Source organism: Kogia breviceps, chromosome X, assembly GCF_026419965.1.
Source record: "Kogia breviceps isolate mKogBre1 chromosome X, mKogBre1 haplotype 1, whole genome shotgun sequence".
In the NCBI taxonomy this organism is placed as follows: Eukaryota; Metazoa; Chordata; class Mammalia; order Artiodactyla; family Physeteridae; genus Kogia; species Kogia breviceps.
The window spans coordinates 33,336,997-33,458,892 of record NC_081330.1 but is presented as its reverse complement, the minus strand read 5'-3'; the positions used below and the strand labels follow the sequence as shown (position 1 = coordinate 33,458,892).

General features: G+C 41.8%; 1 protein-coding gene across 6 annotated transcripts; it reads right to left on the bottom strand.

Annotated features, from left to right (window-relative positions):
• Positions 1-12,279: 12,279 nt before the first annotated feature.
• On the bottom strand, positions 12,280-76,039 carry AMOT (angiomotin). Of its 6 annotated transcripts, XM_067023046.1 has the most exons (15): positions 75,616-76,039; positions 67,410-67,487; positions 60,966-61,125; positions 60,694-60,842; positions 57,887-58,820; positions 50,968-51,454; positions 45,790-45,934; positions 44,869-44,961; positions 42,075-42,220; positions 27,978-28,127; positions 26,631-26,821; positions 19,462-19,584; positions 18,449-18,681; positions 16,705-17,313; positions 12,280-16,315 (listed from the first exon to the last, which is right to left on the bottom strand). In XM_067023046.1, exons 5-15 carry the CDS (start codon positions 58,756-58,758, stop codon positions 16,218-16,220), a joined length of 3,147 nt encoding a protein of 1,048 aa, XP_066879147.1. In that variant the 5' UTR covers positions 58,759-58,820; positions 60,694-60,842; positions 60,966-61,125; positions 67,410-67,487; positions 75,616-76,039; the 3' UTR covers positions 12,280-16,217. The 6 variants fall into 6 exon arrangements, with proteins under 6 accessions (XP_066879147.1, XP_066879148.1, XP_058906315.1 ...); XM_067023047.1 differs by lacking the exon at positions 60,966-61,125 and having other exon boundaries at positions 75,471-76,039; XM_059050332.2 differs by lacking the exon at positions 60,966-61,125.
• Between the last annotated feature and the right edge of the window lie 45,857 nt (positions 76,040-121,896).

Sequence of the window (121,896 nt, the reverse complement as noted above, 5' to 3'; positions counted from 1 at the left end):
AATACAGCAAAAATAAATCAATAAATTAATAAACTCCTACTCCCAATATCTTCTTTAAACAAAAAATTAGTGTCCTTAAAGGCAGAGAATTGACTTTTCCATTATATCCCCAAAGCCAGCATAGTCTCTGGAGCATGGTCTGATGAGTCAATGAATAAATGAATGAATGGGTCTGAAGAAAAACATGAATAAATTAACAAACAGAAGAATGAAAAATTGGGTTGACGTTCTGGGGCTGATATAATATCAGCAGGTTGGACCAATTTTTCTGACCAAACAGTAGAATGGAAAATTCCCTCCTGCCCACTCTGGGGACTTAATAAATATTTAATAAATGGCACTTAAATAGCGATATGCAAATGGCATATTCCATTTCATTTAGCTCAGTGGGATGCCTCAGAGTCCTTCATTTGAAAGAAAACATGAAAGATCATTCATTTTGCCTTACATATAAAGCATCACAACAGAAAAGCTTCCTTTCTTCAAATCATGGCAGCCTAAGGGTCTGCAACTGATCTAGCTAAGGAAAGCTGAGGTTGGCTTTTGTGGATATGTCCACCTGTTAATTTTGGAGGCCCTCTAAGGCAAGGGTTTTCAATCCTGACTGTGCATCAGAGTAACTTGGGAGTTTATTAAATATGCAGATACCCAGGTCCTTTAACAGAACTACTCAATCATATCCTCCGGGAACAGAAGTCCAGGGCCTTGCACTTTTAAAAATTTGCCCTTACTCTAAAGCAGTGCCTTAAGGGTAGTCAAGATTGACCAGTAGATGTCACTGAATCCTTCCTAGGCTCTATCACCTACCTGTCCTGTTGTCTTAACCTTTACATACTTACTTGGAAAACTGTCTACAGCAAGTAGCTCTGACCGTATCCCAGAGGCATCCATAGCTCAGGTCACATGGACCATGAGAGAGAACAAGGGCCCTGTCATACATAGCATCTGGAAACCAAATGTTTTCCTGGGCAGCTTGGTAGAGCAAGCTGGGTGAAGCCTGTGCAGGAAGCAGTCCCCAAGCCTGTGGTTTTTCATTCCATCTTGATGCATTGACTGCTAAAGTGATATAGTCTGAAGGAGCCACTGTTCCTTTGGGTGCCTGGAAATAAATAGATCTGTTAAATGGAGCACAGAATCAGAAGCAGCAATTTTGTTTTCTTTAAAAATGAAAGAAGAAGAGTTTAAGTTATAAATCGACCTCAATTTTTAATATTTCTAGTTCTAAAGAAACAAGGGGGGGGGAAGCATAGCAAAAGAAGGTGCCGAAATAATCCCATCTGCTACAGAAGGCCTCTACAGAACTTGACCACTAAAAAAAGAAACAGACTGTTCCTTGCTTCAACACCTCAGCCTCTCATGGTTCAATCGAGACAATCGCACCACAAAAGGATTCAGGGATTTGCTCAGAAATGTGGCTTTTGTTTAAAACACAAACGACCCCCTGCTGGAAAACAGTTGTGGTGCTCCTTGTCCAGGAAGGCAGGCACCACTCATTCACACACCATACACCACTGCTTCCCATGTTTATGGACCTCAGATCAGGGTGGAGTTTCCTCTTGATTTGTAGCCCTTTCCTCCATGGCCGGTGTGTGCACGTCTGCATGTGCCTGAAGTGTGTTGGCAAGTATCTTAGTCAGAACGGACTACCAAATACCATAACAAATACCATAGACTAGGTGGCTTCAACAGCAGACATTTATTTTCTCACCGTTCTGGAGCCTGGGGCGTCCAAGAGCAAGGTTCAGCAGGGTTAAGTTTCTGATGAGAGCTCTCTTCCTAGCTTGAGGACAGCCCCCTTTTCACTGTGTGCTCACATGGCCTCTCCTCAGTGTTCGCCCATGGGAAGAGACATTTCTCTCTCTTCCTCTTTTTGTAAAGCCACAAATTTTATCAGATTAGGATCCCATTCTTATGACCTCATTCAACTTGAATTGCTTCCTAAAAGTCCTATCATCAAATATTGGGGGTTAGGGTTTTAACATATGAATTTGGGGATGGTGGGGGGACACAATTCAGTCCATAGCAAGAAGGCAGTGTAGGAAAACTACAAAGAGACACCTAGACTGGCCTGCAGGCACCTTCTGGAAAGGCTCAACCAGGAAAGAAAAGCACATATCAGATGAAGGAAGGAGCCCAAACTCAACTGACACCGAGCCAGTCAGTCTGCACTCCCCAAATGCCACCCTCCCCCGCCCACATCACCCTGTGGTCATCTCCCAAAGCCAGATGTGTACACACTGCCAAGGCGTATAGGCTTTCAACAGGGACCCCGGCCAGAGCATTTATACTCTCTAAGGCTCAATTATTCTCTCTCTAAGGAGAAGGGGAAGTTGGATATATTGGGTACCAATTATCAGCACGATAAGTAAGAAAAATTAATACTAACTGGGTTTCACAAGAGCAGAGACATGAAAGGCATGCATAATGATGATCATAATTGCATTTGTAGAGTGTGGTTTACTTTGACTAAGTACATTCTGGTATGTTACCTATTTGATCAAAGTAAGTCGGGAGTTATTAGTCCCATTTGACCGATGAGGAAACAAGTACAAATGACGTATGACAGTGCCCAAGGTCACAGACCAAGTTAGTGTTGAAACCAATACTGCACTCTTAAAGAATGTAAGCGGTTGTTGATAAATTAACAGGGCCACACTGGCCCCCTGGGCACCAGAAGTGCTGTTATGAGGACAGCACCACACAATTTAGCACTGAATTTCTTTTCTATTCTTTCATATACATTTATTTGGTCTCCTTGAATTGTGAGCTTCTCAAAATCAGAGACCTAGGTTTGTATATTATCGAATTGCCCATAAGGCTTAGCATAGGGCTGGGCCAAGAGAATGAAATCATTGAAAATACTTAACTGTTGGTATAGCACTTTACAGTTTGCAAAGTGCTCTCACATATACTATCTTATTTCATCTTTATGACAAACACCAGAATATCACTTTAGGAAAAGTCATTTTGTCTTCTCATTCTCATGAGGCTTATTTTAATGCATTCATTTTATGAAATAGTCACTGAGAACTTACCATTATTTTTATCATGAATAACTAACACTGATTGAGCACTTACTGTGTAACAGGCGTTGAACCAGGCACTGGGCCTAATGCTGAGAATACAAAAATAAATCATGTGTCCCCAGCCTGAAGGAGTCTCCTGAATAAATAAATAATGCCATTTGATGAATGCCTGTTAGTGATCATTTGGCTTCTGAACTGTACTGCTCTAATGATGAGGATCTAATTATCCTCTAAGTAGCTTATCTCATTTTATTTTCCAGATAGTTCTGGTACAAAGCTCTTCCTTACCTTGTATCTCCTTTGTTTCCACCCCTTTGCTCTTAGACCTAGTCCTGGGGCCACACAATATAAATTTTCCTTTTCACTTGACAAACTTCCAAATATTTGAAGGCAACTGGTATCATCAGCCACCCTATCCTAAGCTTCCCTGTCTCTGGCTCTGCCTGCCCTGGCTCTCTGGCAGCTGGGCCCACTAATTTACCCCCAAGGACTCAGCCCTTCCCCAGTTTCCAGAGAAACAGACGCTTGATGTCAGAAGCACTCAAGTGGCCAGCCTGAGCCTCCTCCATTCCAAATTCCAATCACTGAGGCTCTGCATTAGGGCGCTCTCCTTGTTCGGTTAGTTTCTGAATCCCAGCTTCTTCCCCACCTGTGCCCTAGTTTGTAAAGCAAGAGATGAACCTGCAGCTTGAGCACTTTAATTAAAGGGGAGGAGGAACTGATAAGGGAAAGAGGGGATTTCATGGGTGGACCAAAATGCTTGAGGAGATAAGGATGAAGTCCAGAGCAAAGGTGGAGATGATGGGATTGATCTTGATCTGGAAGAAGGATGCCTTATCCACAGAGACTGAAGGAAAATGGTGAGCTGAGCCGAGCTGTTGATAAGTTTGCTGTTGGAGAGGGCTGGGAGGTGAAATTGTTCCTGAGGCTGATTTTGACCTGGTTAACACCAACATGGTGACATCACCTGTTAAAGCTGAAGTGCTTTCTGAGTGGGCGGGGTAGTCCTTTACCTATTGTTATATATTTTCTTCCAGATTCAGTGAGATATAATTGACATACAGCACTGTGTAAGTTTAAGGTATACAACGTAATGATTTCACTTACATACATCATGAAACGATTACCACAATAGGTTTAGTGAACATCTATCTTTTCATACAGATACAACATTAAAGAAATAGAAAAAATTGTTTTCCTTGTGATGAGAACTCTTTGGATTTCCTCTCCTAACAACTTTCACATATAAGACACAGCAGTGTTCATTATCTTTGTCATGTTGCACAATACATCCCTATACCTATTGTTATATATTTTTAATAATAACCTTGGGTTCCCAAATGAAAAGTCTGCTTTCACACTGAAGTGGGAGTTGAGGCTATCTGTGAGGGAGGGAGGCAGGCGTGTAATTGCAGGCTTCAGGAGAAGAGTGCTATGTGTGGAATACTTCCTGAGGGGAACAGGAAACTGGCTGAGGGCAAAAACAGAAGTTCTCAGCTGGAATTCAAGCCTCTGGCTGTGTAGTGGCACCAATTTCATTATCTTTCTTCAGCAACCACAACAGCTCAGATACAGGAATGGAGAATGCAGTTTAATTCATTCATTCATTTATCAAAAAAAATTAGTGAGCACCTACTTTATATCAGGCAGTATTCTAGGCTCTGAGGATATAATAATGAACAAAAATAGGGTCATTTACAGTATCAATATGTCTGCATAGGTCAGCATTTTCCCTTTCACTTCCTGGAAATTATGCAAGAACAACAAGGAGAATGGAAAAAAAAACTCTCCAAGCTCCACTTATCTACCAGGACAGATATAATCTCCAGACTCCAAATTGCAGCTGCCGAAAGTATTTGAGATAGGGGAGGAATGGGAAGAAGGCATGGGAAGTGAAGAAGCACTGAGAGTGTAGAAAGAACACAGAAGATCTTAGGAAGCTTCAACAAAAGTATACTTCCTGAAGGTGACCGGTACATCCTGAGGTATGAAAGCTAATTCCCTAGTTGGCAACAACAGGTCCAAGGACTAGGATGAGTACAGCAGGGGCAGATATCCTCCTAGACTAGGTTTGACTCAGAGAAGCTGACAAAATGAGACTAGAGAAAGAACCTCACAGAGGAGCCATATTTGCTGTAAGATATCTTTGCCTGCAGGGGATAGAGCTTTGGGGTAGTGAAACATGGAAGGCTACTCTGGCCCATTTTCCATCCCTGGAATCTCCTGCAAATAGCTGAGACAGGATAATCCAAATCATTCAAGGATGGATAATAAAAAGGGAACTGACATAGTATTGATAAAAGTATATTATCTGGGCTTCCCTGGTGGCACAGTGGTTAAGAATCCGCCTGCCAATGCAGGGGACATGGGTTCGAGCCCTGGTCTGGGAAGATCCCACATGCCACGGAGCAACTAAGCCTGTGCGCCACAACTACTGAGCCCACGTGCCACAACTACTGAAACCCGCGTGCCTAGAGACCATGCTCCACAACAAGAACAAGAGAAGCCACCACAATGAGAAGGCGCCACGCACTGCAACGAAGAGTATCCCCCTCTTGACTCAACTAAAGCCTGCGTGCAGCAATGAAGACCCAATGCAGCCAAAAGTAAATAAATTTATTTTAAAAAACTATATTATCTTTTAAAAGGTGGAAATGTGCAACAAAAACAAAACACCATAAACAATTCTGCCACTGAGTAGATGAAAATTGTTTCCAAAAATTCCTCCATATATTTAAAAAACAATGAGGTAACCAACTCTCTGAATGAAGAACACAAAACAGATAAACAAATTCTGGAAGAGATAGTGATATAACAGAAGGTGAAACTAGCAGAACTCAAGGGAAGTGATCAGATTCTGGGTATATATATATATTTTTTAAACATCTTTATTGGAGTATAATTGTTTTACAATAGTGTGTTAGTTTTTCCTTTACAACAAACTGAATCAGTTATACATATACATATGTTTCTGGGTATATTTTGATGATGGAACTGATGGGATTTACTGATGGATTGGATGTGGGATATGAATTCCAATGCCCTAGGAGAGTTCCTAGCATGGTAGTGTGTTTCTATAATATTTACAAACATAGGAGAGCGTAACCTTTTGGTTAAAATTGGTTAAGACTGCTATGCTATGACTGTCAATTTTATGTGCCAACTTGGCTATGGTGGCCAGTTGTTTGGTCAAACACCAGTCTAGATGTTACTATGAAGATATTTTTTTAGATGTGATTAACACTGAAATCAGTAGACTGTGTAAAGCAGATTACCCTTCATTATATGGGTAGTTCCCACCAATCAGTTGAAGGCCTTAAGAGCAAAGACTGAAGTTTCCCAGAATAAAAGCAGCTCTGCCTCAATATTTCAAATTTGATAACTTCTCCGTCTTTCTCTTTCTCTCTCTGTCTCCCTCCCTCCCTCTCTCCCCTCCCTTATAATTAGCTTTTTTTGGAGAACCCTGACTCGTATAACTGCTTTCTCATTCCACTCTCATTGCCCTCCCTTACACTTTCTCTCATGTTTGAGATCCAGCAAAGGGGAAGTTCAGTGGGAGATATATTTAGTTTGTGTTCAGTGACATATTTATGTGGTTTGCAGTCAGTCCTGTGTATAGATAAATCATTGCTAAACCATCCTGGTAAAGGAATGACTTCCAGAAATACCTCCACCACTCACTCTGCTGACTTATCCAGCATGGTAATACAAAGGTGCAAAGCCAGAGGTCTTATCACACTGTATGAATGCATCTTACGGTCCTTGGCACTGAAAGTGTGTGGGTACTGAAATAAGGTTTGAAATGTGTGGGTTCAGAAGCTAATCTGAGGAAAATTTCTTCAATCCCCTGGTGTGCAAAATGGTATGCAGAGTATTCAGTTCTCACTAATGCCTGAAAACAGAGGAAGTTTTCTTCTGTCAGAAATGTACTCAATAATACAATGTATACAACTATGCACAGTACTTTTATTTATTCTGCGATGGGAGTTGCATGAAATATAATTTATCAGAATTCTTCTGTGTATAGAGCACAAACCTGAATCAGTTCTACAAGTATCAGTTCTACTTCAAGTGTGTCTTCACTTTCCAACTATCAATAATAACAACACATTCTGATCAACTATGCTAGTGGAAAGAGTAAATTATCTTCCTATTCTCTAGATAGGAAATGATGTTACAAAACCACTGTTATATGAAGAAGCCAACAAAAATATAAAGCCAAGAGTGTAGGAAAAAAGTATTATAGAGGTGTACTGGGCAGTTAATTCATTAAAAATTATACTGCGTTGGTTTTCTTTCTTATTGTTATGTATGTGGTATTTGTCAGCTTTTTAAAATTTTGTAGTTAGCTGTGATTTCTCATTCTAAATAAGTACTTTAATATCTGGTTGTGTATTTATAATTAAAAAAAATTCTCTTTCATAAAGAGGGCCTCCAAGCTGTCTAAGTTTCACAATTCACAAGATGTGGATTAGCCCCTGGATGTGAGAGAAAGAAAAGAGTTTTAAAAGATACATTTGTTTTTGCTTTTTGGATCTTTTAACTTTGCTTGTTGGGAAGAATACATATGTTACAGAACAAGTTCTTAACACCTAGCAGGTTACAAAAATTTTATTTCCTTTTCCCCTTTTCCTAGCTTTAGTTAGTTCCATGGGTATCATGGTGGCTCAGCAAATGCCATCCTTCTCTAGGCCATCTACTGCAACATGACACACGCCTTGATTACTTCCCCTTTTACCCTCTCTTGTTTGTGTGACTCAGCCCCCTACAACTGGATAAATGTGAATTACCATAGACTTATGGCTTGAAAGAAATGTAAACTATCCTTCCTTTCCTCTGTTTTGATCTTCTTAGATTTTTCTGGGAAGTTTATTTTTGTGGATGTGTCTTCTTTGGAAAATGACATGTATAGTAGGAGAATGAAGTAGGTATAGCCAAGATGGGGGAATAAAATGTCAAGTGTGGGCAGAACCAGTGGGGAAAAAAAAATTGAAGTTTGATTAATAGATTTTAGGCCTGTAGAATATTTTCAATCTATTTAGAATTTAAAGTCTTTTATCTGTGCCACATGGCCAATTTTGGATCCATGTGAAAGAATTTATAACCTGGGAGGTAGTATTTAGTCTTATGGAATCAAGGAATAGAAGAATCAAAAGGGACATTAGAGATCGTAATCCAATGACTGCATATTATAGAACAGTCATTGGAGCTAAATGAGCTAACCAAGATCATAAATATGTTGGTGGTTGTCTCAAGGACTATAAACCATGTAAACCAATAACAAAAGCAACCAACATGTCTTGTTTGATCAGAGCAGTGAATCCAACCACTTAAGAGTTATATCTGGGGAGAATAGGCAGCTATTTCACCATAGGTATTAAGGGTGAATGAAGAAAATAAAATGGCTGCCTACTGAAGTAAGGGTGTGTGTGATAGCTCATGTTCAAACTGGACTTTGAGGAACTGAAGAGGGGAAGGGAAGTAAGATAAATGCCAGGAAATCTTCAGCCAATGTTTCTCAAAGTCCTGTAGTCTCAGGACAAACTACATCAAAGTCTCCCGGGAAGCTTGTTAAATTGCAAATTCCTGGGTCTTATGCTAGAACTACAGGGTAAGTTCTCTTGGGGCAAAGCCAGGGAGTGTGCATTGAATAAATGCCTGCCTGAGGTGATTCTGATACAGATTGTTTGGAGAGGACTTCAAGAAGTACTCTGCTAGATTAGTATCAGAGAAAATAATGATGCCATAGCAGTAGTGTCCTATAAGCATAAGAAAAAGAAGGTACTCAGAATAAAGCACGATAATCATTCTACTGGAATAAGAGTCCAAGATATCTGCATTTTAGTTTCACAACCATCAACTGTAAAATTTGGGGTTAGTTGTTTAACTCTCACGGTCTCATTTTTTTCACTTTGCAATGGAAGCTTTTGAAAGATTTTAAGCAGGGGAGTGACATGAATTATATTTGTTGCTGAAAAAATATAAATATTTGTGCTAAACAGATAAGAGAGTAGAACAAGAGCAGGCATGGCAGATCAGTTAGTATGCTATTGAAATAGTCTAGGGAAAGATAATGATAGCTTAAAATATGTTGCTGACAGTAGAGTTGGAGAGTAGTGAATGGGTTTTGTTATTTATTTTGTTAGGATCAGTGATGGATCGTATGTCAGCTATGAAGGAGAGGGAGGTGTCAAGGATGACTCATGAGTTCCTGGCTTGTGATGAATGATTGACATCTTAAGGGGTATGAATGATTTGAGGGTTCAGGTGATTGAGCATGAGGTTCAGATCAGGTAGGTCAAGGCTAAAAGCCTATGAGGAAATGGGGACGTCAGAGGACTTTGAAGTCTCTCAGAAGTCAAAGGGCAGATAGAGTAGGAGTAGGAGAGCTGGGAGGATGGGAGACTGTGGCCAGAGAGTGGGGTACTGGTGTATGTGATTTCTACGGCGGAGCAGTTCTGCGTGATGCCAAGGTCTGTGTTAGCCATGGGCACAGAGGACTCAAGTGGAATGGATGTGGGGGTCTGTGGAGCTGGAGAGGGCAACGAGCTAACGGGCCAGGATGCTAACTGGGCCTTTGAGCCTGGAGAGGAGAACTGTGATTGGGGGCCAAAATCATCATCGCACTTAGAAGAGTGACCAAATTGTTAGATGAGAGTATACAAGGACTAGCTGGATGACAGGGACTTTAAAGGAGCCGGAGCTTTTTATACGAGTGGCAGAGAAATAACAGCTTAGAACCTGCACTGGGGAGCCTTTAAAGGTGGCGCAGTGTTTGGGAGTGTGCCTGCCGATGCAGGGGACGTGGGTTCGTGCCCCGGTCCGCGAAGATCCCACGTGCCGTGGAGTGGCTGGGCCCGTGAGCCATGGCCGCTGAGCCTGCGCGTCTGGAGCCTGTGCTCCACAATGGGAGAGGCCACAACAGTGAGAGGCCCGTGTACAGCAAAAAAAGAAAAAAGAAAAAAAAAGAAAATATCTTCCTCTTTGATATGTGAATTGTGGGGAAATGAACTTCTCCATTTCTGAGACTTTAAGTTGCACTTTAAGGCAGGAGTTGTGGTATCAAACAAACAAGTTTTGCAAGCAACGAAGCACAAATGTGATTATCATTTTGTTTGGTTGGTGAGTTCTATGTTTTGGTTCCAGGAGTAGCACTTTAAATTTTTCACTATTAAAAATTTCATCTTTACGCATACAAAAATATTTTTGGAGGAAATGCTATGATGTCTGGGATGTGCTTCAAAATAATGTAGGATGGATGGGTGGGAGCTAAAAATGAAGCAAGATTTGGCATGTGTTGAGAATTGCTGAAGCCCAGTAATGGTGACATGGAAGTGCCTTGCACCGTTCTGTTTTGTGCAAGTTTGAATTTTTCTTTGATAAAAGTTAAATAAACCACTTCATCTTTATAGATCCAGCCTATCGTTTTGACTTGCATTTTTTATATTCTCACTTTGTGAAGCTCTCTTATCCCCTCTCCATGAGGTTCACAGGGATAACTATTTATCCCCATTTTACTGATAAACTTCTCTGATCCTGTTAAGGGATTTGTCCAAAGGTAAACATCTGTTAAGCGGCAGATTTAGGACTAGAACTCCATGTTCTTTTGACTCCTGGACCAGTATGTTCTACCACCTACTTGAGTGAGTTTTTAAGTTCCCATTAAGAGGTTGTTAAAATTTAGAGCAGTTATCTAGGGACTTTGATCTTGGAAACAGTCTTCATTTGGTTGCAGGTCTGACAAAGTGAGATTGCCTTTGTACATGCTATTTCTTTTGCATGGAATGTTTGTTCCCACCCCCTAGTTCACCAAGTTAACACCTGTGCATCCTTCAAAGCTCAGTTTAGTTTTTCCCACACACATACACTCTGTTCATTTCCAACAATCATTCCCTCTTTTGCCTCGTATATAATGGTAACATCTACTATGGAGTTATTCAACAACTCCCACCAACTAAAATCATTGATAGAGGCAATAAGCTAATGAAAAAAACATGTGAGCCAAAATAAATACCCTGGACCTGGCCAGTTTGTGTATCTGAGGAGTGAGTACTTGGATGTGGTATGAAATTTTGGTGCTGTGGAGAACATTTCTCTTTTTGGAAACTGTCCTGTCATTCAGGTGTCTTCACTCAAATACCACAGTGAATGCCAATCAATGTGTCAACTATTCTAAGACCAAATGACTTACACTTTTTTCCTCCAATAAAACCTTCCTTCAGGATCAGATGGAAGTGGAGGTGAGAAGCAAGAGGTGTTTTTTCCTGCAATGTGTAACTCATAGACTGAGCAGATCGCTTATCATGGCAGGGGAGGCCCACAGGATGGGAGGTGCAGTACCACAGAGATAAGAAGATTGGTTATAACACTGGATAATATATAGAAATGCTCCTACAATGTGATCTTTGTCACATTTGAAGGAATACTTGCTTTTTCTCTCCACAAGTGACTGCTCATTAAAAACTAGGTACAATATATTTCTGAAAGAAATGCTTCACAAAGCTTTCTAAGAAGGTGTGGTTAACTTAATGCTGTCTTCTTTGTCCTGAAAAACAGGAGTGGGCTTTCACACATACAGTTTTCAAAGCACTCATCATAAATATGGAGGGAATTTAGCCCAATTTAATTAAAAAAATCAAATTTAGAACGGAATGAATTCTATACCCTCTCCCTATCCATTCTGCAACACCCATCAAGCCCAATTTCACTGTGAACAGTGTCATTTCAAAGCCTGTGGGGATCTTATCCTCCCAGGTCAGACTGGGACTCAGTGGTAAACAGAAGGCACAGAGAGGGCAGTGTAAAGGCAGCTTTAACATTTTCAGTGAAAAGAGCCAACTTGTTTGTGGTTTTGATTTGCTTTTAATAACAAGCTCCCTCAACCAAAACTGATGAATTGGCATAAGAACAAGGGTACAAAAGGAACATCAAGGGGCCTTCCAAAATGCTAACCAAAGGATGAATTCTCTGCTTTGGGCGGCCATCATTTTATCCCTTGGAACCAGGAGATAAAAAGATGCAAAGCTTTTAATATATGCTGCGTGAGTATATAAAGGAACTGATTAGATCATGTGGCCCGTGGTGGTGTTGTCTTAATACTTTATAATCACATTCCATACTTTAAGCAAATGCAAATTCTGCCACATGCTGCCCTTGAAAGGCCATTTCACTGCATACTGAATTGAAAGTAATCACTGACACAGCGTAAATAAAGCCTCTGTTGGGTAAACACCAAAGCATTTTCCACACAGTATTGCATCTTAAAATAGCTAAGTTTATTGTCAGTGAAAAGATAGGCACAAAGTGGATTCAAACCTGCTTAACTTTATTGGAACTAGCTCAGTCAATTACAGAATGGGGTCTCAATCATTATGGGGCCACATACATTTTAAACCAAAGGTGATCCCTGTCTAGCCATCTGCCAACCCCAGCTATCCATTTTACAAACACATGCCATCAATCACAAGGGAGGCCAGAAGGAGGTTTGATGGCTCCATCGTTGCTACCAGAAAAAAATAAACAAACTCCCAACACTTGTCCAACTGATGATGGATGGTACTTGGAAGCTATATTTCCAAGGATCATGGCAGGCTAAAATTGGTGGCAATTAGCCCATAGCTGATGTCTTCCTTTGAAAACATGTTCAGTAAGAATGCACACATTTTAAGTAACACATTCCGTATGTGAATCAGCAATTGAGATAACAGGAGATGGTATGGCTAACAGACATGAGAATATCACTTATAAAAGTTAGTGCATACGTATACACTTGAAGCTGCCGCATTATGAGTGTTTAGGCTCTTCATAAAAAGTAGTCTGCACAATCAGTTTGTTCCATTTTCCAATTGGTGTCCCCAACCCAACTGTGTAATAAGAAAAAGAATGCACGACGGGGCTCTCGGTGTGTTTCCTATGGCAGATGACGGCAGATATTTCAGGTTCCTGCTATCCTGTCATCCTGAAGCTCAAAAGCAGCATTGAGAATAAATCCTTCATTAAAACAGCAATCAAGATACATGATCTTAAAAGACAGCTCAAGCTAGTTTTATTTAATAAAAAAAATTGTTAATAGGAATTTTATATCAAGTCAAGTTTGTTCTAATGAAGTTTTTCTGTACATGGGACATTGGTGTACAACTGACTTAGAAGGTCCCCAGAGACCACCAGGCAGTACAAGTTAAGACAACAAGGTCACCCTCCTGTCCTGAGGTGCCAGTAAAATGCATAGATAGATGGGAGTCCAGAAAGATCCCCCAAATGTTATTACATCTACACAATCATGAAAAGGTGGCTAACTTGAGATTTCTCCCATAAACCTCAATTTTTTTAATGACACCTATTAGAGATTTTCTGAAAAGGCTGGATCTATCTTCCTCGTAAACATAATACACTGACATGGACTTCTTCCACCTCTTAGATGTTCCATATTATTTTAGCAAATTTTACCTGTGATAAAAAATTGAGCCAAAAGGAACTGCCTCTGGTGTGAGGGGGCAGAGAAGTTGTGGAAAGTTCAAAATAGTAGTTGGCCGGGCTTCCCTGGTGGCGCAGTGGTTGAGAATCCGCCTGCCGATGCAGGGGATACGGGTTCGTGCCCCTGTCCGGAAGGATCCCACATGCCGCGGAGCGGCTGGGCCTGTGAGCCATGGCCGCTGAGCCTGCACGTCCGGAGCCTGTGCTCCGCAACGGGAGAGGCCACAACAGTGAGAGGCCCGTGAACCGCAAAAAAACAAACAAACAAAAAAAACAAACAAAAAAAATAGTAGTTGGCCAAGAACTTCCTCCTTTCCCCAAAATATATGAGTCTAAAGAGATGGCTGCCCCACAGTGTGGAATGTATGACATTTGTCACCTTACAGAATGTGATTAAAACGATGGCTCCCAGAGCTAACAAAAATTCTGGCAATGTGTCATAACCATGAAAGGAGTAGATGAAAGGTTTCTTTTTATTTATTTTTTATTTATTTGAATAGAAAGTAGCAGTCCTGAAGTTTGCTACTTGTTGCTTCTACTATTTGAAGGATTTTTTTTCCCCTGTGACTATAGGGTAGTATGAGTATTAACACAACTGCACTTTTAATTGCTATTTGGGATTCACTTGATGACTGAGGACTCGTGTAGGATGATCACTTCATCTTTGAAAATGTCAAGACTGGCTGAAAAATCACGTCACCTTCCCTCCTGTCTCTCCCTCACCACATACAAAATAATTCCTTTTAGGAATGATCAAAAAAATATTGTTAAATATACCATTCCTATACTCGCAGAGGAACCCTGTAAGATGATCTGAGATAGCCAATCCCATAGCAAGAAAAGTGAGGTTGATTTCTTAGGGGGATGTTTCATGTGGCTCAGCGTTGAAATAAGGATCAGGAAAGGGAAAACCTTGTAAAAGGCACTGCAGGAGAGGCAAGATAGGAATTCAAAACCTTGGACAGATTACTCAAGCCAAGGACATTTTCCAAAATGCATGTGCCCTGGACCATGTCAATGTCTTTTCTTAAAATGGGGCTTTTTGTATATAAGCGTTTCCCAAATTAAGCATGGTAATCGGCAGAGTGGAAAGCTGTGTTGTGTGATGTTGAAAAAAATCATTTAACCTCTCCAGGTCTCAGATTCCTCATTACTAAAATGAGGGGGTATGGCTATATTGCTAAAGTTCCTTCCAGCCACTATGCCTCACAATGTAATATATCAGGCCTACTCTTCTATGAATTTGGTTTCTAACTAACACATCCCCAAACCTCTACCCCCCACCCTTACCTAATACCCCCCACTCCCCTCACCCCCTAATACCCCTGAAAACTGATCTTAATGACATTGTCTATGGATTTGTCACCTTAATGAAGGGCAGAGAGGAGACACAGGGCAGAGACCTGTGACAATAGGCAGCCCTTCTGTGTCCCTGGAGGCAGACCTAAGGCAAAGCTTGGAGCCATGGCCTCCTTGGTCCCTGCCCACATGTGCTTTTCCTGCTGCTCTCCAAAGGTATTCCAAGATGGAGTCACTGGCAGTGAGAAGAGGTAGCTGGGATACTGCTGCAGCCCCCCTCTCCCCTGACTGCAGCATAGTACTTTGGGCTTCTGATGCTATTCCCTTGGAGGTGATAGTCATATATGCCTTTTAAGACGTATGCTAAGAATTCGGGAAAACAACATGAGTTATTTCAAAGTAGTCACCAGAAATTCAAAGCATTCAACCTGTCAACAAAAACGCTTCCTCATTTTGCAAATGATTGGCAATTTGAGACTGGTGACACAGCCAGTGAGTTTGTGCTGAAGAAGAAATAAACACTAAGCAGGTTGGTCTCGGGAAAGGCAAGCGAGCTATGTTCCTGGCTACACACAGACCACACAAGTCTGCATACAGCACCTCATGCAACTCTCCGTCAAGGCCTCGGATGGTCTAACTCCCTAATAGAGAAGAAGTTGTACATCACTCAGCTAATTTACTCTCCTAGCATCTGAAAGCAATATATTAATTATCCAAATGCATAAATTACTCCACAGTATATATATGAATGTATGAACCTCCACGAGGGAACCAAAAGAATCCACTTCCAAAGCACCACTGAAATAAAGATAAACATAATCTCCTGGCCCAGGGTAGCTGGGAAATTGGGAGGGAAAATTAGCTCCAGCACCCTTCCACACCCCAATACTCCCTACCTTTTCTCCAGTTTACATAGCTCTTAAAACTATTCCCTTTCATGCGCCCGAGGCGAGAGCTCTCTCTGGATGCTGCCTAGATGGAAACTATACAAAACAGCACACACCCAAATCCTCCCTGGCTTCGACTTCTGAACTACATGTTACACACTGTCTTCCAAACATACTGTGTTCTTCGATGAAAGAATGATCCAGAATATGGAAATGCTAAACAAATTTCAGCACATTGAAAACATTGATGTATATCCAGCTATTAACAGTCCCAGAATTTGTATAAATCCCAACAATAAACTTTAGAGTACATTCTGATTGATCTGGCTTTTTAGAGGTACTCTCTAAGTGTACCAGAACAGACTGGAGTTCATATGGTATTACCTAAGTACTATGTTGTTTCAATAAAAAGTCCCTTTAAAAAACATCCCCCCACCCAACCCTTGTCCTCACCCTCAAAATAAGAACAAACAAAAGGGAAAAATGATTAAAAGCATTCTTGCTGATAAACTGCAGCTCTTGATTAGGCCATTTAGATGAGATATTCCACCATCTCTGCATCAGGCTCTTGTCCCAGGATCTGAATGGGAGCTTTTCTTTCCAGAGTATTGGAGTGGAAAACAGGGCCATCTGAATGGAAATAAGGGGTTAGAAAACACTTAGGGACAAGGTGAAAACTCAAATTTTAGAAGTGGCTTTAGAGCCCCCATTAAGCCTATAGCAAAGTGGCACTGGCCCACTACCCACCCCCACCCCCCCCACCCCCCCCCCCCCACCCCCCCGCGTTGTTCACCTGAGCATTTACTTTTACTGGGAAAATGACCTTGACTCATCCCCGTTCTATCCTGGAGAAGTCATTTACAGACTCTCTGCCCTTATCTCCTTTGCTCCTCTGATTAATCCGCTTTAGAACTTGAAAGGCCCTGCCCACATGACCAGCTGTGCCTAAACAGCAGGCCAAGCACCCAATCTGTCACTGAGGGCAGAACCCAGGGCTACCTGATCCAGAGAATTACTACCTGTCTTATCTGGACTGCAGCTCACACTTGGTATAGACAAACGACGTGGTCCAGAGCCGGCAGCTGGACTCGCAGGAGCCTCGGCCTGAGCCAAAGCTGGAGCTGGAGCTGGAGAAGCAGCTGCAGCCGGAGCTGGAGTTGGTGCCTGAGTCTGAGCCGGAGCCGGAGCCGCTGCTGCAGCCGTAACTGGAATTGGAGCCGGAGCCGGAGCCAGAGCCGCTGGAGCAAGCTGAACAGCAGCGGCGGCGGCCGCGGCGGCGGCTGGAGTCTGAGCTGGGGCAGCGGCTGGAGCGGCGGCAGCGGCTGCTGGAGACGGGGCGGCGGCGGTGGCGGCGGCGGCAGTGGCGGCGGCTGGAGCGGCAGCGGCGACAGCCACTGGAGCAGCGGCTACCATAGTGGCGGTGCTGGCGGCGGCGGCAGCAACTGGGGCAGGGACAGAGATGGGAGCGACAGCTGCGGTTTTGTTGGGTTCCGTTCCCCGTTCTGTTTGCGTGCTGCAGTCCCGGCTGCCTGTCTTGGAGTGAGCTGACAGCAGGGGAGTCGAGGGCGGCACAGGCGAGGGGGTGGAAGGGACAGACTCGGCACGGTAGTCTCCACCCAGGAGGATACCTACAGAGGAAAGAGGGAAGGAGCTTAGAAAACTACAGGCTATTCCAATATAGACATCCGATTACCTCTTCTTCCTTGCAGGAGGTTCAGAAGGAATAGGAATGGTCCCAAACTCTCTACCTTTGCCTCCAGTGAACCCAGGAATCAGTTGCTCAGGCACCTCCCACCGTGGCTAAAAGCTTCTTTCAGACTTGGCAGATCCCTTCTGGTTCTCATTCTCTAATCCCCCAGCGAAACGTATTAAACCTTTAAGTGTCCTGGGTATCTGTTCTGATTTATTTTTCCAATGGTGATTGATTCCCAATGAGCTGTCAGAATGCTTCTACTTGGTTCCACTTATAACCAACACCAGCCATTACCAAACAGCTGGAAAGGATCAGGGAAAGAAGTCTGTGGTGGCAGAGGAGTGTGAGAGTAATTGTGTGATCTAAGGTTCTAACCATGACCATGGTCCCCCAAATACCTATTCTAACCAAAGGACACTGCAAGTGTCAGACGACCAAGAAAGGTATTAGAAGCAACAAAGAGAGCTAAAATAAAAATATATATAGCTTGTCTCCTCAGGCTCCAAAAATGTGCCTCGTGGTATCCACAATACTTCTGGGGTTTTGATTAGAGGGGAAGGGATGGACAGGAATGGAATGAAAAAAGTACATTCTGTTCTCATCTCAGAATATTCTGGTAACAAAAACCTGCCACCCAGCTCCACTTAGCTTAACTAGAACTCTGTGTCCTCCTATTATATGGGAGGAAAGAACACAGAAAAAGCTGGAATTTTGAAATTTTGAATGACACGAAAGCCACATGGGCTTTGGACAAAGACAAAAGGTTCCGCATGGCAAAGGCCAAAGCGGAGAATTTTGAAGAGGAAATTGAAGTTATCTTCTTTCTCACCCAAACAGAACTCAGGATTCTTATCGTCTAGGGCTTTGGCTTCAACCAGTGTTCTCTCAGTGAGACTTCATGGTGTCTCCTAAATATGCAGTCACCCTCTCAGGAGGACAAAACCCAACCAGGTTTATCTTCCTCTCTAGAAGTGGGACCATTATTCCTTCTCATTGCCACGTGGGCATGTATCCAAGTCAGGGCTCTCTTTAAACGTGTCACTTTCATCTTCCTTATTTACTGTCATTACCTAGGCTCCCCTTCCAGCTCTTGTCATCCCGTTTCTCTTCCATGATGGGGGTGCCAGTCAGGGTGGAAGAATGGGAGAGCAAGCCTGATCCAGCATTGGAAATGGACATCAGAGACTTTGCTGGCCGCATGGATGACAGCTGCTCTGTCTTACTTGGCTCCTTCCGGGAACGCTGCTGGAGTACCTTGATCATGGCATCCTTCTCAATAATCTGGGCATGGAGGGTCTTAATCCTAGGAGCCAAAGACAAAGAACATATAAAACATTGTTGCCACCTCCAGGTTCTGGTCTCACTACCTGCATGGACTTGAGCTTCCATTATCTTTTTGACTAGGGGGTGGTCTACTTATTTCTGAGTTATAAGACAAGAGACAGTGTGCAACAATTTTTAATGCACACCCATATGGGCACAGAGGAACATCCAGGAGTTGTCAGTTAAACCTTAGGAAGGCAAAGAAAAGTATCTGTGCAAAGAAGGGCTGTATATGAGAGAGTAAACTGATGCAGCAGGTACCTTAGTGAAGAATCTGAGTCAATGGAAATGATGAGTCAGTCAGTGAGAAGATGAGAACTTCTAAGAATGGGCTACTTCGGCTAATAAGTAAATGATCATGCGCTTGTAAGAGACATCAGATGCCCCATCTCCGAGTTTGAGTGGATGTTCTTTTACCGAGCACTCTGCTGTACCACAGAGTTGAGGTGCAATGCTAGAAAGAATACCTCAGATTGCAAATACCAACAATTCACTTCTGGCAGAGGGCATACGGAAGCAATTTACCAAGGACAGTGGGGAAAGCAGTGTTACTTGGAATTCCAGACTTAGTGGGAATGATCAAGGTAAAGGTCACTGCATCTCAAATCCTAAATAACAGGCTGGCAGGGGTGCAGGGGTTGGGGGAGGCTGCATTATCAGGTTCCCCTGTTGTGAATGAAGATGCTTGCCCTTCCCTACTGACCTATCTGGTCTCCATACCAACTTCTCAGATCCACCAGAGTCCAGATCAACATTTTACCTGCCCTCCATGTCAAGGCAACGCTTGTTGGCCATCAAGATTTCTTCTTCCTCCTTCTGGATGCGAGCTTCTAGAGCTGTGTCATAGCTGGTGTTAGGAGAGTGGCTGATGACTGTTGTGTCCCTGGGAAGGAAAATGGCAGTGATAATGATGGGAGGGCAACAAAATCTCTGTCCTAAGTCAAAAGCCTTAGGCTGGAAGGCCCTACAGTGAAATCAAACTTATTAGGAATGGTTGGTTTCTGGGTGACTTACTGATAAGAATCTCCAAGATGGGAAGGTTCAGCTTTCAGAGCTAGAAGAGGTTATTGACAGACATAACTGCAAAAGTCAGTGATGGATTCTATGAGAAGTGCACAGGATTGCTTTCAGAACTAGAGACACCCTCCCCAAACCTCTGGCAGAAAGTCCCTTCAAGTTTGTAGATCATGACCAGGCAATAGGAAGATATTCATATTTCCACTTTACATGATTATTTGTATTACATATGAGATATGCCCACTTTATTCTCATGACAGTCATGAAGGGGAAAAGGCTAGACTTTGAAGGAAGTCAGAGAAAGTACCAAAGAGCTATTGCTACATTCAACAGCAGTAACTCCACCTGAGTGTTTGCTAGAGATGAACTCTAGACACATCAACAGCCAAGTTCAGGTAGGGCATGGGAGCTGAATGAGAAGCAGGGACTTTGAGTCTGTGCCCTTTGATTCCTATCTAAGCTATATCTGAAACATTCAAGTGCCAAATCAATGAGTCTCCCCCAACTAAGTGACTAATCTCTTGCCAGAGTCCCAACTGCATGAGGGACCATCATGTTCCATCTGAAAATGTCTCAGGCCATTAACTCAAGGGGTAATAAGGAGAAAAGTGTGTGTGTGTGTGTGTGAGAGAGAGAGAGAGAGAGAGAGAGAGAGAGAGAGAGAGAGAGAGAGAGAGAGAGAGAGAGAGAAGAGGAGGAGAGGAGAGGGGAGGGGAGGGGAGGGGAGGGGAGGGGAGGGGAGGGGAGAGGAGAGGAGAGGAGAGGAGAGGAGAGGAGAGGAGAGGAGAGGAGAGGATGTAACCCATGGGCAAGGCTGATGTTTAAACAGCACAAGTCAAAGACATAATGGGAATCCTATACCCTCCTGATAAGTGACATCATGCATCTTTCTTTAGTTCATTTAGAACTAGTGGTAGAGAAAAGAGGGAAGGGAAGAAAGAAAACTGGATCGTATTTGAGTAACTTGGAGGGAAAGAAAACGAGTTTAGGAAGAATGTTGATGTAATTATATTGGTCTTAAAGAAAACCAGACTATAGGCTGAAGGAACAATGAACTGGCACTGCTGCATTATACTTCCTCTGAGAATGAGGGTCTGTGGGAGAACTCCAGGCATCTTTTCTGCTGGCAGCTGGTTATGTCCTGTTAGCATAGAGATTGTGACCAGTGCAGATGGCTGTGAAGGAGCAGGGGGATGAAGAGGCAGAAAGTTGGTATTGAAGTTGGGGAATTTTGGTGAGCTTCTGCAAAACTACTGTTCCCCAAAATGCTTGCACCTTATATGCGAGGTGGAAACAATTCATTTGAATGGTGAAATAACTGGAGAACAAGAAGGGAAAGGACCACAGTGGCTTTCATCATTTGCTAAATCCAAACTATTTTAGTATCTCGGAATTCTACTCTTGCTGTAGTGCAGTTCACTTGCTTGTAGTCCTACTGCAAATGGCCCCTGTATTCCAAAGTGTTGAGAGCACAGGCCCTGTCTATAGGCCATGCCAGGGTCAAGTTCCACTTTCCCTAGTCCTCTGCCACTAACAAACTCTATGAGCTCAGGAATTGGGTTAACTGCTCTAAGCCTCAGGCTCCTTGTTTGCAAAATTGAGATAATAATTATATCTCATGGGATTTTGGGGGGGGATGAAATGAAAGTGTGCATGTAAAACATGCATTGCCAGGCACAGTAAAAACACTCAACGAGTTATTATTAAGAGAGAAAAGTGTAGGTAGAAAGAGAATAACATACAAGAGAGTATGAGTTGAATGAATTCCAGCTCTTGCTATGACCCTGGAGGCGATCCCCGCAGTGCAGAGTTCCAATGTGATGGCAGAGGCTTCAGAGGCAGGCCTCTTTTAAAAGTGCATAGTGTCTATGGACGCTGCGGACTTGAGCGTATGGTTTGTCCCTGGGGGAGCCACTTTCATTGCATAAAAGACCATTCTGGGGACACAGAGCCCTGCCAGCTAATTGATATGGACACTGTGAACTCCTCAGGAATGGAGCCTGAAAATGTGGGGCACTTGGTGAATTCCTACAGAGCTGCCAGGACGGCCTTCGACATCAATCTTCCTTCTAGAAGACTGGGGCTACTGAGCAATAGCTTAAGCAAAAGCAAGCAGGCACAGCATTTGAGGGAGCAACTTGACCTGCCAACTTCCAATACTCTGAGCCTACCCTTAAGCACATGAGTAGAGAGATGCTGGGCTTGAAATGACAACCTACAGACCCCAAACCGCATATCCCTGAATTACTAGCCTGCACCTCAAATTCTTAAGTAAATGGTTTCTGGCAACTATTCCTCCAGTCATCTACTCTCTCCTTCCTCTGATGAAGTTATCCCCGTCACATTACTTACATTGCTTTCTAGAATGTCACCCATGACCTCCTAATTAAAACATCTAGCAGCCTTTTAAACTCCAAGGCCATCTTTTTCCTATCGGTAGCACCATTTTGTTTACTTAAAATGGAAACTCAACCATGAGTGGAGCACTGTGCTTGAAGTTCCTGGGAGGCTGGAGGGTGGATAGACATGGATAAGACTAGTCCCCGACTGTAGGGAACTTGCAGGGGGGGGGGGAGTCATTAACTATTACAGAAATGAGTTTGGACTTTATTCCAATAGTCACTGAAGCTTATTAGAGCTTTTCAAAGGGAATGAAATGATCCAAGCTGTGGTTCAGGAAGACAGCATTATCTCTGCTGAAATGTAATGGAGGGATTAGAGGAGCCATACTACTGGAATTGGGCAGACCAGTCAGAAAGGTTATAATCCCAGCAAGAGATATTGAAAACAGGACCCGGCGAAGCGGCAAGGGAAATGGAAACAGGCTACAGGAAGCAGAATTGCTAGAACTTGGAGACTATTTAAATTTGGGTGTTAGGGAGAGGGAAGAATGAATGGGGACTTTGTTGTTTCTAATTCAAATGACTAGAAAAGATGGCATACTGCTCGTTTTCTGTGATAGGAAACCAAGGAGAACTTTTTTTTTCTTTTTGGAAAATGCCTATAATGGGTTTTGATTTTAGTTACAGTGGACTTAAAGTGTCTTATGAATAGCCATATGACAATATCCATCCAACAAGTTGTTGAAAATTCTAACTTTAATCTTAGAGATGTCAGAGTTACTATCTGAAGCTATAGTAGAGAACAAGATAACTAAGACAGAAGGTAGAATGAGAAAAAAGCAGAGAACAGAACCTGAGAAAGGCCTCCACAACGCAAGACTAGGTAGACACGCGTCACGTATGTGACCAGTTTCTACCTTCTGCCTTCCCTTTCTTTACTTCCTTCTTTCCCAGATTTACTTTGTCCCAAATAAAAGTGAAACATTGCACATTCAGAGAAAGGTAACAACCTGATTCAGTAAGTGCAAAGAAATAAATTACTGGTTGATCGGATGTGTTATCTTTTTATCTTTTTGCTGCTATTCAGAAATAAATCACCATTTGTGAGCTGAAACTAAAAATCTGCACTGCCAAATCAGTTCTTCTGAGATGAACTCCTACTCGGTAGTAATTTCCCTCATCTACATTAAGCATCTGGAGAGGAATCTCTAGGAACACAATAATATGAAGTTGTAATATAGGCCATGTTTTTGTGATTATTTATAATAGTCTAAGAAACTAATAAGCCTCAAATAGTAACTCTTGAACAGGTAATACTCCCTATTTCACCATCTTTGAAATCATCCTATCTGGGAGGCAGCAGAGTATATATAGCAGTTAAGGTGTCAAAAATGTAGATTTAAGTCCTGGTTCTTCTGCCTCTTAGTAGCTGTGTGATCTTAGGGGAATTCTTTAATTTGTCTGTGCCTCAGTTTCCTCATCTGTAGAATGGATACCAGTACTTCTCTCAAAGAATTATTGTGAAGATAAGCAATAATTGTAAAGCGCTTAGAAGCGTACCATATATAGTAAACACTACATGTGACTTCTTACATTGACAGCCTTCCCTTTGACAAGAGATGCTTCACAGAATCAAAATGCTGGAATGGATATAAAAGAGATAACCCAATATGTCTTCTCACCTGAGAAAAGACAGATGTCTATTCTTATATTAAAAAAATCTATATTTTATTATTCACAGTGGCCAAACACTGGAAACAATCCGAATATCCATCATCAAGTGAATGCATAAACTGTGGTACATCCATGCTATGGAGCACTACTCAGCAATAAAAAGGAATAAACTATTGATATATGCATTAACTTAGAGCAAGCTCAAAGTAATCATGCTGAGTGAAAGAAATCAAACAAAAAAAGTACATATTATATGGCTCTTTTTATATGACGTTCTAGAAAGGCAAAATTACAATGACAAGAGATGTTGTCTGGGGTCAGGCATAGGAAGAAGGGATCAAGTTAAAGGGGCATAAGGGCACTTTAGAATGTGTCCTCTATCTTGATGGTAGTGGTGGCTACATTATTATATACAATTACCAACATTCACCAAACCAGACACTTAAAATAAGTGTTTTTTAAATATGTGAATAATACTTCAATTGAAAAAATTCTACAACTACCATTGTATGACCGCCGGCAACATTTCCTAATTGTGCAACTTATTATTTATGTATGAGCTATTATTTTACAAATATATTAAGTTTGAGATACTTAATATCTCAGAATAATAAGCAGAATACACAGAAACTGAGCAGGCTGGTACAATGTGGCACTAGATTTAAGGATTTAAGTTGTATAGAGTTAGAAAGCATTTCCTTTCTTCTTTTACTTCTTCCTTTCTCCCTCTTTTTTTTCTCCTTTTTTTCCTTCCTTCATTACTCAAACATATGTTGTGCACTTTCCATCTGCAGCCAATATCCTAGGCACTTAAAAATTATTTTGGAAGAAAATAGAATATAAAGCCTTTACTACAGAAAGGGGTGAATAGTAGATCCTTGGTCAGTACATTTAGGGTTGGGAGGAGGGAAAGTGAAATCACTGGACAGAAAAGAAATGGCAAGAAGAGATGTTGGAAGGGAAGGCAGAAGAGCCCACAGGTTCTGAAACAAAGTTTTCTGAATGTTACTTTCCAAATTTGAAATCTCATAAAGAAAGAAAGAAAGGAGGAGAAGGAAATTAATCTCCGTGGCAGAGCATAAGAAGCAAATCTTTGGAAAAATAGTATAATCTTAGCAATAGAAGGGTCTGGAGCAATCACCTAGTCCAATTCTCTCATTTTACAGAAATTCAAATACAATCTCTCAGTCTCTTCTGTGGGTTGTATTAATAGGCATGCAAAAGGTACGCAGTCCAGATATGGAATGTTTGTCCGGGGAACTATTACAAAGTGTTCCTATTAGGTGGGAACTGGCTGCTTTCTACCATATGAAATGATAAACATGACATTTTACTGAAAACAGTGATTGCATGGAAACTTTCTACCTGGTGATTTAAAGGAATTCAATTTAAATTAAATCTATTTTATGGGAGCCAACAGATTCTGGAAAGAAATCCATCTGACAGGGGATTCGCCCAATATTCAAAACTTTCCAGGGAAGAAGGAAAGGGGTAGTTTCTTTATACAAGGCCCCCGAATGACAACCTCCTAGCTTTCCTGCATTTTGACCTGGAGTCTATTCTGAAGTCAGTTTCAACAGTGAACTTCCCAGCACCAAGAACCCTGGCTTTCCAAAATTTTCTCACACCACACACCTTCATGAGCTGTATCTTTCTAAGTTTCTGCCCAAAGATGACAAAAATGCCCTGCACCTCTTTGTCAGTGTTAGGGTTTCCTGAATAACCTCTGAACAAGCACTGGGCACAGGTGTTTTCTTGGGAACCAACAACTAAAATTACACTTCATTCTGCTTCTAAGCTGCCTACAAACTTCTCAACCATCTTCCAGCCCAGCTGGGGCTTCTCTGCACGCTATTACTACACTGGCATGGACTGAGCACATCGTTCTCAGAAAAAAGAAAAATAAATAAATGTATCCACTGCCCCCTCCACACACATATTCCAACCCAAAGTCTGGCAAGTGCTGCGAGACTCTGCCGGCTCACCACATTTAGGAGAATGCTAAAAACAATGCCATGATTTTTAATAACTTTCTGGATAGAGATCTATCTGGGTGCAATATGCTATAATAGCCTGCCTTAGATACCCAACTCCAGACCACGGCTCTGTCTGTATCTCCAACAATCCACATCATCTCCAGATTTGAATTTAGTTTTTGTTTCTTTCCCAACTGATGATTACAAACAGCAGCGAGACAAACTGGATAAGAGCACTGTGTCCTCTAAAGAGCAATAATAAATGTTTATAATGAGAAAAGGGGAACACATAAAGGGCAAAACATGAAAATGCCTCCTGCCACTTTCTCTCCCTTACCAAATGGAATGTGACTGCTTACATGTGATGAACTTGGAGGCACAGAGAATGTGGGCTTCAAATATAGACCTTCTCAAAGGGCAGGGATGGATTCATGTTCTGCACAGTCTTTGGCATATCTTGGACAAGCCAGAGCTATCAAATGGCAGTAGCCACTCCTGAGTGACATTTAGTTTCTGAGTGGCATTTCTCTGGAGAAGCTTTCATTCCAGTCCTGGGGCTAAACAAAGAAACCTACACATGTGGCTGAAAGAACCTGAGGCTTTGGGGAAGGAGGTGTGCGGATGTTCACCTGATCCCATCTGCAATTGTTCTGGCTCCTGAAGAAAGCTGAACTATGATTCCAGTAAGTTCGTCAGTAACTTTAATTTACAAATCCCAGACCCTCTGCCCCACAGTTGTTCAGTCTCTGCATAACCAGATTGAAAAAAAAAAAAAAAACACACACTTAAGCAGAAACTGAGAAAAAAGAAACAGAACATTATGGGAAAATAAACCACTGGAAAATCTATTAATCAGTCACTCTCTGTTCTCCACACCACCACTGCCCTTCATTCAGGGACTCTACCAACCAGCTACTTACCTCTGAGCAGCTACGGTGGCCGCAGCATCCAGGGCAAAATGTCTCATCACATTCTCCTCTAAATACTTCTGCTCCCATTTAGTCATGTCAGCTTCCAGGGCCAGGATTCTCTCCTCCTTCTCACGAAGGAGCTCCATCAGTGCAGCGGCATTGTATTCTGAAACATTGGTGGGCTGAGAGTTGCCCTGGCGCTGTTGGAGGAGATGCCGAGACCCCCGATGTTAATGAGTTAGGACCATAGTGGCTGAGTCCCATTTGAAGAGCCCTTATTTTTGGAAAGGATTACTGCCCAAGCCACTTCAGTTTGGATTCTGATTCAGAAGCAAGGGGAATTCACAGGACTTTCTACCTCGGGCTTGAGTATGAGACTCTTGATCACGAAACGAGCCTGCCATGTCAGATGGTCACGCTGCTCAGAAAGTGGCTCAGTGGTTTAAAAATCACTAGCCCTTGGGCTTCCCTGATGGCACAGTGGTTGAGAGCCCGCCTGCCGATGCAGGGGACACGGGTTCATGCCCCGGTCCAGGAAGATCCCACATGCCACGGAGCGGCTGGGCCCATGAGCCACGGCCGCTGAGCCTGCGTGTCCGGAGTCTGTGCTCCACAACGGGTGAGGCCACACAGTGAGAGGCCCGCGTACCGCAAAAAAAAAAAAAAAAAAAAAAAATCACTAGCCCTGCCGGCCAGCATGGTTCTCCATAGAAACGGAAATTAAAAATCTAGGATTTGGTCTCTACCTTGCCCCTAAACTTGTTGTGTGACCTTAAGGGAGTCATGCCACCTTTCCTGGGTCTTGATTTTCTCTCATCTAAAAGTGAGGAGAGGGCTTCCCTGGTGGCACAGTGGTTGAGAGCCCGCCTGCCGATGCAGGGGACACGGGTTCGTGCCCCGGTGCGGGAAGATCCCACATGACGTGGAGCAACTAAGCCCGTGAGCCACGGCCGCTGAGCCTGCGTGTCCGGAGCCTGTGCTCCGCAAAGGGAGAGGCCACAGCAGTGAGAGGCCCGCGTACCGCAAAAAAAAAAAAAAAAAGTGAGGAGATGTATGGCCAAATGATTATAAAGACCATTTCCAATCCTAAAATGTCCAGGAGTCTATTTGTATAGTGTCTTCACTTCTTATAGGGCCTACTGTTTCTGGGGTTCATATGAAAACAAAAAGTGCAAGATAATAGGCATTAAGGATTTTGCTGCGATAGGAAGCTAAGGAAGCCAACTTCGTCTGGAGTAAGATCAGTTGGGGCAAAAAACTTGAAGATGAGCAAGAGTGTTTTTTGATTCTCATGTCAGACACTATCTGACAAATAAGCAATCAGGAGCAATCTCACTTTCTTGAAGTTCTCTATACCTGCTGGATCCGGAGAGATTCCAGTTCTCTCTCCAGTCGTGTCCGGAGACGGTGCTCCAGCTGTTCTCGTTTTTCACATGCTGCCTGGAGCTGTACAAGAGCTTGCTGCATCTTTTCCACCTTATCTACGTACACTTGCTTCTTTTTCAGCTGAAAATCCAGGTTGGGAGAATTACAAGATAGAAGGAAAGAGAACAACAAGGTCAGTTATACAGCCCCCAAATCCAGCCTTGTGTTTAGATCTCTTCCTGTCCAGCTCCAGAAAAGCATGAATGGCAAGAAGGTCCTTCATGAGTATCGGGCTGCCTTGTATTTACCATACAGAGAATGTCTCAAGGGATAGGAATTAGGAGCTCCTTTTTCACCTCTCCCTCCTTCCCCATCTCTATGTTTTCCCCAAGTCTATTTCTATCAGTAGAGTCTGTCTTAGATGGCAAGGTCTTAAGATTCCCATTTATGGATGGCCTCACCTCTGCTCTTCTTCACTCTAAACTGTAATATTCTGGGGGAGGGTATATCTTACTTTGGTCATTACAGTAGGGGAATGCTAAAAAAATAAAAGGGGGGCTCTCCAGGGAGAAAAGTTTAATTCGGAATGGAAAGGAAGCCTACCCACTTTATACAGCTGTCTCCTCTCCAAGTGAGAGAAAAAGGGTGGTCAACTGCTGCACATAGAGGGAGGCCAGAATTGTCTTTCTGAACTCTACAGTCCTGGTAATTACTCAATGTAATCATCACTGCTCTCCTGGAATGTTTCTGCTCCTCAAAAGTGAAGCTGCTGGGACTTCCCTGGAGGTCCAGTGGTTAAGACTCTGTGCTCCCAATGCGGGGGGCACGGGTTCGATACCCGGTCAGGGAACTAGATCCCACTCACTGCAACTAATGATCCTGCATGCTGCAATGAAGATTCCACATGCCGCAACTAAGACCCGGTGTAGCCAAAAAAAAAAAAAAGAAAAGAAAGTGAAGCTTCCATGCAACCATGCAATGGTTCATCTTTAGTCTCTTCATTGACCAGCACTGCCGCCCCAGTTCTTTATTAAAAGAACACAGGTCACTTGCGATTCTGCCTCACTCATGAGCCTGAGCTGATAACATTGGACCATAATCTCTCAACTATCACTCTGGGACCTTTAAAGATATCTAAAGATGCAAACTAATGAATCAAATCTAAGACTAAATGAGATCAAATATGATTCTTCCTCTTTGAAAGCTTATGAACCATAACCAAAAACAAAGGTAGAAGCAGGTTGGGACTAACTAAGAGTTTGAGTTCTTTGTACCCTTGTAACTTCCAAGGCAAATCCCATCATGGTAAATCCCTGACTCCACTGAAATGAAGGAATGAAGAGAATTTCAGAGCTTTTTAAAGAAGGAATACATACCCTCAACACCTAAGAAGATAGGGGAAAGTGCAGCCTTCACAAATTGTTAGGAATGAGCAGATGGTGCTTCTTCATACCTATAATACTTGTGCGGGTGCCTCTCTTGCTAATAAAATCAACGCATGGACTCTTTCTAAAGTAGAAATTCTTCCAAGCTGGTCACATCTGTTATTATTATTTTCGTGAAACCTGCGGTTAGGGATACTCTCATTATTAAGATTTAAATGTGAAAATATTATTGATAACATGGTCCAAAGGAAATTCAAGAATTCAGCTCAACTCTAACTTTCCAACAAATTTCCAAGCCCTTGAGATACCTAGATAGATAGTTGCAATGTAAGAGGTTACCCACTTTACCAGCACTGCCCACATCCATTTAGCTGGGGCCAGACCAGCAGAACCAACCTGACACCCTCATTGCAGAAACCAGGTAAGACCTTCGTGGTAATGTGTCCAAATCACTGCTCTCTAGAATGTCCACTCAGACAGCAATGGCATGTGCTAATGGGGAAACTCTCCTTGTCTTATAACTGCTCTCTCTCCAAATTCGAATTGCTGAACTTTCTCTAGGTGGAAGAAAACTTATATTTTCCTACCAGACTTGCATTATGCCTTGCCTAGGTGACTGGGAAAACTTTAAAAATTCGTGCTACACTTCTTGGCATTTCCTTTCATTCCAAGGCCTAGTTCAATCTAGCCCTGTAAACCAGTTGAGGTGAGTTATAAGTCTAAATGTTTTTATCCATTAGACCTTTCCCTAGGAAATAAAAGAAACAAAAATCGCCATTCTCATCCTCTCAATAAGCTTAAACCTTTCTTTCCTGGGATATGCGACTATTTGTAATAACACTGACTAGGGCAATCAAGACCTTTGGGCCATGGATGCCTCTGCCTTCCTATTTGCTAAGCTTTGAATTACTGGAGAGCAGGAAATATCCTCTACCCTTTGCCTTTTGGGTTCTATAATCCTGATGAGCTATTGAAAGTTGAATGCATTTATTTGTGAATCGCTCTGAAAACCCTAGGGGAGCAGTGCAATGTTAATGCAGAGAGTGTTAATTATAATTACTGAAGCTTACAGGAGTTATACTTAAAGGCAATTAAAGTTAGATAGTATGCAGTTCTTGCCTTGATGGTAAAGTACTGCAACGTAAGCTCAGATAACTGAAAAATAAGTAGTCAGGACTAGGTGTATTTCTCTATGCCCTGCCTTTCTTGAGAAAGGAATCCTCAATGTCTTAGCTAAGGAATGCCCAGCGGTGGAAGTCACTGAGCCAACTGTCTGGAAGGGAAAAGCAATAAAGGCCCAGAGAGTTTTCTGAGTTGGCTGAAGATAGTCACACAAGTCAGACAACTTCCACAAACCAGGCCAAGGAAAATCCCATTATGCTTTGCCACTGGGATGATTTTCCACAAGGTACCAGGACCTCTATTGTTGGCATAATTCTTCTACTTCCTTTTTTTTTGCATATCTTATTTTTTTATTGTGCAAAGTGCCAATCTATTATGTCAGCAGATCCAAATAACAACCTAGTAGTATGGAAAATCAAGGACATTTGCAGATATTAAAACCAAGAGTCACAGACATTAAAGTCTCCAAAATAACTATTTTAATAAGAGAGAAAATTTTACAACATAATATCCAAATCCCCAGGAATTTTTCCAGATAATTTCAAAATTCACCAAACCCTTTGCCTATTATAGTTTTCTCTGAGGAAAACTTTTACATCTTCCCTAACGAATCTCTTAACTTTACGACCAATTATGAAATCACAATACCCATATATAGGACCAAGAAAAAGTGCAGCTCAGCCATAAACGCCAAGATCACCTAGTAAGTGCTTAATACCTAGGTAATTTAGGGTACAAAAGGACAACTGTTGGATGCTACCAGTGCAAGACCCTATAAAGATGCAATCCACAAAGTCAGGTATCTTCTAAGTTACATATTCTATGTTTTCTAGATCTCATCTATACATAGAAAGGAACAAAGGTCTATGTGGCTTATTAACTCCTCTATTATCCTGAACTTTATATGCTTCACTTTTTCCTTCATTATGGTAAATCCCCTTTTCTGCCTCTCTTCTATAAACTTATCTCCTGTGCTAAGCTCCTCAAATGTTAGCTCAGTAATTAAGACATCCTAGATCCCCAACTTCACCTTTCAATGCCATCAGAAATGTCAGTGGTTCCTTCTAGGTAAAGAGAGAGGCCATACAGTAAAATGGTTAAGGTCATGAGCTCTGGCCTCAGGCTACCCCAGTCCAAATGTTGGCTCTCCCACTTACTAGGTATGCAACCTGAGGAAAGCTACTTAATCTCCCTGAACTTCCCTTTACTCATTCATACATAACATAGAGATGATGATAATTTGATATACCTCTAAAAGGAGCAAATGAGATAACAAATGAAGTGCTTAGTAGAGTGTCCGGCACAAAAAGTACACAGAGTTGTTTTTCTTTTTTAAAGAAAAAGTTAATCCCAATTCACACATACTCTAGTCCTCTCAACTTTGAACATTCATTCCAGATAGCCTTGACATGATTCTCATTATCTCAATAACTCTAATTAACACATCAATTAAGACATTAAAAACACAGCCATTTTTCCCCAGGAAGACATATAACACTAGGCCTCAAACCCTTCATGCAACAGAGCTTCAGATATCTTTATAGGGCAAGGCCTTTCATTGGAGATACAATTAGAAGAGAGTACTGAGTAGCTGCAAGGACACCATATTCTCTCAAAATGACACGATTTAGAGGGCACCTCCACTTTGTGAGAGATACTTTACCTATAGTCAAAGGTACTGTTTAACTAAAGACACTTAGGCAGAGCTCATTCCCTGACACACACACACACACACACACACACACACACACACACATACACACACACACACACACACACACACACACACACACACACACACACACACACACACACACCAGAAATTTCTATTTGACAGCAAACTGAAAGATAAAGGAACAAGGTGGCAATCAGGAGACTTGGGTTCTAGTCTTAGCTCTGTTTTTAATAGTAATTTGCTTCCCAGTTCTCAGCCTCAGAGTCCCCATTTGTAAAAAAAGAAACAATGAGTGGGGTTTTGGGGGGTCAGCAAACCAAAATGGTCAGCAGTGGGCCAAATCCAGCCATGCCCATGCATTTACGTATTGGCTAGGGCTGCCTTCCTGCCATAATGGCAGAGTTGAGCAGTTGCAGTTGCAGAAGAAACTCTACATCCACAAAACTGAAAATATGTACTATCTGGTCCTTTAGAGATAAGGTGCCAGCCCTTGGAGTGATTTTCAAACTGTGTTCCACAGTCCTAGTGTTCTAAGGAGTGCTTCAGAAGCCACTACAATGGGTGAGTTGTATCAAGTGGCTCCTCTTTTATGTGTTTTACAATGAGGGTTCTACATAAAACTTAATTTCAAAAAAAAAGACTGTTACATCTTTTAAGATACATATGAATATCCAGTTGACCCTTGAACAGCATGGGGGTTAGGGGTGCTGACCCTCCCTGCAGTTGAAAATCCATGTATGACTTTATAGTCAGCTCTCCATATATGCGGTTCCTCCATATCCACAGTTCCATATCCAGGGATTCAACCAATGGCAGATCGTGTAGTACTATAGTATTTACTACTGAAAATGTCTGCATATAGGTGGAATCACACAGTTCAAACCAGTGTTGTTCAAGGGTCCACTGTATATATGTTCTTGTGCTTCCCTAAAGAATGGGCTTCCCATCTTACCTCACTCCATCACCTTTTCACACTTGACACTTCAGCATGGTTAAATAACTTTAGGTTCCCGAGGACCCCCTCATATTTTAGCCCTCATTGCCTTTGGATATGGCATTCTCTCTCTTAGGAATGCCTTGCCCACTAGGTTTTAAGAAGTTTTTAAAAAAACCAAACAAACCAGCAACAGTAGGATAGACAGATGTCTATCTAATAGTCTTTCAATTCACAAATATTTTATGAAACTAAGCTTCCCCTTTTCATATTCAACACTGACCAGTAACTAAGGGGACTGGACAAAATGGGATCCTAGAAATCTGTATAGGCATATTCTTGGAGGTAAAAAAAAAAAAAAAAAAAAACCATAAAAGTCCTGCCTTTGTTTGTGTGTATGTACATGTAAGAGACAGATCATATAAGGTGTGTACTCTCCATAGGATCCTAGATGATTTATTTTTCTATGTCTTTAGTGTTCAAGGAAGTGAAAGTTCACTTGAAAAGTTTCTAAAGCCAACGTAGTGGTTTTGGTATAGAGACGAGTACCTACAGATCTCTAGAAGAAGCCAGAACCAAATTCCCTCTAGATACTCAGTGAATGGGGGAACTCATTCCATCCACTTAAGTTTTCTTACCAAATGCCAATTTTCAAAAACCTGTCAAAACCCCCCCTTCCCTAGCTTTCCCTAAACCTGTGTTCTCCTAACATGGTTCCTTAAATCATTCTTACTTTCTGTCTTGATCTTTTACACCCACCTTCCCTTCCAATTTCATCCCCATCTCCTGCTATACCCCAAAGGTCCAATCTATGGTAGTTTACTCTTTTACCTCTATACTGATGATTCTTAACTGGGGATGATTTTACCCCCAGGGAACATTTAGCAATGTATGGAGACATTTTGGGTTGTTACATCTGGGGTTAGGTTGCTATTGGTATCTTGAGACTGGAAGCCAGGGATACTGCTCAACACCCCACCGTGCACAGGACAGCCTCCTCCATCACTATCACCAAAGAATTATCTGGCCCCAAATGTCAATAATGCTGAGGTCGAGAAACCTTGCTCTCCACTTCAACACTACTGGAGATTTCCTTCATGCCACAATTCTCACAACTGCTTATATTCATATTTTAAAGTTATTATGCTCTCTTTAGTCACAGACCCCTAACTGAGGGCAAGATTTCTCACTCTGACACAGTGTGCCCCAGACTGCTTTCATCTTTATCCAAAATGATATCCCTTCAATAGTTCAGCCATTATAATAATTTATCCTGTTTTTCCAATCTCCAAATCTTGGAATTATTGTCCTTTCTTCCCTCTTTCCTTTGACCACCATATCCAACCTGTCACTATATCTTAATTTTAAATAACATCTCTCATATTCTTTCATTTCCTTATATTTTCATAGCATACATAGTTTAAGTCCTTATTTCACAACTAAATAATTAGAATAATAACCTAATAGATATTCTTACTTTGTTGCCCTCTCCCATCTACACACAAGCACATATGCACAGATGAATACACACACACACACATACACACACACACACATACACACACACACAATCAGTCCATCTGACATACAATTGCTATAACAGACTTGCTCAAGTAGAACATTATGGCACTGCCTTATTTAAGAACAAAAGCAATCTACTGCTAGCACATCCATTGAACTATTGATTAGGTACCTACTATATATCAAAGGCAACTTTACACCTCCTCTCTCACTTCTTTAGACCACAGCTATTCTTTCTCAGCCATATTTTAAACCACTTGGTATTTTTCAATCCACCCCCCGATCTACTGTCTCATTGTCCCCTGTCCATCCTAGATATGCCTCTTAGAAATGCCTTTATCAATGTTCTAGGCTCCTACTGCCTTACATTCTACCAGGCCTACTATGCAAATGATCAACCTTTGTATTAGTCTGATCATTTCTTCATCCTTCCTCACCATATAAGTAAACTCTCCAGGAGTTCTTCCTGAATAATCTTACCTGACCCTGATCGCTGCTTTTCCCTAGAGCCTCTTATAACGTGCACTCTATTAGCAGTCATTTTATAAGATTTTGTTCAAGTGTGGATTCATTCATTCATTCATTCATTCAACAGATATTTACTGAATGTTTATCACACATCATGCCCTATTCTACATCTGAGAGCAGTAGTGATGCAATGGGAGGCAAGACAAAGTCTCTGCCCCATTGGAGGGCAGTATCCCATAAGCCACTTAAGGGTAGGGCCTTCTATTTTCCTTCATATCTCTCTTAGGTTCTAGATCTAGTTCATTTTTCACTACTCTCTTGGTGACCAGTTAATATTAAATAACTGTCAAATACAAAAACAAAAATGTGCAAAGCATAGCTTAGCTATAACACTGAAAATATAAAAATAATAAACATACACATTCATAAATGTATTCACTTTGATTGGAAAGTCAAGATAAGGGTTTCAGATCATTCCTATTAAGAGATAAGTTTTTAAAGAGGAGTCATAAAATTGGGAGGAAGAACAGCAGGAAGGCAACCTATTGAAGAATAGAGCAAATACTCTTGAGCTCAATCAATCATGTTTTTCCATTGCACTTCTGCAATAATTTGAACCCATTCCCAAGCATTTGGCAGATCTCTTAACCCCCTTCTGACTCAGGAAAATCTGATCCCTGCAAATGAATACCACGTGATGGCATCTCTTCTCTCCTTCCAACAACTGCAGATGTCTTTCAAATTTATTTTTTCAAGGATGGCTATACACAAAATTACCTCTAGGGCCCCTAAAGCTATCCATTTGTCGCAGCCATTTGTAAGGAAGTGATTTAATCATCAACCTTCTCCATTTATTCACTGGTGGACAAAGCATAGTATGGGATATTTTGGAATTAAGAGATCTGGGTTTTCTTCTAGATGTATTACTAACTGTATAAACTGTCTGCACTTTAATTTCCTACTCTACTGAAACTTCCAAGCTTCATAGTGGGGATGTAGTAAGTATTTGGAAATATTTTTGAAAAATACATGGTAGGAATGAATAGGCAGAACACAGAGGATTTTTAGCACAGTGAAAATATTCTGTATGATACCATAATGATGGATACATATAATTACATACATTTACCAAACCCACAGAATGTATACTACCAAGAGTGAACCCTAATGTACACTACGGACTTCGGGTGATTATGTGTCAGTGTAGGTTCATCAGCTGTAACAAATGTACCCCTCTGGTGGGGGAAGGTGATAACAGGGGAGGCTGTGCATATGCGGCAGCAATGAGTATATGGGGAAGTCTCTGTACCTGTCCCTCAATTTTGCTGTGAACATAAAACTGCCCTAAAAAAGTAAAGTCTTAATAAATGATAAAAAAATATATAATATGGATAGAGGGGGTGGGCTACTATTATTAGGTAGATGAACACCAACATATACACACACTCTGATGACTAAAGGACATTGAGACTAATAATACAGAACTAAGTCCAGTGTCACAGAGGCCATCCTTCATTATGTCTGATTTTCATCTTCCCTTCTATCACCCAGAACTCATGGTGTCACAAATGTCACAACTGAAGTGTACTTTCTTTGCTCCTCTCCTTCATACAACTAAGTTATATGTTACTCCATGAGCCTTCAGTGATTTCCATTTGATCTTATTTAGCCTTGCCCAGGAGCCCATGGCTCCAAGTAAGAGTTCCCTCTGAAGCAATTTGGTAACACTACCCTGGTATTAGCAAGTTGCCTGTGTCCATTGCCAAGAAGCTGTGGTCCACTGGTAGATATTAAAAGAATTGAAGAGTAAAAAAAAAAAAAAAAAAAAAAAAAAAAAAACACGCCTAGAAACTTGCTACCAAGGGAATGGAGTCCATTCTCTTAAGGAGGCTAAAGAAAAATACACAAGACTTTCAATTTGGGAATTTCAAAAGCCAAAATCATAGGAAAAACTGAGAAAATCAAGCTTTGAGAAGTAGCTCCACCTCTATTGGGGGCAGGGAACATAATTTCTTATACTGAGTGGAGCAATACCTACTTCAAAGAAAATATGCTGCCATAAATATGGGAAAAGTCATCCTTAGTTGAAATGCCCTTCAAATAAGTCAACAGAACACTCTGGAAGATTCCTGGGTAGATATGTATTTTATCTGAATTCCTATCAATACCCTCAATGCACACATAATTCATACCCTCAGATCTTCTATCACATTTATAATCCATCATAACTATTGGATGAGTTTTACCTATACCGACAATATCCTACTGTTTGAGGATTATTCTGGATTAGACATATAAATGTCTATGCCTAGGACATTTTCTTCTAATATTGGGAAAGAAGGAGACTAGTTATGGTGCTGTGTGGATAGCTGTGATAGCAGAAAATGATGTATCTCTAAAACCAAAGAGACAAATCAAATAAATGGCAAGAGATCTAGAAATAAGAAAAAATATGAACCATGAAGAATAATGGTGGAAATGAAGTGAAACAATATGAATTTAGTTTTGGAGAATTGAGAGGAGTGGCAAAATGACTCTGGAAAATGCACCGCCACTAAAAGTGTTCACTGCAACGTCTAAATGTCTGCACCAGACGTTGCAGTTGAGAAAAGGTTAACACTTGGGTCCTTTTTTCCCCTGAATCTCTGTGGCTGTCAATCTAGCCTAAAGCCAAAGAACAAGGCTCACTGGCTCTTTCTGCCAGCCCTCCCACATTCCGCTCTATCCCTTCCTATGCACTCTGCTCAGTAAGCAGCCCACCCGCAGCATCTTCCCTCTTTGATCTTGCCAGGGCCTTTTTCCCACCATCCCTGAAACAATTACCCAAGCAGTGGCTCAGCTCTGGATCATCATAAGACAGCAGCCGGCCAGAAGCCTGGGCTGCCTTGAACCTTGTGAGTGGATATGCCAGGCATCTGTCAAAACTCTCCAGTGAGGTCAAATTAGTGGGGGGCGGAGGGAGGTCTCTTTGAATGGGAGAATACCATGGTTGCTGTAGGACACAGAATTCTTTTGACTTGGAGTTTAATGAACCTCCACTTCAACAGGACCTACGTGTCCCGAAAGATAAGGGCAGGGATGGAAAGGCACCATTTACGCCAGCCAGCTGCCTGCCGCATAAGCTGTAGATTGGTGGCAAGACCTGGATTATAGTGAATCACCAAAAAGCAGGTCTGCTCTTTATGAGATATGCTCTTTAGAGTGCTATCCCCTTCCCAGCAAGATACCATATCCCTCTATGTCAGCAGAGCAGGGTCCGTGAGAGAATCTGTGCTGAACTTGGAAGAGGAAGGAAGTTGTGATTGCAGGAGAAAGTTCTCTGTAAGCCTGAGGCACCATTTCTGTATAGAGCTTAGAGCACAGTGAATGTTGAGTGTCACGGGCAAAAGACTTAATAGGATTAGAAAGATGGAATGGATTTTAGGGAAAGTATCTAAATGAGGACGTTGTAAAGAGAAAGACATAAATATATGCAAGAGTCTTCAGACCATTAAAGTAGTCATAACCGTTCCCTAACCATCTTTTTTTTTTTATTGAGATATAAATGACTTGTAACATTACATGAGTTTCCTCTCACTGTTGTGGCCTCTCCCGCCGCAGAGCACAGGCTCTGGACGCGCAGGCTCAGCGGCCATGGCTCACGGGCCTAGCTGCTCCACGGCATGTGGGATCTTCCCGGACCGGGGCACGAACCCGCGTCCCCTGCATCGGCAGGCGGACTCTCAACTACTGCGCCACCAGGGAAGCCCTACCTGACCATCTTGATGCAACGCAAAATAGTTAAACCTGAGTGGCCTTGCACTTAGTAGGCTAAGAAAATACCCCCTAGAATAAAGGCTTAATTTGGGAAGGTTCCCCTAATTCTCATTTGCTAAGTAGACTATAGAGGTTTTCCCTAGAAGAACTTCTAAGGAAAATGCATGGTGCCATTTGTAAGCCATAACTAAATGATCTGTTTCTATGAGACATAGGCAGGCATCTGACATATCCCTCTGCCTTCCAACATGACATGACTTGAGCCATCTCCAACAGATAGAGGGATATATTTTCTATTTGTGAATACTCTTATTGCTTTAGAAATGCTCACTAATTTTGTGAAGGAATCACAACGAAGAAACCTTACTAGATTAGTTCCAGGGCTACCTACTCACCTTAAATACCTCCTAAATGTTCTGTACTTAAAAATTTTACCCCAGGATAAATGAGACCTAGTGGGGGTTGAGTCACAGCAAAAAAGCAAAACTTCAGTTATCAATTCCTGTCTTTGAAGATAAGGGAAAGGAATGTTTTCCTTTGAATATTATGGAGGAGATAGGAAAAATACCACCCAGGAGCAGACACAGCTCTGATAGACTACTAAAATGAAAAGGAAAATAGGAATCTGTGGATTTTCCCTGAGATGTGGTTTCAAGCCCCTATATGTGCTAGAGGTGATCTGGCTTAAGAGACTAGAAGGCATTACATGGCCTCTGCCTCTGATTCCACCGGGTAGAAGCTTGCTCTCCCCATCAAAGGTTCCGCCTCCTTTAGCAACAGCAACTCAGAATTTCCCAACAGCTAGACTACATGCAAAAGAACAGGTTGGATGAGGACTAAAAAATTAACAATAATTGATGAGTTCATGTGAGATATCTCTGACCACTAGATGCCATCATTCAATCCTACCCCAATATTTAGAGCTTCTTCTTTATATTGTAAATCTACATATTTTGGAGCAGGGCCTTGGAAAATGACTAAAAATCTCTGGAACAAATTCCCAGAAAAGCCTCAGAAGTCTGAAGCCAGAAATATATGTCAGGCAACTGTTTCAGTGAGGGCTACCCGGTGGGAACTACAGATTAAGATCCTCTCCATACAAGTATACTATTTCCATGATTAACAACCAGTTACCACTGAGCCCTCAGATACTGCAAACCAAGATGGTTGCAGAATCTTTGTTTCCATTTATCTCCAACTGGATGGGCACCCTTCCAGGAGGGGCAGTGGGGCTGTTTATATACCCCAATCTCAAAGCAGTCCAGACAAGCTTCTCATAGTCTGTTGAAAAACAGGGGTCCAATGGGTAAAGCAATTTCTTTTCAAATTAAAAGATGCAGAGGTTACTAAATCTGAACAGGCGCCCACATTTTCTTTTTGGGAGTGGAACCAAAGGATGATTCAGACGGAGAGACAGGCAGCAGGGTCTAGGGAATGAAGAGTCATGAGATTCCAGTTTTATTCCTGGCTCTGCCCAAGACTTGCCATGTGACCACCAGCAAACTACTTCTCAGCGGGTCTCTCAGTTTTCCCTTCTCTAAAAGAATACAGTCTTATCCCCGTCCTGTAATTTACTCTGTCATTTCCTTGCAAAAAGGGAAAAGAAGGGAATATATGAGGTATGGCGAAGGGCTGGCTAAAGGGTGTGCTAAGATCTTAAGACCTGGACACCAAGCATGTACAAGTATCCCTCATTTTCAATAAAGCAACTTGGCAGTATTTCTGATCTAGACAACTGATGAAGCAGAACATCAGCCTGATTTTATACAACCTGAAGTTTAACAATTAAGCAGTTCAGGTTAAAGGACATCATAGGTTAGATGGCATCACGCACTAGAAAAGCATGAGCCCACAATATAGCTCCAACAAGTGTGTTAACACCCACAAAAGAAATCAAAGGATATCTATAAGTCAGGAGATCTTTAAGAACTAGACATTCTTACTAAGGGAGAAGAAGCAGGCAATGAATGAAAGTAGGAAAGATACCTCACCTGCAATAGCCAGAATGCTCAAGGTTTGGTCACTAAACACTTTTTTGTAATCTCAAGTTTATAAAGATTTCAGCTTCTTATAATGGAGGCTATTTTTTTTTCTTTTAAAACAATTCCAATTTTAGAATAGACAAGTCAGTGAGATGTGAAATTTTCTTTACCAAGTTACATTTTAGCATCATTTTCTTGCTGGAATATACCCATTCCCTGAAGTGCATAACATCTAAGACCTAGTAGTACTCCAATACAATGACAACTGACATCCAAGATTAATGAATGACAGGCCAGCAGCAAAGTTCCCTCTATTTCATATAAACACAGCTTAGTGTTGCAATTGAGTAACATCTACATTGAGAGTAATCAGATACATATTAATCAGATGCTTAGTAGTTTGGGGGCCCCTGCATTTGTCAAGGAAAGGCTCCATCCTTACACACAAGTAACTGAGAACTTCACCCTACCACATACCTACATTCCAGAACCTAGCCAGTAAGAGCCAGGGCAGAGCTCTTGGCCTACCATAAACTGTAAATGGTCCTTGGATCCCATCCTGTGCCAGGCACCCCAAGATCGCTTCTATTCAAAAATCAATCTGCAAAATAAATACAACAAGAGGCATAGCCCTCAAGATTCATTTTTTTGCCTGAGAGGACCAACTTCCCACTGAGCATGGGGAGACAAGGACCATTCTGATTTCAACATCCTTGGAGTACCTTAAAATATCCAGAATCATTTTCTAGCCCTTCCAAAATAAAGCTTTAAAGCCCTGTAAGAGCAGGACTATATATACATACATATATATATATGTATGTGTATGTTTGTGTGTGTGTATATATATACATACACACGTGTACATATGTAAGTGTATATATATATATATATATATATATATATATATATAATCTGTCATAGGCTTAATTTAAGGCAGTGCTAGGTACACAGTCAGAACTTAGGGAAGGCGGGTGGTTAGCTTATTATATGAATGAGCAAATGAAAATTTATCCTTGACCTTGGTGACTTTCTATTCTGGAGCAAAAGGAAGGAACTTGAAGAGAAGAAAAAAGAAATCAAAGTCTACTCACATCAGCACAGTTATAACTAGAAGTAGCAGATGGCACCTTCCTGTTGGGGGATGATGCAGCTGCCAGTTCACCAAAGTGGGGGGCCCCCAGTGCCCTTGGTTTCCCAGCTCTTCTACCCTCAGGCTCATATGCTACCCGAGGAAACTACACATACCTCTTCCTCCAGCTTTACCACCTTGGCCTGGGCGTTGCTCAGGGCCTGGTCTCGGATTTCAATGTGTCGCCTTTGGTCCTCGTTGGTAGAACGGGCAGTGGCCAGCTCCGCTTCCAGTTTCTCTTTCTCCCGCTGGCTCTCCTTATCTATCAGGACATGAAATATCAATACTGCCATTCCAGAGCTAGCTCAAAACCTTACCTGAGCAAAACTGAATCATACCCACTACTAGACGTTCTAGTGTTCTCACACACAGCCCAAGAACCAGGACACCAAGATCTGGACTCCTATCACTGGCTCTACCACTAACTTGCTCTATAAATTCAGAAGTCACTTAACAATGGTGGTTGTGCAGAAGCAGTGAGAAAATATATGTAAAAAGTGTTGTGGAAAGTATTATACAAAGAAGAATATACACACATACACATACACACACACATATGTCAGAAGAACAGGTGGGCTTATCTCCTCAATTTTATTTCTTCAGTCTTGTCTTGGCTAATGAGCAATTGAGCCTCCACAAATTTTCCCCATTGTTTCCTCATGACAATATATTAAATCAATATAAATATGGTATTTCATAAAATGCATAAAACCACAAATCCCACCCTTTACTCACTAACATGATTTTCTAACTGAGATCAATCCACGATCACATTGTAGCTACAGATGACCATGACACATGTAGTTATGCCTCATGCCTTTCTAGGTCCCTCCCCTTTTAACTAGGACAGACCTCATACCAGAAACTCAAATGAGCGGTTTTGATTCTCATTGGGAGGTAGAGTGCCCTTCCTCTCAAGACACTGATACATAAGTTTGTAGGAAAGACTTCAATAGGACAGCCTCACCTTCCTTCCCACTCTGACTTTATATATCTATTCAGATGTACCTTGGGAAGAAATAAACATTTGTTGAATACTTATTGCATACCGAGTATTGTACTAACTTAATCCTCAGAACAACCATACACGGCAGGTGTTCTATTATTCTCTTCTCCATCGTGCATATAAGAAAACAGAGCCTCTGAGGGCTTGAGTAACTTGCACCAGGTCCCACAATTGGAGAGCAAGCAGTGGAGCCTACACTTAAGGCCAGGTTGTTCTAAGCTTTTTGTACTGTACCACACTGCCTTCTCCTAGGATTGCGTTGGTCTGGCCTCTCCAGGGGGCCTTTTCAAGAGGGCTTTCTTGGTTCCTGACATACTTCCAACCATGTGGCGCCCTGTTGATGCCCAAAGGCAAAAGAAATTAAAGTCATGTCCTCTTCCCTGCCTACTAGGTAGAGTTTGACGCCCAAAGGCAGAAGAAATTAAAGTCATGTCCTCTTCCCTGCCTACTAGGTAGAGTTTGACGCCCAAAGGCAGAAGAAATTAAAGTCATGTCCTCTTCCCTGCCTACTAGGTAGAGTCCACTTTTCCCTTCTAGAACCATGTGACAGTCTTTCACCCTGCTGTGAATACAATTTGACCTACTAAATTACCACATTTTATAAACCAGCAGCAGAACTCCTAGGACACCTGAAATACCATCTCCATGCAGGGAGAAGTGTGAAGTAGCAGATCCAGGGCCAAGCATCCATACATTTTCTGTTTTGTTTTATACTGGGAGGCTGCCACCCTCTGCACCAGTGAAGTAGCTTCCAAGGTAACTGTGACACTGCAAAAGCCACTTCACAACAATTTACACTAAGCACTGATGACACCAGAAAAACTACATTCCTTTCTCTAAGACATACTGACAGAGGAACAGGAGGCTCAGGGAAATGAGGAAGAAAAAAAAAAGCTCTAGTTCTAAAGCCAAAGCACAAGAGAGCAACCCAGGAAGGGAGGGAGATATTGTTAAGTGAAGATCAAACAACTTGTAAAAGCTGACTGGAAGCCGCATGGAATGACTTGAAAGGGTCATGTGGAGGCCCAGCAAAGATGGGGACTGACAAGTTCCCATCAAGCACTCCTCCAGCTGGGAACCACACTGGTGGAGGCTAGGGGTAGGGGACACCAACTATGGGCATCTGCAGGAGTCAGGGTAGATCATCTGTTTCCCCCGAAATTCACTCTCCCTATGGACTCAATCCACTGTGTAGTTTTTATTGCTGGTTTTACTGTGGCAGTTGGAAAGAATGAGGCATTGTCTAGCTGGGTGGAGTCCATTAGGGACTCTATAAAGAAGAGGATTAATTCATTGTCAGGGTCCTAGGAGTATTTCCAGACAAAGGAAACACTATTAGGAGGAAGACATAGCTCTGCCCTCCCCCACACCCTCCAACTCCACACCAGAGTCAGTAGTTGAGGCCTTAGCAGTGGTCTCCGTCCAGCTACCCTTGCAATCCCCCAACATGGAATGATATGATATAATACAGGGTGTTTAAGGGAGCCCCAGGTACAAGTTGGGTATTCTAAGCACTAATCATCGATCCTGCATGTTAATCCCATCTCTTCCGGAGCCAACACATGGAGCCTTCAATGATAAATCCCTTCAATATTAAGGGACCCCAAGTTTATCAAGGTCCTTTTCAGCTAGCATGACAAAAAGCAGGGATTCCAAGGGGCTTCTCTGTTTCAATACAGAAGGATTTATGTTGATGTGACTAGATGTTGCGGCAAGCAGCCTTCTTGGCCGGAAGGAAAAGAACACAGTCTCCCAACTTCATGCTTGAACAGGAAAAAGAATCCTTAGATGACATTTCACTCTGCCCTGGCTGTTCTAGAAGGCTAAATAGAACTGTGTAACCTTTTCATACACCTCACTCCCACCCACATATTAAAACCTGCTGCTGAAGCTTTCAGACTTACTTTTTGCAAAGAGCTGAGAGATGGTTTTTCTGGTGTCTTCTGACCCCTCATATTCCTTCTCTGCAAGCTGCTTGTTGGCCGTCTCTAGACGCTCTGTGGAATTTGGAGACAATCAACAGGGCCCTATGGACAAACTTCTAAGCATATGCTATTTGCCCTCCAAACAGTGATCTTGGGCAAAACAAGCCTGTCTCTTCTTGTTACACAAGAAGGGGTGACACAGATATAGGTCTGCAAATGTGGATCCCAAAACAATACTAGACCATGACGGGGAAGGAGGAGGTGAGTACTTTAATACTTTCACTCCTCACTGACAAAACCTTAGTGCAGATTTCTAAATTCCAACCAAGGAATCCATCCCTGAATATATGATAGCTTTCATTCACCAGGAAAAAAAATCATCAAAGTTATTATAAAATCTTTAAACCTGGAAAAGGAAGAGAGGTAACACAGACTATGGGGACAGGCCAAGTGGGTCCAGGAGACCCGGGAGGGATACTGTCTGATTCACACATCAGTTCATCCCACTTTGATTAAGAAAGCTTAGGACCAGACACTACTGTAGTCACAAAAACCTAGCCTGGTCTATGTTCTGCAATTTGCTGACTATCCTAGTGGGCTGGACAAGACCTAGAAGCCTCACCATGTGCTCCTTAGCTTAGCCCTTCCTTTCACCATTCTTTTTTAAAAATTGAAGTATAGTTGATTTACAATGTTGTGTTAATTTCTGCTGCACAGAAAAGTATTCAGTTATACGTATTTATATATATATACATTCTTTTTATATTCTTTTCCATTATGGTTTATCACAGGGTATGGAATATACTTCTCTATGCTATAGAGTAGGACCTTGTTGTTTACAGTAGGACCTTATTGTTCCCTTCGTCATCTTGACTGATGCTTCAGATGTGATTCCCTCACCTCTCAGATCCCTGTTGAAGTCATGCATCCTCCGAATCTCGCCCTCAAGCTTGTTTCTCATGGCTTTCTCCAGGGCCTCTCTTTTAGAGGATGACTTCACAAGGTTCTCATATGCCTCTGAGACACGCTGGATTTCTGTCTCCACCTGAACAACAACAAAAATGAAAGGTAGTGATGATGACAGGAAGTTGATGGGGAAGACGATCTGAAAACATATATGTAAATCCTTAATGACAGCTTCTCCCAGGGCTTTACAGATTGCCAGAAGGCAAGCATAACACAGTCAGATGAGAAAAGTTTCCTGGAAGAATTTCTAAGTTCAACTTTGAGCTCAGTAATTAACTCACCAGGTCACGAGATTTCCTCAGGTTAAAAACAAATACATGTTTCTGCCTTCAGAGAAGGTGGTAGGAGAGGATAAATTTAATAAGTATAGTTATAAATGATTTTCCTTTCCGAATAAGAATTTCTTAATTTTGAAAATATTAATAATAATGTATATAGTCATTGCAGAGCTTTCAAAGGGCTTTCATATGTTTATTTCAATCCGGGATGATATTGGCCTACACAAGGGTACCACTCCCCATTTTAGCAGAGAGAAGACTTCAACAGCCTTTTCTAGAGCAAGTCAGTGGCAGAGGTGAACCCTAAAAACCCTAAGCCTCAGACTCATGTAGTTAGTTCAGTTCAATTTAACAAACATTTACCAGGGGCCAAGTATTACAAGAACCCTTAAAGCACTGTAGGGTGTGTAAATATGAATGAGGACATTATAACTGCCCTCAAGAAGCTTTCAGTCTAATCAAGTAAAATAATATAGGGAAAGATACATTATTAAGAAAAGGAGTAAAGTTATAAAGTGTAGGGGAGGAAGAGGTTATTCCTGCTTGGGGGTGAAGTGAGAGAAGAAGAATTTCAGGGAGGAGGTGGCATTTAGAGTAGGATCCTGAAAGCTGGGTCAGATTTCAATGAGCAGAGGTGAGGGGAAGGGTATTCTATTCTGAGTGAGCGAATGCATTCCCAGAATGACCAGTAGTCTCGTTTGGCTGGACACTGTGGGGTACACAGGGGGAAGCTGGTGAGATCTGGCTGCAAAGACAGATTGGAGTAAGATCATAAAAGGGCTTTAATGCTAGGCATTTGGACTTTATCCCGTAGTCAGTGGGAAACCAGAACAGATTTTTTAACAGAAACTCACGATCAGAGTTGTTAACAGAAACTCATGATCAGAGTTGTGTTTTATGACACCCCAGCAAATCTTGTAAAAGGGAACACACACACACACACACACACACACACACACACACACACACACACACACACACACACACACACACACACACACACAAAATCCTCAAAGAGAAAGGGTCCTGCCCTGAATCAGCCCAAGTCAGGAAGAAAATAAGAAAGACTCCAGAGTCTTTCTGGAACCAGTAGAGTTTCATTGCACATATCACAACCACAGAGATATTTGCATATGATTTGTATAAGACAAGTAAACCTCATGGCCTATTAAGCAATTTTCAAATAAAATTTGACTCCTGCAACCATTCTGCATTCCTTCTCAGCTTTCCACTATCCTCCTTAACAAAGCTCAGGGTACTTTATGGGGAGAAATATCAGGCCCCCCGTGGGAGACTCAGAAAAAGGTGGGGTTACCAAACAACTTAGATTCCACCCGTCCCAGCTCCAAAATGATGCCTGAGGCAGCACTGCCTGCAAACAAATGAGGATTACACCACAGAAAAGAGCAGACTTGAGAGTGTTTTTCTCCTTGCAGATGGCACCAAGATAGCAGCACAGAAGGTGAAAACTGGTGAATGGCATTTAGAGACAAGATCTGCAAGGCCTGAGCCTGATAAAGCTTTTGCATGAAATTCAAGTGCTCAGTAGAGAAAATACACATTTCCATTTGAAAGAGCAGGCTTGGTATTGGTCTGCTCTGGGCAGCCTTTAGGGTACAAGGCTTTCCAATGCCCCACAGAATGCCACACCTGGAAGGCAGTCCTCATTTTTTGTTTGTTTGTTTATGGTTTTTTATTGAAGTATATTTGATGTATAATATTATATGTTACAGGTGTACAATATAGTGATTCCCAATTTTTAAAGGTTATACTCCATTTATAGTTACTATAAAATATTGGCTATATTCCCTGTGGTGTACAATATATCCTTGTAGCTTTTAAAAAAAAAATTTATTTATTTTATTTATTTTTGGCTGCTTTGGGTCTTCGTTGCTATGTGCGGCCTTCTCTAGTTGTGGTGAGCAAGGGCTACTCTTCTTTGTGGTGCGTGGGCTTCTCACTGCAGTGGCTTCTCTTGTTGCAGAGCATGGGCTCTAGGCACGTGGGCTTCAGTAGTTGTGGCTCACAGGCTCTAGAGCACAGGCTCAGTAGCTGTGGCTCGCGGGATTAGCTGCTCCGCAGCATGTGGGATCTTCCTGGACCAGGGCTCGAACCCATGTCTCCTGCGGTGGCAGGCAGATTCTTAACCACTGCACCACCAGGGAAACCCTGTAGCTTATTTTATACACAATAGTTTGTACCTCCTAATCCCCTACCTCTATCTCTCCGCTCCCCCTTCCCCTCTCCCCACTCTTAACCCCAGTTTGTTTTCTGTATCTTTGAGCCTGCATCTTTTTTGTTATATTCACTAGTTGGTTTTGTTTTTTAGATTTCACATATACGTGATAATGTACAGTATTTGTCTTTCTCTGACTGATTTCACTAAGCATAATACCCTCCAAGTCCATCCATGTTGCTGCAAATGGCAAAGTTTCATTCTTTTTTATGGCTGAGTAGTATTCCATTGTGTGTGTGGGGGGGTATACATACCACATCTTCTTTATCCATTCATCTGTTGATGGACAGTTAGCTGGCCTTCATATCTTGGCCATTGTAAACAATCTTGCTATGAACATTGGGATGCATGTATCTTTTTGAATTCGTGTTTTTGTTTCTTTCGGATATATACCCAGGAGCAAAGTTGCTGGGTCATATGGTAGTTCTAGTTTTAGTTTTTTGAGAAACTTCCATGCTGTTTTCTACTGTCACTACACCAATTTACATTCCCACCAATAGTGTACAAGGGTTCCCTTTTCTCCTCATCCTCGTGGAAGGCTGACCCTTTACTCAAGCTGTTCAGAGGACTCTTTCAAGATGTTGTATTGATCCTTTCCCTACCCTCTTTGTAGATACTGTTCCCTCCAAAAGGGCAAGTTGTACATCTGTCAACAGGACCTTCCAGGAAAAGAAGTCACAGAAGGGCGTATCCATTGGTTTGGTCTGTGGGCAGTGGAGAGGAAGGATGGTGGTGGGTTTCCAGACTTATTCTGTCTATTTATTCCCCTCATGAGCCTTGGGCCTTCTTCTTTGTTCTAGCACCAGCTGATATCTACCTTATTCTCCCCACTTTCCTTGTCCTCTTCTCCCCACCTGTGCCTCTAATGCACTGCAGCACTGGGACAGCGTTCACTTCTCCCAACACTCAAGCTGTCCCGATTACGCTTGGTTGAGGCATCTTTCCCCATACTGGGGAACAAAACCACAACCCAAGTCCTATTCTGCTCCACTTCCCTGCCACCCACCCTCCCCCTCAAAAAAACATTCACCATCCTCTGGCAAAGAGAGGCTGCAGAAGATCTGGGTCCATCCTTTGTTTACTGCATCAAAGATGGGGCCAGGGCCACCATGAATAGAGAGTTTAGGGAGCGGTGTCAACTGTTAAACCTAATCAGTCAATGGGCCAGTCTGCTTCTAGTGTGTGAGTATGATTAATTTATTGTACAAATGTGATGGGGGGGCAGGTATGAGAGGAGGGAGAGAATGTTAAATTGTGGGCAAGCTGGGAAGAAACATTTCTTACCCAACAACCCCCATCCAGACTTGGGAACATTGGGTAGGTGGTAAGCATTTTTTGCTACATAAAAATACTTAGCTGATAGTAAGCCCTCCTCTTCATTAGGACCCAGATCTGGTGTTTACATATTGCCAGCTTCATTCAGGCCCCTGAAATTTCCACTCCTGGGTGTCTCCTAAGGACAGAGTTGCTGAACAATACCAGGCAACATTCCTTCCCTCCTCCACCTTCACCCTCACCTCCCTGAACAGTCTGCATTGTTGGGAGATCAAACCACAGGAGCTCCACAATGACAAAAGCTGTAAAGAGGCTGCCAAAGGCATAACCCCATTCACCAACAGCCACTGGAAGCCAAGAGGTAAGGTTCCTAGCTTAGGGCACTCAAGAGCTAAAGTCCCAGCTGCAGTAGACTCAGGAGGGGCCCAGGAAAGAACGTGAACTTGGGACATACACTCCTTTTGCTACTTCCTCAGCCTAGGGCTGTCACCTGTCACCCAGCTGTGGTGCTAAGCCTCTCCTGCCCCGCCACACACGCCAGAGAAAGAGAGTAGATGTTGAATTTGATCTGCAGGGAAGGACCAAAGCAAGAAGAGGGAAAAGGAAAGGGTGTTGAAAAAGGGTTACTGTGAGAACTGCCACTCGGAAAAGTACTCTAAGCCCTTTCCAGAACAAGGCAGGGCAGGATCTAACTTCAGTGGTGAGATTCTTCTGGGAACTGTGGGTTTATATTTAACATTCAAAATCAGTATTTGGGAAAATATAATCAAAAGGAAAAGTCTTTATGCTGGCAGGTCCTTCACCTACACAGACCTCTCCAGTGTTCTTGACCTTCTGAAGCAGTTTCTCTGCCTTTTGTAATTCTCAAACACTCAATTAAGCTTTCTTGAGGGCTACAGTGTCTGCGAGATGTTACTTCTGCTAGAAAGACAGGCAGAAGGCTTTTCCAAAGTTTGCTCCATCTATAACCTTGAAATATAAGAATCCTGAAGACGCGCCCATAAGTCATGCAGGGACCCACAAGTGGAGACTTTTACATCGATATTAAACCAATAAGATGGGACTTCCCTGGTGGCGCAGTGGTTGAGAGTCCGCCTGCCGATGCGGGGGACGCGGGTTCGTGCCCCGGTCCGGGAAGATCCCACGTGCCGCGGAGCCGCTGGGCCCGTGAGCCATGGCCGCTGAGCCTGCGCGTCCGGAGCCTGTGCTCCGCAACGGGAGAGGCCACAGCAGTGAGAGGCCCACGTACCGCAAAAGAAACAAAAACAAAAAAAACCAATAAGATTTCAAAAAGACTCAAATATCCCCATACGGGGGCCTCACCTTCTGCAGTCTCGCCACCTTCTCGTAGCATCCTTCCAACTCCTGCCGCAAGTTCCGGTTCTCATCTGAGAGAATCTCAACCATCTGCTGGGCTCTGGAAACAATGGCAAAAGGGTCGGCTGGCATTGGCTGATACGAAGCAGACGACTGCTGAGCCCGAGGCATAGCTGAATAGGCTTCTCCTGGCTGCTGCTGCTGGTGATGGTGGTGATGGTGTGGCTGCGGCTGCGGCTGACTCAGGCCAGGCTGGGGGAGACGGTAATGATCCCCCTGGTGAGCCTGGTTAGCAAGGAAATGCTGCTGTGGCCTAGGCAGGTGAGCTGAGTGGTCTCCTTGGTTTGGAACCAAGGGGTGTTGGGCAGGAGACAATCTAGTGGACGGTGGAGATTGCAGCAAGGGTAAGGAACCCCCAGACGTGAGGGAAGAAGTAGGGCTGTGAGGCTGAGAGTTCCGGGCTGACAACGGCAATGAGATGTCCTGCGTTGGCCTGGAAAACATGGAGGGTGTGCTCAGGTTAAGCTCCCTCTAAAGGCACTGGGGGAGGGGCTTCCCTGGTGGCACAGTGGTTGAGAATCCGCCTGCCGATGCAGGGGACGCGGGTTCGTGCCCCGGTCCGGGAGGATCCCGCAGGCCGCGGAGCGGCTGGGCCCGTGAGCCATGGCCACTGAGCCTGCGCGTCCAGAGCTTGTGCTCCGCAGTGGGCAGTGAGAGGCCCGCATACCACAAAATAAATAAATTAATTAAATAAATAAAATAAAAATAAAGGCACTGGGGAGGGGGGCACAAGAAAGGGAGACGAGGAGGCTCCCAGGGCCCCCAGGTAGCTGAGAAATGAGGAGCAGGAAGGGTTAGACTTACAGGGTCCTGTGAACACCTGACCAACAGAAGGGTGATCCCACGCAGGATGGAACCAGATGATCTCAAAGGTTACTTTGTGAAAATCTAAGTGATGCATCCTTGTACACTAGTTATTCAAGGGGAAGCATTTCAAATTTGTCTTCAACTAGGTAATTGTCACCTCAGGATTTTAAACTAACCCTTTGCTGGCATTCTATATGTGGCCCAGCACACAGAAAGAGTCACAGTTAGAAAGTTCGTTCCACTTGCGCAGAAGGAAACGGCAAACCGTCATCAAAAGAACCCTTCATCGTGTTATCTGCAATTCTCCTGGATAATTCACATAGTCACAAAAAATTACTTGAGGATATATAGATACTTATTACGTTAGAGACACCAAATAATTATTGTTGATTACAGGTAATAATTGAATGATGCCTTTTAGCAGCAATAATCCCAAGGTTTGGAGGGGATTACAGGCAACACTACCATACTATTTTTGACTTAACTGAATCACAGAATGTAAGGACTGGAAAGGCCTTAAGGAAATCCTTTAGTCCAACTCTGTCATTGGACAGAGGTGGAAACTGAGGTACAGAGAGAGGAAGTGATCTGCCAAATATTACAGAGTGAGTTAGTGGCAGTTCTATGGTACAGCCTAAGTCCCATTTTCTGGCTCTTTCCACTACTATAATGCAATGATTTCCACTGATGTTCAGATTCCCAGTCTATCGCTTATAAAAAGTTCTAGAAAGAGAACTTGGTACGTGGTTTAGTGTGACTCTTCCATTTTCGTACCTAATACTGGACTATCAGCCTTTAAGGGAAACAATCAGAGTATGCAGATGGATCACTTCTACCATCACCACGACCAGGAAGAATATGTCGGTATACACTGAAAACAAAATAACTTGTTCACCCCCCAGCCCATACCCAGCTACCCTCATATACTTCCACATCCTGTGGATGCCTGTCCTACAGTTGATATTTCTCAATCCAGGGAAGACAGATGGCTAAGAGCACAGGATCCGGATCCCAACAGAGTTTGGAGACCTTTCCTACTGCTTACTAGCTGTGTAACCTTGCTCAAGTTACTTCATCTGCATGAACCTATTTTGTTCCCGAGGTCACAAATGAATTACAAAAATACTGGACTCTTCTTCGTTTTGAGCTCCATAGGAATTACAAAGAGCCTCATATCTACCTCCCAATGAGAATGGTTGACCCTGTTAGTGATTTTACTTATGGGATATCCACTTAATCTTTGCACTAAATTGCATAAAATTTGTGGTGAAACTGGGACGAATCACCAGGAGCAATTAACTTTTAACAGGCATTCCAGATGCTAAAGCACATCCCTCCCACACATACTCCAGTTGTCATTACTGTTCATTTATCTCTCTCTACAAGAGATCCTCACTATGAGGGATTTTTACAGCTACAAAACCATTCCAAACACTTGCTCACAGATATCCAATAACCCAGATGTTCGCCAGAGCCCTCAAACCTGCTCAAGCCGAAGGTTGTCTCTCATCCCCATCAATGCGTCTGGTGTACCCACATTCTTCCAATTTCACACATCTGTCACTATAAATAATTGTTGAATATTGAAGAGGGAAAAGTTTTTGTAGACAGAAGAATTTACACGGTTTTTATGATTACAACTGGAAAGTTGCTACCATACATAACCGTTATGTCGAAGAGCTCAAAGCACTCATTCAATCAAAAACCTGGGAGCTGTTTATAAACTTATTTGGGGGGGAGTCTTTCTGCATTTTTCATGATGTGGATCTTCAGTTTCCTCAGAAGTAAAATGGACTATGTGCTTTCCTTCCACTTCTAGTAAGAGCTATTATAATTTATATATATCCCTAGAGTTAAAGCATGATGTCCTGGGATTTGCTGGGGCTTTTGTATATCTTGAGCAGAAAAGAGGGGCTTAAATTTCATGTTCTTCAATCCAGCTTTCAAATTTTAAGGGGTAAATGACCATATTAACCTTCATCCTCAGTGCCATGATTTGGAAACCCAAGGCCCGGGAGGTGTTCTCTTTTTAAAGACTGAATGCCCAGTTGTGAACTGGGCCTCCTTCCCACAGCTCCCCTGGGTCCCATCAGCAACCCAGATGTCTCTCTCAAACACACCGGCCACTGGCCTCCCTCCTGAAAGGCCCCTCCATGCCCTGGACAGAACATGGCCTCCCAGGGGCCTCGGGAAAGGAGAGAACACAAGGTCTCTGGGAGGAGGTCTCCAGAGTAGGATAAGCTCAGGATGGCAGTGGCCCCGGCCACGACTCTGGGCTCTGCCTAAAGATAAGTGGAGAAAAAGCAGCTGCCCCTTGGGTTCCCCAGGCTGGAAAAGGGAGCAGATTTCAGTGCACCGTGATGTTGGGAAAACCAACGCAGTCCGTCCCTGGCAGGTTTGCAAACACAAAGCAAGGTTTGGGCAGTCTCAAAAGGAGAGAAAGCCCTCCAGCCAACGAACTCCATCTGGACTCCGGCATCCGCCCACCATGAAAAAGTAGGACAGTATTAACACTCCTGTGAATTTCCCCCTGAGAGAAGGGGACTGAGGAATGAGGGGAGTGGGAGCAAGCTGGGGGAATGTCAGAGGAAGCAAAACTACACTCAAGATTAAAAAATAATCAGAGTAATAGTAATAATAAAGGTGGCAGCTGGGTGAGTGGCACACTCCCCAGGTCCTTCCACTGCACAGCAGCAGGAATCTCTCCCCACTGACACATTAACCAGGAACAACAAGCCGCCTGTAGATAACACAATCACATGATCCCATGGACGCCCTGACCTGCCTCCCTGCCCCTTCCATCCCTTCATCCTTCTCCTTCCTAAGACAACCTGGGCCCCAGGTGCTCTGCAGAAAAGAAGACCTGACAGACACGCAGGGCAGAGGCCAGTGTCCAAAATCAGCATCTCCTCAAAGCCGGGGGAAATCCCTCCCAGAGACAGCTTGTGAGGACACAAAGGGAAAGCAAAAGCAGATCCATCGAGCTGACACAGCAACTTCCACCCTGCCACCTCTCTGACTGGAGCCCCTGCCCTTCCCAGACACACAGCCCCCCCCCACACACACACCCAATGCACACTATACACTCCTGGCCTACACGTGTGCAAGCCCGCACATGCACACTCTCACCAGAGCAGGTGCCAACAGCCTGGAACCCAATTTATTCTCCCCACAGAAACTGTGCCTTTCCCAGGCTCTGTGATGGTTACTCTCTGAATCCTGGAGAGGGCTGCAAATTCCTGATTGTTTCTCTTGCACAACCAGCTCCGCTGTGAACTACAGAGTTAGGTCACCCTTAGATTCCACTAAAAAAGGATTTCAAGAAACCTCAGATCTGGGCACGATTTCAACAATTGAAAGGAGGTGGCTGCTTTACAAACAGAAAGGATTTAATTTTTAAAAGCGGTTGATAAATGTATAAACCCCGGATGCAGAAAAGGCTCAGCACTTAGAAAGACAAAGATTCAGAAAAGTTTTAATTCTTCAGATGGCTTGGCCTTGTTTCCCATCTGGAGTTCTGGGCATTCAGGATATTTATTTTTTAAGTGGGGAGGAGGGCATAGGGAAGATGAAGTAATAAAAAAGACTTTATAACATTTTGTTCATTTTAACAGCAAATCTCTAGCATTTCACCGTACCTCTAAAGGCCAACAAAGGTTTTTTGAACAACAATTTGTTCAAAGAGCTTACTCTGAATCTTGATCTGTAATTTGTGGATTAAGAACGAAGGATTTTGTCTTCTAATCGTTTGGTGGTAGCGGCAATTACTTGGAAAGGTACTCACAAACTGTCCAGCTAGTTGGTTAAAGGAAATAAAGGAGGAAAAATGTGCCACCACCTAAAAATGGTATACTTACGGAAAGCAATTCAAGGACCTCCCCTTGCCAGTAATTTGTCAATAGGTGCCACACCCTCACCCCAGGCTCTGCAAAAATTTTATTGCCAGAGTTTGTCTGCTGCAGACCCAGAGCTCACAAAGAGCATCTTCTGGTTAGGACTGTCTTAGGCTTGATTATTCTTTGAGCATATCAAGCACCCTATTCCTCTCCCATAGAGGAAAAATTAAAAAACTGTTCCAGCAAACCTGTGTATTAAAATACCGCTCAAGAGAGGGTAATCAGCGTGGAATCTACTGCTTTGGGGAATAGAGCGAGAGAGCCACAGATAACATAGGAGGGAGGAAAAAATACAAATACCTTCCGGATAAATATATGCAGCTAAGTTTCTCTGGTGGTTTAATCAGTATGAGGAGGAAAAAAAAATCTCTCTTTGGGCTCCTTAATATTTTTTTAGGCAGATCAAAGGGCTTTTCTATCTAGCTTCAAACACTGTGGGAGTCATTTCAGATCACAAACAATGCTGGTGAATGAGTTCTGAAAATAGCTTTCCTGGGAAGGCGGGCCATGTGTTGAGCGGGGCTCAACACCCCAGCCAACACACTCCCCTCCCGCAAGGCAATACACTTACAGCCCACTCACATACAGGAGGGAGTCCCATACACTCTCCCATGCTGATGAGAAGAGCAAAATAAAACCCCCCAGCTTCACGGCCATGTTGCTGGTTTGGATGGGTTTCCATTAAGCTAAGCAGTCCAATGGACCAACCCCTCCCTGGGTCTTCCGTTTCGTTGGGCAGATGGGAATTGGGTTCTTGCTCATTTAAACCGGAAGGGCCCTGTCCATTACCCCATTTCCTGTTTCAAGCCACTTATCAGACATTAGGCTCCTGCCCTTTGAAAGCTGCACAGAGGAGGTTGAAAAAGGTTAGGAAATCAGCCTGGGTTAAGGAATTAAAAAAATCCTAAACTGGCAAAGTTAGGGGTGGAGCCCAAAGTGAATTGCCTCTGGCTAAAAAACAGGACCTAGAGGTGAAAAAAATGAAATACCAGGAAATGCCAGGTGCATTCTCTTACCTTCACCCTCCTCCACCCCCTGACTGCCTTCTTCCTTGAGTCACCCACTATACTTCAAGCCAAGAGACTCTTTCCCAAATGAGTAAGAGGGGACAGGAGGCACAAAATTAGGCATCAAAGAGATCACAGGCCTCGTCTAGGGGCTGCCTATGGAAAAATGCCACCCATAACTACTCATGGTAACAAGGCAGGAATACCACACATAACTGCCATCATTTTTGCCCAAGGTTGAAACCTTCCCTCTGTCCCATATGCTGAAATACTCCTGACTGGAGACATGGCCCTAACAGGAACAATAGTAACAATGAACAGAATCATAGAACCATAAGGTCTGGTTGATACAGCAATGAGTCAATGGGTCCCTGAATAATTCAGAAGTACATTTAGGAATTAATGAATATACAAAACAGTCCTCCTGAACTAATGGCAAGTTGTACAGAAGCCATGGGAATATTTTTCCTTCTGCATTTTAGCATCTATATGATATGAGGTGAATTTGACTTAGATGTTTAAAAAAGGTCACCGGCAGCTAACAAACTCTCTACAGAAGAAAGATGAAGCAGTCCAGACTTCATGAACTGCTAGGAAGTACAAGGCAGGTCACATTCTGAACCTGCACATATATAGTTCTTCCAACAATAATATCTGGATGTTTGTTTAGTGTCTGAGAAAAATCATACAAATTCTGCAGAAAGATTTGTTTGCAAAAATTAGTGGAGAGAACTTTGTGGAGGAGAATAAATGAAAGTGACAGGATATTCCAGACTCAAGCGCAAAATAATTTACTTCCCCTCAAAGAAGGGCTTAATAACTCACAAGAAGAGGAACACTGACTCTTCCTTCAATATCTGAGGAGACCGGACAGCGAAAAGCTGCTGAAATCAAGACTTGTGTTCCTGTTCAACCACTAGGCAGTTGGGGCCATGCTCAACCTATAAAGTCAAGGGTATGTTAATACAGGGCTAGTGACGGCTGAAAAGGCTAGAAATTCAGGTTGGCAGGAAATTTGCTAAGCCAGGGGCCAGCCATGCACTGCAGAGTTTGTTATACCAAACACCTGCCCATTCCTTCCCTTAAGATTCCCAACACACAGCAGAAGCTGGTTGGGGATGAGGTCAGGGAATGACAGAAAGGGAACTCTCTTACCTGGCTGCTCCATACTCAGGGGGATGCTGATACCTCATCAGTTGCCCCTCTGTTCTCCCTGGCTGGTTCAGACGATGCTCACTATAGAAGTGCCCTGGCTCTTGGGGCTTGCACACTACAGATTGGGGTGGCATGCCCTTGAAGGGATACTCTGGTGGGGGGCCTCGGTGTTCCATGCCCTTCAGGCTATGCTGGCTGGGAGGTGGCCCTTGGGCCTTGTAGAAGTCACTGGAACTTGTGGGATTCTTGTAGAGGTCATTGGGTTGTGGTGGGGAGAGGGGAGCGCTGGTAACAGGCGGATGGGCCTTAACTCCACTGGTGGCCAGTGACATCTGCATTAGTCGTTCACTCAAGGAGCGAACGTGTCCTTGCTTAAGGTCTCTGAGTCCTTCATCCTGATGCATCTTTCCAGGATTGAGCCGCTGAACTGACGGGCGTCCCTCAGTCCTCATCTTCTGGTTGGTCACTCCAGTGACATAGAAGGCAGCTCCGACACTGGCATGCTGTTGGCCCCGAAAGTACTGGGACTGGACCTTGGCTTCCTCATAGGTCGGGAGTTCTTCATTATTCTGCATTCGAGGGGAAAGCTGCTTCTCCATGATGATGTTTTCTGACTGGATTTCCTGCCCCTGGGGTTCTTGTCGAGCAGCATGAGCCACAAGCTGTTGGTGGTGGTCTTGGGGACTCAACACATCGTTCTGAGGGCCTGGGTTCCCACTGCCACTGGGGAAAGGAGGGCTGTTCCCTGTGGCTTGCTGGTGTATGGCAAGCAGGTTGCGATTCTCATTAGGATTGCCATAGCGGAGCTGCTCTTGTAGCAGACGCTGCAATACTGTGGTTCCTCCACTTGGCTGTTCTTCAGAATTTCTCATCTCTATTGCTGGTGGTGCCTTGTGAAGAGAGAGAGAAATTGGGCACCTGGGCTGCCCTTGACCTGGGAAGGGGAAACAGGAAGCTTAACATCCAGGTGATGGATAAATCAGTCCTCTAAAGGGGAGGAAAATGAGTATTTGGGGGTGAGGATTCCACTGCAGAGACAAAGTAGAGAACTGAATCTAGAATTAATCGGTTAATTGTTGGTGGCTTCTGGCTCTAACCTTGACATGATGAGGAACTTGGAGGCATAAGAGCCCTCTGTTTCCTCTTTTACTTTTAGCCTGGGTTAAGTATTCCATCTTGACTTAACTCCTAAAAGCACTGGGGAAACGTGAAGCAGCCAAGTAGGGTGATCAGAGAGGGCAATTTTCCTAGGTCCTTACAAAGTTCATCTCTCTGTATTCTACTGAAATGAAAAATCCAACTCTTATGGTTGTGGCAGCGGGGGAAGGACCGTGAGGGAAATTGCCCCATAGGCAAGATCTGTAAAGCTGTTCAGCATGTGGAGGGAGCTACAAAATGCCAAATAATAACTCAAATAAATAAAAAGTGAAGAGAGCTTGGCTTGCACCAGATAGAAATGATCTCTGCTTGATGCAAATCTTTTTCTCTGATCTCATAAAACTCTGAAACATATCTTTTTTTAAAAAAATCCTTTTTGTATTGTCCGTTTTGGATACTCCTTGGCTTAGTAAGAGAAGGGCTTGGGATAATTGTTATTGACAAAGTTTCTCTTTCAGCCATCCAGAAATAGTCATTGAGAATTTGTTGTTGTTGTTGGGTAGGAGGAGCTTAAAGGGGAAGCCCTCTTTATTTGAAGTGTGCCACTGACAGCATTTAGAAATTGAAAAACTAAAAGGTCATCCTTCTGGAAAGGGTATGATTACCATATCCCTTCCCCCACCCCAATTCTTCTTAGGGAAATAATATGGGTTGAGTGAAATGGATATCAGTAGTAAAGACAACTTAAGACTCAAATTCTAATCATGCTATGGGTTTACAGGTTAACCTAAGTAATTGATTCCTCTTTTCTTGTCTTCTGTTTTCCCACCTGAAAAATGGTAGTAGGTGACCTCTCTCTTCTCTCTCTCTCTGCACAGCATAGTCTATGCAAATTCATTAGAGGCTCATAAAATCTTTGGACAGAATCTGTCATGTTAAGTCCTGCAATTCAATACTAATATTCAATAGTGAAACTTTCACTTCAAGGATCTTAAGTAGTGTTGGAGAATGGACATGATGTCACACAAAAAGTCACAATTAGGTCAACCTAACCAGCCTCGGGTTCCTAGATGAGAACTTTGGAGTCTTGGCTCCCAGGCCCTGACTTCTATGATTTGAAATAGTCTCCAGTCTCTCTAGAAACATGACCCCCTGTCCTTTAGTCTTGCAGGGAGTGACCTGGAAGATGCGTGTGGTAGATGGAAAAAGGTCATCCCCTCTCCTTTTGCACTTCTTGCATGATTACTGCTACCTGGTTTCTAATTGTTCTATTGAGCAGTTTCACCCCACAGTTAACCTTCCCAAGACCCCTTTTAAATCCCATTCATCATATTTTGGGGTAAAGTACGCACCAAGGGGCTGAACAACCTACCCTTAAGTCCACTTTCCCTCTCTCGCAGTGACCCTCTGGGACTCCTGTACTTAAACTGTCAGATTGCGATTTTCTATTAGGCTGACAGGTATAACATAAATTTCTGCTGGTGCCTGAAACTGGAAAGATGACTAGAAAACTACTTCTCTTCTCTCCAAAAAATAGAAATGGGAGCATGTATGGTTCAAACAAAATCACTTAGAAACCCTTCCTGAAAGGCAGGGAAATGCAGACTCGGAAGAGCGCGCCACCCCCTCCCACCCCACACCCGCCCCGCCCTGCACACACCCGGGCTCGCACGCACACACCGGCACCCACTCACACCGATGGTCCATACCTATTTCTGCTTTCTTTTAGGCTTAAAGCCTTGCTCAGGATAGGGAATTCTTGCTTATGAGCAGCTCCAGAAACCGCAACGGCAGATTCCCTCTCCCCTAACACTCAGGTTCAGGGTAAGCGCCGCCAAGAGTCCAACCACTGGTCACTCTGAAATGGTCAGGAGGGGGAGGGAGGGAGAAATAAAAACGTCGTTTCTATTTTGCCACCAATGGCCAACAGTTAACCAAACCAGTCCTTCCAAGGGGATGACTTTACCTCCCGTGTGCTTGCCTTTTATGTGAGTGGCAGAGTCCATTTCCACAAGGACAAAAAGAAACCTCACTCTCCAGCGGCTGTGTTCAGGGGGTCGGTCGTCCAGTCTCCAGGGGATGGAAATGTTCAGGATTGCTCTGCTCTAGCCTCACAGCCCCCAGGAGCAGCTGCTTCCATTCTGACTTGGAATGGTAGGTGACGACAAAAGCTATAACCACTGTCACCTTTTGGGTGCAACATTTAAACTGCTATCCGTAGCAGGAAAGGTGAGTGAGGCTCACTGGCCCACATCCCAGAAGGGAAGGCAGTCATCAAAAGGTAGATTTTAGACAAAAAAAGAACACTCAGTGAAGCTCCTGATTTAACTGCTACAGCCTCAGAGGGGCAGAAGAAAACCCAAGCTTCTTTTCAACGAAGTCATTAAGTACTTCTTGCATCCTGGCTATTCCACACATTTGCCAGCCTTGTGCTAAACACAATGAGGGATACAAAGGACGCACGACACATAGTTCCTGCGCTCACAGAGCTTACAATCTGATCAATGGCCCGTCCATTCTTACTGGAGTAGCAAAAGTGATTGCCCTTCTCCACACATAGCAGCAACTCTTCTCCAAGGAGATGCCTCAACTTGCTTTCTCAACACTTCCACTGCCCCAGTATCTCCACAAAAGGAAACTACTGGGCTCACATTATAGAGACAAGATGCAAACGCCCACCAGATATGGATCTGACATAGTCCTCATTTCGAATTACTCCTTTGACCCTCAGAAAAGCCCTGCAGGTCCAACCAAAATGGTTATGAAACTGAAGGGTTTGTGTTTAGGTGAGAGTCACATGTTCTACATTCCTATTTTCTGCCCTGGCCTAGCCATGACTCACTCATATCACTTAAAGGAAAGCCTTTAATCAGCACCAGGGACACCATTTGAGGAGCAAAGCAATGCAAAGGAAGCACACAAGCATCCCTGTATTTTGGGAGCATGTCCAAAACATCCAAGTTTAAAAAAAAAATCCACAAAACCACACACAGTGATTAATTTAACATTATTTCCTTGCAATGTTGCCCAAAATAAAATGAACAGATATACAGTGAACAAACATGGAAATTTGTCTTTCCATCTTGTTTTGGTCCAACATAAAATCACAAGCAAAAGCAAAATCATCTCCAGTATGCAAGGTAATTATTTTGGGGTATCTCCCCTAATTTCAAAACAGAGGAACAACTTCTAATTGGAATCAAAGCTGGGCTATTAACAGAGCTATGGTAAATAACCACCATGCTTCTATTGTCCAATTTTGAACAAAACAGTTGTCTTTTTTTTTCTTCAACTGAAACAGGCAGAAAACAGCCCAAGGCTTTTAAACTTGAGCCCCTGGTGAGAAACCACTACAATTCTTTTCCAGTACTATTTAGATTCTTCATGCTGATTTTAACTGGCTTGCTCCTGACACCCAGCTCCTCACCAAGAAAACTTTACATATCCAAAATCTTACTCTCTTCCTTTAATTTTGTCCCCTCTCCTCCATATCCTTTTCAAAACCCAAACCACTTTATGTCAACCGGACACAGATTGTCCCTCCCCACCACCCCGCCCCCTGGCCTTTTTTGTTTCTGTTTAAAAGAGGAAAAGAAATCTGTCTAAGAAAAAAGCTTTGCTGATTCCTCTCCAGTTTACTGATTTTTTTTTTCCTTGAAGAACTTATGTTCATCTACATTGTAAGAGTCACATAAGAAGGGGAACACTACTCCATTTATTTATTAGAGAAAGGAAAGGAAAAGATTCCTTGTCTCATGCACAAGAATTAAAATAGTTATGAACTCTGCAACCTTTAATCTGCCCACAGCTTTAATCACGCCACTGCCAGGGGTCTGACATCATCTTCAATCAATAAAATAACCTTGTTTCCCCTGGACAAACAGACTGTCCCTGAGGATACTTGATAGGGGAAGAAAGGATGTCCATGGTTCTCTCTTTAAAAATGCAATTTGAATCTATATATTCAACTCTTTTGTAACAACAACAAGGCAGCAAGGCCAAGCTAAATTCTTACTCCATTTGCAGTCATCGGCCACTCCCAGTATACCTGAGGGGCCGAGCCAAAATGAAACGCATTAGTGAGAGCCTAGATATTTCCCAAGCCAAGACCCAGAAAATCAACATTACAAGGTGGGCAGGGCAGACCGAATTCCTACCCTTCAATTAATTTTGAAATCTGCCTATAAGATCTTCTTTCTATCCCTTCTACCTCCTCCTCCTATTCTGCCCCCACCCCTCACTCCACCAACCAGGATAAAGAATCTAAGTCTAGGAAACCTGTTTCTCTGCTAAATCTTGGTCAACTTGTTTCATACCATTTTACTTCCAGCTAAATGGAAAGAAGCCAATTCAAAGTTTTCCCTATACCTACGTGCATGTATTTGTGCATAAAACACACACACAGCCTCCACACCCCCCACACCCCCCCCACACACAGCCTCCCACACAAAGATGCAAAACAGCCCACTGAATTCTCTCATGTCCTCTCATGTTGGTCCATATTGTGGCCTGAAGTGTCCTAGAGAACAGCTTTCCCAAGAGTCTTGCAATGCAAGATACTAATTGCTTCCTTTGGGAGGTAAGAAACAATGGTCCCTTTGCAGGTTATCCCTAAACTTTCACTGGGTAATGGGCAGGCAGTACAAATACCATGGTTAAAAGCCTGGGTCCAGAGTCACACTGCCCAAGTCCAAATCCTGGATCTATGACTTACTAACTGACTTCATACATGTCTCTTGATTTCCCTAAGTCTCAATTTCATCATCTGCAAAATAGGGCTAACGGTGCTCATACCTCAAAGGGTTGTTATAAAGACTAAGGGAAGTAATCTATGTAAAGTGCTAAGCTCAAAGCCTGGTACATAGTAAACGCTCAATAAACATTATCTATGAATATTATTTTTTCAAAGGGGTCTTTTTCTAGAAGGGTACAGCAATTTTATGAAGTAAGGGTTTTTTCTTTTAAACCCTTTATTTGCAACTCAGTCTTTTGTGCAGGTGTCCTTAGGTAAGTAAAGGCTAGAAGAAGAAAGACTCTTGGGAGACCATCTAGTGCTTCAACCCTCTCTTTCTATAGATGAAGCTGCCAGAGCTTAAAAGTGGTCAGAGCCAGGACCAGAGTGCAGGTTTTATTACTCCTAGGGTAATAGCACTTCCACTACAATATATTATCTAGCATATTAGTTCGTACATAGAAGATGCTTAATAAATATTAATTAAATTGAATTGACTCTGGTTTTAACAGATTATAAACCTGGCTTAATGCTACCTTCAATTTGCCAATTCCATTGTAAGCAAAATGCTAATGGCGGGAGGGAAAATTCAAAGACGTAAGAGGAAGGCATTTAGCCGGAAGTATGGCAGAAGGACCCTGCAAAATCTCTCCTCTTTAGGCCACGATATGCAGGTAGGTTGGACAGCAACAGGAATCTCCACTGATCAATGTTTCCAGGACCCTGTTCTAGGTCTTGTCAACATCACACCAACTTGGCACTTGCTGTTATTTAAGTTCAGCGCTAGCTTAAGAACAGGCTTTTTGAGTCGGTCCCACCTCTTTGCTCTATCTTTACTTCTATCTAGATTAGGTTGGAAAATTATTTTAAGAACCACAATAAGTCCTTGGCATTTCCAAATCTTGGATCGGTGTCAGTTATCTGTTTCGCAGGTGATAACTCAAGGCATGGTCAATTCGGTAGTTTTACTCTTCTGAACTCTAAAACAATTAGCTTGAACATGGTAATAGGCAACAAAGGTGATTAATCCTAAAGTGTACATGAGCAGTGAAACACTGAGTAACAAGGAGAATCCTGTTGCCACCACCCCTCCACCTCCCTCCACGCACACCCATTCCAAGGGAGGAACAGATCACACCATAATGTCCTATTTCTTCTTGCCTCAGAAAAAGTATAAACAGTCCATGAAATCAGATTGAGCATAAACTGAGAAAGGTTTAAGAATATACCTACAAGCTGCCTGCTTTACCAATCTCCTGTCTTCACTGGCACACTACCCACTTTTATTTTTACTTTATTTTACAAGTAATATAAGCACAACATGCAAATATTGATAACAAAGAGAAAAACACCACTCATAATCCCAGCACCTCAACCCAAGCATTGTTAGCATTATAGACTATTTCCTTTAGTTTTTTCCTATGTGTTTTTGTATTTTTACAAAGCAGTGGAATATTAATGTACATATCATTTTGGGTCCTACATTTCACTTAGTCATCAGCACTTTCTCCATGCTGTGGCATAGACTTCTTAGCAAACATTGTGTGTAGCAGTCTATTAAACCAGTGTATCAAGATTCACCGACCCATTCTCCAATTATTAAGAGATTTAGATTGCTCTTCATTTTCTGCTAGTCTAAATCATGTTACAAAAACATCTTTGTGATTTAGCCTTCTTTTCAATATTTTGGATTGTTTCCTAATGATAGTATCCCGGAAGTGAAATTAATGGGTCAAGGAACATGAATGTTTTCAGACAACCCACTAAAAAAATAAATAAATAAAACTAACAAAACACCAAAGCCCCATGAAATCTCTCCATTCAATGAAAAGTTCTCCTGCTCCCATTTTTCCACCAGGGCAGATCAGGACTCCTGGGAGGGAAAGAAGCCAAGAGGAGCAGTGTAGTATCCCAGTGGCTTGCGAAATGGCAGAGTGGAATGTGGGCTCCCCTGTGAATCCAGCTTGCATGCACTTGCCCCAAATTGCCACCCAGCCAAGAAGCTAATTAGTAAAAGCATCAGGTGGGTGAGAACAGGTTCATGGCCTGTAATGGCTGATATCATGTTTCATTTTTGCCCTTGGAAAGATCTGACAGTCAGCTCAAAGACATTCAGTTCTAGTGACCCAATGTGCTACATTCTTAGACTTAAATCTGTTAATTTTCAGAACCAATCTTCAATATATTTTAAAGGGTATTTTGCTGTATAGAACTAAGCATACATGACCCATGAGCCTGTGTGTGTGTACCTCTATTTTCAAGCACGGTTCAAGAGGCACATTTAAGGTCAGCCTTGTTTAATATTATATGACTAAGTGGCACCTGTCTTACATGGTCAATGTGTTATAAACAGAGGTTTATTTGCAGATCCGACCATAAAAGTCATCCAGTCCTAAGGCAGGGGACTGGCCAGAGATGCCCCTGTCTTAGCAAGGGCTGGGCTGCTTTGTCAGAACTCTCAGAAGAGGGCAGTTCCGCTCTCCACCTTCTCCTTGAAGACTTTTCCCTAGTCCTTCTCCATCTTCCCCGTGCCTCCAGCTCTGCTCAATATGGAAATTTAATTCTCTCTTCTCAGTCTTCCTACTGGACTTTGGACACACATCTCTATCACAACATTTATCACCACATTTTCCACAAACTTTATTGAACACTTACTATAGCCAGGTACTGTATAGGCCCTAGGATGGATAAAAAAGAGAAATAAAACAGAGTCCCGTCCTCAAGGAGCTCCCAGTCAAGCAGAGGGGTCACAATCCAATGGGAAACCAGAGGTACGAGCAGATAGCTCAGGCAATACAGAGGACCCTGCAAAAAAACTCTGGGCCACCTGAGCAAAACTTCCTAGAGGAAAAAACTCATGAGCTGAGTAGGAGATATAGAATCTGATAACCAATGTTGGGGAAGCTGAAAAGGGAGGAGTCAAAGATAGGTTGATATACATCTTTGGGAGTTATTAGCATATGGATAACAGCTAAGGTCAAAGAGTGGGCTAGGGCTTCCCTGGTGGCACAGTGATTGAGAGTCTGCCTGCGGATGCAGGGGACTCGGGCTCATGCCCTGGTCCAGGAAGATCCCACATGCCGCGGAGCGGCTAGACCTGTGAGCCATGGCCGCTGAGCCTGCGCGTCTGGAGCCTGTGCTCCGCAAGGGAGGGGCCACAACAGTCAGAGGCCTGCGTACCACAAAAAAAAAAAAAAAAGAGTGGGCTGGATCATATAGCAGAACAGAACCAAGGATGAAGCTAAGGACAGACGCCTGAACAAAAAAAGTGATCATTCAAGGGTCAGGTACTTTGCAATTGTGGGAGTGAGAGAGAAATTCCTTTATTTACACTGCATGGTTTTTCCCCCAGATACCTTCAATCTAGACCTTGTAGTACAAAGCTCCAGGGACAGAAGTCCCCAGTTACAATGCAGAGAGAAAAAATGAAGTTAATTCTTGTCTTTTATGCTTCTAATTACCCAGGTAGAAATCATTATAATAGGCTGAGGCAGAAATGGAAGTTGCAATCTTAGAGGGCATGGACTGGGTGCATGATTTTCCTCTGTATCCTTCCCAACACCAAAAATATCAACTGGTACATAAAGCATGTTTAATAATTGCCTATTACTTTCCAAAGACTTTGCTAGAGGCAACAGAAAGAGAAGAAAAGGAATGAAAGACATAGAATAGCAATAACAATAATACTCTTACCTTAAGTTTCTCAGCCTTTCTTCTAAGGAGACAAGAGCTCTTTCACTTCTGTTATCTTATTTGTCCTTCTCTGCAGCTCTGTGAGGAAATAAAGGCCGATGTGATTAATTCCATTTTACAACCGGAGAAGCTTAAGTCCAGGACAGATAGCTCCTGATAATTAATTTGACCAAGGTTTCACTCTGGCTTACTGGTGAGGCCAGGATCAGAACCCAGGTCTTGTGACTTCCTGCCCTGTGCTGGGTTACTAGACACAAACTTCTACAGAACTGACTCTCCAATTATTAAGAGGACAGTTCACAGGAGAAATTCATTAGGAAAGCAAATTCCCTAGGGACTCCAACAGTCTCTTGAGCAAGCCAGTGCACTGCACCTGTAAGAAAATATCTAAGACATTTCCCCATACCAACACTAGAACGGCTGGATGTAATCATTCACAGTCGTGCTCCACTAACATAATTGGGAGCTCCTCGTTTTGTTGTACCCCTTTTGAAGGGAGCTCCATCTGCCTTCAGTCTGCTTTTTGTGTCTGAGTGGGGCTCAGGTGCTGATTGCAGGTGTGGCATCCAGCAGGTGCATGGACAGAAGCCAGAATTTCATATCTTCATACCAAAGGGCCTGAGTCACTCCCCAAAGGCAGCTTCTCCTCCTCCCTCTGACTTGCAAGCCCCAAGAACCTGTCTTGACTGAGTTGCCACTGCAAAACTAAATCTAGACCCTGATTTCTCAGGAAGGGGTAGGGTGAAATCAGTTAAACTACAAATTAGATAACTCAGCCAATCCCCCAACTTACTCTCCAGAACTAGTGCAGGCATATGCCACAGGCATAGCATCAGGGAATATATGTACAGAATGACTGTCCCTTACTAGTTATGGGAGAAAGGAAGACTACAGCAGACCCATATTACATGTTTAGCTACAGAGCACTTATTCTATTGCAAATGGCCTTGAACCCTCAGGAGCAAGTATTCATTTCCCTAAATAAGATGGAGTACAGTAGAAAGAACATGCTAGAAATCCTGCACTCCCGTTCCCATCATAACCACTCTCCTTCAGGCTGCCAAGGGAGAACAACTCAGTGTAGTCACAAAAAGTACCAGGACAGAAAAGTCATCACGTTGTCCTAATGCAAGCCTAACTGAGAGCCTGAGGCAGACAGAATGTTCTAGGGGGTAAAGGGGGGGGGGGTCATCAAATTTTTCTTAGCTCCAAATTTTTTTGTTTTAAAAAGAAAGCAAGGGTTTTCCTGGTGGCTCAGTGGTTAAGAAGCCCCCTGCCAATGCAGGGGACAAGGGTTCCAGCCCTGGTTCCAGAATATCCCACATGCCGTGGAGCAACTAAGTCTGTGCGCCACAACTACTGAAGCCCGCGCACCTAGAGCCCGTGCTCTGCAGCAAGAGAAGCCACCGCAATGAGAAGCCTGTGCACCGCAACGAAGAGTAGCCCCTGCTCGCTGCAACTAGAGGAAGCCCACGTGCAGCAACAAAGACTCAATGCAGTCAAAAATAATAAATAAATAAATAAATAAATAATTTATTTTTAGAAAAAGCAATTTGCCTCCACCAAACACACACACACACACACACACACACACACACACACACACACACACACACACACACCAAAGAGAAACTAATTGTAGGAGGAAAGAAACCCCAAATGTTATTTTAATAGAATGGTTTGTCATTTGTCATATTTCTTCAATTCATATGGGAAACTCAAATTAACAAGCTTTGGTTTACAGCCCATGATCCAGAAAGTAAAACTGGCTACTAAACTAAAATGTGATCACTGTATATAAACAGAGTGAAAGAAAAATCTGAACTGAAAACCTAAATGTAATAAAGAGGAGATTAGATTTCTTCAAAATAGGCAATCTAAATAATTTTCCCCATCTGTGATTTTTATCTTAGTTTGCTATCACATGGAAAAGAATGTCATTAATTCAATGCAAATCCATGCCCCTTGAAAACAACCAAAATGAGTAAGTGATGTACTAATTAGCTTCCTAATGGGGAAGGTTTTAATTGAACCATTCTATAACAACCTTCATCAAAGTTTCCAGGGCAACTTCATAAAAGGATGTCAAACCTGGCCCATATTTTTATCCCCTTAAAAATAATTCTCAATGCACAGAAACACGGAAAGCTTATTTCTCTTCAATGCTGTTAACACTCAGGCCACTACATTTTCTGATGTCAGCAATCTCCTTCCCACAAATATTCCAAGTATGCACCACCGTCATTCTCCTTTCAATTATGTGGTTTCTCTGCTCCTTTACTGATTGAGTCCAGGCCTCTCGGATAATGAGAAGCATGTGCAGGGAAAATATGCTCTTAAAAAACACATACATCAGTTTCATCTGCATTATGAAAGGGGGGGATCATTTGTCCATATCAAAAGGATCAAAATGTGAAGTTTGCTACGGGATATATAAAGGAAAAAAAAAAAAGATCAGCATCAATGCCTAAAGTTGAGGGGCAGTTATTGTGATCTGAAGCAACACCAAAAAGAATAAAGAGGACTCCCCCAATCCACCCTTTCTAGCTTGGCCACATTTATACTTAATGTTATCTTAATGTTGCTTTGGGGGGTATTTAAGTTCTGACATACACATGGAAATGAGCCACGAATTGTACAGCAAGCATAAATATTCCATCATTAATAAAAACCAGCTGTGTATAAAACACTACAATGGCTGGGTTTCAGTTACTGGCTATCATCAGTATGTGTCACAAGCAAATGTTACTCAAAACCTTCCCCCTTAAAACACACACACACACACACACACACACAGATGCATGCAGAAATTTTTTTTACTCTTTTTAATCTTTTGGAAGAGCTTTGAAGAACTCACTGATCTCTATGGCACATACCAACTAATGTCTCTTTTTGAAGCTATTTTTCATCACCCCAGCAGATGCTAGAGTCCTCTTATTAGAACTTCAACTTACTACATAGAATGACAATGCTTAATTTTTTATAAAAGCCAAGAGGGTCAATAATACAAATGTTGGGACAATCAATTATAGTCAGTAAGGCATTTGAGGCACCAAAGGGCACTGTATAAGAGAGCAAAGCTCATTAAAAGTGAACACCTGCTCAGAACCCTATAATAAGCCTGCTCCGCCATCAGGCAGACACCTTTCATCCAATGACCTCAAAGCATGTGCCTAATATGAAGCATGCCTAAACACCTCTGTGAAATATTAATATCCTTGCTTCCCAGAAGGGTAACTGAAGCTCAGAGCATCTAATTCATTTACCCTTGGTCACGTGGCAAGTCAAAAAGGGTTGGGCAGAGAAACCCAGAGCCTGACTTCAAGTCATGCAGTCTAATGATATTTCATGGAGTTGGGGCAATAGTGAAAGTGACTTAACAAATGTCAAGGGCAGCCTATACAGTTAAAAAAAAGTAGATTTTCAAAAATCACCTTAGGAGATGTTAGCAAATATATCCATCTGTATTTTCCCCATGAACACATATCATAAAAAATGTTCCTGTACTTAACTTGGTACTTTCTAAGTACTAAAACCCATACTTTACTTTCCTATTCTGGCTAATGAAATTTAATCTAATTTATGAAGAGCCATTGGTTTCCAGGAGTGAGTCCATCCAAAACTGGAGATCATATGTATACTATACCTTCATTATCAAAGGAAAATTAAAGGACCGTGTAACTGAACTTTCATTATATGGTAAAGCCTCAAATGAAGAACCTCTTATGTGTGGGTCATCCTGCTACACCTACATGTCTTTTATTTAATTATCTAAAGCCCTTAGTTTCCTTACTATTATTTATTCTAATTTAAACATATTATTTTCAAAGCTATTAAAATTTTTTGTGCTTTCCCGCTTTTCCTTTCTCATTCAGGAGATTTCATAGTCTACCCAAATTTGTTGTCTCTTGATGGGATATCATGATACAGTGATTTAAGAATCATTGCTAATGATTTAGACAAAGTAAACAGTGAATCCTAGTTTTCTTTCTGCTTAAAAAGAGTGGAGGAAGGGTAATAAGGTCAAGGGAGTAGAATTAAAAGCCTTGCAACATACATGAACACCCTAAATTACAGAAATCGTTTAGGGATTACTTACTAAATCTGTTAGTTTCTTCTGGCATTGGAGGAACAAACGTGTGTGATTCCTCATAAGTACTCAGTCAGGTTCTGACTTCATTCCTCCACATAGGTTTACAAAGCTAAGTCTTAGGTGAGCTCCTTTTAAAATTTAAAAGCAGCATTGTACATTTCTATGACCTTCACTCTGTAAAATTCTTACAAGTACAGAAACAAGGACTTGAAAGGAACTAGGAAAAATGAAAACAGGTGCTATGTTAGGATGATGGGATTCTTGATGAAGTTTTGGGCAGGGTCTTAGCTTTTTAATTTGATATGTTGTTAAAATACAAAACACAATGCATTTATATTGATATATTGATTATTGATATCTCCTTAGAGGTTTGTGTGTGTGTGTGTGTGTATATGTGTGTGTGTGTGTGTGTGTGTTTATATCCAGGTGACTACATGATTGCACTTCTAACAACCGTTGCACCTCATTCTAGTAGGAATCATTCACATTCACACCAGAAATTGAGGCCTAAGAAGAGAACCATAAGCTTTTGATAACTGGTTCTCAAAATCACCCTGTCCAATCCCCCACCATTTACAGAGGAGGAAACTTGCTAAGGGTGGTAAACTGATTTAGAGTTGGGCCCAGAGCCAAGGCCCTCTCACCAATAGGCTCACTAGGAAAGCTTATTGTGGATTCTTTGATTAAAAATGGCATCAGTTGCTATTACTTTCGACAGCCTTGCTAGATACATGAACAGAATACCAGAAAAAATTTTCTGGATCCTTGGGTTATTCAAATACAACAACTAGAATTTAAATCTTTTACCTATATGGGATAGAGTCCCATCCTTAGACTTACCAAAATCCATGAAGTCTGATATATTTCCAGAAAATCATACTAGCTCTCTTCTACAAGTAGGTGTAGGCTGGGGCTAAACGTGGCCAGCATTATTACAAGCCAGAATGATTTAGACAATTAACTCCATGCCATGTAACTAAAAGATTTCAAAGGCCAAATAATGGCCTCACTTAATTCAAGAAATAATCATTACAACACAATTCTAATGCCTTCCTTGATGCAATAAAAATATGTTTCTGAGCAGTCTCAGTTATAGTGAATTTTTATATATCAAGGCATAGTTCAAAGGCACTAACTAGGAAAGCTATTTCTTTCAAAGAAAACTGTAGTGGATTCTTTTATAAAGCAAATGACCTCCTATTTTCCTGCTTTTTCCTTTTTTCTAGTTCAGATTTTGTGTGTTGTGTGTGGAAGGGGAGACATCCCTCCTTTCTCTGTTTTAAAAGGGGTCAGAAGCCCACCATGGAGGAGAGTAAAGCAGTATGGGCAGCTTGTTTAATGCCCCCTTAGTTCCTGAGACCAAATTCTAACCTTTGACTTGGGGGTGGGACCCTAGATTTTGGACCAAAGTCCACAAAAGGCAGCAAGAAACGAAGAAGTAAGCAAGACTAAAGACAACACATCATAGTAAACCACCAACGAAAATTCCTGGGGACAGGAAATCAATGGAGCACAATTCTAAACAAATTGGTTTAGTCCCAAGCTAATTAACTTGTCAAGCAGATCTCCAAACCCACTCAATACATGGGGGAAAGAGGTGATGTAATAGGAGATTTGGGAACATTTACCCATTTACCATCCTAAAAGGCTCAGCCACGACCACACACACCTCTCTCCACTCCTTTCAGTGGGTTTAAGCTGGGCTTAATGGGTGCAAAGGACAATTTCTTCCAGACAGTCCCTAAGAATAGACTGTTCTCATGCATTCCAGATGCTCAGTCTCCATGGAGGAGGTTACCTGGTCACAAACATTTCTCAAGAAGGAATATATCCTCAACACTTCCTCATTGGTAACACCCCCTCACCCCAACAAAACAAAATTTCTAACCATCCTGAGAACTTTGGGGCACTTTTGGGGGGAGAAAGCAAAAGAAACCTTAAGAGGAAAGTAGGAGAATGTGAGAAACTCCTCTTGTCTCCAAATGGAAAAAAGCCCTTAAAAAGTTGGATCAGAGGAAGAAAGGGGGATGGGGGAGAAGGGCTGCTTAATTACAAAGACACCCTTTTAAAGAAGGCACAGGCCCTGGGAGAGGGCTCTTAGGAGAGGCACAGAAGCAGATGTACCCACTTAGAATTCTGGCACTCAGTGGGACCTCAAGGTCATAGCATCCATCCCTCTGCTTTCTGAATAAACTGTTCTTAAGGCATTCTAGAAAGAGACTGATTCGTTCTTTACAAAACTTCAGAAAAAGCAACTCCACAAAACGCCTTACTAATACATTAGTCTAATAAATCCTACTTCATAAACCAGAAATGAGATTTCAACTTCCAAATCCAAAACAATATTGAATGTGAATTTTTAAATTCCCTTCTAAAATCTTTTAAATAGGTAAACAGATCCACAACTTTCACATAAAAGTTACTCTACATATAAGATGGTCAGAGGTTTACTTCATATCTAGACTATGAAGTAAGAAGAAGCACTTTCAATTTTACGGAGCCATAGACTTTTCCAAAGAAAGAAGTATCTTAAAATGAAGTATGATGTAGTGCCAGAAAGTGTCTGTAAATGACACCGGATAAACCCATACAGAATAGCTGGAACCTGAGTTATCATCTGTAAATAGATGCAACTACTCTACAACCACCTGGCTATTAAAATGTCCCAGGCCAGTTATAAAATGTAGTTTGGTCAGGCCAACTTTTCCTTTCCAGCTGATCTGAAATATGATACCCTTTAAAATTGTCACCCTGTAGTGTTCCTTCTCTCCTTCCTGCTTTCTTTTCCCCCATTAAAACCAACTAATGAAATTAGGTTAAAATATAAGTACATAATTTGTTCCCAAATAAGCAATGTGTTGGGGACATCTTTGTAACTGGTTTTTGAACACCACCATTCTTATAAGTTTTCCACGCTTGTTCAATTGGAGGTAGGTGGGAGATGGGTGAAGATTTATCCCACAGCCAAAATGGTATTTCAGACTGTTCTTAGCTAGTAAATGAGGGTGCTGAAAGGTCTAACTGGGAAAGCTTCACAAAGACTGTCCTGAGAAAGGACTTTTCACAAAGCCTAGTTCAAGGAGACTTACATACACTTAGCCCTCCATTATTGAAGATTATGGTGACTAATTATCTTCCTCTCTGAATGGGAGAAGGTTATATTTTAAAAAGCTTTAATCTGCCTCCCGACTTCCACTCTTCATGGGGATGGGGGAGGACAGGGAGGATGAAGGAAAACTAAATTAGATACTTGATACACAAGGTGTCAGAAAATTCTAAACTACATGCTAAAGATTGGGAATGCCGTTTTTCACAAACTGCCCTTTCCTCTCTCATTTAATTGTATTTAGTCCCTTGCTGCAAATTACTATTGATATTATATTATTATTAGTGGCAATTTACCAGGGATTGCTCAGTCTACAAAGACTGTCACTTTCCCTCTCACTTTTCCTTCTCTTCATTTGCATATACTGATAAGTCCATATTGCTGTTGAAGTACCTACGTACTGTGACCCAGGCTTGGGACCCTCAACACACCTGCATGATCAGGCAAAACTAGTTACTAACATCCATAAAGAAAATAAGGGGCAACCCTCTCCTCAAGACCACACACACACACACACACACACACATATACCTAAGACTGTAGCACTGCAGATCACTCCAGGCTAAGGCTTCAAGAATTCACAGCCCCTGGCGGAGGGGAGTGTAAGCCCCCACCCCAACCCCAAGCATTAGGAGTAACGCATCTAACAATCTGAGATAAGCGCGTACATTCCAGATGAGCTAAACGTAGCTCAAGTTTCCTTTGGTCTTTAATTCCTTTTGTGCTTAATGACCTAGAGACCTACAAGGACCCCAGGAGGCAAGAAAGTAAAAGTACCATCTAGTAGTGGTACCCATTAGCATCTCTGTAGGACGGGGAAAGGTGCGCAGACTCTTTAACCTATTTAACTTGCTGCACATACCGGAAAACTCTCGGCCAGCAAAGTAGAACACAGGCATCCCCACACGCATCTAGATTGACTCACTCACGCCGAGGTTACGATCAAGTTCATGCCACCATGGATTCCTGCCCCAGTTCCCCGCGAAAAGTAACCACGCGTCTCCTACCCCTGAAGGCAACGAAGACAAGGTGACGACTCTGCTCGCTCAAGCGGCTTCGGTCCCGGGCCAGAGGCCAGGGATAGGCAGGAGGGAAGCCCCAACTCCCGGCTGCTCCCCTCCTCGCTGCTCCGTCCGGGATCTCCTTGGTGGCAGTGCACAGGCAGGATACCGGGCCGGAGGGTGGAGCAGCGGATGGTCCGAGGCGAGACAGACTGGAGGTGGGGGTGGAGGGGGCTGTGAGAACTAAGAGAAGATGAGGCGAAAGGGAGCGGAGATGGAGGAATAAATCAGGGGGTCTACCAGCTTAGGCAGCCAGAAAGCTCCTCGGAAGGAAGGGGCGTGACTGCGATGAAGGCAGCTCCTGGGCAAAGGATTGGAGGTAGGGGAAGGGGGACGAACGGGTGGCTTTTCTTCTTGCGGTGAGCGGCTAGGACCGCCCAGGAGCCGGGGGGGCGGTGGATTAGGGATTGGGGCGGAGTAGAGGGCGGGGAAAGAAGGGAGGGAGTCTGCCTGTACCCTCGGGGCGGGGGGGGGCGGAAGAGAGGCGGGGCTAGGGGGCAGGGAAGTTCAAACAATTGAACGGCGGGGTCCGGCCGCTCCGGCGAAAGCGGTCGGGGGGGGGGCCCTCACTCTGGTCCTCCCACTAAAGTGGTACGACTCGGTTACAGTAACCCTGAGAGTCTAAGCAAGGACTGGTTGGGAGGAACGAAAGGGTTTTGCAAAGACTCCAATAATAGTGTACGGCAACAGCGGAGCGGAGTCGCGTGGGAGAGCTAGTGCAGCTCCCCGCCCCACAGCGGGAGGAAGAAAAACAAATAATAGAAATGCTGAAAAGCAGCTTCTCGCAAAGGTTGCTTAAAATAATTCAGGAAGGAGCAGCGATCCTTCGTTTTCCTTCCCCTCTTGCTTCCTATGACCAGCAGGCCCCCACCCAGGTCGCAACTCGGCGAGACACCCTCCTTTCTTCCTCCACTCTCTCTAGCCTCCCCCTTCCTCCTCCGCGCCACCCTGCGTCCCGGCCCCCCTCCCGTTGGCAGGCCGCGCTGGCGGCAGGGGTGGCGTGGGCGGGGCTCTGCCAAGCCTCCGCCTCTGGGGCGGACTGAGAGGGCCGGCCTGGGCGGAGCCGGCCCAGAGGAGTAAATCCCTCCCACCATTCTTTGGCAGCTATTGGTTGGCGAATCCTGGCCTAGGGTTCCTTTGCGATTGGTTACTTGTGTTGTCGATCCGATTCTTTTGTCCCACCCGCCCTCAAAATTAATAAAACTAAACAAGAGGCTATTGTCTAACTCTCGGTTCTCCCCCAGCTACTGCTGAGGAAAGAAAGATGAGACGCCTGGTTTCTCAGTCTCCTAAGAGAATGCGGCAGTGTGTCGGCCGGCTCTAGTACACCTTTATGGCACTGCCCGGCCCTCTGGGAACAGGTAACTTTTCTTCCCCCTTAATTCATTAGGCCAAGAGGGGGGGGAAGTATGAGAAGTGTCAATGTGGTATTCACATTTCCCGGCTGCGAAAAAATTGATATTGCTTGAAGAACACAGAGGGTTGAGAACAGCCTCCTGGGACACTGAAAATCAACCATTTTACAACCGGGAAACGAAAGCACAAAGAAATAGCAGAATAAGATGGAATTTGAAACTAAAGGAAGAACTCGTTTCAGACTCAAGCACTTACCAGCTAGTTGTGCGACTTTCGTTAAGTCCCTTAAATTCTCTGAGCCTTCATTTTCCTATCTGTAAATAAAGGCTATAAGACATATCCTATTAAACTTACTGGCACTGGTATATGAAAATAAAATGAATTGTGTGTGAAAACTCTGTAAACCACAAAGCACTCCACACGTGTATGTGTTCCTACTTGTGTCTGTCACATGGTGGAGATTCTCACATGTGTTTGGGATATATTCTGCTCATCTGTTTTAAGCATTCATAGCCAAGGTGTGTAGGTTTTGTGGCTTTATTTTTAAAAGTCAACTCTTTTCCTGCACTTTTCAGGGTGGATATGAATGTGGCTCCCTGCAGTTAGAATAATAAATTACTCCTTTTCTATCCAGGGTAGGTGAGATTTCTTTTTTAAACTGTTCTGCAGTGGCGCCACGACCTAAGTCTATTGTGGTGCTGGTATTGAAAGAGGAAATCATACTGTGTATCTCTGAAGAGAACTTAAGAAAACAAATATGAGGGAACATTTACCATGGAAACCACCATTCTCTACAGATCCGTATTTCCTAGAAAATACTACAAGGAGGAAGCGAGTCTTTTTGTGAGGCCTTGACAATGCAGAACTATTATAATGAACTCATGCCAATGAGAAAATGACACCCAATTCAAGCCTGCCTACCGGGAGCTTCAGAGGGGCCATGGACCAAAGCATGCAAGAGGGAATGTGCTCAAAGGAAATACCATCTCATTGTGAACAGGGTTCCAGAATATAACCAGGTACAGGAAAAGTAGTGGGGTAGCCTCAATGTGCAGAGGGCTCTGCTAGAGCTGCTGCAAAAATTCAGAAGCCAGAGCATGGGCAACAATGGATTCTTGATATGATTCAGTTTATGTGTGAGATGAAGTTATTTGGGTGATTTTTCCTGGAGAAAGTGAGATTTTGAGGTTAAAGTCCTGGAGACACCTAGTTTGTGAAACAAAGGAAGATTATCCCAGCTTTGTTTGGAGGGATGGACAGCAGAGCTGGATAGGATGGGTACATGCTGCAGACGACTACTGATCAGAATGGCAATAGGATACTTGCTAAAATTAACACTGCTATTAAAGTGGGAAAAATAAAATATGTGGGCTTCCCTGGTGGTGCAGTGGATAAGAATCTGCCTGCCAATGCAGGGGATACAGGTTCAATCCCTGGTCCAGGAAGATCCCACATGCCGCGGAGCAACTAAGCCTGTGTGCCATAACTACTGAGCCTGCCCTCTAGAGCCCGTGAACCACAACTACTGAGCCCACGTGCCACAACTACTGAAGCCCGCACGCCTAGAGCCCATGCTCTGCAACAAGAGAAGCCACGCAATGAGAAGCCCGCGCACCGCAACGAAGAGTAGCCCCCGCTTGCTGCAACTAGAGAAAGCCTGCGTGCAGCAACGAAGACCCAACACAGCCAAAAATATGTAAATAAATAAATATTTTAAAACTAAAAATAAAATATGCACATGGTAAACTGAAAACAGTACTGAAAGTAGGACCATAAAAAGTTCCTCTCCACCACTCTGTTCTCATAGTCCCTTTTTCCCTTTTTCTCCATACCTGTGTATAATCTTCAAAATATATTATTTGCATACATGCACACACTTTGCATTTCTTTACTCAGCAATGTCTCTTAAATATCCTTCCATCTCAGGATAACTTCCTTTGCCTCATTCTTTTTCATGATAGTTCTGTGTTCCAGTGCATACATGTGCCAAAATTCTTTTACTCATTCCCCTATTGAGAGGTGATTCAGGCCATTACAGAAGATGCTGGGAAACAAAACCTGGTAGCAATTGTCTGGTGGCTCTGTTTGCAGAATGCCTGTCCCCAGCCTTGAAGTTGCCCTCCCAAGACTTTTCCAAACCTGCCTTCCCCACAGCTACTGGGGCCTTCATACAATGGAAACCCCTAAAACACTTAATTCTTTTAATACCCCCCTTCTCAAATCCTGCCTTGGGCATTATTGATCTCCTCCAATTTTGAATTTTGTTGGGGTAGAGCAGAGCACAGCACTGAATTTGATGGTGGATCAGGCCCCGTGTGAGTCACTTTCTTACCCTGTGGCTAATAACAGGTTTTTTAATACCTCGTCTTTGCCCAGGTCTTCTAAGCGTCTTAGGTGTTCCTTCTCTTCTGCCATGCAAGACTTCCTTCTTTTTTTACCCTGAAAACCCTTCAGTTTGTTATGCTTTGCCAGCTCTACTTAAAAGGAAGGGGGAGGGGGGCCAACATCAGCAAACATTGATGGAGCTGCTATTATGGACAAGACTGAAAAAACAAAGAGGGATGAGACTTGGCTCCTGCCTTCAAGGGTATATACAGAAAAAAGACAACTAACAAGCATATGCTAAGTGCTAAATGAATGGGATTGACAGTAAAAGCTGTGGAAGTTGAGAGCAGGGAGCGAAAACTAGTTCCAGGGAGTGAGTTTATACAGCGAAGTATGCCACACACATTTAACTAATCCCCAGAGCATCCCTGTGTCTTCATATCCTGACTGTAAAATATAGAGAAGCCTCTGGGGGATACCAGGAGAATTAACCACTAACTGTAAAACACCTGTGTAAAGATGCAGGGTTACCTAAGTACATTAAGAACCTCCACATATCGATAATGGATGTAATCATCATTTAAAGAAGTCAAGAATCTTCATCCCAAACTATCTGTCCTATTTGACTTTTTTCTTTTTTCAATGAAATGCAACTCCTTTAAAATGCAATAAAAAGCGGGAGTGGTTAGGACTCGGTGCTTTCACTGCTGTGGCCTGGGTTCAATCCCTGGTTGGGGAAGTAAGATCCCTCAAGCCGAGGGGCGTGGCCAAAAAATGCAATAAAATTCAATGTTTATGCGCTTAAAAAAAGGCAATTAAAAAATCAAGGTCTCCCTTAAAAATATTATGCTAAGTGAAAGAAGCCAGACACAAAAGAACAAATATTGTGTGATTCCACTTATCTGAGTTACCTAGAATAGGCACGTTCACAGACACAGAAAGTAGCCTAGTGGTTATCGGGGCCTGAGGGGAGGGAGGAACAGGGAGTTATTGTTTAATGAGCGCAGTTTCTGTTTGTGATGATGAAAAAATTCTGGAACAAGATAGTGATGATGGTTGTACAACATTTTTAATGTATTTAATGCTACTGAATTGTATACTTACAAATGGTTAACATGGTAAATTTTATGTTATGTATATTTTAACAAAATAAACAAAAAATTAAGATACCAACCCTCAGGCTCAGTGTCAAGAGACGAGGCCAATTATGGAGGCTGCTAAGAAGGCAGGACCCCTCTAAAGGGGGCAGCTTGGTCAACACCACAGGAAATGCAGGCCCAATGTAGCCAGGACTTCTGATTTTTCAAGAGAAACCAGAAGTCAAATGTTTTAGTGTAAAACCTCCTGTTTTTTTTTTTTATTTCGGCAACTAATAAATATTTTAATTAAAATATCTGCCCTTTGCATGCAATATTTTCCCCAATGTACAGGAAAAGTGCAAAGGAGAACGTGGTTTATAGCTGATTCCTTGATCCCTGGCTAGATTTTTCTAGAAGGAAAGACCACAAAACCATAGTGCTTTGTATTGAATGACATTCTTCCCCACCCACCAAGTCAACTGGGAGTGTGAAATGAGCACATCTTCCTCTAATTGCCTCGTGAACAACTCAATCATTTAAATGTATTTAGAAACAAAAGCGGAGGCAAGCACATACACCAGGGAAAATAAATCCTAAGGATTTATGGGTCCACATAACTCTCCCTCTTCCCCCCAGCTCCAGAAAAAAAAAAAAAAAACCTTCAAATAAATTGGACAAACATTGAAAAGCAGCCTTCTCCAGGACACCTTTTAAAATCAGTCTCTTATTTATTCACAAGGATACTACCGTTGCACATACAGAAGCCAGCTGATTAGAAAATAGCAGCTTTATCTGAACAGGAAAGGATCAAAGGGATACATATGCAATACAAGCATTGAGTTAAATTCTCTTCCTTTTGGGTTCCCCTCCTCCCCCCTTCCACCCTTCCCAAGCATATAAACACACACACAAACGTGCACACACACACAGTCCAGACAGGAAGTTTGAAGCCTGATCCATGCGTGGAAAACAGCAATGTGGGAATTCAGGAAACAACACCAGAACTGTGCTCCAAGGCCAAGACCTGCTCCAGCATTTGGGAGCCAAGTTACTCCTGGGGTACTTGTGGGCCCCAGCATTTTGGAAGTAAATCGGCTGTAGAAAAATAAAGCTGCCTGCAAGTCTATTCCCCAAGCACCTCCTAGGGTCCTGTTTGAGTAACCTGGGTTCGCCTCTTTATGATTTATGCAGGGCTTCACTTCAGCTTGACTAAATATCATATCTCCTTCAGCAGCTTGAGTTTCTGGAAAGGCCCAGACTGTCCATACTTCTCAGTAGGGTTTGTTTGCAAAGTCCTAGGTTAGCTGGTGCAAGAGGGAGGTAGAGAGACCGAGGAGCACACATCAAAGTCTGCACTCTAAAAGGTGGTGGGATGAGAGGAAGAAGACGATTTAGTCAATGATAAAGAATAAATCGCTGAAAGCAAGTCAGAGGCAAATCACATTCCTGAGCCAGTAAGCTGTTTAACTGTACAAAGTTAGCAGGATTTAAAGGAAGTTCATCCTCTGACATTACACTTTGCAAATAAACTCTTGATTGATTCGGCGCTTTCTCTGTTTCTGTAGTTGCCAGAGTGTCTGAGAGTTGTTATCCCAGTTGGAGAAGAAGGCTGTGACTGGAGTAGAGATTTATCTTCTCTGGCAGGCTGCCCCACTTCAGTAAGTACAGGGAGAGGGTAGGTCAATGCCATTCCGGTGTGATTTAAGGCAGGCTCACCTTGCAGCCCCCAATTAGCCTTCTATTCACGGTCGCCACGGTCCCGTGAGATTCGCACAGGAAAGACCCCTGTTAAAGTGCAAATATGTAACCTGGGAAGGGTTAAATATTAAGCCGTCTTTGGTGTGCTCTGATGGAAAGGGTGTAAGCTTTTGGAGTCACTCAAGCCTGGATTTCGGTCACAGCTCAAGTACTCACCAATGAGGTAAATTACTTAACCATGCTGGGCCTCGGCTCCCTCATCTGTAAAGTAGGGATAATTTCTCCACCATGATGGGGTTGCTGTAAGGATTAAATGAAATAACATATTTAGGGGCCTTATCATGATTGCTGGCTTTTAGTAGTCACTTAACACCGTTTCTTTATTCCCCTCTGTTCAATCTTCTTCGGGAATTCCAGGGGTTGGGACAATGGGTTTGCTTAGTGGCCCACAGGGATTAAGGCTCTGGTAATCACTCTTCCCTACTAACCCTGCTCAGTGGGGCAGTATCGTACTAAGCATATGGGTTTTAGCACCAAATGGACCTAGTGTCACAGTCTTTGTTCTGTCACTCACTAGCTATGTGACTTTGGGCCCATTTGGAGCCTATTATTTCCTCATTTGTAAAAGAGTAATAACAGCACCTATTTCACTGGGGGAGTGATGAGGATAAAATGACAGCCGTATGCAAATATTAGCTAATATTTTGTGCAATGGCTGACTAGAGTTTACTTTTATACCAAGCAGTTACTAGTGAATGGTTTTAGCAAGAGTGTTGAAAATCCTTAAGCAATAACAGCGATGTGTTCCTGGTTTCCTGGTTTTGGCTAAGGAATTTGGGGTGCCGCTGGAGTAGCTACAGACATCTCAGTTCCAGGCAATTGGACCTTCTCCCCTCTCCCAAGATTTTCACAGTGTTTTGGAAGGATGTGAACGAAACAGGGATTCGAACCCTGGCCCATACTATTCTTTCTGACAAGGACTCTACACGTACCTCTCTCCACTCCATTCTTCACCTCGCCGACTCAACCTTATTTCTCAGGCCTCAACTTAAATGTCACTTCTTCAGGGAAATATTTCCTAAGCAGTAACCTCTACCCTAGTCTCCTGTTTAAACATTCGCGTGAATTGCATATTCTATGTGATAAAACTATATCAGAAGTGGTTTTAGTATACAAATAATACTTAAATTATTCAATAGGTAAATTATTTAATTTTGTCTTCCAGTCTAGAAAATCATTGGTCCAGGAAGAAGCTTCAGGCGTATCCTATAGCTTTGTGTATGGCCTGGCACCCTCTTGCTTACTGCCTTAGGGATACACTTGGGCTGGCCTGAGTTGGTCATTTGTTAGACTTCTTCCTGTACTAGGTGGGCACATTGAACTAGATGATCTTTAGGGTTCCTTGCAACTCTTGACTGCTGACAGTTGTCAGATGCTGACAAGTTTGCCGAATGTTGGAGTGGGAAAATATGTCAGAAGTGTCATCCATATCCTCCTGCCTCCCAGTTCCTTGATCTTGGTGTATAACGGGGAGTTTTGAAGTATGGCAAGGAAATGTGGGTGTGAACTGTTTAAGCACAAGGTGGTATATTTATTTGGTGGCTAGCAAATGAGTGCTGTGGGATCAGAAGGAAGACAGTGTAAGTATGAGCGCTAGGGAGTAGATTCATTAGAGTGTGACTGGCTGGCTGGGGCCTTTGATGGCAAGAAGATTGTTCCAGATGACTTTATGGATGGTGTCGCTTCCTGTACTCCCATCAGAACTGTAAACCAGGAATAGTTTTAGAAAAGGCAGCCTAGTATAGTGGGAGAAACAAAGCAGTTTTTCATTCAGGCCAAACTGGGTTAAGATCCCCACGTTCAAGTGGCTATATGACCTTGGATAAATCACTTAACCTCTCAAGTCTGAATTATAATTTGTTGGTTGGACAAATATGTATTGAGTATCCACTATGTGTTCAACACTGTTCGAACCACTTGGAATGCATTGGTGGACAAAACAGGCAAAATCCCTGCTCTTACGGAGCTTACATTTTGGAGGGATGTGGGAGTGGTGAGTATATATTTAAAGATCTGTGAGGATTCAGTGCTGTCCACACAGTCCCGGAACATAGTAGGTACTCAATAAATAATAATAGTAGTAACAGTAGTTATTATTATTATATTTTTAGTAAAGCAATCAACATCTGTGAAGCCAGGTAATTTCTATACAGACGCAAATGTCTATACAAAGGGTTGTTAAAAAGAAACAAGGAAATAAACTCAGGTGAAGCCAGGTAATTTCTACGTAAGAGATAATAGATGGCTTGAACAAAGTACTTGAGATTCATGTAATTAGTAATAACAGGTGGCTTGTATGAGTTTTTCCATCCTAAGTGGCAGTATTTTTTCCTACTATTTAGTAGCAGTTCCCTCTGTGGCAAAATTTAACCCAGGGTGACCCTAAGCCATAGGTTTAACCTCCATTTGGATAAACTTTCCTCTTTGTTATCTCCAGATCAAAGAGCATAAATCTGGGATCATGATATTCCCCCTCTAACCACTCCTGGCATGCTCCTCCCCAGGTGACATTAACCAACCAAACTTTTTAGAAAAGTTTGATGTCCCATGCCTCTAGTCCCATAGCCCCCTTTCTAGAAGCATAGTGTCAGAGGGGGTGGGAAAGAAGGGAAGGCTGCTCATAGCTTTTCACAGTTCATGGTTTCTAGTTTGATAGAAAAAAAAATAATTTCAATTTTTACCTCATTGCAGAACAATAGAACCACAACTTTTGTTTCACAGTTTATGTAGTTCATTTCACAAGGTGTCATGTTTCATGTACTATAGGGTTTCCAACATTTCAATTACCACTCCCCTCCCTCGAGAGTGGGACAGGCATTGAGTCAGGGTGTGCTGTGGGCTAGCAGCACCTCGTCCCTAGCCCCCTCCCTCTTTCCCTAGGCTCCAGTTCCCTTCCTAGTTCCTCTCTCTATCAGATTACTTTTCATACTGTCTTGTAGCTATTTATTCTCTTGATTCCCAACTAGACTTTAGGTTCCCCCAAGGTCATGGACAGTGTCTTAATCACTGCTGTATCCCCAATACCTAGCACACGCTGTATCTGGCTCATAGTGGGTACCTAGGAAATATTTGTCGGGTCAAGGAAACATATTTCATGACACAGGTTTTTTGTGTAAATGAGTCATTTATAATCCTTTCCAATTCCCCATCTCACTTTGTGTTTAAAACCAAAATCAAAGCTATTTTTCTCAGCATCTGTGATGAACCGGGCAGGCAAAGCCTTTGCTCCGGTGTACCCCTCTGCCCCAGGTAAAAATCCCCTGAAGCCATTCCAACCCTATCTTGGTGGCTTTCCCGGGATACCCTCAATATTTTAAAAACTCATCTCCCTGTTTCTTTGGAATGCAGAATCTGGATTCAGAACTATTTCAGTGTAAAAACCTTTTCAATTCCCAGCCTTCTGAAAGCGTGAAGTTTTTTCACAGCTCTACCATCCTGACCTTTTTTTTTAAAAATAAATTATTTACTTTTGGCTGCGTTGGGTCTTCGTTGCTGTACGTGGGCTTCCTCTAGTTGTGGCGAGCGGGGGCTATTCTTCATTGCGGTGTGCGGGCTTCTTATTGCAGCGGCTTCTCTTGTTGCAGAGCCTGGGCTCTAGGCACGTGGGCTTCAGTAGTTGTGGCATGTGGGCTCAGTAGTTATGGCTCGAGGGCTCTGGAGCACAGGCTCAGTAGTTGTGGCGCCTGGGCTTAGTTGCTCTGCGGCATGTGGGATCTTCCCAGACCAGGGCTTGAACCCTGCACTGGCAGGCGGATTCTTAGCCACTGCGCCACCAGGGAAGTCCCTACCATCCTGGCCTTCTAACTTCATTTCTGTCCCCACCCTCTCCAGCTCCCAAGCGGGTCACCTCTCCCTGTGGATGTACTTCTTTGCCAGCCATTTCCCACCTTGGTGGTTTGTCACTAAGAACACTGGTAGTAGTGTAAAAGTAGCACTGGATATGAACTCTTGAGAGATTTGAGTGTGGCACTGCTATTTACAAGCTGTGAGAACTTGAGCAAGTAGCTCAACCCTTTTGAGCCTCAATTTCCTCATCTGTAAAACTTGGGAGAATAATCTCTGTCATGTTTTAGGACCACACTGGCTTGTTGTGAGCTTCAGATCAAACAGCAGTGGTGAAAACACCTTGGAAACTGAAATATATGGTTATTTTCAGGACACCTGTGGTTAGTGTGGTTACCACCCACACTAACCCTTCCTCCTTGCAATTAGGCACCAAGCATTTATTTAGTCTTAAATGCTCTAGCCCAAGGCTATAGCTGGGTGGGGGAAGCATTGTTCTTCCTATCTTCTTGACAAGTTGATCTCAGCTTAAGACTTGTTGCCCTCAGGTCTTTTCAGTCAGCATCTGGGGGGAGCCCCTCCCTTGGTTTCTCAAAAGCATATTTGTCAGGTGTTCTTTAGATACTCTGTACCTTCTACCTTCAGGCCTGCTTTGTCCTCCCTAGTGAAAAGTGGTTCCTGTGGGGGAATGGGAAGGGAACATTTCTAACCTCTTCCTCTCCTGCACCAGAACTCCCAGGGTCCCCAGACTCCAATTTTTCAGGCATAATTTCTTTATATCCATCAGGGTCTACCCCATAAGGTATTTTAGACTGATCCCAGGCAGGTGAGTTACATTTTGCAGAGATTTTACTTATTCCCAAAGTGCAGTCTCAGCTGTTTGGTAATTACAAAGCCCAGGACTTCCCCTGCTTTGTGGTCAAAAAACACCCTGAGCATTTGCCTCTCCTTGACCCCAGCTTCCAGACTACGTTTGGGTTTGCTCTGAAAGCTCCTGAGGGAGTTCCCCAGCTTTAATTTGGCCAGATGCTCAGTGTCCTGCTCAAATCACACTCACCAATTTCTTTTCCACTTTGAACAGCTTTTGCACAGACCGTTAGATTCACCCAAATCTGGCTCCCCTCCTCTAGCTAGTTCTTCATGCTGGGAGTGTTGCCCTATTTGGGGTCTGAGGATCACTGGGTAGTTAGCCTTGAGTTTCGTCTTTCCCTCATTCAGAATCCTCTTCACCATAAGCATTCTTCAAGCTAAAATGGAATTGAAATTAACACACAAACCATCTTCTAGAGCAAGGGTGGACAAACTGCTGCTAAGAATTATTTTTAAAGCATTTTTAAAGAGTTGTTAAAAGAAACAAAGGAGAATGTGCTGCAACCAAGACTATAGGTCTATAGCTTGCAAAGCCTAAAATATTTACTAGCTGGCCCTTTACAAAAAAGTTTGCTGACTCTTAGACTTTTCCTCAATATCCAAAAACAGAGTCTGAAGCAGTTTTGACCCTATCACCTTCTCTTCCAAGGCTACAGGAAATTTCTGACTTATTTATTGCCACATTTAACCATCTCATCTCTCTCTTCCATTCAATTTCTAGCCTGGCCATGAAGAGTTTAAAAGGTTTCTCTTCTACCTCCTGAACTCACATTTCATTTCTTTCCCAGGGAATAAATGAACTTCCTTTGGTGAGGCCAGCTCCCTGCTCCCTTCCCTCCTGCCTCTAATTAATATTCCTTTGACTTTGGTGGACATTTTGGAAAGTGAGAGCTCCTTGCTCATTTTCACAGAATCTTAGAAAAATGCCCAAGGTAATTTGAAGATGGAGCAGATGTTAAACATGGAGAGATTTCTGTGGAGGACTAAACCATGGAGACACTTAAAATCCCCCTGCTATGGAGACTAATTCTGTTTCACCCACAAGGTGATTTATTTCCATTGCTCTTTGGAGGAAGACAGGATCAGTTTACTAAGGCTCAGCTTACTCAGCAGATGGGCTAATCTCCTCTGTTAAAATGTATTTTTCTGCCGAATTTAATCTTCGTTTCATTGGTTTTCCTTGTGCACTACCTTCCTAGTTATTGAGGGTGGGCCACACCTAAAGAATGTTGCCAGACTCAAACAAAGAACATCAGTACTTAGTCCAAACACAAATACTTACCGAACAATGAACAACTATTAGATACCTAGCATGTGATTGGTGCCATGTGGGGTACAAAGAAGTCTAAACTTGGACTCAGCCTCCAGAAACTCCAGTGTAGCTAGGAAGATAAAATGCTAAGATAAATATGTAAAGGGTTCTCTGATATAATTCAGATGAATGAATATCCTCAATTTTAGATAATCTCTCCTGATTGTCTCATAACACAAATTTATTTGTCAAACTGTCATTTTATCCTGAATATATGTTTGCTGTAACCATGCTTGCTACATAATAAGGAAGAGAAGGGAGAGAGCTGTATGAACTTTGAATGGCAAAGAAGGTATATTGTATGTGTTCAATGAAGATTCCTTGAATGACTGTAGCTACGTAGAGAAGTTAGTAGAGGGCATTTCAAGCTCATGGAATAACTATTTAACTCTTTCATTAGAAGAGTTTACAATTTGAAAAACTCTGGTTTGTTTTCAGTACAAGAGAGTTGTCAGTTTGTCTAGAGGCTAGGAAAACTTCAGTTCAGATGTGTAAGGTTGGACCAGATTTTTCAGGAACTTGAATGACAACTAGAACAATTGGAACTTGTTCTTTTGGAGGTTTGGGAGACTAATGAAAGTGGTATTTTATGAAGAGTAACCTGGTGGTGGTACAGAATGGTTTAGAAGGTCTGTAAACTGGGGTCAGGAAGACTTTACAGAGCATTAAGAATAATAAAGGACAAAAGCAGGAGTATACAACCTCTTGTTCATTCTGTCAAGTTCTCCTTGATGCATAAATGCTATTTAGTGAGGGACCAAGACTGACAGGTACCAAGTTTGATTTTCTTGGGTCATTTACCACCCTTTGAAAAATACATTAATTACTGCATACATCACATTTCACAACCAAAGTCCACAAACCTATCCACCTATCCTGGGTCAAGAGCAGATTGAGTTGGGCCGGCAGTGGGGCGGGGTGCCCAAGACCAACCGGTGGCCAAGATCATAAAAGCATTTCAAAGATACCTGCAAGTTTCTCCCCCCTTAACAATGTCTCTTCCACCTGCTACTGAGCCTTCAGAAGTCAGACTTTTTATGATCTCACAGAATAACAAGGGGACATGTTGACTGATTCCAAAATCAATACCATCTGTCATATCTCTAAGACCCAGGTATCAAACTGCATGCTGAAATCCCCTGAATGTCTCATAGGCATCTCAAAATTGACATGTGTAAATCCAAACGTATCATCTGCTTCCATCCCTACACGTAATTCTCATTTGCCTCTTCCTATATTACCCATCTCCTTGAATGACACCACCATCTACCTTATTGGCTAATTACCCAAGACAGAATCACAGGAGACCTACAAAAATCTCTCTCTCTCTCTCTCTCTCTCTCTCTCTCTCTTTCGTTCTCTCTCTTTCCAGAAATTATTACCTCCCTGGGAAACACTCCCTCAATTCTCATAGTATATGTTAGATGTTCCTCTGTGGCCTCTACAGTATTCTGGTTATAGTTTGAATATAAAATAATGACATTCAATTCTATTGTAATGGTCTGTTTGTCTTTCCCTCTAGAAAATGAGTTTCTTTTTTTGAAAATGAGTTTCTTGAAGTAAAGTGTCCATGAATTTTTTCTATCAATGATGTATTCACAAAGTACATCCTTCAAAGTATTTATTATTGGAATGGATGAATAAATGAATTTGACCGTATTCACAGTGATATGTAAAGGTTCAATACCTGATCCCTCTGGAGAGCAGTTTTGATAGGTAGAGCAGGGAAATCATGATGGTGACAGAGGATTGAAAATATGGGGGGAATCTTGTTATGTGGAGTATTAGGGGATGCTATGAGCAGAGAAAAAAATCGTACTGAATGGTCCATAGAAACTGCCCATCATTGGAGAGGGCAAGCCTTGGCAATCTAGGAATTTCTGTTACAACAGAGAAAGAGTGCAGCCTAGTTAGGAGAGCCAGCTGACTTCCTGGGAGATTTAGCAGGAGGCTATAGAAGGAAGAAGACTTTCAGATTTTGGTCACAAGAAAGCATCTGAATGAATGTATCATCACGACCTCCCTCTTCTCCCCCACCCCTGAGTGATTCTCTAGAATGAGAGTTCCTTAGACCTGTGTAAGACAATCCATGAGATATTCAAGGGATGCCAGGACTGGCCTTGAGGCAGTGACTACATGAGGTGATTTGAAGGGCATAGGCATACTCTACTCATTTCTGTCTCATCCCATAAGGCTCAAGTCAGAGTCTTGAACATAAGGAGGTATTCTTTCAATTTTTTTTAAAATTTATTTTATTTATTTATTTTTTTCAATACGCGGGCCTCTCACCGCTGCGGCCTCTCCCGTTGCGGAGCACAGGCTCTGGACGCGCAGGCTCAGCGGCCATGGCTCATGGGCCCAGCCGCTCCGCGGCATGTGGGATCCTCCCGGACCGGGGCACGAACCCGTATCCCCTGCATCGGCAGGCGGACTCCCAATCACTGTGCCACCAGGGAAGCCCTATTCTTTCAATTTATAACATGTTTAATGAGGCAGTGGGGTATAGAAGAAAGAGTATTGGACTGGGAGTCAGAGAGACATTGGGAACTAGCTCTAACTTTTACACATTCCTGCTGTCTGACCATGAGAATTCACTTCAATCCTCTGTCCTGCAGTTTCCTTTTCCTTAAAATTAAGATGTCAGTATCTACTTCACAAGGTTGTTGTGAAGAATACAGTGAGCTCAGTGAGTGAAAGAAAATGCCTGGTCTGATCAGGCAAAGAACACATGCTCAATACATGTCAGCTGGAACTGAATACATGAATCTGAGAGGTTACAGAACCCCTGCCCCAAAGGATTCACCCACCGCATGTCAATGCATCATTAGAGCTATATTCCTTTCGGATTTGAGTGCTTTTTGATATCTAAGATAGCCCTGTTTAAAAATAAAATACGGGCTTCCCTGGTGGCACAGTGGTTGAGAATCCGCCTGCAGATGCAGGGGACACGGGTTCGTGCCCCGGTCCGGGAAGATCCCATATGCCGCGGAGCGGCTGGGCCCGTGAGCCATGGCCACTGAGCCTGCGCGTCCAGAGCCTGTGCTCCGCAAGGGGAGAGGCCACAACAGGGAGAGGCCCGCGTACCACAAAAAAATAATAATAATAAAAAAATAAATAAAATACTTCTCTGAGGGGGTCATAACTCAACCTGACACTTGTTATCAGTTAGTACCTTAGTGGGCAAAATTACGAAAGCCAGGCAAAGCAAGAACGTGACAGGGACACAAGTAAGGGCACCTTCCTGGGGGTAGGCAGAGGGGAGAAGGTGGAGCATGATAAAAAAAAAAAATGGGAGTCTCTAACTATGTATATGGGAGTGAAATAAAGACAAATACTGCCTATTTCATCAATTTGTCAAAGGCTTGCCATGGAGGCAGCAAGGTCTGGCTTGGGCTCTGTTACTGAGGGTGACATTTAATTGGCCTTAGATTTGCACCATAAACCCTGAGGTGAAGGCCTCATAGTGTGCACTAAATGAACTGTGTATTTTATTAAATTTTGGGAATGAAACAGTGCCACAGTGTGGTCCCTGCATAGTGTTTCATAAAATGTGTGAGAAGTTCCTCATTTTAGAGCAGGAGATAGATCATTGGGCATATGGATTCATTGGGAAAGATATGGGCAGAAAACCAAATGTAAATCTGTCCTAGAACCTTCCCCCTTTCCACTTCCCTACTCTCCTCCCATGGCCACTTCAGAGGGACAGAGAGCTATGTGAATGTGTCATTGGATAAATGGAATAGTCAGAAGTGCCAGGAGAAATCTAGTCTTTAGAGCAACTGTATACCCTCTATATATGAGCAAATAAGACAAAAAAAAATATGTGCTTGCCAGGTCACAGGGTAGGGAAAAGCACCTGTGGGGCCCTGGAAATGTCCTAATCCATCACAGAAGACAAGTCTGCTTTAAAGCAAGAATAGGACCTGTCTTATCTTTGTCTTTCCCCGGTTCCTAGCATAGTGCCTGGCACAGAGTATATTCAATAAATGTCTCATGGATACCCAAATAAGGGTGTGTTTTAGCTTCCCAAGGCTACTGTAGCAAAGTGCCACAAATTAAATGGCTTAAAAGAACAGAAATTTATTCTCTCACAGTTCTGGAGACCAGAAGTCCAAAATCAAGGTGTTGACAGGGCCATACTCCCTCTGAAGCTTCTAGGGGAGGATCATTTCTTGCCTCTTCTGGCTTCTGGCATTCTTTCATGTCTGGCAGCACAACTCCAATCTCTGCCTTTGTGTTCACATGGCCATCTTCCTTCTGTGTGTCACTGTGTCTCTACACAGTATTTTCCTCTCTGTCTCTTCTCTTCTTATAAAAATACCAGTCATGTTGGATTAGGCCCCACCCTAATGACCTCATCTTAACTTGATTATATCTGCAAAGACACTATTTCTAAGGTCATATTCACAAGTACTTGGGGTCAGGATTTCAACATATCTTTTTGGGAACATAATTCATGTCACAACAGGGCCCAAATGAACCCAGGTCCCTGATTGCATTTCCTGGTTATTAAGTTTGGAGAGCACAATCTTTCTCTGAACCTAGCTTCAGGCTTGATCTCTACTACAGTCAAGCTCTCACTTCCTCTCCCAAATATTTTTTTAAGGGGAAAAAATATAGGTACAATCTTTTTTGAATGGCCACGTTTTAAATATCTTAATTCACTTGGACAAATGGTACTTCCATCCCCATTGTGTTAGGTTTGTTTACTTTTTTTTAAAGTACTCTTTGTTCAAATTCTTTCAGTGTGACAATGTGTTTATTTTCTCTGGTTTGCAAATATTGGGGTGGGGAAAGGAGGGCTCTTGAGGAAGCAGGAAGTACCGAGATGCTGATGAAATACACAGAAAAAGTTCTTGTCCTACCCTTTGATTTGCTAGGCCTGGTTAGCATGGCTGTCCCATATATTCTTCCATATCCTATCTCATATCAGGGCCTTCGGGTTGCTGTAATCAGCCCTCCCTCCTCCTAGTTGAATACCTAGCTTGGGGCTTACCTGAGTCCCTGGTTCCTGATCAGTAAATGAGAAAGGAGGATAAGAGCAGGGTTTCTCAATCTGGGGTTCACGGACTAACTAAAATCTACAAGATTGTGAGTGAATATGTGCGTTTCTACTAGTTTCCTGTGGCTGATGTAAAAAATTACCACAAACTTGGTGACTTAAAATAACAGAAGTTTATTCTCTCACGGTTCTGGAGGCCAGAAATCCAAAATCAAGGTGTCAACAGGGCCGTGCTCCCTCCAAAAGCTCTAGGGGAGATTCTGTTCCTTGCTGCTTCCAGTTTCTGCTGACTGCTAGCATTCCCTGACTTCTGGCCACATCTCTGCCTCCATCTTCACATTGCTTCCTCCTCTTCTGTGTCCTCTGTGCATTTCTTATAAGGATACTTGTCAATGGATTTAGGGCCCACGTGTGTAATCCAGGATAAATTCCTCATCTCAAAATCCTTATTTTGGGCTTCTCTGGTGGCGCAGTGGTTGAGAATCCGCCTGCCGATGCAGGGGACACGGGTTCGTGCCCCGGTCCGGGAAGATCCCACATACCGCAGAGCAGCTGGGCCCGTGAGCCATGGCCGCTGAGCCTGCGCGTCTGGAGCCTGTGCTCCGCAACGGGAGAGGCCACGACAGTGAGAGGCCCGCATACCACAAAAAAAAAAAAAAAAAAAAAAAAAAAAGAAATCCTTATTTTAATTGTATCTACAAAGACTCTTTTTCAAAATAAGGTCACATTCACAGGTTCTGGAGATTAGGACATGAATATATCTTTTAGGGAGCCACCATTCAGCCCACTACAGCGTTGTTGTTGTTGTTTGGGGGGGCAGTTCCAAAAAATTTACCAGATTCTCAAGTGTCTGTGATACAGAGAAACCTTAAGAACCAGTGATCTTTGGGCTTCCCTGGTGGCGCAGTAGTTAAGAAACTGCCTGCCAATGCAGGGGACACGGGTTCGAGCCCTGGTCTGGCAAGATCCCACATGCTGTGGAGCAACTAAGCCCGTGCACCACAACTACTGAGCCCGCGCTCTAGAGCCCGTGAGCCACAACTACTGAGCCCATGCGCTGTAACTACTGAAGCCCACATGCCTAGAGCCCATGCTCCACAACAAGAGAAACCACCACAATGAGAAGCCCATGCACTGCAACCAAGAGTAGCCCCCGCTCGCTGCGACTAGAGAAAGCCCGTGCCCGCGTACAGCAACAGACCCAACAAAGCCAAAAATAAATAAATAAAATAAATAAATTTATTTTAAAAAAAAGAACCAATGCTCTTTAAAGCCTTTTGAAGCCCAACATTCTGCTGTTCTGTAACTGATGAGATAAATGTTACCTGGCCTTAGAAAAAGACCTTACTTGTAAGAGATGCTCAGTAAATTTTTGTACATTTGATTTGACATTGGAGTTATAGAAATATTGATGTATCTAACATTATTGAGCACTTACCATGTACTAGGTGCCATGTACTAGGTGCTATTCTAAGTGTTATATGTGTATCAACTCATTTAATCCTCACAACAACCTTATGAAGTACCATACTCAACCGTATTTTTCATATGAGGAAGCTGAGACACAGAGACATTAAGTAACTTGCTTAAGGTTGCACAGTTAATTGTTGGCAGACCTCAGACTCTATTTTAGCCAGTCTGGCTTCAGAGCCTATGTTTTTAACTACTATATTTTGTGAAAGAACCCTGTTTACATTTTAAGATTTATGGAACATCCAATGTCATAAAAGATAAAGAACAGCTGTGGAAATAGTCCAGATTAAATGAGGCCAGAAAGACATGACAGCTAATTTAAATACCACACCTAGACTGGGTCCTGTATGTGAGGGGGACAGTACGCTACAGAGGGCATTACTGGGCCAATTGACGAAACTAGAAAACAGATGGTAGATTGGATAAAATATTGTACCAATGTTAATATCACTGAAGTTGTTAACTGTACTGTGGTGTGTAAGAGAATATCCTTATACCTAGGAAATATACACCAAAGCATTTAGGGGCAAAGGGTCACGATGCATGCAACTTACTCTCAAATGGTTCAGGAATATAGTTAGATTAGATAGGTAGATAAAATAAAATGCGGTAAAATGCTAACAATAGGTGCATCTGGATGAAGGGTATGTGGATATTCTTTGTGCCTTTTTAAAAATTTTTTTTGGCTGTGCAGCATGGCTTGCAGGATCTTAGTTCCCTGACCAAGGATCGAACCCTGGCCACATCAGAGAAATTGCAGTGTCCTAACAACTGGACCACCAGGGAATTCCCTGTGCCATTTTATTCTTGCAACTTTTGTAAGTTTGAAATTATTTCTAAATAAAAAGCTATTTTTTTAATGTATGGAACATTTATGTATAGAACATAATGTATGGGGAACTGTATGGCTCCCCTTTGTTAAACTATTTGCATTTTATGCTAAATAAACAAATAACATATTTTAGGTTTATAATTCAAAGATGCTAATATTATTGAGTGCCAACTATGTGCTATGAACAGTTACATATATTATCTTATTTAATGATTCCCCAAAACACTATGCTATTTATTTCTAATCCCATTTTACTGATGAAGAAACTAAGATCAATAGAGGCCCAGTGATTTGCTTAAAGTTCAAGACAATTATGTGACAGAGCTGGGATTTGAAATCAGCTTCTCTGACCCCAGGTCTAGTGCTTTTTACACTATGCTACAGCTACCTCCAATTACAAATGGCCGATTTCAACATTTCTGAACACAGACATCTTTAACTATTTTCAGCCTGACTTTCTGACCCAGTGGTCAGAAGGTCATTGGGAGGGTTTTCTCCCTTCTCTCCTGCTAGTGATTATAGCCTTGAGTCCTGAGGAGCCAGAAAGGGAGGATCAGTCTAAAGGAACAATGTTTCTGTCCTTGTTTGATAAATGGAATTAGCATTCCCACAGGAACAGGAAATGTTGAACTGTTAATAGCCTCCCTTGGGTTTATTATATATATAGTATATCTATATCTACATGCCTTAGCTATACCCAGGAGGTATTCAAGACAAGTACTGCCACCTGAAAGTAATGCTGTCCTGTTTTCTGTCAGTCTACTGACAAGAATAGAGGTTAAACATACTAATTAATTTTCTAATATTACTGGCACAAACATATAAAGTTAGTTACAGATTGATTGATACATCCTTTATGATGGGATGGACATCAACCAATCAACGTATTTATTGAATGCCTACAATATTCATAGCACTGAACTAAGTACAGAGGGGAATGTATGGTAAATATAGACTATGTCCCCAGGACTTAGAAACTAATTAGGAAAATGAGACATGGAAACAGAAATTATTACAGTACAAGGCAATGCTTAGGTAATGACCACATAGGCCAAAAGTGCTACAGGTGCCCCAAGGGTAGATAATCACTATGGTCTGAATTCCTTAGGGAAAGCTTCTTGGATGAACTGAAGCTTGAAGGATGAGTAAGATTTGGGTAGGCAGAAGAAAGGCATTTCAGCATATGGTCATGAAGGTGGGAGGGCCTAGGTTTCATGGGATAGAATTGGGTCAGATTTTAAGGAGCCTTGAAGTTGGTCATTGGAGGCTTATTAAAGGTTTTGAGCCAGTAAATTACATAATGAGAGCAGTGCTTGCATTATATAAGTCCTGGCAGTAGTGAGTAGAATGGAATAAGCATTGGTTTGCAATCTTGGATGTACAGTAAAGTTAACTGGGGGCTTTACAAAATACTGATGCCTCGATCCTAACCCTGAAATTCTGATTTAATGGTATGGGATGTAGCCTGGGCCTTAGGATTTTTAAAAGATCTCCAGGTATTCCTAATATGCAGCAAAGTTCGGGAACACTGTAATGGAGGAAGGAGAGATACGAGCAAGGAGACCAGATAGAAGGCTTATTATAAGGCAAGCTTAAGATCATGAGTTCTGGGCTGCTAAAGTGCGTGACAAAGAGAAAAGAGAAGAATGTTTGGATATGGGCAACACTTCGAAGGAAAAGCTTACTTAGCTTAGGGATAGACTGAAGATGGAGAAAAAGAAGGAAGATTTAAAGATGCCAGCACGATTTCTGGGCTCAAAGTCTTCTTCGTGGTAAGCATCCAATTACTATTTGTTGAAATGAAATTAATAGAGTAGTTTGGAGACTCGTGCTCCATTAGCAGAAATCAGGGAGGAAAAAGTCAGCTTGGGAGGAAGGAGGGGATTTTGTTCCTTGGCCAAGTATGAGATGGCAATAAGTTATCAAAGTCATCAGTCACTTTTGAGAGGTAGGGCTGGGATTCTGAGGCAAAATCACAGCTGGAGACCGCCACTTAGAAACCATCTTCATAGTTGATAGTTGAAATCCTGAGAGTGATGGTATCACCTAGGGAAAATAATAGAGTAAGAAGAAAAACAGTTTGGTGATAAAAGTTGAGGGAAGGCAGAATCATGTCTTTATTGTTTTTGTTTGTTTGTTTGTTTGCGGTACGCGGGCCTCTCACTGTTGTGGCCCCTCGCGTTGCGGAGTACAGGCTCCGGACGCGCAGGCTCAGCGGCCATGGCTCACGGGCCTAGCTGCTCCGCAGCATGTGGGATCTTCCCGGACCAGGGCACGGTGTCCCCTGCATCGGCAGGCGGACTCCCAACCACTGCGCCACCAGGGAAGCCCTATTGTTGTTTTCAATAGTCAGAAGGTCCTGTGCATGTAAGTAAGCGAAGAAGAGCAAGTTAAAACATCTAGCTGGAGCAGGGAATGAAGAGATGCCCAGCATCCTATAGCTATCCTGAGAAGTAGAAGTCAAGGTCCCTCTCTTCAGGTAGATTATAATCCAGTTGTATAGACAAGCCACAGTGCTGGCTGTATTAGTCAGTAGAGCTGCCCCTACCAAATGTGACAGTAAGTGCTTGAAATGATCACAGGAAAGGCAGGAAGACTGAGCTTGAACAATGATTGGTGCACTGTGGTTTTGAGATTTGCAGGAAGGATAAAAAGATGAATTCATAGATGAAAGTAGAGGTAGACAGGAGAAGTTTACCTCTTAAATAGCAGGGCCCATGGCCCATATCTTCTCTGTTGCCTTCCCTGAACACTTCAGCCCATTGCTTACATCTGCTACCCTCCACAGATCCCACCGTTAAGGTATGGCTGCCTCTCAATCCAGCTGTGCCCTGAGTCACTAGACAACTAGAGAAATCCCCTTAATTTGCCTTAGCCTAAGATGTCCCCGGGGGGAACATTTAAGAAAATACTGCATAGGTGACTTTAGTCCATTTCAGAACGACATGAGTTTTTCCTTAAGGTTCATTCATTTTAAGTATTTAGTGAATGAATGTGTTCTACGTGTTCAGGATGGTTTATCAAGACGAAACGTGGGAGGGTGGCCCAGACAATTCCCCAACTTCACAGTGTTGCCGTGGGGCAGGCTTGACTGTGCCTCTCAGAATAATTTCAAGTTGCCAACCTACAGTGTAGGCACGACCTGAGACGGTCCCCAGGTTACTGAATCAGCTTATTATTTGTTCAGTGCCCTACCATTTGTTTGACATTATGTAGACACAAGGCTCTATTGAATGAGGAGAGTGTGCTCGTTGGTAGGGTCATAACTGGGGCCTTGGAATTACAATCCAAACAACCTGTCACACATTTCAGTCACACATAAGCGGCAATATAATTCTGTTGCTTTGGAAAGAGTTAAAAGCTAGTTTTACAATAAGAAGACAAGCTCTTGAAAACAGGGAGGGGCAGGGTTGGGGTGTGATTGACAGACTGTCATTAGTATTTGACAGATCTCCATGATTGTTTTTTCTAACAGGAAAATGGTGATTTTCAAAAGCAGTTTTAGATTCCTGCTTCTATTTTTGTATAAAGAAGAAAGCCTCAACTTTTCTGTGTAGTGTCAGTAAATGAACAGTTTCCTCTCAAATCATGCATGTTGCCTTGCAGCCCTCAACTGTGTAGTAATATATCACAAACATTTGGATGTGGGCAGGGGAATGGCCAGAAATAACCATTTAGGTCATATGGGCTTTCAAATACATCTGTTTACACACAGAGGGTCCCTACAGAAGACTTTTATTTCAGGGAATATTTTACCCTGATGACAAACTGTAAGTCAGTGAGTCATTTTCATGGTCTGACATTTTGCTGTAAAAGTGCTTGAGAGAGGGTACATCATTTTTACAGGCTTGCTTGTGTCCTGAAGCAAAGTTGCAGGCATTGTGCATGACACACATAGGTTATATTGGATGGAGGACCTTTATGAGACTGGGTTATAATGGAAACTTGCATTTTTCAACTTTATTTCAATTACTTTGTTATTGAATATAATACTAGTTGCAATAATGGGTAATTTGAGAACTACAGAATAGGATTGGTATAATCTAATCACAATACCTATATATAATGTTACAGTTTAATTTGGCCATGATCATTTTCTCCCTGATTAAGACTCTTCATTTTCATATATCTCTAGATTCCCATTGATACACTCACTGAACTTCCAAAAAGAATTCAGGAAGTCCCAAAGTTAAGTTCCAAAGGTTTGTTTTTTTGAACTCAGAAGCAATTTTCCCATATGAACAGCATTATAAATTATGGGCATATTCCCAAACCAGTCTACCCGAAGCTACTTAACCCATAATGTGCTTGAAGTAAAGTAGTGTGTATATCATATATAATAGCATTTCTATGAAAAAAAAAGTTCAGTTCCAACATGAGAAGACCAGAATAAATTTACCTTTTCTTCAGTGACCACCCCCACCCCCCATCTAGTGCTGCCTCCGACCCCAACTCTGAATCCTTTATCAGTCAGGCCAAGTGAAGGGGAAACATCCTTGGCTCCAAGACTGATATGATTTCCTTAGCAGCAGGAAAGAAAAAGGAAGGCAGAGACTTTTAGGCAATTGAGTCTCACTACCCCCTTTCTTTTCCATCATCAGGTATTGGACTGCCTGCTGCTCTGACAACACAGTCTCTTTAAGAACTTTTTTTTAGGACTTTTATTTTTTTAATTAAACATTTTTTATGTGAATAGCAAAGTGAATCAGTTATACATGTACATATAGGACTTTTATTGATAGTAGTGGTGGAAACAGGGATAAAAATGAACAGATCTGTGCTTCCCCTTCTCTATATTCATTCACTCACTCAACAATGCATTAATCAATTCCTAGGTAGCTTTCCACTTCAATCTAAACCCTGGGGATACAAACATGAATGGGCCCTGAGGTTCCCCCAATCTAGGAAGGGACACAGACCAATAAACAAACCATTGCCATGCAGCGTGCTACCTGCAGTGATAGAGGGCTATACTAGGTAGGGTGGTGGGACAAAAGAGGCAGTGTTCTGCTTGGCCTGAGGAGCAGGGAAGGTTGTCAAAGAAAGCTCCACAGGGCAAACACTAAGGCTAGTCTTGAAGGATGAGGTGTTCATCAGGCAGATAAGGAACTCTGAGAAGGCATTTTAAGCAGAGACAAGAAGTCACGTTACTTTTCCCCATGTTTGGAAAAGTAAGAGCAGCCTGGTATGGTTTGACCAGAGATACAAAATAGGGCAGCGTTAGGAGATGGGACTAGGCAGGGGCTTCAGGTGAAGAGCCTTCCATGTCAGGCTGAAAATTGCATTTTATCCTATAGTGGTTAATGGGGAGTGTTGTCATCAGTTTCACCATTCTAGTGACAATATGGAAAATAGATTGAATGGGAGATAAAGGGAGACAGAGGTCTTTTAAGAAGGGCAAGAGGAAGGGAGAGAAACATTTTCATTTAGCTATTTTAATTTTTTAAAAGTTTAATGAATTTTTTAAATTGTGGTAAAATACACATAATTCAAAATTTACAGTCTTAACCATTTTTAAGTATACAGTTCAGTGACATTAAGTACATTTATGTGGTGGTGCAACTGTCAACACCATTGATCTCCAGAAATCTTTTATCTTTTCAAAACTCCTTACCCATTAAACAATAACTCCTCATTCCCCTTCTACCCCCATCCCCTGGAAATCACCATTCTACTCTCTGTCTGTGAATTTGACTACTCTAGGGACCTCATATAAGTGGAATCATAAAATCTTGGCCCTTTCGTAACTGGCTTATTTAGTTATTTTAAAATAAATAAGGGAAATGCATGTTTGTGTTTAAAAAAATTCCAAATAACATCATAAGGTGCAAAATGAAAAGTAAAAGCATGGAATGGCTGGTAGATTTCGTTAAGGAGATTTTCCATGCCCATTTGGGAACTAACATTTGACGAGTGTATGCCATATGACACTATGTTGAATGCTTTACATATGTAATTTAAGTTGCCTCTTAAGACATATGTGATTTCATTAACTCATCGTACTTTATAATTTCATCATCTTAAGTCCCTAGGGAGAGGGGGTCTGACAGGAACTAGGCAAGCAGTCAGTGTTAGTGCCATAAAGACTAGAATGTACACTAGAATATACTCTGGGAACCAAGGAAGCCCAGCCTTCAACGCTGAACAGGGCAGAGCAAGGCAGGAGGAGGTTATTTGCCCAGGTGGGCCTGGAGTTCACAGGACCCTCCTCAGACACACTGGTTCCTGAGCTTGAAAGACTTGTCAGACATGCTCCCTGGTGGGGTTGATGTTCTTATCAAGCTTTCTCTGGGTTGATTTAAGAACTCTTAGCTTGGCTGCCAGAAACTTCTGACAGTGTCTTGGTCCTCCAGTATAGATATCAATTAATATATGTCATACCTATTGCTACACTAGCCTAGACTAGCATTCTTTAAAGTGTATTTCATGGAAACATACTGGTTTTTCTAAGACGTTAATATATAGTTATCAAAAAGATACAAACAAAAAAACCCTAGTCAAATACATTTGGAAAACAGTTCATACTAGATGCTTCTCCTAAAGAGTGATAGCATATATGAGCTTATTAAGACCTCTGGGAAGTCCTGTAATAAATAATAGATCTGTTAAACTTGTAAACCACTATTTTCCAAACATTTTGACCACCATATATTTTTTTTCTTTTCTCCTTAGCAACATGAATATACATTTGGTGTGACACTAGTATTCTATGGAGCCCAGAAGCACAGTAATTAGGTAGCATCTAGGCTAGGCTATATCAACCATCCAGGAACTGACAAAGCTGCCCTGGGGCAGCATCCTAGATATACTAGATTCAGAACTGGGCTCAATAAGCAAAAAGTCACGCAGATGTCCTCAACTTCAAATGTGATTAGACTACCTCCAAAATGCCTATGGTGATGATTTCTTCCAAAAGTTTTAACTAAATTTCAAATCCATAAGTTCAAGTTCTTTAAGCCTCTTACACAGAGGCAGCCTACCGCTTCCTACTTCCCACTCCAATTCCATAACTGTAACTGTCAATAATCCATGACTCCTTAGGCTACATTTTATCTTACCTAGATCGCTGAAAGGCATACAAATTGATACAAATTTGGAAGGAAGGTGAAGAGAAAACCACCTTCCAACTGAATACAGTCAATGTGACTACCAGCTCACTTTCCTCTGTGTAACAGCTCTGAAGTTTCCCAGAAATTTATGAACATTGTATTTCATCATGGACTAGAACAACGTGCGATTACCAGTCTACTTTAGCAAAAATGTGATCTACCCTAATGTCCTTGCTTGAGTGACTAGAATACCTCATTCAGGACAGACTTAATGACAGCATGAATTCTACTTAAAAAACTCCAGAAATGTCAATTCAACCCTCTAAGCATCAGGTTTCTCATCCTATAAGGAATGAAGATACTACCTACCAAGGTCCACATCATTCTCTAAGTATCAAAAATATACCATAAATTGCCTATTATTTTCAGATTTCATGGTAGATCACCAGCATTCCATGGGAAATCTATGGCATAATGGTAAGAACACAAACCTTGGAGTTGGATAAACTAGATTTAAATACCAACTCTGAAAATGAACACTTCTGTTATCTTAACCAATTATTTAAAATAGAATAGCAATACCTATCTCAATAGGACTATTGCCACATAATGTATATTAAATACCTGGCATAATGCCATGCACATAGTAATAATAATAATAGAACCATTGACTGAATACTTAATATGGGCTCATTGTACTAAGTACTTTATATGCATTGTATAAATTAATATATCCAATACCATTTTGTTCATGGTCCTTCATAATTCTGGGTTTGAACATGGATGTATCACAGCTTTGGAGCTGTGATGCCATTCATTGTTTCGAAACTGGATTCTCTCAAAAATATCCACAAATACATGCATCCTTAGGCAAATATCCTGCTCCCTGTTTTTCCTTGACTATTAAAACTCCAACTGCAACCTGAATTCATCTCCTGGATCTGGAGGGTTCATCTTTGACACCTTACTGATTACATTACACTTCTCTCCTGTACATTATCCCCAGATTTTTGAGCAATGACTCCATTTCTATACCTGTTATAGAAAAAATATACTAGGTAGTAAGGTTGCCTTACTACCTTCACTGGACTTCTCATGAGATTACATGTTTCATAGATTACATATCTATCAAGAATACTCTATTCTATACCAGATGTGGTTTTCACCTTTGTATCTTCCAAACAATGCCCACTGCTGTCTTCATTAGACATGACTAACCGACAAAGATTCTAACAGCACAAATATTCTTCAGCAAGCAACATCCTAGGACAAACAGTCCCAATCTGTATCAAATTCCTGGAGAGCATCTGAACAGAGGTCTGAATCTGGACTCTTTTGCTCAGAAAATTAGATTTTAAGTGATTGGACTCTGTAGTGGTTTTTTATCTTGTTTTTTCTGTTCCTTTGAGGAACTGCTCCTCCTCCTCTCCAATCATGTGACTTTTGTGAGGGAGCTGCTAAGCATAGTGCCCTATCTCACTGGCCCCAAGATTAGCTTCTGATCCATGCCCTTCCAAACAAAACTCCATTCCTCTAACCATGCTGATTGTTCTGGGTTGAGCATGTGACCACGCTTAGTCAATTTGAATCGTTCCTCGAGGTTTTCAATTTTGATCTAGAGAAAAATGATCTCGCTTTTTAAGTCATAAATCTAGAAGAAGAAAGGAGCTACAAGCAGTTATCATCCCTGCCATAAGGAAAAACCTACCTCATTAGAGGAGAATGAGGCCAACAAACAAATGGAAACGAAGACAAAAGATGGACAGAGATATCCCCGATGGCATTATTTGAGTGTCTGGTCCAGATAGTCTAGCTCTATCTAAGATTTCCCAGTTACATGAGCCAATAATTTTCTTTTTCTCTTCAAGTGACTTTGATTTGGGTTTATGTCATTTGCAAATGTACTTTCTCTTAACTTCCATTGTCTGTCTGGTTGCCTGGCTCTCTCCATACCACAGATATATTCTGTGTTCCAGCAACTCCTTCTCCTTTTGTGTAAACAGGACCCCACTCCATACCTGACTTTACCACTGAGTACCAATCCAGCAGTATTAGACTCCACTGGTAATTGAGCAGACATTTTGGAAGTAGCCATCTAGTCAAGAAATTGCTCTTCAACATCAGGGCAGTGTGAAGTAGGAGCAAATAGTGTTTACAATGAAACAGTGATGCATCCTAATAGAGAACATATTACGATAATGAGGAAATTCAGACATGGGCAATACTCAGAACACAAAGCTAAGAAGTTAGTGTTGAGAGAAATGTCATTTTCAGGTTTTTTTGTGTCTTCTAGTTATTCTAGCTATCTCTAGTTAACTATTTACCTAATTACTCTGGTTGTATCTAGTAACCCATAATTATTCAAATGAGAAATTAGAATTGAGTGGAATGTGTAGTATGTCTGTAGTATGTAGCTATTAGTTAGCTTGCTACTAGTTAACTAATTATATAATGTTTCTATTTGTCTCTAGTTTTCTAAAGTTCTCACTCACTGTTCTAACAAGAAATAAAAAGTTAGATTGGAGAGGAATGAGTTTTTGAGCTTCTTGGTTTACTCTAGTTACTCTAGTTATTGCTAATCAACACTAGTTACTTCTAGTTACCAGTAGTTATTCCAGCAAGAAATGAGAATTTAGAGTTGAGAGAATAAAGTATCATTCTGAGCCTCTTGGCTTACTCCAGTTATTCTGGTTATCTAGTTATTAATTATCTAGTTATTGGCTAATTTTCTCCTCTATTTTTTCTAGTTTTCTATAGTTCTCACTTATTCTAGTAAGAAATAAGACATTCGATTTGAGAGGGTTTTTTTTCTTAGTTTCTTGTTTTCATCTAGTTATCTCTAGTTACCTCTAGCTAACAAGTTACCAAGTTGCCACTAGTTACATTTACTTATCAATATTTGTTCACCAAGCTTGTTTACTTTTCTTAGGGACACAGCTGAACTATCTTTCCCAGTCTTCCTTTGTCTAAATGGAGCCACCTGACTGGTTCTCCCCCATGCAATGTGGGCAGAAGTGGTAAGAGTGGATGTGTTTTCTCCACACTCTCTTTCTTTTCCCTCCATGATGATCTTAGAGACCATGTGTTGAAGATGACGGTGTTATAAGATTGAAGGAATCTAGGTCCCTGAATGACTGGTTGGAGTAGAGGTCCCTCTGCCTCTTCCTGATCACATTGGACTTTGACTTGAATGAACAAAAAAACTTTACTGAGTTAAGCCACTGATACCTTGAGGTTTGTTACAGTATTTAGCCTACCCTGACAAATTCATCCTATCACAGTACTTATCATATTCTATTATAAATTGCCTGTTTTGTTTCTCTGTCTCCTCCATTAAGACTGTGAGTTCCTTGAGGTCAGGGCCAGTGTCTATTTATTCATTATTTTATCCCTAGTATTTAGTGCAGTGTTAATAATTACAGCAATGGATATTATTGTAAGGATATAATAAACAAATTTATATGCACTGACAGCATCCCCCTTATTGTCTCACTAAATAAGGATTGCTCTTAATTAAAGAGGAGATGCTAATTCTTTACTAATGGAGACTCAGTGTTTCTCCCTTAAGTTTTGATTGTAGGTAGGTAGTGCAGGTAGGTAGAAGAGATTTGTAAAGATTTCGATCTAAGTGATAAGGTTCAAAGATCAACCAGTTGCTTAGTCACAGTGGACTTGGAGACCCTTATTCTACATAGTTGAGTCACAGTTTAAGTTGCTTGTAAGTAGCCAACAGAATTTTTCTAAATAGCTGAATTTCTTTTATGGAGTCCATAGATGTCAGTATAACATAAAACAAATATACTGAAAACTGGCTTCATGGAGTATAAAGTGTACGTAGCAAAGTTATTTTGAAATTCATGTATATGGGGGTCTATGAAATTGCACTTGTGTTTAGTCATTCTGGATAAAAATCCAACCAAACAAACAAACAAGCACAATTAGCCTAACTAATATTTGGCAACATGCAACCAAGAAGAAATCTGGTTATTTGAGAGACTTTTTCACTTTTACAAGTTGAGCAATCATATATAGAAAATGAGCTTAGTGTTTTTAAAATGAGTGTTTATAGTCTTCACGCAAATTTAACAAAAATCTCATCAGTCTCTAGCACATGTTTTGAAATGTGACAGGCATTTTCTAAGCTGGTAGGAAAGAGAAATTTGCAGTGTTAGGCGGAAACGTTTTTCGTTGAGTCTTAGAAAAAGTCACTGAAAAGATTTCTGAGAAACTTCTAGAACATTCAGGCTATGCTACTTCCTGAATCGGTATGTCCAGTTGAAAAGGAAACTGAACCCAAAAGAAACAAAACGAAACAAAACTGGGGGTTATCTCAAGGTCTACTTCATGCCAAATAACCATTTTGCTTTTATTTTTCAACTATCCTTTTGGCTTTGTTTGATGCAACCTGAGTATGTGAGGGATTACAGGGCTACAGGGCACTGTTTGACTCGGCTATAATTCAATATACTGGGTATACTTGTTTTTACAGTTCTGAACATATTCTTATAACAGATCTTCTAAGGCAAGTGCAGAAAGACAGCTATTGTGCTACTAAAAGACAATAAAGATAAGGTTGCAGTTTTCCAAATGAAAGTTTTTATTTATAATTGCATATGTAGCACATTCCTTAATGCACTTGCATAAAAGACATTACCAATTACTTCTGAGAGTCAAAAAGGAACAATTCCATGTTCATACACTAATAAGCATTGCCTGAGCAGTGGCAATGGAAACATATACAAGTAGTAATTACCTTCCTCAAAGTGCAGCTTTTCGCATAAACGCGTTTCAGCTGGCAGGTTTAGTAACTTTCAACAATAAAATTTGGTAAATAAACCTCATTTTCTCTAGTAGAAATAGCCTATAAAATACAGAATATCACGTTACCTTAAAAACATCTCTAAGGAAAGAGACGTTTGCTACAAATGCTGCAAACTTCCCATTTCTTATTTTTATGTTTTTTTTCCGGACGCGCAGGCTCAGCGGCCATGGCTTACGGGCCCAGCCGCTCCGCGGCATGTGGGATCTTCCCGGACCGAGGCACGAACCCGCGTCCCTTGCATCGGCAGGCGGACGCTCAACCACTGCGCCACCAGGGAAGCCCCCATTTCTTATTTTTAAAAGCTTGCGTTCGTAGAATATGCTAGAACCTCCATTTCATTTTTTTCCTTTTTAGAAAAAAATTCATCAGGAAGAGGAGCAGGAGGTATCCCTGTATTTTCATTAACTGGCATTTGTTGTAAGGCTCCAGAGAGATTGGGGAACATGGCTATTTTAGGTGTTGGAAATTAGTCCCAAAAGATCTCACAGAGTATCTCGGTTTTGACATGTGTCTCTCAGAGTGAGTATTCAACAACAGGCTAATGTTTGACATTTGTTAGGTGGGTTGGTTGATGGTTAATAAAAATCAAGCCATAGGAAAATTATTCCCTGACATGCTTGAGGGGTAGATTTTAATTTACCAAGTTTATCGGTAAATAAACAATCATGAAATCCAAATGAAGTCACACCTTAATCAGGGTGTTTCGTGGTGTTTAGGTCACACTGCACATGGATTATTTAGCACATAATGTTGAGCACTAGCTCATTATTGAACATGAGCTGTCACATCTGCATCATGCCAGTTTCACTGAGCAACCTGCCTGTCTGCTGTTTCTGCACAATGTTTAACATACTGAAAACACTAGTCGAAATAAAGATGAGCGTGGCACACACTGCTGTGAGATTTTCTTCACAATCAGCATTCTTAGGGGATAGAATTATGAGTTCTTCAGATACCTCCATTCCTCATTTACCTTGCACAAAAAGGCAACTCATTCTTATGCATACCAACTCACAGTGCAACCTTGGGTAAGTCACTTAACCTTTTTGTGCCTGAATTTCTTCATCCTTCAAAAAGCCTATATTAATGAACACCTGTCCCACAGGGTTGGCGTGGATATCAAAAGAGAGAATGGTCATAAAAGGGCTCTGTAAATCGTAAAGTGTTGTGAAAGTGCAATGTTTTAAGAATAATAATCTGTTAAAAATTGGACGTGGCTTTTGTTTCTGCTGCTGCCTTTGTGCCTTAGAGAAGCTAGACATTTGCCTTCTTGCCTTTTTAAAAATCAGAAATTCTGAATCAATCTATCTGCCTACTCTGTTTATGAAGTTGTTCCAAGGTGAATTGCTGTTTAGCAAATTGCACAAGCTGCAACCTCCAGTTCAAACCAGAAATAAGCTAGAAGGTGTGCTCTGCGGCCTTTGAAGTCTGGTAAAAGTTTTTTGTGCACAGGACGGGATAATGTGGTCAGAGCAGAACTGCATATAAAGATTCTGCTCAATATGCCATATAAGCAGGAAAACCAAACAAAGGAAACAATCACATTTTGAACCTAATAAGTAGTGCGAGTGAATGAAAAGGGGTTACTTGTCACCTTTGCTTTTCCCCATGAAATAATCCTAGATACTTATCAATTCCATAGTGAAACCCACATATCATAGAAATCCTGTTAGTCAATGGGATAATGAAAAATATAGATTGTGTTATATAAAAGGCACATAAGACTTTGTAACCCGTGAAATCTCAATGTGCAACATATTGTTAGGTCTGCATGAAAATATTCCTTTGGAAAGTTGATCTTACTGCTTACCCAGATGCTATGATTTCCCAGGTGCCAAGTGAGTCTGCTGCCCTTAGAAATGTGTCTGTCCACTAGTTGACCAAAAATCTGCATGTTCCCTTTTAGTTGGTGCTTCATTCCAGGACCTTAAGAATTTTACTCTTGTAATAAATTTTCCTTATTAATGTATTTCACGTACTTGTGTCTTATTCAAGATTATAAAAAACGGAACTGTTATTTACAACTGAAAGTTAAAAAAAAAAAAAAAGATGATCTCCTGACAGTATAAAAGGAGTGATCCTCTAGACTAAGAGGCTGTAAATCCTTTTGTGAGAGCAGGGTTGGATCATGAAAAAGCATTTGGGGAAAGAGAGCCTGAGGTTACTTCACCCACGGAAGGGGTGAAATTTGGGAACTAAAGAGGCCTCACCTACTTCTGCATTTTCCCCTTGTAGACGATTGCAAAAGAGACATTTTATGGTTGCCATGACCTTGGAAAGACAGGATTGCACAATTACACACACCTGTTACAATGGCAGTCGTCAGAAGTTTGCTTCTATCAGGCATCTGGCCAGCTTGAAAGAATTTTAATTGAGAAGAGGTTTACGATGTAACATTGCTTGTACTCCTTTCTGAAGCCCTTTTGATACCAAGCAAAAGGTTGTTCCGTGGATCAGTTGCTTATTGGGCCTATCTTAATTATACCTTGGAAATCAGTATGCAAGTTAAATTGTCGTTAAGCTGTTACTATACTGTCTTAGAAAGTGTGCACTCTGTTCATTTCTTTTTTTAAGTAAATTTATCTTTAAAAAAAAATATTTACTTATTTGGCTGCACTGGATCTTAGTTGCAGCACGTGGGATCTAGTTCCCTGACCAGGGATTGAACCTGGACCTCCTGCATTGGGAGCGCAGAGTCTTGACCACTGGACCACCAGGGAAGTCTCTGTCTATTCATTTCTGAAAGGAGATTTTCTTCCTCTTGAGCGTCACAGCTGGAGCATGACTAAAACCTCACACTAGCCAGGAAACCTCCTGCTGTGTACAGTTTCTTAGCTTTCAGCATAATTATGCAAATACATCTTTGACATTAGAGAAAGGCCAATGACAATGTCGGGCAAATGTTTATCCAGTTTTCACTTAGCCTCATTTTAGGTATTCACAGAGCTAATGTTCAAGGGCTAAAATATGAACATCATTTAAATGTCTAAGGGAGTTGCAGTTTGGTTCCTGCTGCAGGGGTGGATCAGTTAAAAGAAAAAACTCATCTGCGCAGAGGCCTTTCCACTTCTAGCTCGTTAACCAGCAACGGTGCTTTCAGTTTACTGGTATTCTTGTAACACTCCCAAGCGGCCGTTTCCATGACACTGACCACTGCGAACTCTGCTATTCTGGAATTCAGTTGTGTCTGAATGAAAAACAGAAGCACCTGCAGCCAGCATTTTATCCTGTTTTGTTTTGTTTGTTTGTTTTTATGTATCTCTACCCAGCACAGCCGCAATGGTCTAGGAAACCATAACCATCATTTGGCTTTTCAAATGGAATAAAATGGTTACAGAAATTCTTATTGATTACAGAGGCTACAGAAATAGATTTGTGGACATGATGAGCTGGAAACAACCATAGTATGATCTCGAATGGCCTCTACATTCTGCATGTGAGTTACCAGAAGCCTGCAGCAAAGGACTTGTCCAAAGTCTCTAAGTAAATCAGTGGCATAGCTAGAAGGAGAACCCAGATTTTCTGGCATCCAATCTGTATTCATTCTACTACATTACACTGTTTCCAGGAGATGTTTGAGCACTAGGGTCCCCAACATTTCAGAGAGGCAATAAGGGCATCTTCTTATGCCATGAAATTTGGAAGGTTTTCAAAACCTCTTGGAGAGGGCCAGAATCCAAAGCCTTACTTCTACAAATTCAGGAAGCTTGGATATTTGCCCAACTACAGTGGTGACTATGAAGAGCAAATGATCCAAATGATGATGTTTTTAGGAAAACTGATTACAGAAGAAGATTCCTACATTCCAGAGAAGATCAGTTGGCTTTGAGAGACTGATGACTTCACTGAATCAGGTTTCTTTGGTTGGGCAAGCTGGATTCCATCATAGCTATGTTAGCCTTGGGTTCCAGGAAGTCTGAAAAATATACACAGTCCATTAAGAAAAGTGTTATCGGTTTTCAGGCCTTTTCATGGCGTGACTTGAGAGATTACCAGGGTTTAAAAGGGTTCAGGCCAGAGGACAAAGAGGGTGAGGCAAGAAGGATGGAAGGGGAAAACCAATATGGATGAGAGGATAATAAAGCAAAAGAGAGATGTAAGAGGAGGAATTCAAAGAAAGGAGGCAGGGATCCTATTTTAGTTTCAATAATGGGTTTGCAGAGTGGTTGAACTTTTACTGCTGAGGTAGAAATAGCAAAGCCAGATTGGCAGATTCTATGAATATTATAGAAAGGATACCAAGACTGGATGTAGTGTAAAAGTAGAGCTGCTGATGAGCCAAGCTCTGATACCCAAGTCAAGAAACTGTCTCCAAGTCTGAGCAAAAACAAACAGAAACCAGAGTTGGAAGGGACAAATCTGATAAGAACCAATAAAGTGGAGCCAGTTCACTGGCCAATTTGTAGTGTTCTGTGTTGGTGGTAGAGCAAGCCCCAAGTAAGGAAAGTACTGTATGTTTCTGCAAACAATTTTATTTCCAACATCTAGCATAGTGCCTGGCACAAAGTAGGAATTTGATAAATGTTTGTTGAATGAATGAATTATTGAAACAGGTTCTCTCTTAAAGACCTATTCTTCTGAATTGGGTGATTGTCCATAGGGACAGAAAAAAAAAAATCCAAAGCATACGTCGAATGAGAAGAACATAGCAGAAGGGTATGAGGGTAGAGTTTGAGGGTGTAACTTGGGGGGTCTGGACAGATACCTAAAAGATAGACTTACTAGAGATTATTATTTTGCTGAAGGCAGACTTTGGATTTTCTTTTATATAAAATGAGATGATGTCCCTTTGTGATCATACTTTGAAGTTTGCAGTGTCAATGTAAATATGAATTATTATCATCATTGTGCACCTTAGCTGAGTCAAGATATGTTTGTTCTTTCTGATCCATTCCCTTGGGGCTTTTGCGAGTACAGAATGGGTGTGGGATATATACATAGATTTGATAAATCTCAATGTATTTCTTCTCCTCCTTGTATGAAAAGGGCTAAATATGAAGACATTTCTTGTTAGGCTCGTATGTCACTACTTGTTTTGACATAAAAAGGAAGTCTTTAATGCCCTTATGATCAAAGGGTACAAGCAGAGTCACTGAGTTACCATGCCGAAGTATTTATTGGTCATGAAAATTCAAAAGCACCCTGTTCATAAAAGAGTCTCCCACCTCCTCAATTGTTTGTTTCTCCATGTTTTCATGGCAAATTGCAAATTGACTTCAAATTCTAGTTTAATTTAGGCTCAACGGAGCTACTTAACAAATGTGTAGTTAATAAATGAATGAACGGATGAACTCAGAGGCAATCATATTGTACAATAAAGGAGATGTTTGAATGCCTCACTGGTACTCATTAAAGAAAGAAAACAGTATCATAACCTTCCTTTCTCCAGTCAACTTCTTATAACCCCAGCTGCTAGGTCATGATGTCCTTGGCATTCAGCAAAATGGACTGTTTGAAAATGAATCATTTCAGAGCATTAATTTAAAAAGAAATCCAAATTCCTGCTGCTTGGATTACTGGTCCTTAATAGTTTGGCCTGTGTTTGAGCTTGTAGTCTGCCTACCCCTGTTACTTGCTATTAACTTTGTGCAAGTTATTTAATCTCTAATCTCTCAGTTTCCTTCTCTGTAAAATTATGACAACAGTATCTATTCTGTAGGGTTATTATGAGGTATTATGATGTTAAGTGTAAATCATTTTGTAATAGTGCTTGACACAGAAAGCACTCAATAAATGTTTTCTGTTATTATTTTTCCATTATTATTATCTTAAAAGATTTTATCAGCAGATAGATGGAAGTCTCAAAGAAGAGCTGCTGGTTTGTCAGGAAAGATGTGGGTCTGTTTTTGGCAGATTGGGTTTAATGTGCTGGTCAAATATTCTGTAGTGCCATCCAGCAATTTGTTTTAAATATGCAATGGTGTCTTAGGATAGTAATTGAATTGTTGAGAAATAGACTAAGGAGAAAGCTGTACAGAGGTGAGAGCTGAACCTAAAAGAGGAAAGAGAATACCTTGGGGGAAAGTACAGAAACAGAAAAGGACCTCAGGCCTCTCAACCTTGGAGGAAACTCACATTTATGGAATCAGAGAAGGAGCTAGCAAAGCCAATAGAAGTACAGCTGGAATACCTCCACAAAACTCAAGGGAAGAGATATTTTTTAGAAGGGATAGTCAAGAGTTTCAAATACTTCTGCAGAGAAGTCAAGGATGATTAGGTTGAGAATTCTATTCATTTTTGTTAGATTGCTTTTTGATAGCAAGTACTGAGTTTTATTGATATTTACATTCATTTCCCCAGCATACTGCCTGGCTCGTGGTAGGTGGTCAATGTATACTTGTTAAATGAGTCAGTGAAAGGGACATCCAAAGGAGGAAATGCCATGGAGTTTTCATGACAGAAATCAGATTGCAAAAGGTAAAGAGTAAATTGGATGATGAGAAGATGAGAGGTGCCAATTGAGAAAATGGTTATAACACAGGTTGGAGATTAGGATGGTAACTGAAAGAAGTCACAGGGTAAACAAAAGGCCTTTTAAAAAATGTGGAGGTGATGGGGGAACGGGGCATGTTTTTAGGTGCAGAGATGAAAGAGAAAGAGATTGAATCGGCCCCAGGAGAAGGAGTGAATGATGGAACAGGGATGGATGGAGAAATAAGATGAAAGAAGAGAGTACAATTGAGGCACCTCATCCTCTAGTGGGAGGAAGAGGGGGTGGGTGGCCATATCCAAATACTGTGATTTAGGAAAATGTGGCAAAGGTGAGATGTGAAGATAGAAAAGAGGGGACATAAGAGATGTCACTTCAGGTGGTTTAAGTATCCTTGGTGTTGGAGAAGATGGGTGGGCCTAGGGATTTGAACAGGAAAGATTGAAAACAACTCTACAGAACATTCCATCTCTCATCTATGAGGTGAAGGAGTAGACCAATTGGCCTTAGCCTTTGGTTAAGGGTTTCGTGTATTCCTTGGGTTCTGACATTATTTCCTAAAAAATTTTGTACACTCGTAATAATTTAGTTTAAGTCACTAATGCTAAAGCTTGAAGAAATATAGATAAGTCTTTTAAGAACCAAGCAGCACTTTTAAAAAAATGGCATACTATCATGTCAGGTTCTAAGAATTTTGTTATTGTCAATAGCCACCTTGGCAGAGTATAATTAGTTTTATTTCATGTGCTTTCTAAACACTAAGACAATAGCATTTTAAATCTAGCAGAGAGATGGTTTAGTGTTTTCATGAAAATAATTCAAATGTGTAAATTACTGTTTTATAGCCACACACCTTGCAAATGTCACTATCACATTTGTAGCCCTATGGATTCCAGGGTTTGAGTGTAATCAGCCTTTTGTTAAACAGTTTTTTGGTAACTTTTGTTTTGTTTTGTTTTTGTGCTTTCACTTTTTTGCCTCATCATTTTTTTGTTTGTTTGTTTCAGAAGAAAAGGATTTACTATATGCCTGCATAGGAGCAACAGGACTGAATCTGAGACAAATATTTCAACTTGATTTGGTCCATTTTCCTTAGAGTTTTGGTATTTTTATAATAGTTGAGCTGATTTCAGTAATTGAACTCTACTACAGCTAAGAACTGCTCAATCATGTATTCCCCATCTCCTCTGTCATGCAAATAAATTATACTAGGCTTCTAAAAAATGCAACCTGACCACGGCAAGGGGGTATGTGTGTGGGATGGGGAGGAGGAGTACAAGGATGGAGGAGGATGTTTATTACAAGAGGTCGTTACAAGAATTTCTAGTTGTTTCTACTTCTGCAGCTGTATCAGCCACATGAGAAATATGACTTTCTTTTCTTTGTGGCTTCGGAGGGTTTTCAGGAAGTGTAATAGAGAGTTCAATGGCTTTTAACATCTATATTTCATCCTCAGGACCTCTTTCCTTTTACTTCTCTTTCCTTTGGAGCAATTTTTGTGAGTCCTGCCATTTTAGGTCTGGATCAAATTTAATAGTTGGTTCCTCTTTCCATTCTGGGTTGGTGTGTAGCTTTTGTATTGGTCAGTTTATAACAAAAGCTAATTTTTTCCCCTTGCAGTTCCTCGTGATTTTTCCCTTATATTTTGTTCTTTGGCAGCAGTAGAATTACTTAAAAACTTCAACGTGTGGTTTAAAATCTGAACTTCGATTGCTGAGATTTTCAAGGTGTTTTGCTTTTTGTTTTTTTAAGGCAAGATGCTTTGATTTTTGAGAATTCATTCAACTATCAAGCTTATTTTTCATGGATTTTAAATTTCTTTTTAATGTATTTGTCCTTTGTGTTCAGTACATTTAGGATGGACATTATTATTATAACCCTTTGGGTATGAATTCCTGAAGCTCAGATGCTACCACATTTTATTCACGTAAAGATACGATTTTAACCTTCAAGCTCATAGATGCAAAGGCTGAAATCAGATAGTTATATCCTGTGAGTTTTATAACTGACCAAGTTTCCTTCTTCACTTTAGCCAGTAGGTAGCTTAAAACCAAATTTGAAGCTCACTTTCAGTAACTACATATGACCATAGATATACTTTTCTGGTGGCTGATCTTCCCCTTGGTTTTTATTATTTTTCCATTTTCCTGTTTCTTTAAACTATTTGTGGATTTTCTCCTTCTTTTATACATGCTTATGACTTCACATCCTTGGCAGAAGGAGGTGGGTGATAAGTAAATACATACAAATGGTGTCTATAGCATGGACTTCCTTTAACCTCCCAGTTTTCTGGAGGACACTTTAGGAAATTTGTTATCACCTCCTATAACCAGCACTTCTCAGGATATGAATGTTTTCCTACTCACTTCCTAAGAGGTTTCTGTACCACCCCCTTACTGTTACAGGTACAAGCATCTCTCTGGAGGAGCCACACTACATATATCTGGGGAAGCTTCCAGCCACATTGACTCTATTATTATTTTACTCTTGAAGGGTCAATAGCCTTGGAGACTGGTTATTTGAAACCTAGCTGTGGAAAGTATCTTAACAAGTTAGAGGCACGCCATCTTACACTCATGGCCACCGCTGTAAGCATTGCAGTATTCAGAGGTGTCTTGCTGTGAACTCTTTAAATATGCTCCGACTTCTGTCTTTGTCATCTTGAAGCATAAATGCTTACCTGGAGTAAGGGAGTGTGAGATTATGTGATACTGCTAAGACATTTTAAAAATGGATTTTGAATGGCAAACTCCAAGAATGGTCCATCCTCTTTGAGAATCTGCACTCTATAACCTTGAGTCAGTAAGCACAGTGTTAATATAATTCTCCAGAGCCAGAATGAAGGTTAGTATATCTGAAATGACTTGTAGATTTGGGGGGACAGCTGCCACCTGTGTTATGTTGACTCAGTCGGTCAGAACTCTGTTTGCATATTTTGAGCAGGATTAATATTGGTAACTGCCTTTTTGATTTAGGAGACATTTAGCAATGCTGTTTCACTGTCTAGATGCTTTTTCTGGGCCATTACAAATGTCAAATTGAATCTAGTCCAAAGTTTCACTATGTCCTCCATATACAAGGTGATTCCACAGAATATTATTTAAGAAATCATCAAGCTATATTGAATCAGATGGTGTAACTGGTGTTGTAAGCACTGAGAGCTGTTTATTAGGATTTTGATATGTACATTTCTGAACTCAGGGTGGAAATATGATTCCTTAGTACTTTGAGAATTTTACACAATATACTGATCTCAGGTGAAGTTAGTAAGGTGAAAGGTATTAAAATAGCATATGTTTGCAATCTACCAATGGTCAAGGACACTGCACGAGTCTGCCTAGCACTTTAAAGCTCTATTTCATGGTAAAATAGAATATCTTGGCACACATGACTTCACTGAGTGTGCAAAGAGACAGTACTAACCAGAGTGCCTTCCCTTGCCCCCAACACACACACCTCATAGGAAACATCAACTTGCTTCCTGGAAGAGGAAATTTAGTAGCCTCTGAAGGGTACAAGCTGAAACTTTCTATTTATCTGGCAGTCTAGATTTGAGATGTTATGAAGGCTCAAGAAGAGAAGTAGGCTGATAGGGCAACAAGTAGTTTAATTGACTTAGGCTCATAAAGAATAGGTGCTGGGTATCAGCATAGCTGAACTTTCTACTGGGGACAGTTTTAGCCTGTACTTCTGACCTCCCTTGTTCTTTTTTGATTGAATAAATTTGACATATAGCTGTGTAAATTGAAAACGTACAACAGGTTACTTTGATACATTTATATATTGTAATATGATTGCCACTGTAGCAATATTTATTACATTACATAATTATAGTTCAGTATTGTTGTCTGTATTCATTATGCCGTGCATTAGATCTCTATGGCTTATTTACTACTCATTGCAAGTATGTACTCTTAAACAACATCAATCTTATCTCCCACCACCCTCCATCCTCTGGTAACCACCATTATACTCTGCTTTTTAGGGGTTTAAATTTTTAGATTTCACATGTAAGTGATATTATACGGTACTTGTCTTTCTCTGTATGACTTATCTCACTTAGCATAATGTGATCAAGGTCCATCAGTGTTGTCACAGATGGAAGCATATCCTTTATCATGGCTTAATAATATTCCACTACATATATTTACATCTTTTTCATGCATTCATCAGTTGATGGACATACAATAATCCAATTAAAAAATGGGAAGAACTAAGTAGATGCTTTTCCAAAAAGGACATCAAAATATCCAACAGGTTCTTGAAAAGATGCTCAATACCACTAATTATCAGGGAAATGCAACTCAAAACCACAGTGAGATATCACCTCACACCTGTTAGAATGGCTATCATCAAGAAGACAGGAGACAACAGGTGCAGGTGAGGCTGTGGAGAAGAGGGAACCCTTTACACTGTTGGTGGCAATGTAACTTGGCCCCGCCACCATGGAAAACAATATGGAGTTTCCTCAAAAAATTAAAAATAGATCTACCATACGATTCAGCGATTCCACTTCTGGGTATATACCCAAAGGAAATGAAAACAAGATTTTGAAGCGATATCTGCCCTCCCTTGTTCGTGCCCTATAAATAGTAAAAACTCTGAGTTCCTGTGTCCCTGACACTTTCACCTCTGGAAAACTATAACTCTACCTTCTAATCTCCATTTTTAATACCCAGGCATGATACAACAATTTCACCCCCACTGCCTGCCTGTTTTTTTCCCTCATGGTTTCATTTCTCTACTTGATCCCTGACCACCTCCAAACTCTGATAAACCCAGTCACTGTTACTCAGAAGCAAGGGCCCGGGTCCTAAACACTCTATGAAAACGTGTTTGAAGTAAAAAATATATAATTCTCTATGCTATGGCATTCTGTTGCTAGGAGAGATATTCAAAATATTTAGCAGCCAGGACACAATGAACACCAACAGTCAAAGGTGACCCTGCACTGAAAACTTTTAAGGCCGTAACTGTGCACATCAACTAAATATCAGCCTTGGCTATACATTTCCACCAGATGAATCCTAAAGAATTTTACAAACTTAAAGTCAGTCTTTCATTCATTCATTCAATGAATATTTTTTGCAAGCCTACTATTGCCACACACTGTGTAAAGTACTGGTTAAAATAAGACCTGTGAGCTAAAGGAATTTACAAGCTAGTCCTATAATTATATGAGGGCTGGAAACTACCTTAAATTTCCTCTTAAATCTAGAAAGTGAAGTACTCTGGGCTGATGGGAAACTCTGATCCTACTGATTTGGACAATATAAAAATAATAAGCCTTGCATTTACCTTTTTATAAGATCAGTAGGAGAAGGATTTAGGATTTTTTTCTCCTTCCTGGAGCCCCAAAGAGCTGTACAGGAAGAGTTGAATTAACTAAACCCTTAAAAGTAATTCCTAGAAAGAGGAGATAATATCATTTGCATCACCATAAATAAAAGTAACTCATATCTCTTCTGGGTTTTTGTATTTTTCTTAAATTAAAGATAGCTTATTTCAAGCAGCACTATCCTAAATTTCTTCAGATGGTTTGGTAGTTGGTGAGCAGCTGAAATTACGGATAGTAGATGAGACAGAGGGAGAAAAGACATTCAAGGTGAGCACTGAGGAGAGTTTGCATGCCTAATGATCAAGAATTATGCAGAATCCTGTGTTGGGGGCTCCCACCAGGCTGGGGCCAATTATCCAGATGTTGTGGCTGGGCTGAATGGTGTGGGAAGATTTGCTCTACAGGAAATGAACTTGATGAATGTTCCTTTTCTTCAACTTGTGGTACACTGAGCACATATTCCTCTCAGGATTGTATTTTTACAGCAAAGCCAAAAAGAGATATGAGTTTAATGCTTTTTTTTCAAATTAGCATTTACTTTGGATATCTTCTGAGTAAGTAAAACATGAACTAAAGTATCAGGCATCAGGAAACTCCTGTGAAAGAAATACCTCTTAGAACTTTCTGGATATCAGAAGGGTTTTGAATATCTTAGAGAATGTGACATTTTTTGGACACTGACTTATCTTTAAACCATCTCAAGATCCCAGTTTAAAATGGCAGGTAAATATTAAGCAGCTCATTAAATGATGCTGGCTGCATGAGTGGATACATAGATGGATTGAAGGGGATGCAAAAAGCACATGAGTATGGGTATGGATGGTGTGACTTTGCTTTTGCTTGAAGAACTGTTTTGCTTTGTTTTGCTTGTTTTTTCTTGAAGAATGAGAAAATTTGAGAACTGTTATAATTAACAGAACTTTCTGGCATAGATATTGACATCCCTGGAGACTCCATACATTTAATGAAGGGAGTCATCAATTGTTTATCAAAGGTAGAAGCAATTTTGATCCTTATTTCCTTTTCTCATAAAATTCTCTTCCCTCACAATTTCTTTTCCCCAGTGATGAGTAAAAATATATGAATTAATTTGTCTGCTTTACCTCCTGGGTAGGTGCCATTGAAGGTTTGGTCAGAGCAGTTGAGAAGGTGTAAACAACTCTGCTGAATGTAAAAGGAAGATAACTTAATAATTATTTAAACCTCTTTAGTTGCCTTGATCATGCTTCTAAAAATTTATCTATGGAGCAAATTATACTTCTAGGAGTAGTAGTGGTTTCACAATTCCCCTTCATAGTCTCCTCTATCATGGGTAAAATGCATCCTCAAAGGGGGAAATTTTTAAGTAAATGTGGTAATCATGAATCTCTGTGCTAAGTTTGCTGATAAAAAATGTCCTTTCAGACACTTCATCCAGAATAGTAAAATAAATTTAGACATGTTTCATTTTTAAAACCACATTAATAATTTTTTGTACTTAACCAATGGTACTAAATTATTTACTTTAGTAACAGTACATCTAAATACCATGTATTTGTAAAAACGTGACTGTCCTGGAAAGATAGAAAGGAAGTTATAACACTTCAGTTCTTTTCAATTCAGATCATGTCTACATAATTTTTTTGTTTAATGTATAAGGACGTTCATTCTATTTTTTAAAAATAAATTTATTTATTTTTGGCTGCGTTGGGTCTTCATTGCTGTGCATGGGCTTTCTCTAGTTGTGTTGAGCAGGGGCTACTCTTCATTGTGGTGCACGGGCTTCTCATCGCAGTGGCTTCTCTTGTTGTGGAGTACGGGCTGTAGGCACATGGGTTTCAGTAGTTGTGGCACGTGGGCTCAGTAGTTATGGCTCGCGGGCTCTAGAGCACAGGCTCAGTAGTTGTGGCTCATGGGCTTAGTTGCTCCGTGGCATGTGGGATCTTCCCAGACCAGGGATCCAACCCGTGTCTCCTGCGTTGGCAGGTGTATTCTTAATCACTGCACCACGAGGGAAGTCCCCATGTCTACATAAAGTTGACCTTAATTAACAAATTACATGCTTTGGTCCTTGATGAATCTCTCTGAGGAAACTAAAGAGTATCCCCATTTACACACTCAAACTGTTACATTGTTCAGGAATCACTCATTCCATTCTTACCATCTTTACAGGTTGTAGCCTCCCCAAAGTCTTCAGAATGACTGCATCTTGAGAGAGAGCCTAGCTATTCTTTGTTGAACAAGTATCCAGTTGTAAGTGCATTGGGACATATTTTTCAAGCTTGGGAAATCACAGTGGCTACACTTTCTCGATTGCAAATCTTCAGGGAAAGGGCTCAAATTAAGTTAATCTTTTTTTTTTTTTTGAGCACCGACTAAATGTTCGGTTAATTATACCAAGTACTGCATCTGGAGAGGGAGATAAATGAAGTAGAATGCAACCCTGCTTATTTAGAGCTCAGATATTTAGCACCTGCAAATGGCCAGAATATTTGCAAACTGAAATAAACAAAGAAGCCTCCAAAATGCAACCATTCTTTCCCAAAATGGCTTAGAAGATGCAATGTGTTTGGCTAATTTTCCAAGCAGAATAAAGGACTGTTCTGTTTGAATAGTAATGATGGCTGTGCAAGTCAAACCTTGATAGTGACAACGTATTCCAATTTTAATGAAATGGAAACAAAAATATAAAAATAAAGTTTATTTTTACCAAACTGTACCAAAACGTGGGCACAACTTGTAGTTTCACACTGTATTTAGAACAAAATGCTTAAAAGGCTGAAATAGTCAAGGACCAATTTTCCAAGGACTTCTCTTAA

Excerpts from the sequence above, each read along its gene's own strand:
- AMOT (XM_067023047.1), bottom strand. The coding sequence starts at position 58,758 with ATGAGAAATTCTGAAGAACAGCCAAGTGGAGGAACCACAGTATTGCAG. Across the intron at positions 28,128-42,074 it reads TGGTAAAGCTGGAGGAAGAG|CTGAAAAAGAAGCAAGTGTA; the intron begins GTATGTGTAGTT and ends CTGGATTTTCAG. Across the intron at positions 16,316-16,704 it reads CTGCAGTCCAGATAAGACAG|ATGGCCCTGTTTTCCACTCC; the intron begins GTAGTAATTCTC and ends ATTTCCATTCAG.